Below are 143,813 nucleotides of genomic sequence, written 5' to 3'. Positions count from 1 at the left end.
TGAAATTCAAACGGCGGGTGTGGGCGGGAGTTCCATCTCCCATGATGCTCCCCTTCACCTCCGTTTCTGAGCAGAGTGACCCCTACGATCTGCTTCGCACATGTACTGTCTGACTCCAAGCTGTAGACACAGCTCCCACTATGTACGTCAGTAACCTTGCTCTCTGAGTGAAAGACAAGCCAGATGTATGTGGCACCCATTTCTAGATCAAATGACAGAGTCGAAGTTAACCATTCAGCTGTATAAGCGTATAATGTCAAAATGTAAGGTTGTCCTGGCCAAGAGATGACTGTTACACAGATAAACTCTGAGTGAAAGGGCATCACAAAGATCTGATTCATGTTGGGTAATTCCCCCAAACACGGACAGCCTTACGGATAATACCAGGCCTCTGGGCATTGATCCGGCTCCTTCTCTCTCAGCGTGATGGAGGTTAATAACCAATACCAACACAGCGTGCTGATAATCTCTCTCCATCAAACACGTCTGGGAGATCCAATACTGTGTCCACTCACCCGACAGGGACGAGACTGATGGCAAACATCACCCGCCCCACAAAAAAAATCATTATTTTAATAGCACGGTTCAATATTTCCCTGTCAGAAAACGAAAAGCAATATTCCTGCAGCTCAAACAGAAATAATCCTTACAGATGGTGAAGGATGACCACTATTGATTTCCTTTTCAAGGTGAAACACATTAATTTTGACTGCATCTCTCTAGACATACAGTAAATACACTGCTAATCCCTGCAAGACCCAACAGGCATGTCATCTGAAATGTATGAGAAATTCTGGAAAGCCTAACGTTATTTCTTTAGCACTTTAATACACCCAGTCTGGATATATGTTCAACCAGAATCCTAAAATCCTAAGGTTGATGACATGGTTCATGGCACAGCAATGAATCAACCCTAACTTCAGTACTGTTAAGAAGACATTAATACAAAGCACAGAAATACAGCCGGTGTCCTCTGTTCCGTTAAGATGAATTTGTCAAGCTTATGTGGACCAAGCCTAGGATGGCATGCAGCACTGGGCTATCCCAGAGCACACCGGGGGGGAATCTGAGGAAAGCAGCGTTGCGAGACACGGACGTGGCGTCGTGCTGAGGGACGTTCTGCAGGCCGAATGAGCCATGGGTCTGTCTCAGAGGACAGCTGGACCCGCCGGGCCCAGCAGGAACACAAGATCATTACAGATTAAATGATTCTCCAGGAGGCACTGCGCGCGGCAGCAGCAAACAGTGGCCTTTTTGTTTCGACGCAGGATGTTGCTGCAGTGTGTTAATCCGTCAAACAACTGGCTTGCGAGCGCAGTGGTCCATCAATCAGCTAACAGAAGAGGCGCATTATCAGACCGCGTGGTGCTGTCTGTCTCGGTCTGTGTAGCTCTCTGCCTGTCTAAAAATAGATTATTACTGTCTACAGCAGGGCTGTCCAATCCTGTTACTGGAGAGCTACTGTCCCCTAGATTTTCATTCCAGCCCAAACAAAGCACACCTCATTCAACAGCTAGAGATGTTGTTGAGCTGCTAATAGTTGAATTGAAAACCTAAAGGAAAGTATATCTCCAGTAACAGCAGTGGGCAGCCCTGGTCTATAGCAAATAATCATCTTAAATTTTCATATTAATTGCAGTGTAAATTTTTCTTGTTAAAAAATAACACTTTTGAAACCTTCTCATGTTGGCATATTTGTAGCAATATCACTTCAAAGTTTTTGTATTGTTAAATTGCTGGTGGTGTCAGGTCCCAACATGCATTCAAATGTGATGAAGCACATTGTTGGTTGTCTCTAGTCAGACTCCTTTACCCTACCACTGCATATCTTCTAAGAAAAATAAGCACTAGATGCCTCCTAGTTTTGAATGGAACTCTATTTGGAGTGTAAAAACAAACTTTTGTAACACATCTACCCAAACTAAAGAAATTAGGGATAGACACATCAAGCGGGCCTGATTCTGAGATGGTTTCTGCCCTAAAAAACAATGCAAGCAACAAGGCCACATGGACTGTTGAATCACATGACATACATTTTGGGTTTTTTAAGGCATAGACAGGAGGTCATTATACATCATTTCACTTTTTCATATCCAGAACTGAAAGCAATCGGTGAGTCAACACAGGCTGATCACTTCCCGTTAGTTTGCAGTGCAACTGAAGACCTGCATTCAACGGCAGAGATGTGCCCAACCATGTGACCGTGTGAAGCTATGTTTAAGTCCTAATGAAAATTCACCAAATAAAACTGTTCAGGAGCAGTGTCCTCTGCATCCAGAACACTTTTAAGGGGGACGTGGATGCAGAGAACAGAGAACGGAGAACGGAGAACGGAGAACGGAGAACGGAGCTTCTCATTGGCCTCCACTGGCTTCCTATTGCCGCACGCATCCGTTTCAAGGCCCTAGTGTTGGCATTTCAGGCTGCACCTTACATACAATCCCTGATCACTCCCTACTCCCCAGCTAGACCACGCCGGTCTGCCAGCTCTGGTCGCCTTACGGTTCCCTCTCTACGTGCACCTGGCGGTTGAGCTGCACGTTCACGCCTGTTTTCCATTCTGGTTCCTCAGTGGTGGAATGACTTGCCTACCACTGTCAGAACAGCAGAATCCCTCCCCCTATTTCGACGCAGACTCAAAACCCACCTTTTCAAACTCTACCTTAGTCCTCCCTCCTGATTTCCCCTGCCCCTCCTTTCTGATATCCCTATCCTTGTCTAACCCACCCCCAAAAAAACAAAAAAAAACAAAAACAAAAAAAAAACAAATGCACTTATGATGACAACTATGTTTAGAACAGCATTTCATGTGTATTTTGCTAGTTTCTGGATGTGATGCTTTGACTTATGGTAGAACCTATGCACTTGTAAATCGCTTTGGATTAAAAGCGTCTGCCAAATGACTAAAATGTAAATGTAAATGGAGCTGGATGCAGACAACAGAGAACATTAAAGGTTCTGGACATGGCACATGTGAAGTTCTACAGTATAAGGGCCACGCCTATGATTTACACTGAAATCCCTGTTACAAATCACCAACTTTAGGGACAGGAAGGAGCCACTACTCAAGCCTAACCCGGCCACAGTTGTAGTCGGCAATATGATCTCCCCTCAATTGCATCAGTTTAATAATATCCCATAATCCCTCTGTCCTCCCTGGACGAAAAAAGGGGCGATGTGTCATCGTCATGTTTTCCCACTGATTGGAGGTCAAATCCCATTCAAATCCCCGTACAACATTACAAAGATACTCACACTCAGTGTGAACGGACCAGAGTGCAGTAGGAAGCCACCATTACAGGTTTTTGCCTGTTGTCCATGTCAGAAAAGTGTCCTTCTCTACAGGCCTACATTGCAACAGGCTCTCCTCCCACAAAGCACCCCCACGCAAGGTCACAAAGAGCTGGTCCACATCAGCTGCTAAAGCCACCGAAATGATGTTTTGCCCAGTGAGGCGAAACATGGCAGTGGGACAAAAGCTCAAGGTCAGTGAAGGCAGGGAAGACTCATCTGTCAGAAATACGACCTCATTACACTCCCTTTACAGCACAATATTCATCAGCTTAGACACACGCGCACACCCGGCCCAGCTCAGTACCGTAAAACACAACCCAGGGGAGGATTGTTACATTACATTACATTATTGGCATTTGGCAGATGCTCTTATCCAGAGCAACGTACAGTTGATTAGACTAAGCAGGAGACAATCCTCCCCTGGAGCAATGCGGGGTTAAGGGCCTTGCTCAACGGCTGTGCAGATCTTATTGTGGCTACACCGGGATTAGAACCACCGACCTTGCGTGTCCCAGTCATTTACCTTAACCACTATGCTACAGGCCACCCCGATTGTCTCCTGCTTAGTCTAATCAACTGTATGTCACTCTGGATAAGAGCGTCTGCCAAATTCCATTAACAACCTGGCCATACAGCTCGGCCGCTACTGAAGAACCTATGCACTTTGGATTATAAAAGCGTCTGCTAAGTGACTATAATGTTTTTTTTTAAATGGAGAGATTCACGTTACGTCGCCAGCAACAAGGAGCCAAAATGGCGGACTTGCAGTAAGAATTCAAACCTGCAGCACAACAGCTAATGTGTGATCTGGCGAGCAGGTGGAGGAAGCGTTCGTGAGCCCTGAGCGGTGTCCGGTTCCATCCCAGCATTCCTCTGACGATTCCTGGCAGCTGCAGCCACACAGCACAGCCAGCGGAGGGAGCTCTTCAATAAACTGTTTATTCAAGAGGTGGTTTTGATTCGCAGGATGGCAACCAACTGTGATCCACCATGGGGTGGTATCAAATACATTACATTACATTAATGTAAATACAGTAAACCTGACACCAATTTCAGCCTTTACACTGATCAGAAGCCTGCCGTTTTCTGATAAAAACATGCATGCTTTTTTTATCTTGAGTCCATCACTCCGTACATGTGTACAGTAGATTTGCAGATGATTGAGTGCGATATCAGTCTGTAACTACGGCCTATTTTTCTGCTGACAATGTACATCCCATTCCTGAATTTCAGGTCCAGCTATTTCTGGCCTAAAAATAATTAAACTAAGATGAACAGAAAAAAAGGACAGACTTCTAGGGCAGTGCAGAGTACAAGGAGGAGAGGGAATTCTTTGTCTGTGCTGTGCTAAATGGATATTCTAGAGTGCAGATAGTTCCATGGAACTACTGTGTATACCAAATTATGTGAAAATGTGTAAAAAATGTGATTATAAATGGATTGAAAAAACCACAAGAGGGCACAGTTAGCCCTGAAACCCAGCCTGCATGGAAATAAAGCAGGCTGTGAGAGGGGTTTGCTTTTCCCCAAGCACGTGTAAGCAAATTATGTTTTGCCTCCGACTCTCCTGTTCACTGAAAAGCACAAATGGATAGAGATCTTGCTCGTCACATGACATGGACGAAATGAGCAGGACTGTGATGATGAGAGAAGAAGAAGATAGATGGGAGAAGTGAGAGATCACTAGGAAATGGAAAAAGAGAAGTGTAACTTCTCAGCAGACACATGACCTGCCTGCTTCTCTACATCAACTTCAACTGAGTTTGCCTCCATGTAAGGATTCACTGTGATCCCATTACAGTTAGGAGAGGCACTGGCACTCCCCGCATACTGCGCAGAACACGTTCACGGGAAAACGGATGCAGAAATTGTGCAATGTAGAGGAAGAACTAGGAAAGCACGAAGCTCCCTGACCCAGTACGTAGATATGACCTGCCAGCTGGGCTGTGGTAAACCGATGCTTCTGACCGCACTCACCAGCTTCAGGCTGCTGCGCACGTTGCGGGGATCCCCCAGGCTGCTGCGCACGTTGCGGGGATCCCCCAGGTGACTCCATGTCCGCAGCGATCCTGGGCGTCGGGGCCGCGTTGAGCTGGGAGCGTCCCGGCAGAGGGGCAGGTCTGCTGGGCCTGGTGGGCGGGCCCTGCTGGGGAGGCACCGGGCTGGGGGTGGAGAGGGACGGAGAGGGCGGAGACGCTGGAGAGGTGGAGCGAGCAGCCGTGGCTGAGGCGGCGGAGAGATTCGGGGAGGAGGGAGCGACTACAGGGGTGGAGCCGGTAGCTGGGGGCGGGGGGCTAGAGAGGTGTGGGGAAGGTGGGGAAACGGGAGGGGTGGAGCGGGCATGCACGGCTGGTAGAGTTGGGCCGGCAGGGGGAGAAGAGGAGGGGGGCTTGGCCGCCATTGGGGAGGGAGAGGAGACTGGTAGAGTGCGAGGACTAGAGGGAGTAAGGGGAGTTAAGGGGGTAGGAGAGGTTGGTGGTGCACCTGGAGGTGGAGGGTCAAATTCCATCTCTCCTTAAAAAAAAAAAAACATAGTTGGGAAAAACGCATTAATTTTATACACTAAAATTGTAAAGTATAAACAATTTCCCAATCATCACACTTCTATCATCTGGTGATCAAATAAACTTTTACAGAGCCACCAGGTTCACTTAGCATAACTACTGCAAACTGACAAGGACAAACAGTAGTACACTGCATCAAACCATTAGGCATTACTTTAAATACCCTGATCTTCTTTAAGGAAATTACTAAATATAAAAGTCTTAGTTTTCACTTAGTATTCTGTCTGCATCCATAAGATGTTTTCCACTAAAATATTGACAGCTTCAGTGTTCTTATTTATCACCACTGGTATGCGACAGTTTACTCAAACGACTAACCCCTGCGAAAGAAACTCGTAAAAAAAAACAGCGTGGATTAAGTTAGCGTAGGCTAAAAGGGGATTCAAGAAGAGTAGCACATTTGAACAAAGTTCCCCAGTCGCTGCAAAAAGAAATACACTGTGAGGTTTACTTGCATACAAGTTGCATTCAAGCTGCATACAACGTCTATCAATGCTGAATAGTAGGCAAGTAAGCGGTTTCGGACACGGGTTGAGTCAAAGATCTGGTGTAACATCCAGATATGAACAGCTACCAGCTGTTTAAAAACATAGCTTGAGCTGGTCAAACCATGTTGAGTATGGAGCTGGTCTAACTGGTCTACCAGCTATACCAGCTGTTTCAAAACATAGCTTCAGCAGTTTTTTTCAGCAGGGAGTGCAACTCAAGAAGAACGGCGCGGGGTGCACGATGAGTAACGTCAGCTGCAGGCAAGTAGGGGGGGGGGGGGGGGTATGAACTGTAACATACTACTTGAATTGTCACTGCGAAGCAGCTGGCACTGCACCAACTGGCAGGGCCGTTTTAGCGCTTTCCACATTTGTTCAATTGATCTTGCTTTATGTATGTGCAGTAGCTAGCCAATTTACAATATTTTATACTCAATGACAACCCACAACACCATCGCTTCAGGTACCTCCTACGCATAACAGTGACAGACAGCACAACACCGGACTGGCATGCAGGAGAGAGGACAGGCAGCGGGAAGATGCCACACTACAAACGCAGAAAACTCGCAGTGAATTTTCTGCGTTAGCGTTACTCTACTTTCATGACTTCTCACGCATTTATATGAAATGTACATGATGTGTAGGCTACCTAATAAAACGTATCCTCCATGTAGTTTGTATAGTTTCAGCTTAAACGCTTTTCCCACATGTCACACTTCATGTATAAAATATAGGCCGACTCTATGCTGTGAAATTCAAAATAACATTAACATGCTATAAAGGATAGATCTCGCTCAATAGCTTATTTGTTAACCAATTTAGCTATATTTAGCTGACGACAGGCTAGTGACACCGCCTCTGTCACACACACACACACGTTTTGCCTCAGACAATATACAATACTTACTGATTAGTTCAGATAGTATGCGCCGTTCACAAATACAGTGACGCTTTCTCTTGTTTACAAGCTGAGCTGGTCAAGGTATTCCCCATTCATTACATTTCATTTCACTTCTGCCAGGTCAGACACGGTTGTAGTGACCATAAATGATGAGACTCAGAAGCTACTGTCCACAGCGTCCACAGCTGTGAACAAGAATGGATCCGCCCATTCAAAGTTTCATGGATTCTCATTGGACACTGTCTGTGACTTAATCGTCGTCTGCGTTCATGATTGGCCGTAGCTACAGGAAACGACATCCATTTCCTGAGCTCTGTAGCAGACATCAGTAGAAGATGCTCGTGTATTCGCTTTAGGAGAAGTACAACTGAGACTTGAGAAGTGGAGGGGTGCGAAGTACGAAAGTTAGCAGATTAACCTTTACAGCGGGTTTCTATTCATATAACAGTGGACATTGAAATATTGAATAACTTTTCATTTTCAAGCGAAGTGCATTATTCCAAAATGCCTTTACAAAAATCAGCAGAGTAGTTATACTAGCCTATAGCTATGGTACATGATGATTATTTAGATATTTTATTTGCTTGACACCAGAGCCATTTACTTGTATTTACTTGCCATCTGAGCTATTGATTTGCTAAGTATAGATAGTTAATTCGTTCGTGCTTCCTGTTAATGAACACGATCAAATACTGAAGTATAAAGTTTGCTAACGTGTATCCACAATTACTGTTGGCAGCGAGCTCCGTGTTCGATTACTTCTGCTTGTGCTTTGACACTTGTTATCTTGTGGATGTTTTGATCAGTGTAACCGAGAATGGCAATGTTTAGTTCCCCGCTATGAACCTGGATAGTTCTTTGAATGCGGTTTTAACAGAGGACTCAATGACTGTTGTCTCACCCGGTGATGTCACTCCAATTTCCCTTACAGGTTACGATCTAGATCCGATTTCAAGTTTGCAGCCTGCCGATTCTGGGAGCAATCCTGATATTGTCACTGCCGGCGGGCTTAGTAGCGAAGATGCGGAGGAAGGCAGTTCTGCACCTGCTGCCTTCATAAATGGTGTACCTGTCACCGTGTCTGTTCAAAATGTTGATGGACAACAGAGGTACTTTCTTAGATCGCTTGCGTGATTATTACAATAGACTGTTGTAGCAGAAATACAATTAGCTAGCAGATTCAAAAACGTTAGCTTGATCAAAAGCTGTTCAGATGCTACTGTATCTCGTTAACTAGCAAAACAACTAGGCTAATGCAAAACATTTATTAATAATTATTACGTGTTAATGAGGGGATTCCTATTGTACATTCGACTGACTATTCATTTTTGTCTTAACTGGACGCCTTTCAGATGCAAGTTTTGTTTTACGTTTTGATTTTAATTTACGTCTGCTTGCTTTACCAATTCACTTTCGCAGGATAGTCTGTGTCGCGACAGATGGTAGTGGTGGCTCTGTGTCATATGTGGGACAACTCACTACGGAGGCCAGTCTCGACTTTCAGACAGAAGGTATGACATTGAGCCTTTCATTAGCTCATTTCTGTTTAATCCCCTTCCCCGTTTAAAATGTGTAGATGAAAAACCTCTTCTCCTCCCTCCTGGTCTCTTGCAGTGGTAGGTTGGTAGGTATACAATACCTTTGTAAAAGTCTTCAGCTCAATATGAATCACACTGTTACGCAAATTTGTAGGGAATTCCTTAAGGTATGATACCAAATACAATTTATTTAACTATTGATCTTCTTGGACACTTTATTTTCAGCTTTGCTCAAGAGATTTAACCTGAATTGTGTCTGCAAATATCCACCTGCTTAAAGAGGTTTGTAATGGAAAGCAGGCTAAACTTTTTCTTGGATCTCATAAAGATGCTATACCAAGTTGCATGAGGCTCATTTAACCGTCTTTACTTTCATTCAAACAGAGGCCATATAAGATTTCCAGAGAAATGTCTTACAGTCATCTACCTGTTAGTTGATCCACTGATTAAAGGAGTGCAATGCATGCACTCTCCTGCTTTGATTTTATTGGCTGCTCAGGTGTCAGATTGTGGGTACGAGTAGAGGGGTTATTGATACTGGAGTGTATGTTAAAGGTGAACTTCAGCCTGTCAGATTGAGTGCAGTGTCTGGTTTCCGCAAGCCCCCTCAATATTATCAATCATGTGAAATCCACACCCTCTCCTAAGTGGATGTTCCAGAATGGCCTGGCACAAATACATTAAAAAATGTAAACTGTAACTAACTGAGTAGTTTTAATGGCTTTTATTTATCAATGTTATTAGTGGTTTATTATTTATGGTTTGATGATGTAAAAAATTGATACAATGAACAGAGGGAAACTCCAGCCATTTCATACTGTTGCTTTGAACTATAGAACTGCGACCCTCCCTGGGTTCTGAGAACTGGGCCGTCACTAGTGTCGTGAAAGCTGGGGACGGCTTTAGGGGCCCACAACTGGAGAGGGCAAACAAAAATTCCAGTATGATGGGGCCCAGAGCAATATTCGTTCAGGGGGGCCAGAAATCCTAGCTCTGACCCTGTCTGTGACACCACTGCTGGCCTTAAGTAACACTTGTGTGTGTGTGTGTGTGTGTGTGTGTGTGTGTGTGTGTGCGTGTGTGTCTGTGTGTCTGTGTGTCTGTGTGTCTGTGTCTGTGTCTGTGTCTGTATGTATGTGTGTGTGTCTATGATGTGTCTGTGTGTGTGTCTGTATGTATGTCTGTGTGTGTCTGTGTGTGTCTGTGTGTGTGTGTGTGTGTGTGTGTCTCTGTGTCTGTGTGTGTCTGTGATGTGTCTGTGTGTGTGTGTGTGTGTGTGTGTGTGTGTCTGTGATGTGTCTGTGTGTGTCTGTGTGTTATGTTCCCAGTACCCCCGCAGCCCTTACTGGCCGATGATGAGGTGCCTCCACTGCCCCCAGGGGCCGAGCTGCTCTCCGTCCACCCCCAGCCCACACCCCTGCAGCACCTGGAGCCCCTGGAGCCCCTGGAGCCCCTGCACCCCTGTCTCCTACTGGAGGCTGAGCCAGAACCCAGGGACCAGGACACAGAGGAGCCCAAGGTAGTGACTCAGCTTCGGCACAGAGCAGCAAGATGCTCACTGTATGCGCACACCTTGTCTTCCTGATGCATCAATCTGTTCCTTAACCTCTCTGTTTTTTGGTTATCATTATCATTTCATTATTATTTGAGTATCATCTGCTTGACTTAAATGGGCACAGCACTCTTGAGTTCAGAACAGACACTAAAGCCACACAGTTAGCTGGATTCACTGAGACTTCAGAGATTCTAAATGTCAAAATATTGTTTGGGTGGAACACTTAACAAAAGAAGTTGCTGTATAGTAATCCCAGCAGGCAGGATTCCTGCACCCTTCCCTATTTGAGGAGTGAATGTGCTGTCAGGAGCACTTCCAGTGGCTGTTATCCGTCCGTTTATAGTCCTGTTTAGCATTCAGGGTGCTTGTCTTCAGTCTTACCTAGAAAATGTCAACCCCCCTTACTTGGGCTGAAGTATAGTTGGGCTGAATTAGTCAGACAGTTTTTTCTTTCAAGCAAAACTTCCTGTGTGACAAGCTCCTCTTCTTCTTTGGGAGAAGTTGGGGAAAATCCTCTCTTCCCTCAGCTCTCTGTCTCTGTCTCTCTGTCTCTCTTTTTCTTTCTCTCTTTCTCTTTCTATCTCTCGCTTTCTCTCTTTTTCTCTCTCTCCCTCTCTCTGGGCCTGCTTGCTATCGGATGACATCCATTTGTCCGTTTCCGTAGAAACGGAAAGGCGGCTGGCCGAAGGGGAAGAAGAGGAAGCCGCAGAGGGAGTTCTCTGCGCCGCGCGCACCAACCACAGGGTGAGCAGGAGGGCGAGAGAAAGTACACAGAAGTGCTCAGCCTGGTTATTTCAGTGCTTCCCCTAATCCGCCCTCCCTCCCTCCCTCCCTCCCTCCGTGCCCAGGTACGTGATCTTTGTGAACGAGAGGAAGGTCCAGCTGAAGTCGGAGAACCCAGTCCTCCCCTTCACCGAGATCACCAAGATGCTGGGCGTCCAGTGGTCTCAGCTCTCCATGGAGGAGAAGCAGGTCTGCTTCCTGTTTCCCTTTATTAGAACTATTAGAGCTTTTACTTTTCACGTTAAGCAACCTGCATTAAGCACAGCGGATTTAATTGTAGTTTGAGCATGCTGTTCTTGGGCAATTAACTCCCATTTTTTATACTTAAGTGCGATAAAATATAGTATTTCCCCCCCAAAAAAAGATTTATTTCTCTTTATTAGAAAAATACTTTACCCTGTCTTCCGTTAGATGTTTTTTCATCCTTGCCCTGTATTAAAGATGTACTGAACCCCTCTGTTACATTTACCCCACCCTATCATGCATTGAGGTTTATTCTACCCTTCCCTGTGTTAGATATCTACGTATTCTCCCCGCTCTGTATTTGGGATTTAGATTGACTGTACCCCGATGGTCTCTGTTAGATATTTACTGTATCCCGTTTGCAGTTTTGACAGTGAGAGAAACAGTAACTAACACACCGTTGATGTTTCCACACTGTTTGAGCAGAAGTACAACAACGAGGCTGAGACGGACAAGCAGCGTTACATCAGGGAGCTGATCGCCTACCAGAACACCGAGGCCTACAGAGACTTCCTGAGGAGGAAGGCCCTCAACAAAGTCAAGGATCTCTGCAGCACCGAGGGTGAGAGACCCGGGCAGATCAGCCCGGCTACAGTTCCGATCGTGGGTCTTCCGGAAAAATCTGTGGGTGGACTGGGGTAGGGGTATGCTGGGTATGCCCCGGGCACCTAGGGCACCCAGGACACCAGGGTGTGCCTCCGCCAGAGGCATACACACGGCACAAAGTGAGACAAGTGCTCAATGGTTCTAATGCATAAAAAATGGTCCGTGGAACAGCCGTCTTGGCTGGTCTCACAGTTCATATTGCGTATAAAAAGTACATCTTTTGTGTGGTTTCAGGTATGCTGTGCGATGAAGCTGAGCTTGAAAATGAAGTCTTCACACTGTCGCAGATGGACGTGAGTATGGACTGGCAAGCGTGAGACAAGCATAGCTTATTTTTAGACAATGGTACAGGAATGTAGCCCATTTTAAACAAAAGTTAAAACGCATATCAAAGCATATAGAACACATATCCATAATGTAAAGCAGTGGTTCCCAAACTCGGTCCTGCGGCCTCACGTGTGTATGCTGGTTTTTGTTCCAACCAAAAAATTAACTGTTAATTTTTCTTAATTAAATGCTTTTCATGTTCAGAGCAATTACTTACCCTCTTAAACCACATTTTGTCAGACATAGCTAAGCATGCCATGTAGAACAAAACTCCCATGTATATATTGTGCTATATTACAAACAGTTGCACCAAAAGAGGTAAAATCTTTTAATTAAATGATTGACTGATCAAAAGGCTCTTAGGTTGCTGTACATATGGGTTTAATTTATTTCATAATTAAATGTATCAACAGAATGCAGGTTTGGCATGTTATCATTTGCATTATCTGCCAGCTCGTTAGTTTTAGTGGCCAGGTGTCCACAATTTCACCAATTAGGGGCCTATTGATTCACCCCAGTCTTTATTTTAATTAGTTAAAAATAAGAAAAATAAAACTTTGGGATTGCAATTGTGGTTGGAACGAAAGCCAGCATACACCAGAGGTGAATATGAAGAAAGTGAGAAGCTGTTATTGCGCATCTGTCATTCAGAGGTTTCTGGAGACCTGAGGGGTAAAAATGTACGACTAAGCGCGAAGGCTGAAACTGACATTGAGAAGGAGCAGTAAATTTGTGTCTAACGAACACACGGAGCACACAGCCAATCAGAGTGGGTGCCCACTACTCAAGGCACAGTCCTCCTCCTCCCCCTGCTGACATGATGGAATGTCCCCGGACACGTGTATCCTCACGGACACTCACCAGCCTAAAACCCTGTTGCAAGACATCTGTAGTCTGTACACAGACTCATCATATATTATGATATCACGCCTTTCTGTGCTGTATGGTCTATCCATGTATCTGTCTCTCTCCCTATATATCTCAGTATTTATCTGACTATCTCGATATAATATTTATATTCCATATAAATATGGAATCGGCATAATTGGGCATTGATTCCACAGCACTCTGGGTTCAGAACAGACACTCGAACCACATCGTTAGTCGGATTCACCGAGACGTCAGAGTGAAGAGATTCAAGATATGAAAATATTGTTTGGTTGGAACACTAAACGAAAGCAGCAAGCTTCCCGTACACTTTCCGTTGGTGAAATTAATGTGTTGGCATGGAAGCTGACAGTTCCTGCAGGAATGCCGTTTGTGGAATCCGTTTTGGTCGCTGACAAACCGAACGCTTATTTTGAATTCTAATAATATTCTTCCCTCGAGCCCAGCTCATCTGGGTCCCTTCTAATTTCTCTACAGTTCACATATGGCAGCCAAGTTTAAGATGGATGGGATTCGCTGTGTCCTTAAAACTGCTGATGTGAGCTGAACTGAGAAAGTGTTGGTATTTGCGATTTACGAGTGTAGCGGTAGCTAATCGTGGGAGAATCTCTGTGGCTGTTTGTCTCCTTGTCCATGCAGAGCTGCATCGCATTACTGGAGGTATTTAGCAGAAGCTCTTATCCAGAGAGATTTATACACCACCTATCATTAATTTAATGTAATCCATTTTATATTGCTGGATATTTTTTCAGGTTAAGTCACTTGGTCAAGGATACAATGGCAGTGCTGTAACCTACAACCTTGAAGCTACAAGCCCAATTCCCTAACCCTTATGCACTGCACCTGCACAGAGTACAGAGGATCCTAAACTTAGGCTGAGAAATGTTGACAGTTCCCGTGTCGTTTGCTCATGCGTTTTTACCATTAACTCCCATGTATTAAAAATGAATTTGCGATAGTGAAGTACCCCCCAACCAAAAATGTAAGTAAAGAATCTACCTTTAGTGGAATGTTCCTTTAAACGTTTTACAGAAAAAGGAACACCTTGGACGTTTTCACGACCAAGCTACTGATTTCTAAATGCAGAATGTGTGTGAGTTTCTCAGCGCTGTGTCTCCCTCTCCCAGGGAGATGAGAACAGCGATCTGTACTGCCGCACCTGTAACCAGTACTTCAGCTCTCTACACAACAAGAAGGAGCACCTGCTCGGCAAGCAACACCTGCTGACGCTCACAGGTCAGTAGGGCTGTCCACTGGAACAAAAAATATTCTATTGTAAATATTGTAATATTGAATTCAGTTTTGAGTTTTTATTATATTTTAATATTTATTGGAAAATATGCATAATTATTGAATTGCCATAAACTCTCTCTCTCTCTCTCTCTCTCTCTCTCCACAAACTGTTCTCTCTGGCATTTCTCCCAGGGCATCCTTGAAAAAGAGAAACGTGGTTAAATAAAGGATTAGCATAGAATGCTTTTATGTGCTTCCTGTTATGCATGTTCTATCCGCAAGGGGGCGCAAGAAGGCCATAAAGACAATGGAAAGTAACGTGAAGATTTTACATAAATTGGCCCGTAACAAAACAAAAAGCATGGTTGATTAACCCTTATTTGCAGGGTAAATTGATTGAAAGTGTTATTGTTTGTAACAATGGCCTGAAGTAAACAAAAAACTACACTAAAGTCAATAAATAGTCTAGATTGTGACAGCTCTACAAATGAAAATGAAGAGGAGAGAAAGTATGTATGCCTCTCCTGAATCACCTTCGCCTGTTCTATCTGGTCCACACAGATTTTGGGATTTATTTTGAGCACCCCTTTTTAACATTTAGGGCTGGTGGCCATGCTACCACTGTGGAAATCATGTCATGTATGTTCACCACCATTAGGTGGCAGTGTTTGTGCAAGAATTCTACAGCAGCAGATATCGATTAGCTTCTGGTTATGGTTCCTGTGTAAATGCAGTGGTCATGGACAGTTATGCTAGTAAAATTAGCCTTATTTTTTAATAGTGATAACATTGTGGATAGTTTTACCACATGTATGGCTGAGATTTTGTCAGCGCTCTGCTGGAGGAAACACGGATAAGGACCGCATACACAAGGACTATCAGTCTTTCTTTCGTTCTGTGTCTCAAACCTGCAAGCCCAACTGTCTCTATCTCCTTCTCCCTACTGTCCCTTCCACTTTAAACTCTCACCTGCTGTAATCTGAGCGGTGAACTGACCCCTTGTTCACGAGTAGATAATCCTTGTTTAATAGTCTTATTAGATGCAGAACGGCATGTCTGGACGCCTCGCCCTGTTTACTATGCTCTGTCTGCACTGCTATGAGAATGCACCTGCAACCAACCAGGGAGCATTATAGATGAACATATATATACTCCACCGGTAAAGGTCTCCATGGCCCTGTTAATTTTTATATGCTACAAGCCACGCAGCACATCACCAGCATGTCTCCCTGTCAGCAGCTAATAACATGTAGCTGCCTGGTCAGTATCAAGGGGGTGCTATATCCTGGTCATATCTGGCTGGTAACATAGCCCCAACTCGGAAAAATCCATGTAGAAACTGGTTATCCTTACTCAAAGTCTTGCAGTGTTATTTTCCTGACAAATATACTCTGATGTGTAAAGTCTGTGCAAATTCCAGTGCGTTTGCTAATAAAACGACGGTCAGTTACATTCTCTGATAAATCACGATTATTGTGTTGGTGGGCCTCCAAGTGGAGCCAATGGTTGAAGGCCCGCTCAATCACTGACCTAACACTGGCCCAAAGTCAGCAGAACCAACCGTATCACGGGAAGCCTCTCACATGGTTTCCCTTTCCAGGAGGGAACGGTTGAAACCACAGACTTGGCTGCTCAGTGGTCCGTACACTGATAAACTGACAAGCAAAGCAGGGCTGAAGTCGGGAGTGCTGCTGCTAATGACTGCCGCTCGTTTCCCCAGAGGAGTTCGAGAAGGAGAGCGGCAGCCAGCGGAAAGCGCCGGAGCCTGAGGAAGACCCGGATGAAGACGAGGAAGAGGAGGATGATGAGGACAGGGAGCTAGCCCGGCTCTGCAGCCTCACCTCTCTGGACCTCAGCAGCCTGGAGGAGCTGCTCCTTCGACAGGTCAACCGTAGGTGTCCCGGTCTTAACACCAGCACACGCAACACAAATATACTGACCATTAACACAGGCTACATTACATTACATTATTGGCATTTGGCAGACCCTCTTATCCAGAGTGACGTACAGTTGATTAGACTAAGCAGGAGACAATCCTCCCCTGGAGCAATGCAGGGTTAAGGGCCTTGCTCAAGGGCCCAACGGCTGTGCGGATCTTATTGTGGCTACACCGGGATTGGAACCACCGACCTTGCGTGTCCCAGTCCCAGTGTCCCAGTCATTTACCTTAACCACTACGCTACAGGCCACCCCATCAAGAGATGGTGATTTGCGTACTAAACGCTAGCTCGCTAACCAGTAATGCACTGACTGCTAAGATAATGGTAGCAAGCGCTACCAACATACTGTAAGGAAACGCACTGACTTCTACCAAACCGTCTGGTAACCCACTGACATTCATTGCTTCGTAATGTATAGTACTGACCGCTAATGTTCTGCTGCTCGCTCCCTAACTCATTAACAGTTAACATATTGACCACATGCATATCAGTGGCAAACAGGCACACACAAGTTTCAGGTCAGTGTTGTACTGTGGGTCACATACTGTACCCTGTAGATGTAGACGGGGATGACGCACGTGAGGTTTTTCTGTATATCTTACAACTCTGCATTATTTGTTGACTGAACTGATGCACCTACTCCGTGACCTACTTTGTGTAGTTTTTGCATAGTGCCAAAGTAAGCAGCTGGGTTGTTATCACGGGCTTTCAGATGAAGCACTGGGCTCAAAGGAAGGGCTGTGTTTTATGCATGCAGAGGAATGTGTGTGTGTGTGTGCGGGTGTGCGTGTATGTGCGTTTCGTCGGAAAGCTGTAGCCTCACTCCGTTAGAGCAGACGAAGGCTTTTCATGATCTAGTGTAAGCTGTCAGATGTGGTCACATACATTTAGCTCAGAGGAGAGACGGAGAGTGACAGAGTTGGAATAAAGGATAGAGACGGATGGCAGTGATGGAGAGAGTTTTCTGTGAGGTATGACATGAGAGCATATAGTAATGTGAGCAATGTGTGGTTTATATAGCTGATTCACGGCTGGTATTCTCATTATGATGGGAGTTGTTAACTCATTTGCATAATGTAATCAGCTATGCGCGCACGCTTTTAATTACCAGCTGTAAGCGTGTTTTAATCATTGTTTGAGTGGAAAGCCTGATTTTACAGAAGTTCGGTAAAGTGCTGCAGACTGTGCTGTAACCTTACACATTTTCCCCATGTTCCTTAGTAAGCTGGGCTTATGAATAGAAATTTAGCACTGCCAGAAGCTCAGTGGAACGAGAGAGAGAGAGAGAGAGAGTGGAGGGGAGAGAGCGGGAGAGAGAGAGAGAGAAAGCGAGAAAGCGAGAGAGAGCATACACAGCACAAACACTCACACACAGACATAGACACAGCACACAGTCTCGCAGGAACACACACGCTTGTGTGCTCTTAATCCGTTTTATGAGCGAACGCGTGCACGTGTGAGCGCAGACGCACGGACACTCACACACAGGGACACACGCGCTCGTGTGCTTGTAATCTGGTTTATGAGCACACATACACAACACATACACAACACAAACACTCACACACAGGCACATACACAACACAAACACTCACACACAGGCACATACACAGCACAGACACTCACACACAGGCACATACACAGCACAAACACTCACACACAGGTACATACACCGCACAGACACTCACACACAGGCACATACACAACACAAACACTCACACACAGACACTCACACACAGGGACACACACTCACACACAGGCACATACACAACACAAACACTCACACACAGACACTCACACACAGGGACACACACTCACACACAGGCACATACACAGCACAAACACTCACACACAGGTACATACACCGCACAGACACTCACACACAGGCACATACACAGCACCAACACTCACACACTCACACACAGGCACATTCACAGCACAGACACTCACACATAGGCACATACACAGCACAGACACTCACACACAGGCACATACACAGCACAAACACTCACACACACTCCCACACAGGCACATTCACCGCACAAACACTCACACACAGGTACATACACAGCACCAACACTCACACACTCACACACAGGCACATTCACAGCACAGACACTCACACACAGGGACACACACTCACACACAGGCACATACACCGCACAAACACTCACACACAGGCACATACACAGCACAGACACTCGCACACAGGCACATTCACAGCACAGACACTCACACACAGGCACATACACAGCACAAACACTCACACACAGGTACATACACAGCACAAACACTCACACACAGGCACATTCACAGCACAAACACTCACACACAGGTACATACACAGCACCAACACTCACACACTCACACACAGGCACATTCACAGCACAGACACTCACACACAGGGACACACACTCACACACAGGCACATACACAGCACAAACACTCGCACACAGGCACATTCACAGCACAGACACTCACACACAGGCACATACACAGCACAAACACTCACACACACTCACACACAGGCACATACACCGCACAAACACTCACACACAGGTACATACACCGCACAGACACTCACACACAGGCACATTCACAGCACAGACACTCACACACAGGGACACACACAGCACCAACACTCACACACTCACACACAGGCACATTCACAGCACAGACACTCACACACAGGGACACACACTCACACACAGGCACATACACAGCACAAACACTCGCACACAGGCACATTCACAGCACAGACACTCACACACAGGCACATACACAGCACAAACACTCACACACACTCACACACAGGCACATACACCGCACAAACACTCACACACAGGTACATACACCGCACAGACACTCACACACAGGCACATTCACAGCACAGACACTCACACACAGGGACACACACACACTCACACACACAGCACAAACACTCACACAGAAACACACACGCTCGTGCGCTCTTAATCTGGTTTATGGGTAGAGTAGGGCACAGCCTGGGGACTGCTGTCCAGAGACCGGCTCTCACATCGCCGCTCTTTCCGCTGCTTGATTGGCTGCGTTGGCAGTTTTTCGCGGAAATGACGAGGCCCAAATGATGGCTGCGATAACGCTGGCGTACAGAGGTGGGCTGCAGTGGCGTTCACGTGATAGGCCGGATTGCTTCCTGATGCCATTTCACTGCTCAGGCTAATGGGGAAAATGCTAAGTTCTTTCCCCATATATACACAGAATGCAAAGAGCAACGTAATGACTACAGTGAAACTGTGTGCTACGGGAGCTGTAAAGAGCTACTTGGGTATTGTATTACCTGGTTATTCCTGTCCAAATGAGTGGCATGTACAGCTTCGGACATGTTTGGGCACTGGGTGAAAGAAATATGACATTGTTTTTATAGAAAACTGTGTGTCAGCAGAGTGGCTAGGGACAGGCGCCGTGTAAAATGCTCTTTAATGAACATCAGCTGTTTCTCTGGTGGAAAGCTCAGAATTGCAGTAGTATTGTAGGATTTCAGGTCGAGGAGGCAGTGTGGTATAATGGTTAGGGGACCACGCTTATAACTCAAAGGTTATTTGTCCAATTTCTAGGCGTTGCACTGGCATTACTGTACCTTGAACAAGGTACTTGACCTTGATTACCTCAGCAAACTGTATACGTGGACTGTACAATATGTGTCTTCTTAATGCTGACATTTAGTGTAATGGAATGTAAGTGGGTAGAAAGCTTGTATCTGGGTACGTTGTGAGCTGAGAATTCGAATGTTCTAGCTGCGTTCTGAGAGTTTTACTTACTCATTACTTGGTTCCTGTGATTGATGAAAAAACACCCAACAGACCCCCTCCCTAGAAGAGTGGACCCCAGGTCCTGTGTAATGGGAGCGTCAGCTCCGCCCTCTTTACCGTTCGGCCGTTTCAGCGACACCCCGCACGTGCCGCTCACGTGGAGTAACGTTTTCCCCTCCCCTGTGTCCTGGCAGTGCGAGAGTTTGAGCTCCAGGAGCTGAGACACAACTTGGACCGAGAGAGGACAAGGCAGGAGCGTCTGAACTCTGAGCTGCAGCAGCTGCAGGTACAGAACCAGTCCGGTCTGAGATGCGTCTCCTGTGGGTTCAAACTAACAGTGGTTACCTTCTGAGATTTATTAAGCCTCTGGTGCCAAGACACCAATTTCCCCATGAAGTCCATTCATAAATATGAATCTACCCTTGTGAAATGATACTACTTTCAACAGTTTCAAATGTTCTTCACTCTCTAGGGACCAACCAAGATTTTCATTCCTATTCATCCCTTCAAGGTATCCAGTGTGCATGCTCTGGTACCAAAAAAGCTCCAGTGCACATTCTCTGATTAAAAAAATAAAATAAAAAAACCCATAGTCAAACATGGCACCCTCCATGAACTGGCTTCATGCGCCATTGAGCAGCTCCCATAGGAATCCATGGAACCCGTAAGCAGAAGCTGGCTTCAGTTCGTCTACACTATGTCTCGATGGGTGCAAGCGTTGTTTGCACCCATACAGTAAATACTGATCACAGACAGTAGTGGGGTTACACCAAGGCTATAAAGCTGTGACCGGTACAAACACAAAGTACAGTTTCCTGTTCAAATATTAATATTTATCTTGGCGCTTAAAAAAAACGTAAATCACACTCTCAGTTTACGCTCGCACCCAAAAATAATTCCAACTAGATTTAATAACGCAAATGGAGCGGTTGGAAGCATTAGCATATATGCCCGGTAACGTACTTATTTGAGATGGTATTCTCATGTTAATGTGTAACCGCTAAATGAGGAATTAAGCCAATTAACCTAGGGAACGTCTCCTGATGTGGCTCTGTTGCCTGGTTACGGACATGTCGGGGAGCGTTCGGGTTTAACACGCCGCAGAAGAGCCTTTCAGGGGCGCACATTTACGGCCAGCTGCTCGCAGATACTCACAGCGAGACAGAAATGTGCGCAGATTGAATAGGCTGCGACCTATTCATCGGAGCGATTATTTCACCCATTGTTTAACCGTGACATGGCGCTCTTTTGCTTGCTCAGTCCGTAGCTGTCACGAACTTACAGTTCGCTACCAGGACGGTGGACACATTTATTTAGCAGTGAATACGTGGCCTTTGTACTGTTGTGTGTCCATAGAGAACTGCCGCATGGGCCACGTGGAAAAGAAATCGATGACATTACAGGTTTTTGCTCCACTTTTTTTACATAAATTGTTTGTATTGCTTTTGCGATAAGTGTTTTGTTTTGAGGGGTTTTTTTTCCCATCCCTATCTTCATGTTTTCTCAAGTCCAAAACAGAAATACGCAAATCCCTGTGTCCTATATGAGGCACAGTGTTTTTCCATGCGATTCTGTCCTCACCTCATTCAATATTAGACGGTAAAACGGTTAAAATAGATAGTGAGTGGGCGGAGACAAACTCCCGCTTCAGATACGAGCACTATCTCTCACACGAGCGCTGCAGGAGGTGTCAGACAGACCGTGGTGACGGGCTGTGTTAAAGAGGCCTTCGCTGTGTCCTGTGCGCCTTGCAGAAGAGGAAGATGAGTCTGGAGGCGGAGCTGCAGGACCTGAGGGAGAGTGGGCCAACGCTGGAGTCTCAGCTGCACTGTCTCAAGATGGTTCCTCTGCTCTTCCAGTTCCACATCCAGATCATAGACACCGGTGAGTATGGGAGCGATGCACTCCGCTCCTGGCGGAAAAACTGTGCTCGCTATATACCCCAAAAGCCGGCACTCATCCACCCTCCGACGCTATAATCTGTCCTACAAGCCAACACCCGTAATGACAAACCACCGTCAAAACCAAGGTCAATACCCGCCTTACAATCCAACGCCTATCTACCATCATACAAACAAGTCACAATCTGCCCTGAAACCAAAAACCGATCATTGTATAAATCGTGATCAATTTCTTCTCTACAACCCGATACCTATCTACTGTATTAAAAACTATGGTTACCGTATATCACAGTCCAGTGTCAATCCTGTACCGTATCCATATACCGTACATGAAGATCATTATCTGAAAAGCAGCACAAGTGTACTTAATGAAAACCATGGTCACTAAGTATGATGGTGGCATAGTGCTGAAGTGTGTCAGTCAGACTGAAGTCATTAATGAACACTAAGATACCACCATGTCCCATTCCTCTGTCTTTTCCTGCTTCAACATTATGCACCCGAGGTTTAGACTTTGGTGCAGATAAAAGAGATGCAGATTAAGTGGTCAAATTCAGGAGAACTGCTGTGTACATGAATACGGATTTGGAGATTAGTGAATTGCTGTTGAAAGTACACCATTATGAAGCAATAAGCCATGTTTCTCAGTTTTCCCTTGGCTCAAATCCAGCTTTGTAAAGGCATTTTTGTTTGTTAATCACTGTGCATGTTATGAGAATTATGAAACCTTAAATGATCCTACAGTTTCTGGACTAAGATGGCTGACATCTTGTGACAGTGCAAGAAGTAGGCCAGATTTTTTTTAATCTCTCTCTCAACTGCAGTCATGACTTCTGGCAGTTGAGGCGTTATCACAAGTTAACCTCAGTAGTCAGTTTCACATAAAAATGGCTCATACTTGCTGCAAAGATTAGAACATTTTGTGTTGTATATCAACAGTACCTTATTGGCCTGCTCAATACTATAGGGAGGGCTTGTCATAGTTTTACTCGCGCTATATGTATGAAACACAACAGATATGTATAATAAGAACGATCCATTTTGTGCTATATTTCACTGTGAAACATAGCATCCAGCGAAGGGAGCTGGGTGAGCATACAGTTAGCATATGTATGGCACAGGTCTCTAACTTCATCCTCCATCCACATTATGCCTGACATAATCCTTTAACAGTGTCCAGGTGTTTAAGTAAGTCTGTATTCACTCCTCAGTAATGGAGCCTGTGCTCTTTTCCTACTAGGACCATAATTGCCTGCTGCGTTTTTTCTACATCAGCCATTGAAGCAATAATGACAGCCCCGGTCTCCAGTCCTGCAGTCTTTCGGTCCAGGGTGCAAAACTGCTACCCGCTGAACTTCAGTCGTGAATTTCGAAAAGGCCCCTTTATGCAAATCTCTCGTTAACTTCACCAGACTGCCAAACTGACAGATTTGCATAATGAAATGGTCTTTGCGCTTCTTTTAGCTAAATGGCTTGGCTTAATTACGCAATGTATCTGAAGCACTCTACAGATCTGACCTTTTCTTTTGTCTAACGATGGAGATAATAATCTGGTAATGGTCTAATGTACCATCAGTAGGACATTATGTCTGGAAGTAGTGACAGTGTGCCTTTTGATTGTATTTGATTTTATACAGTCTCCTTTCATAAAAATGTACTCTTCTGTGACAATGGCTCAGGAGTTTGATTTGTAACTAGATAACTAGAAGGTACACGGTAAACATTTAGCAAACTGGTACATACCTAGTTATGAAAGTAGAAACTAATTAAGGTACGTAAATAAGGCTATTTACTAAAGGGGTGTCTACTAAATTCTTGCGACGACCACAGTTGACACTAGATGCGAATGGGACATTGCTTTCAGTTGCTTGTTCTCAGCTTTATCTGTTGCTGAGACGAACACAGGCAGTGCGTGCTTACCGTGTCATCTCCTGGATGTTACGGAAATAGAGCTCTGATTGAATCAGGACTAAAAATGGCTGAATCAGAGTGCAACATGTGCCTTGGTTTAGCAGGTGGCAACCTGCCCACCCTTACAGTAACTGCCTGGCCCCCTGTCTATGTGCTTTTGCTCTGAGCCAGTAGTATTCTGGTTACAAGCTTCAGGGCCCTACTGCCAGACATCGCTCTACTTTTTTCCTGTTTTCTCTCACACTTTTTTGCTCTCTCATTCCTTTTCTCACTTTTTCTCGATTTCCCTTCCTCTGTCACACAAACCCCTCTGTCCTTCCCTTTCTCTCTTGTGTCTGAATAATTATCTGTGTCCGACGGAAACTGTGTGGCACAGAAACAGGATCTGGCAGAATCTGTCGATTCTCTGATGAAGTAAGGTGTGGTCACTATAGCAACAACAGCACCTCAACACTCTGTCTGGGACAATACGTTCTGAGAGAAGGTTACATAGTCCTCCCATGGTCATGTGACTCGAAAGCATCTCTGCGCTGTGCATCTCTGAGGGATCTCCTGAAGCTTTTTCTGGTTTATGGGAGGCAGGGTGATTCAGGTCTCACATCAGTCCTTTCTCTAGATAGATAACACTGTAGTTAAATTGTAGCAGTGTAAGGAGGTGGCTAGACCGACCAGGAATTCCTGTAGAACGGGGCTTCTCTGTGGTATTAATATTCTTAGACATTTTCTCAGCAGATGGCAGGGGTACAATAGGCTGTGCCCACACAGCTTGGCTACAGTCACAAAATGGCCGCCGTCCACTATTAGTAATCTGACCTTCACTCTGCCACTTGGTTCTCCCAGTGTTTTTTGGTCTGTTTCTGGGTCACCTTCGGCACTGTTTTGTAAACGTACCAAAGAAAAAAAGTCATTGTGCTTTTATAAATGTCCCTTAGAAAATAAGGAGCGCAGTGCTTATGTAAAAAAAATAAAAATAAAAACAAACCCTGCACACACACTTTCTCCTGAAACATAGAACTCGCAGTACTTATTAAATATGTATTATTTGAGCAGTGTTAAAAGAACATGTAAAAGAACAGCATGATGACACAGCCACGCTTGCAGTCCATGTGCAAAATAAATACAAGGGCAACGGAAGGTACAGACAAACATTTCAGTCGGCTCAGACTGCCATCGCCCAAAAAACATCTGTTTTGGTTGGAGGAACGCAGACTGGGGCAGACTGACTCTTGCGGTTTGTTTTTGTTCGTCTGTCTCAAGGTGAAGTGAAGATGGTGGAAGAGCGGACAGGGTGAACGCTGTAAAAACACGGGCGTGGGATTTCCCACGTCGCACACTGCACTGACGCGCTGAACGGGAGACGGGACGGGACGCACTTTACACAGCAGGCCCAGGGAAAGGCTTGACGGCAGCTTTCTACTTTCACTCCTTCCTTCAGTTTGTTCCTCCATTTTGTTTGCTGGCTCTCATTACAGCGGATCGGTTCTTCTCCACGGATCAGTTCTCTGGTTTTTTTACAGTTGAGACTTGATACTGTTGTTCATTCAGGTTTACTTTTAATGTGAAGATGAGTCTTATTATGCTGTAAATACCTGCCTTAAATGGTAACGTACTGTACTACTCTGCATGGGAAAAAAGCTAAAGAAACAAACACTTTAAAAAAAAAAAGACGATCCAGTCGGCTGTAATGTCGCAGCGATGTTGTTTTTGCACTTAACTTGACACTAGAGGTCAACTGCATGCTTATGCACTAAAACCCACATCACTAAATCATCAATGTGATGACGGATATTTTCATTGAGTTTTATTGGTAGATTTTTGTGCTGTAAAATATAATGTTCAATTTTAAATGTAGAGAAACTTTAAAGTAATATTGAGAGATAAATTGCACCTCAGATGTGGTTAGAGAAAATCCAAATTAATACAAAATGTTAGTCATTTTTACCTTTGGAAATTCAGTACATTGTATTATTTTTTATTACTCAAAATGGCCACCCCTTTGAAACCACATTGTTATTTTGTGGGCAAAATTTGTATGCGTGAGATGATCAGTGGAGTTCTTTGGTTTGTATTTGCAAGCTAATGAAAACGTCCAGCACACCTTTGCAGATGCGTTTGCCAGGTGCATCAACCACCTCTGCAAACCATTGGGGGAGGGCGGGGGTCTGCACATTTAAATAGAGAGCAAAATCCATAATTTTGTTAAGTTTGCAGCAGGTTAGATAGGGATAGAGATAGACATTTTTCCCTGGCTGAGACATAAACGACTGCTGATTCAGAGTAACCTTTGTGGTCAGCGTGACCTCAGCTGTTTGGTGCTTTGGCCTCTGTGTAGCCTCTCTAACTAAAAGGATTCTGGGCCTAATTTGCTAATCCTGGGGCTAATGTGCTAATTGTGTTGGAACAATACACATTTCCTAGAATGTCATCTCCTCTGTGTCCAACTGACAGATGTTTTTACCTCATTTGTTCAGATGTAACATTAACAAATAAATGCAAGCTTCCGGATTATTCCTGCCTGGATTCTGTTGTGTTTTATTGCTTCTTAACATGAAAAAATAACTTATTCAGCTTAACCGTTTTATAAATTCCTTGACTGAAATGTTTTGTACAGTTATACTTAAAAGAGTACTTGGCCTCTTGGTAAATATCTGACAGACTTGGATTCAGACGCTTACAATTGAAAATATATTAGCAGAAAACTATGAGGACTGCATTGTACTCATATTATTCTGGCTAGTGCTTTTGAATTGGAGACTGCTTTCAGCTGCAGAAGAACTGAGCAAGCACTTGGTGATTCATGCTAATGGACAACTCCAACAATTTTGCATAAGGTACTACATCATGGCTTCAGAGCACCTATGGGGCTCAAGAAAGGGGCTCTCACTGTACATGATGAATTGTGCCTTACACATTTACACGTAGGTGTAAGGTCACATACATATATGTGATTACCACGCTCTTAACTGAAAATGTTAATGTAACACTATCACTGTGGTAACTGAAAGTAATGGAGCTCTAAAACACTGAGAAAAAATTATATTCTTCAAAGGGTTCATTAAATATTTGATACCGCATGTATGGAGGAAAGCATGTGGCACAGTCCATAAACTGGCTCAGCACATAAACCCCACCGCCACTGTCAGAAACCTCTTTAAGTATCTAAAATGTAATTCATTCATTCATCATCCTAACCCGCTTATCCTGAACAGGGTTGCAGGGGGGCTGGAGCCTATCCCAGCATACATTGGGCAAAAGGCAGGAATACACCCTGGACAGGTCACCAGTCCATCGCAGGGCACACATACCATTCACTCACACACTCATACCTACGGACAATTTAGACTCTCCAATCAACCTAACCTGCATGTCTTTGGACTGTGGGAGGAAACCGGAGTACCCGGAGGAAACCCACGCAGACACGGGGAGAACATGCAAACTCCGCACAGAGAGGCCCCGGCCGACGGGGATTCGAACCCAGGACCTCCTTGCTGTGAGGCGGCACGGATGGTGCAGTGGGTAGCACTGCCGCCTCACAGCAAGGAGGTCCTGGGTTCTACCCACTGCACCATCCGTGCCGCCATCTAAAATATCCTCCATGTAAAAACTTCTAAGCAAAAACTGAAATAATATTTTGTTTAAAGCCCTGAAGTGAATTATCTCTTTGTTTGGCAGTATTGTTCTGGCAAAACAGCACAGTAGACTTTTGTTGGCTGCCAGTTTATTTAATTATTAAACATGAAATAGCACGATGAAACCGTAAAGGGGGACCAGTCACTGTGAGTGAGCTTTCAATGTTTCACACATTTACGAGCACATTATGTCATTTGGAAATGCAAAAACAATAACACATAAAAAATTGATTGTGGCGAGGCATATTCGCGCAAGAACTGCATTAAAAAAAAAGCATAATATTGTAATTGTCCTAAATTACTGTGCAGTGAATGGAAACTGGAAAGTCAACTTCACAGGATTCCAGCCAAGAACCAAAATGGCGTCTCCTCTCAGGCATCCACTGTTACATATAGCTCACGAGTGTCCTACTTGGCAGATCTCCGTGGCGAGAAAGGGGACGAGGGGGTTAGGGGACGCCATCTGTGACGTGCTGAAGTGTGCCAAAGCAGGACACGTGGTGCAGTGTACCTCAGCAGCACTTCAACCCTTCTGCTCGGCAAGTACAATCACGGATCCCGGATCCCTGTCTCCCAGCATGCCGTGCGTCTGTCCCATCACCCCCAGCGATGCGGTGGAGAGGGTGTGAGCTCTGAGAGCCAGTGAGCTCAGTGTACTTGGGAGTGTACTTGGTGGATTAAGTGTCTGTGGACCATGAATGCACGCCATGCTCCTGAGATTTTATACTTCCTCAGGATTATTCTCATCATTGCTCCTACTGTACACTCACACAGCTGGGGTTTAACTGCAGTCGGACAGCGAGGTTCCTGCCACAGGGGAGGCAGGGCCATGAATGAGTGGGCAATGACCCCTCCCATGCACACTGCCACTCAATATTTCCATCTCATACTGAGCCTGACATTATTTGTATTGGTGAGGTTCCTTTCACTCTTTCTCTTTCTCAATGTCTGCTGTGTGTGTGTGTGTGTGTGTGCATGTGCTTGTGTGTGTGTGTGTGTATGTGTGTGTGTGTCTGTGCCTGTGTGTGTGTGTGTGTGTGTGTGTGTGTGTGTTTGTGTATGTGTGTGTATGTGTGTGTCTGTTTATGCGTATGCGCGTGTGTGTGCGTCTGTGTGTGTATGTGTGTGTGTATAATGCGCATGCTGTGCACATGTATAGCAGTTGTGGACTCACCCTAGTCTCCAGTGTCTGCTGTGTGTATGTGTATGTGTGTCTGTGCATGAGTGTGTGTGTGTTTGTGTGTGTGCATCTGTGTGTGTGTGTGTGTGTGTGTGTGTGTGTATATAAGGCGCATACTGTGCACATGTATAGCAGTTGTGGACTCACCCTAGTCTCCAGTGTCTGCTGTGTGTATGTGTATGTGTGTCTGTGCCTGAGTGTGTGTGTGTTTGTGTGTGTGCATCTGTGTGTGTGTGTGTGTGTGTGTGTGTGTGTATATAAGGCGCATACTGTGCACATGTATAGCAGTTGTGGACTCACCCTAGCCTCCAGTGTCTGCTGCCTGTGTGGCTTTCCACATACTTCCTGCCAACTTCCTGCTTCATTTACCACACTTGGCAGCTCTGGTCCTCTCCCCTGTGTTCTGTAAGGAGGTTGGGGGAGGGGGGTGATGGTAGGTGTTGACAAGGCAGAAACTAGTGGGTCGTGTATTCACATGGCCAAGGAGGCACCGACCTGTGGGCTTCTCTGTTTGACTGTTGCTTCTTTTGTTTTCCTTTTCCGTTTTATTGTAAAAACTGTACAATTACCCTCTCCATTTGAGGAATGCAGAGCCTAACAGAGTGTGTGCAGGGCCTATGATTGGCTACGAGTGAATGAAAGCCGCCCAGTGATCCAGTGAATAAAATATGATCGGAACAAAATGCGTCATCTCTGTATGGTTAGACTAGTATTTTCCAGTTTTTCCAGTTTAACTTGTAGGTGACTACTCCTAGTAGAATGGAAAATATGAAGGAGAGGGGAGCTTGGGCTAGAGGCTCTAATTTGATATGCTGAATAACAATGCCTTCACACTGGCCTGGATGTCGGAGAGAAATGGCTCTTAAGAGTCGTCTTCCCCCTCCAAACTGCCAATGAGTGATGTGGGCGAACTCGAACGGCGCTGAGCTGCGGTCGGGAGCCGGCAGGTTGAAAAGAACCGGGCCTCAGCGGACCTCAGAACCGGTCCTCAGCGTCCACTCCTCATACAGCAACTGCCTCGGAACTGACGGAGTAGCCGGCAGCCAGTTCAATGTGCTGTCTACGGGGGGGAAGCTCTGCCCTCCAGCCATGATGGAGCCCGAACCCAACGCTGCGCCAGGCTCTCCAGTTCTACTTTGCCCCCTGGCATTGTCTAAAGAAGCAGTGGGCACAGGAGGAAAGCAGAATGACTGGGGATTTCTTATAAACGATAGGCCAGAGCTGACTAAAAGCATTTGCAGGAATTAATATTTCACTGAACCCCCTCAGTGACTGAATTGACTGAAGCCAGCCTGTGTTTAAATTACATAATTAGTCCCCTGTGTGTCTTGCTGTGATGTTTATCTCTGCACTGAGTCAAAACTGAGTGAACAGGGAATAGTGCTTCATCAGTTATATTGGTGAGAAGATGCTGTATACAGTATGTACAGCATCTATACTGTGTGTGTGTGTGTGTGTGTGTGCATTACATTATTGGCATTTGGCAGAGAAAATCCAGAGCAATGTACAGTTGATTAGACTAAGCAGGAGACAATCCTCCCCTGGAGCAATGCAGGGTTAAGGGCCTTGCTCAAGGGCCCAACAGCTGTGCGGATCTTATTGTGGCTACACTGGGATTCAAACCACCAACCTTGCCTGTCCCAGTCATTTTCCTTAACCACTGCGCTACAGGCCGCCCATGTGTGCGTGCGTGCGTGCGTGTGTGCAAGAATTTATTGTTATTACAGAAATATTTTCCTCCATCCAGCGCAGCGACCAGAAGAGTGTTTTTCTCCGGGGGTAAACAGGGAAAGGGATGAGTCATTTTGTGGGGCATGTAGGTCAGTGCTCTGTTGTTATAAAACATTAGGTTGCCAGAGTGAAAAAGCCTTCACATGTTCTTACTGTAGAAAGGGATATGTACTAGTTATTGTTGTAGTGATGTATTGCTGGAACCCACTCTTTGAAAGAGCAGTGTAGTGTAATGCTTTCTCTGATCTCCAGAGTAGAGGATTAGCTATAATATGCTCTGTGATATCAATTAAATTACAGAGCACTTCATAAAGATGCTTTTAGGGAAATTATGAGACAACGTTAAGCATTTATCAGTTGCTAAGAGACAGCTTTTCAGACAATTTCCTAGAATAACATGAAATATCGTTAGTCGCTTTGAAACTTTTAACTTCGGCTATTTTTTTATTATTAAAAAAAAAAAAAGAGAGATAAAATGAGTCAACTAGAAATGTCTGTGAAATATGCTAATTGTATAAACTGTGGTTGCATTATTTTTTTTTAAATGGATTTTTTTTTTTTGGGGGGGGGGGGGGGGTTAAAAGGCAAAAGTATTTATACGTATGATTCAAGATCTTATTAGTCTAATTATATATATATAATTATATATAATAGGATAAGTTATAAAAACCCTTCTCTATAATCCCTAAAAGATTTAACTTTGAATTAACATCATTAGATTAACTAATAGGAGATATTTTCAGTCACCCATCTGTTCCCTCCGATATGGGGCAGTATCCTCAACAAGATCAATTTTCCTTTAAATAAATGATCATTCCTTAATAATACTCATAAATATGCAACAGAATTAGATGCAATGAATATGGTGATTAAAGTGGTGTCATTGAATGTCTAGAAGTATATTTCCTAGTATTGGACATTTTTCAAATAGCCATTTATAGTTTAGATATGTAGTGTCGTTTAATATTTGGGCAGATATACCAGATGCAGATTTTCTCGACTGACTTGTCATTTGATTTTTCATAATCGAATGACTTGAGCAGAAAGAGGCTTTTAGTCTCGCTGCTCAGTTGTGCTGGCTTGCGGAGATTGCTGAATCACTGGCTGAGAATGACTTTTGGGGCCACTTATGGGGCGACATGGCTCAGGCAGTAAGAGCAGTCATCTCATTGGCTCAGGCAGTAAGAGCAGTCATCTCATTGGCTCAGGCAGTAAGAGCAGTCATCTCATTGGCTCAGGCAGTAAGAGCAGTCATCTGGCAGTCGGAGGGTTGCCGGTTCGATCCCCCGCCTGGGCTGTGTCGAAGTGTCCCTGAGCAAGACACCTAACCCCCAAATGCTCCTGACGAGCTGGTCGGCGCCTTGCATGGCAGCCAATCGCCATCGGTGTGTGAGTGTGTGTATGAATGGTTGAATGGAGAAGCATCAATTGTACAGCGCTTTGGATAAAGGTGCTATATAAATGCCTGCCATTTACTTTTCTTCAGGGACTTTTTCAAACTGACATTAAATCAGAAGGAAAACAGGTTTAGAATAATACATTTAAAAAAAAGTGTTCAACACATCCATGGGCGCTTTGCGTGAGTGAGTGAGTGCATAAGACAAGAGACTTCCAGAGCCTTGAGCCATAGAGTCATATGGAGACAATGTTATTTATGGAGCCCATAATTTCAGAATCTCACGTAGAAATGCAGCACTGTGGTGTGAAAATGATAGCTGTGATTTTGCCACTGTATGACCATAGTTTCTCACAAATAGAAGGATGCAGCTTCCCCTCCCCCCCGGTGGTGAACACGTGTGGTCCCATTACATTACATTATCGGCATTTGGCAGACTCCTTTATCCAGAGCGACGTACAGTTGATTAGACTAAGCAGGAGACAATCCTCCCCTGGAGCAATGCAGGGTTAAGGGCCTGACTCAAGGGCCCAACGGCTGTGCGGCCTGTGTGGCTACACCGGGGATCGAACCCCCCGACCTTAACCACTTACCTTAACCACTACACTACAGGCCGTTCCCTTGGGCTGTATAGTAAATGTTCCTTAAGTAGGTATCTACCTCTAGTGCGCCACAACCAACGTCAGTCATCCCGGACACTGATACATCCTAAGCAGCCACATACTCTTTTATAAATGTGATTTATCGTAAACATTTGTACTTCGGATCAATGCAACGCAAAGCCCTGGGCCTTCTGCGTCTCCTGGACTTCTTGCTCGGACTGTAAGGTCAGTGCCGCTCCCATCACATGGTTTCCAGTCCAGTCCAGTCTATCCAGCTGCTTTTCTGAACAGATTTGTCAATAACCCCACTTCAAACCTCTCCCCCGCCCACCCACCCACACACACCGCCTCCGGGGACATGCGGCATATGTTGCAAATAAAGCATGCTGCAATCACCAGCATCACGCAAATGAACTGAGGGAAACAGTTAGCTGCGTGCAATTAACTCAGGGCCAAGATCTAGGTCACATTAAATTGCATTTTGAAGTGTTTATCTGGACTCGTTTTCATAGGGATATTTTCCATGTGGAACATTTCACTCATTCATACTCCTCTACTTCCAGTGCCACCAGCAACAGAAGCAGCATAATCAGGGTTAACTTCTGTGATGTAGAAGAATTAATCTGTGGACATTATTTTTTTTGCACCACTTATTAAGAATGAATCCCATCTTATTTCAGCCATTCCTTTTAGCCCACTTTCATCTTTCTTGGAGGGGAAACTGAACAGCTAGGCAGTGTTTTGTACTACTGGGCAAATACCAAACTAGCGTGTCATTTCCTAATTTCTTTCCCTCAAAAAAAAAAAGAAAAAAAAAAAGGGGATGTTCTCAAGGCAAAAGTATAGGCTAGAATAAGATTTGAAAGATTTTCAGCATGGGGGGGGGGGGGGGGGGGGAATTGACAAACAGCAAAATAAAATCTATTTATTACACTTTTTAATGTCGACACCTGTGAAAAATTTTCAGTCGTAGACCAAGTCATGGTGTTTTCCCTCTCCCTGACATGGTTACCCCACAGAACAGAATGCCACACCTGAGAAGTGAGGTCAGACTGATCTCCCCCTACAGGACACATCAGGAACAGCAACGTCCGCACCAGTCTTGCATTACATTACATTAACGGCATTCTTATGTGTAATGGGCATCAAGTGTTCTAGGGAAAATGGTCCTGAAATTCCAGGAGGTTGATGGCTTGAGACTCATGATGGGCCAGTGATGGGATAAACATGATCGCGACTCATTCAGTAACACCTGGCTATGTAAATAATATGTCCAAAAGAAAATCTAGTACATGGAGGCCAATTGCCTATTGGATAAATATGTAACAGAAAAGATGTATGCATGTGCTGCACGTTTATGAGGACCATACTCAATAGATGTCATTTGCGTATGTGGATTTATGCATTTCTGTGTTATGCACCTTCGTCAAGGGTGCAACAGCTGGGGCCCATCTGGGATTTTAAACTGCAACCGCTGTATTTAAACTGCAACCGCTGTATTTCCTAAACCTACAGTATATGGCCTATTGTGTGGCCTGTCACAATGCAAATGGGTCTCCCATTGAAATCAAGTTTTCGGTTCAGTCATAATGATAAGGTCTTGTCCGCGAGATGGAAAACACCCCCCTGCATATGTCACGTATTCCATTGTCATGTCCAAACATGCAGCATTTCCTCTGGTGCGCATGTAAAAAGCAGTCTCTCGAGTTCACAATTCGCATGCTATTTCCTTTCATTATAGCCTATTACAATGGCTCATCTGTTGCCTGCCCGATTTACACCGACGGATGATGCCGGAATTGTGGTCCCATGTTTCTTTGGGAGTTCAGATTTTTTTTTGCCATTCCGAGGGATGAGTGGAACGATGCCGCTGTGTAAAAGTCCGTCGCTGTAACCTCGACGAACAGTCAGTCCGTGCTGGTAAGTCTTTCAGTGCGGATATTTTGGTCAGGACAGGTGTGTCCTTATGCTTTTAAGCTACAGCTGGATCCCCCCCCGCCCCATCTTTGTAGCGCCGGGTCTGTGCTTGTATGTGGTCTGTTTCGCCTGCCCTGTAAATGGCTGACGTCCCGTGTGGGCGGAGTGCTGTCAACGTACCGGCTCGCCGACAGCGGATTGAAGCCGCTGAGCTGTCCACGCCTGATCTATGCGTCCTGCGTTTTAGGCGCTCGTTACGATAGAATTAGCTAAACTTTTCCAAAGGGTCTTCGAATTCAAAAACACAGCAATACTTTAATTGGATGATAAGTTTTAGAGTGGACTCGATTTGTTGTCGGGTCGTCATCGTCTTCGCGATTAAACGTCACCCTTGTTTCGCAAAATCTTTCACAGCATCCTGAGTTGAGGTGTGTTCCTCTGAAGATCTGACAGGAATCGGCTCGACCGACGTGGCTGCAAAGGAGATACATTGGTTTTCGCCTACAAGCAGTCTGCCAGTGCAACAGCCGCATGAGTTTGGGTTATATGGACTACGCGTAGAAAACGATGCAAAGTGAGTTATCAGCATTTGCTAATAATTGATACGTCAATCTTTATTGCAAACCGTGTTACTTAGCTGGATGAATCTGCAGTATTTCCTGATTGTATGTCTACCGCTGTGTTTAATGGTTCGCGGTGCGCTGTATGTTGCGAAATATACTAGAAACCCCCAATATCGGTTTAGATAACGCTTCGCTATTTGGCTTGATGGAAATGATCATTTTATAATAGTACTGCAACCAAGTAAATGCAACTGCACGCGCCGGCCGAGGTCAAGCCTTTTCGGTACCCTCCCAAGTAAACGCTGGTCATGCGTTTGACGTGATCTACTGCAGCGTTATTTTGTTTTGCATGTCAGAGTGTTGTACTGCATAATTGATAAAGATGCGGAATGCAGATTGGTTAAGTTGTAATGTGTTTCAGCTTGTCATAACGGAGACTTTGCTTGTTCTGGCTAGTTATGTCAGTGGCTAGCTTGCTAGCTGTTGTCTGATCAGTTTGGCTAGTTTGCTACATATATGTTGCAGAGCAAGGTTGTTTAGGTGCGTTCCTATTACGCATCTGCTGGTACTGCATTTTCAAAACGGTATAAATTGGCATTGACGGTGACTAGTTAAATATTGACAGTAACATTGTGGTGCAACGGTAGCTAATAGGATGTATCCAGTTCCGTTTTGCCAGTCTCACCAATGACATGGGTTTAGCAAGCCATGCTGCATCACCCTGAGATTTCCACTGTCATTTTTCGAAGGGAGTTTCTCTTTTCCATTAGCTCTGCTAACAAGCGGTCAGCCATAGGCAGGGCAGCCTGTGAATCACATTGGGTGGGCATTCTATCAGGCTAACGTTCTTGGCCATGTGTTCCTTTGGTGCAGATGTCTATATTGCGGGCTGAACGACCAAAGGGTGGGGTTGAGCAGCAACGGCTGCACACTTCGCTGTCTGCTTCCCACTTTCACACCTGGGAGTATGCGTTTCATTCGACAGTTTGCGGTTTTAAATTTGCATTACTGATCGGGCCCAGGATGCTTTAGTAGCCTGTGTTTAAAATGTAGAATAGACTGTTAGAACTAACGTCTTTTTTAAACATTATCACGAGGGATCGGTTATTGCCACTGATTACTGTAATTAAAGAAATGCTGATTGCTTACAGGTGCAGGCCTTTATTAGAAACACTGTACATAGAGGTACAATTGCTGGCTTGTCATATGAGGGAAGTACAATTTGGCTGGGAGTTAATTGAATTTATTGAAACACAAAAAATAACATCGTAACTTTATGGTGGGCTCGTATTTCAGGGGCGCCCCTGTTTTTCATTAGTTTCATCATAAAGGATATAGCCATTTTGGCCTGATAAAGCCATTTTGTCCTGTTTGTAATAGAGCTGTAATGGCAATCTGTAAGATTAACATGCCCCCTGAAATCCATTAAAAGCAATAAGTAGTAAAAGAATGTAAACACATAATAATGTATGTACATTTTTAATACTAAAATAGGAATGATATATGTTCATTGGAAAACAGCAGAGTCATTTTCAGTGTATTTTGGGAACTAAATATCTGTATGTATCCCACTTTACACCCCTCAAACCCTTCCTCAACTTTCCCAACATCAATGGACAGGCGTTTTATCAATTGTGCCAGCAAGTCAGCACAAAGGGGAGATGATGAGAGGATGATTAAAACTGGTTTGGTTGACTGGTGGGCTCTTGCATACATAGGCTCGTGGACTGCATAGCCCAGTGGTCCTCACTCCTGGTTCTGGAGAGCTGCAGGGTGTGCTGGGGTCCTCACTCCTGGTTCTGGAGAGCTGCAGGGTGTGCTGGGGTCCTCACTCCTGGTTCTGGAGAGCCGCAGGGTGTGCTGGCTTTTGTTGTTACTCAGCACTTCATTTATCAATTAAAGCCGGTCAGTTCACAGTTAACTCTCCTCTCCCGGTTTCTCGGGTCTGAATTGGTTGCTCATGTTAAGGTGAGAACAAAAACCGGCTCTCCAGGCCCTGGAGTGAGGAGCACTGGCGTAGAGAGGATATGCAGATAGGCCTGTGGTCACGTGAGGCACGATCTGTCTGCCAGCGAGAGATGAGACGCGGTATATAACATCCAACTCCGTGATACACCCTCAGTCTGCATGCAGTTCAGCAGAGGGTTTCGTTTCATCCTGTTGCAGATCTCCGTGAATACGTCGACGAAGACTCAGCTCTTTTAGCCTGTTTTTTTCGTTTTAGGCACCCAGCATAATTTGCGATTTATTTGGGCGAGGATTTGATGTGCAAAGGCCTTTTATACTGCAGTATGCAGGTTAAAACAGGGTGTGTGTGTTTTCACATTGGCAGTTAGTTAGTGCCTGAGCTTTAAAGCTGTAGTACGGCTATGATTTTGCGTGTCATTTCTTCATAATTGGCCTCCCACCATTAGCTGCTGTGTTTAGATTCTTATACTGTACCATGCCTTGAGATCATCTTGTCGCCCATGGTTACTGTAACCCGATGGTTGCCTTAGTGATTTTCTATAACGACTGACATCCGAACACCCATCTCTCTTGCCTCTCTCTTTTTCTCCAACACTTACTTGCTTTCTATCTCTCTCCATCCCTTTCTCATTACTCCTCTTTTTTCAGTCTGTAACGGAGTACGTCATTGTGACAGCGTCAGTGTGGTGCAAAAGGTCTAGCCGCTAAGTGGAGCGTTTACCGTACGGCGGGGTTAATGGTCACTCTGCCTTTGCAGGTCAGTGCCTTGACTGAAAGCGATTGGGGGAAATCTCAGTCTGTTTGCAGTGTAATAATTTATTGTTTGTCGTGCCCCAGATATGTCTTGGCACCATCTGGCGAGGAACAGTGTGGAATGTAGATGGAGTCTGCATCCTAGGGTCCGTGGTTAAATTCTCACTGTTGGTATTACCAGTACTAGGGGGCTCAGGAGGTAAGAGCAGTCGTCTGGTAGGCTAGTCGGAGGGTTGCCGGTTCGATCCCGCCCTGGGTGTGTCAAAGTGTCCCTGAGCAAGACAATAACCCTCCTCATGAGCTGGTTGGTGCCTTGCATGGCAGCCAGTCGCCGTTGGTGTGTGTATGTATGCGAGTGTGTGTGAATTCGTGAATGAGAGGCATCAATTGTACAGCTCTTTCGATAACGGCGCGATATAAATGCAGACCGTTTACCATTTACAATTGCGGAGACGGAAGGGTAATTACAGAAAAGCCGATACGGTGTATTACATCACCCTTTTTCATTAAATGCCTTAAAAATGCATACAGTCCTTCGGGGACTGTAGACAGGTCTGTGACACCTCTCACAGTGAACACTGCTCGTCACAGTGAAATGCTGAGCACTGCAGGAAAGCCCACAGGAGACAGGGCTGAAATGGAAGGGGGAAATGCGTGTTTAAGAAGATTGAGGGGCGTAGGGACACCGAATGCCCTGCAGTGGTAGGAAACAACCTCTGGCCTCAGCGACCCCGGCAGGATCGTAACCCCCCCCCCCCCCCCCCCCCCAACCCCCCTTCTAGAATTGGCTCTGTCTGGAGAAAGCTGTAAAACCTGAAGGCACTCCTGTACCAGAGAGCCTCTTAATTTCAGCTGTGAACTGGGGGGTTCAGTTCAGGGTGGTGTTCAGGTTTTAATTCCTTTCAGCAAAGGGCTTTGCGGTCGTACGGTATCTCAGATTAACCAGAAGGGTGTTGGTTTAGATCCCGCACAGGGTGCTGTCATTTTGCCCTTGAGAAAAATATTCAGAGTCTACCTCAATTGCCTCAAGGGAAGTGCAAGTTTAGCTGACTGAGACTATTTACATGCAAAATGGATGCATTGTGTCCTGGATAAGAGTATCTGAGATGATGATAAACTAACAGAAGAACATTGCAACATTTTAAATTCTGTAAACACCCTCTGGCTGTTTCCGTGGATAGAGGCACCTGCATCTCTTTTTTAATATTCATTAATATACATTTAAATTAAAGGATGAATAAAGGTCATTGGTTCATATTTGCTTATGCTGATGTAATATCCTGTTAATGTCCTGGGTGCTTTGGATCTAAATAAATCTTGTTATGGCAAGAAGTTTCTCATGTGGAACACCAGGTATTCATCCTGTCAGGGTTCCATGAAAATATGTAAACATTTTGGTGCACAGTGAAATATTAGGGAGCATAATTTTATTTTTTATGAATTCGGTTTTCCCTACAGTCAGCATTTGTTTTTGTAGTAAAAGCTTATAACTTTGAGTAAAAAAACAATGTGCTTCAATATCTCGTGTTGGTATAGGCAAGGGCATTTTGCTCAGTTGCTGGGGTCAGAAGTGAACGTTCCCGTGAACGTTTGTGTGCTCTTCTGTTTTGGAGGCAAAATAACTGCTACTTTCATAATTTTAATTTAGATTTTGGGTGCTACCTAGGAACAAACCTATGCACTCCGTTACAATGCTTCAAAAAGAGGAACGCATGAACCTGAACGGGCGGCCTGTAGCGTAGTGGTTAAGGTAAATGACTGGGACGCTCAAGGTCGGTGGTTCTAATCCCGGTGTAGCCGCAATAAGATCCGCACAGCCGTTGGGCCCTTGAGTAAGGCCCTTAACCCTGCATTGCTCCAGGGGAGGATTGTCTCCTGCTTGGTCTAATCAACTGTACGTCGCTCTGGATAAGGGCGTCTGCCAATAATCTAATCTAATGTAATGTAATGAACGCTGAAGCATTAATGCAGTCCATTAACTTTATTGATTTGTGTAATTGCAACAATATAATGCTCATTCTATTAGAGTATATTGGTGTGATGCGACATGCGGTAATGACTGTGCAATTTCACACTTCTTTATTGACCCGTCTATCTGTCCTTCTCATTTTCCTCGCTCTTTATCTAGCGATGCTGAAAGCCACCGTGGCTGATCTTGTATGCTGCAGGAGAGATGAGGCCCCTGCTTTCTGAAATAAAACAACCACTGTATTACAACCGGATCTGACACCAGATCTCAATCGCTTCCCAACGGTCAGTGATCGAAATCTGCACCACGGATTATCAAATTACAGTCCACAAGGGCTGCAAAGTTCGAACTGCTGGTTTTCCCCCCCCCCCCCTCCCTTTACCTGGAAATCAGGTGTGAAGACGATCTGGCCAATCTGTAGCACTGATTGTTCAGTAAATTACCCGGGAGAAAAGAAAACCAGGGCTGGATTTGGATTGTGAGGGCCAGATTTGATTACTCCTGATCTACACCCACCCCCCGTCTCCCACCCCCAATCTGCAATCCTTATCTAAACCTTTGTAAGCTTAGTGAGCACAGAGCTATGCAGCTGTATAGCTTAGCAATGCTTTGCAAGCATTATAAAATACATTCTGTAGTAGCTTATGTTTTATGTTTGTTGCATTAGCATTACCTCTAGTATTGATAGAACAGTAGAAAGTAATTTAATATTTAATCATTTTAAGTACCTGGATTTTGAGTGAATGTTTTCCTCATTGCCTGCTTAAAATGGGTGTATCTTTTCATATCATGCCAATCAATTTTGGTTTGCATGGAGGCTAAAAATCAGTTTGATTAATGTACATAACAAGGTTTAAAAAGTACATTTATTGTCCATTTGCTGGTGCCCCTATTTACATGCTGCGCATATGCTGGTTATTTTAATAAATCACATCCTGCTATTTCTATCTCAAGTCACACATTTTTGCAGGGTATTCATATTTTCAGCATGCTGCTAATGCAGCCCTCCTGTCTCTTGTTCGAGATTTGAAATCTCGATGGAGCACCTCGCGAAAACAAAGGGTAACGCGGATTTTCAGTGACAGAAGTGCCCGTTTTAAACTCCGGGCATTTTCCCAGACTTCCCTCCCCTCAGCTGCAAAAGCCCAGAGGTATAACGAGAGGGATGCCTGGCCGACCCGCCAGGTCAAAGGCATTCAAATGTAAATCGCTTCCTGTTTCTGGATCAGTGGCTCCGAAGCGCACAGACCATTTGGAGCCCGTGCCACTTCCTGCATTGCATTCTGAAGGAAGTGCATTTTGGGAATTGAATCTGATTTTTTTTTTTTTTTTTGATTTGATCTGAACTGACTGAGCAAAGTGCACAGTGCCATTTCCGAACGGTGCGCACACGTTTACCGATGCCGGGCAGCACTTGCATCTGCGACCGGCATCCATAGAAACGTGATTTCTTGCGTGGCTGGAGCATTCAGTGGTCAGGGAGAGATGCTTCTCCGTGGTTGCCCAGGGAAATAAACAATGCACAACTTAGAGCTGAAGTTCCAATGCAATCCATTGCAATTTCTTCTATAAGGAGTACAAAGGCATAGCAAGATTTGGTCTTATGGTCAGTCCTTTATCTAGTGCAAGAGCCAACCTGGCATCATTTTGCCCTGGAGGAGGTGTTCTCCTTCAGTGGTTCAACAACTACGTTGTTAATTAAGTGAGTCTTTTAATATACCTTTATAATGCATTTCCCTTACCCAGGGCTTGTAGTTTTAAAATTATTTTACTTTTTGAGATTATACATTGAGATAAATTGGGGTCTGAGACCTTCAGCCCTCCTGGCTGTTCCACGTTGCAGACACACTCGTTGGGATTGTGCAGCGTGCTTAAGAGGCATTGGTGTTGGGGCCGGTTTTGTTTGAGCGGTTTAATTTTTAACGACGGAAGTGCAGAGCATGACTGTGTGCTTTGTTCTCCGGGAGCTGCTTAGAGTCGCCTACCGCTGGTGCCCGCCATGTTTTTCAATCACCCTGCGTTGTGTGGCTCGACGGAAACCAACGGTAGCATTCACAGGTTTCAGTTGCCACTACGGCCGTTTCTCAAACTCACTCATTAATAATTAGTTTGTCATGTTATTGTAATAACAGTAATCCTACTACTCTGTTCCCAGGTTTAGTTAATTACATCTTCAAGTAGAATTCATGGGCATTCAGATCTTGAACACCGTTAACTGTGAATCGTTTATTTGAATTAAAGCCACAAATTAGTAGTGTCCGTTTTTTGGTCAAGCGCAAGAATCACACTCCACTTATTGATTCTGAACTTTATTCTTGGTCCTATCTATTTGGTCCTATCTATGTTTAGGCTATCCTGCACTCATGTAGGATATTAACAGTAGGCATGGCCTATTGCGGAGAGTTGATGATTAACCCTTATCATTTGTGATCAATCTTAGTGGCCTGAGAAACAAATGGCTCCATTATGTTCTGTAAAACATTTCTTCTTTCATTGGCCAAAAAGATCCACGTATACTTCCCTGCATTTCCCAGCATGCAGTTGGTCTATGGACTGTGGAGAACAGGAACACATTCAGCCCCAGGTGTGAAGTGCACCTGATGAGGGAGAGTTCCAGAACACAGAGAGTTTAAACTGGCCGAAGACCCTCGTTGAGATATCGCCTAATGGGGTGTGTAGTACTCCAGTTTACTGCTTGTGCAAGACTCTTTAATGGGGCTGGAACCAACAGTCTTAATCTGCCACCTTCTGCTTCTCCTGCCTAAACAATGAAGTTTATGAAGGGTGAAGCTCGGTGTAGTGGAAATGTCTATGTTCCATCTTCAATGCATACTTAACATATAGGCCTAGTTGGCACATTTTTGTTTGTTTTAGATGAGACAGCTGAGAGTCTGCAAGACTTCCTTTACCTATTGTTTAAATTAAAGGTACAATAGGTAAGATTTTTGTGTTAAAATATTGTTACAAGACCATTGTAAATCCATTCCCATCATTGAAAAAGGCTCACTGACATGTTGACTCACCCTCTGCCTGTGTTTATAGTCAATGTTAATGATGGCCCGACACTCTGTACCAAAACACTGTATAACTATACAATAATTGAAGCTCATTGGTTGAAAATTGCTTCTAATTGCCACAGCCAATCGCATTTCAACATCAGCATGTTTATAGAGAAGGGGGAGGGACAAACAGTGTAGTGGTTTGAAGGTGTTTGTTGCTGCTATTCCTCTCTTGGCTGTTAGAAGTCTGAAATGACCTACTGTACCTTTAAGAAAGAAGTAAGGGAAGTAATGCATTGGTATTCTGCTGGATTGCCCTTGATTGGCATAAACACCCCAAAAAAACTCCCAAAAGTTTTCAGCATTTTTCCCATTGAGGTGATACTGAGAGTTCAGCTCAGACTGGTACTAAATTCAGACCAGAATTGAGGGCTATTTAAGAGTAATTTGTATACACCAAGTGTTCCTAATAAAGTGCTCATGCTCAGAAACATTATTGCAAACCATTATACAGCATGTATGTAGACAAGTTTGAGGTCTCTAAACCATCTGAAGATATCCTGTGCCTTATTAAAGGTCCCACTGTTCTTAACACATTTTTTCACCTTAGACTGCGGTATCCAGGGCAACCATCCCTTCCTTTCTCCTCATGTGGTTTGGCCAATCTGCAGGGGTGGTGTTTAAACCACATAGCTGGGTTTTTTTTGAGCAGTAAAATATAGGTATTGATTGGACTTCCATTATTCTTCCATCCATCTTAAATTTCCCTGAAACGCCCTGTCGTGCAGTGTCATTTGGGGAAATGGCCTAGGTGACATGGATTTATCTCACAGTAAATGGCTGTGTGTCTGTGTGCATGTGTGTGCGCGCGTGTGTGTGCGTGTGTGTGTGTGTCTGTGTCTGTGTCTCTGTGTGTGTGTGTATGTGTTTGTGTGTGTGTGTGTGTGTGTGTGTGCGCGTGTGTGTGTGTGCGTGTGTGTACGTGTGCGTGTGTGTACGTGTGTGTGTGTATGTACGTGTGTGTGTACGTGTGTGTGTACGCGTGTGTGTGTGTGTGTGTGCGCGTTTGTGTGTGCGTGTGTGTGTGCGTGTGTACGCGTGTGTGTACGTGTGTGTGTGTGCGTGTGTGTTTGTGTGTGTGTGTGTTTATGTGTATGTGTGTGTGTGTGTGTGTGCGTCTGTGTGTGTGTGTTTGTGTGTGTGTGTGTGTGTGTTTATGTGTTTATGTGTTTGTGTATGTGTGTATGTGTGTATGTGTGTATGTATGTGTGTGTGTGTGTTTGTGTGTGTGTGTGTATGTACAAACTGTGTCCAGCCCTTTCCCAGTTGTAGTGAGTATGGCAGTAAGTAGGTGAAGTGAGGGCAGGTGCCTCATGGTCCCTACGGTATAAGGCTAATGGAATGTGCTGAGACAGGAAGTATCAATGTGTGTGTGTGTGGGTGTGTGTGTGTGTGTCAGTTTGTCTGTGCCTGACTGTCGGCTTGCATAATAATGGATCCTGCCCTGTGCATGACACCATCCTAAATACGGAACCAAATTTGTGTCGCTCTGTGCTGAGTGCGTGTGTCTGCAGGGTGCTTTCTTTTCTTTTCTTTTTTTCCTGCAGCCTCTGTTAGTCAATGAACCGATCCTGATCCTGGAGCTGCTTCTTAAAATACACTACTATCTGCCTGCTCTGAGGCACACTGCGCCAATTAAACCGAGAGGAGACTGCTGTCACAGACTCTCTGAGGCCTCTCTACGGAGCTGGGTGGTCCACTCCTGTTAGGGGAACCAATGGGTGACCGGTTCATGCTACACCTGAGCTCTCAATTGGCCAATTACATCAGTTAGTTTGTTTGAGGACTGAGACCCTTGACCTTGCTACTGAAACACTGGAACTGTTGTATGCCTGAGTTCGTGAGCATGAATGTGCTTCGTTGCTGCTTTCCCTCACTGGCCAAAGACATCCTGTCCACATGTTAATTGACGTATTTAATCTGTGCCGTGTGCATGTTTTTGTGTGGGTGCATGTGTGTGAGTGTATGTGTGTGTGTGTGTGTGTGTGTGTGTGTGTGTGTATGTTTGTGGGTGTGCCTGTGTTTGTATGTTTGTGTGTACATGTGTGTCTGGCATTGATCAGTGGTTCCCAAAGTCGGTCCTGGAGTACCCCTGTGTATGCTGGTTTTTGTTCCGACTTCCACAGTTGCAATCCAAGAATTTAGAACAACTTGTGAATTTTAATGAATTATGTGCTTTTCATGCTTAGAGGGATTACTTACCCTCTTAAACTACATTTTGTCAAATAGCTATGCATACCAGAAAGAATAAAAGCCCCATGTTCGGATTGTGCTTATTGTGCTGCATTGTAACCAATGCATACATTTTGCAGAAAAATGGCAGAAAACTTGGCACATTATTTTTAACTAATCAAATGAAAGACTGGAGTGAATCAGTAGGCTCCTAATTGGTGAAAGTGTTGACACCTGGCCACCAAAACTAACCATTTGAAAGATAATGAAGAATTCAAAGGCAAAGCAAATTATAACAAGGCAAACCTGCATTGTATTGATACATTTAAGGAAAAGAAATACAAATGAAATTTAACGCATGTTTAACTACCTAATTATGAGCCTATTAGTTAACCTCAGTCTTTTATTTGTTACCTCTTCTTTTATAATGGTTTGCAAGATGGTGCTATAAGCACAACAAGAACATTGTTAGTAATTGTATTATTCATGCCATTGCAAAGCTATTTCTGGCATAATGTCATTAAGGTGGATAATCCATCTTTAGATGAAAAGCACATAATTAAGAAATATTCACAGCTTGTTAAAATAATTTGATGCCAATTGTGGTTGGAACAAAAACCAGCATACACAGGGGTACCTGTGATGTCATGGTCCATGAGCTTGTGAAAAATTGCAGTCATGTTTTTGGGCTCTGCCATGTTTTTGGGCACACCCCAGCAGACCCTGTAGCTCTCTAACACCAGGTCTAGGGACCCCAGGAGACCCTGTAGCTCTCTAACACCAGGTCTAGGGACCCCAGCAGACCCTGTAGCTATCTAACACCAGGTCTAGGGACCCCAGCAGACCCTGTAGCTCTCTAACACCAGGTCTAGGGACCCCAGCAGACCCTGTAGCTCTCTAACACCAGGTCTAGGGACCCCAGCAGACCCTGTGGCTCTCTAACACCAGGTCTAGGGACCCCAGCAGACCCTGTGGCTCTCTAACACCAGGTCTAGGGACCCCAGCAGACCCTGTGGCTCTCTAACACCAGGTCTAGGGACCCCAGCAGACCCTGTAGCTCTCTAACACCAGGTCTAGGGACCCCAGCAGACCCTGTAGCTCTCTAACACCAGGTCTAGGGACCCCAGCAGACCCTGTAGCTCTCTAACACCAGGTCTAGGGACCCCAGCAGACCCTGTAGCTCTCTAACACCAGGTCTAGGGACCCCAGCAGACCCTGTGGCTCTCTAACACCAGGTCTAGGGACCCCAGCAGACCCTGTAGCTCTCTAACACCAGGTCTAGGGACCCCAGCAGACCCTGTAGCTCTCTAACACCAGGTTTAGGGACCCCAGCAGACCCTGTGGATCTCTAACACTAGCTATAGGGACCCCAGCAGACCCTGTGGATCTCTAACACCAGGTCTAGGGACCCCAGCAGACCCTGTAGCTCTCTAACACCAGGTTTAGGGATCCCAGCAGACCCTGTGGATCTCTAACACCAGGTCTAGGGACCCCAGCAGACCCTGTGGATCTCTAACACCAGGTCTAGGGACCCCAGCAGACCCTGTGGATCACTAACACCAGGTCTAGGGACCCCAGCAGACCCTGTAGCTCTAACACCAGGTCTAGGGACCCCAGCAGACCCTGTGGCTCTCTAACACCAGGGCAGGCGACTGCTTTGACAGGTGATGCTGTTACTGACAATGGACGCGGTTCAGTCCTCTGTACCCCAGCGCCAGGCTACTTCAGTGACAGGAAGATCTGACTGGTTAAGCGCTCACAATCCCACTCCACAACGATTGTTTGGATAACCTTTGAAAGCGACACATTCACAATTTATTCCCCTTCACCACCAAATCCCCACCGTCACACCCCAGCAGGGAAGAAAGCGAGAGATTTCTATGCTGTACATCTGATAAGGAGCTGAAATGCCACGCTCTTTTAGTGCATATGCGTTCTCAAACTGTCATGGCCATCCAATTGCAATTCTGTTGCTTCCTCTGGAATATCACTGGAGACAGAAAAATTTGCTTTATTTTAAAATTCCATGAGCACAATGTATGTATGTGTGCAGCACAGTACCTGCAAGACCTGCACTCAACAACATCTCCTCATCTGGGTAATGGTCACTGACGTATGCTTGTTCTATTTCACTTTGTTGCGGGAGTGGAGTGGTATGCCATTTGCAGAGATGTATTATGGTGATGGGATAGATTCTGGCCAGTTGCAGGATTGTCTACCCATGTCCCGTTGTATAATAAAACTCTGGAATGTCCTGCCCATGGTACGCATTATCTCACGGAGCGATGGTATCTGGACGAGATTGGCCTCGTTATCCATGCATTCCTTTCCGGACTGAGTTACCTGCAATGCGCTTTTGCCACTTGATCAGATGGCTGTGAGATGAGATCAATGCTTTATGGCAGTCAATTGCATATTCTGTCAGCGGATGGGTGCCCACTGGCTGAAGCCTGTTGATTGTTATTGAGCATCGGAAAACAAACGGTGTGTTTTAATGCTTCTATTATTTTTTTATGCATAGGCTTATGGCTAGGCTGGGTGGGACAGGCCATACAGGCCAACGGATCATTCTATAATTACCAGGCATTTGCACTATACGGACGGGGAGAATATTTGTTGTATCTCCCCAGAGAAAGGCAATCTTCTTTTCCATGGCAGATTTACACTGCAAGAATGCAAGTGAGGATCTTCATAAGCTGTTGTTCCTTATTTCACCTTGTAGTGCCTGTACTCTAGATTAATGGGATGGACACTCAGCTTCTATAGCCTTTGTTGTGGGTCCTGTTCTGTAACCTTGAAATGGTGTGTGAGTGATACTGAAAGCCCTTCGTAACTGGCTTTGCTGATGGACAAATGCGTAATGAATTATCTTCTGTTGTAATGTTTTTCAAAATTCTTTTAGACTATATTTTCTTGTTTTCGCAACGGCGTTATGGAGGAGGTAGCAGAAGAACTGGGGATTATTGATTTAGTCGACTGGAAATTCTCCCGTTTTAGCCGAAAGTTATCCTCCCTTAAGGATTAGAGTTTAAATAGAACTGTTCCCCCTTCAGTTACAGTTTTAAAAGTAATACTCGGATGCCATGTTTTGTGTTTGGGTTTTAAGTGCCAAAAGCGATCTCTATCCAATTTTAAATGTCCATTCTCCAGCACCTCTCATGAGCTTTACCAAGAAGGGCCATGCTGAAGCGAACGAGCGTATCGCTGTGATGTCATTACTTCATGGAATTCCAAGCGGCTTGTTTAAATGCACATTTTCTTTATACGGATTGTGTGGATTTATGTATCATTTTCCACAATATGGGACCTTTAAGCGTTTTTTTTGTTGTTGTTTTTTTCCAGTTGCGCAGATGCACTGTGAAAACACACAGATGTCGGCTGTTATCTGGACAGTTGGCAGCACTCTGGGGTTCTGTGAAGTTGGGGGGGAATTGTCAACTTGATGTTCATTTAACGCTGATGTTTTTGTTAGCTTCTCATTTCAGCTGTGCCTAAAACTAGCCCTACGGTTTGTATAGGACTTTGAGGGCCTGTTAGTCCATACATGTAAGGATTCAGCCCTGCCATTAATTACGCTTTTCAATGGCCAGAATATGTATTACGTTTTATTCTGCTGTGTAAAACTGATTCCAGATTACCAGGTACCAGATTCCCCTATTTGTTTCTCCTGTTTGGAATGGCTGCTTTTTGTCTTTCCACCACTGATGGGCAGTTTTCACTCAGGGAGTTCCACAGCTTCAGCATGTTTTAGTCCTCCCATACTTTCCCCTGAGCCAGTGAATATCTCCATATTCACAAAGCACATATGCTACTGCAGCATAGCTAACACCAACAGGAGGCAAGGCTCACCACCCACTGAGAACAAATAGTGACCATTTGGTGCTACGCAAGTGTTCTGTGACTGATTCTCAGTCCATCATCCACTGTTCAACAGCTGTTCAAGAGTTCTTTTAAACTGCGTAAGAACCCAAACACACCTCTGAAAAGCTACTGTAATCTTTCCGGATTAAAAGAAAACAACCCAACAATCTTTACAAAACCTATCCATCTTTAAAAAGTAATTATATTCATCTTTAAAAAGTCAAACTCTCCATCTTTACAAAGCCAAGCTCTTCAGCCTTAACAAGTTAAGCTCTCCGTCTTTAAAAAAGTCAAGCTATTCATATTTAAAAAGCCAAACTCTCCCATCTTCGCAAAGCTGAGCTCTCATTTCTTTAAAAAAAATAAACATGCTCTTCCTCTTTAAAAAGCCAAACATCATTGTCTCCATCTCTTTCCATGTGCCCACACCAGTTGGCAGATCCGTTCAGCCGTTTTTGTTTAAAAACCTGAAGTTCAAAATATTTGGTTGTGACTAAGCAACCTTCAAACCTCACTGACTCACATTGCTCCCTCAGATCGGAGCGATGTCAGTGCCTTTGCTTCGTCACCATACAGTGAAAATTAGAGGGTTCACCAGAAGAACTAGCCCTTAAAGTGCCTGCACCTTATAGCCTATTGAGTTTTTACCTTGAAAGTCGAGCGCGGTGTAATAGATTTCTACTCCCCTGGTTGACGTTTGAATGGTAGATTCTGGCAGAATGGCCTTGGCTGAGTCTGCGTGCTGGTGAGTCAGCACACTTTGTCACAAGTTCCTCCCACCCCTGCCAACATCCCCTGGCCCCACCTCGTCATCCTATCAACATTTATGGGTTCAGTACTGGCTACTAACACCAACATCTGTTTCTCGACTATTTCCCAAGGGTCTCCCTGCCTTTCTGCGTCTCTCTTTTTTCATCAGCTGTAATGCACTGGGGAGACGTGTTCATGACTTCAGTGGAGCTTTTTTTTTTTTTTTAATGTAAAAGATTTTCTTGATTTAGCAAAACAGCCCTGCCTGCCTGTCTGTCTCTGTCTGTCTTTTACTAGAGCGGGAGTGTCAAACTCCAGTCCTGGAGGGCCACAGTGTCTGCAGGTATTTGTGGTTTCCTTTCAATCAGCAGCCAATTACGGCCTTGAGAACAAGGTGTGTGGACTCTTTAGCCCATGAAAGACTTGTAAGATATGTATCTCGTGCTGAAATGCACCAAAAACCAGCAGACACTGCGGCCCTCCAGGACTGGAGTTTGAAACCCCTGTACTAGAGAGTCTATGTCCTTTGAGGTCAGGGCCCCTTACACATTAAGCTGGGAGTGTGTTTTTAAAATTTAGAGGGTGCTTCAGTGTGTAGAGTGGCTTGTGCCATCAAATTTGTTCCTCATAAAATATGAATTGATAAAGCTGGTGTAAGTTGCTCCCTGGCACTAAAGCCGTGCCTAATGCTCCTGTTTTCAGCCAGGTTGAGTGTACAGGATGTCTACACCCTCACAGCAGAGTAATGTCTGTATCTGTTACAGACAGCAGAGTAATGTCTGTATCTGTTACAAACAGCAGAGTAATGTCTGTATCTGTTACAGACAGCAGAGTAATGTCTGTATCTGTTTCAGACAGCAGAGTAATGTCTGTATCTGTTTCAGACAGCAGAGTAATGTCTGTATCTGTTTCAGACATCAGAGTAATGTCTGTATCTGTTTCAGACAGCAGCACACCAGCTTACACATACACACACACACACACACACACACACACACACAGACTTACACTCATACACTTACCCATACGCATGCCCATACACACGCACACACACTCACTCACACACACACACACACGCACGCAGACTTACACTCACACTTACACACACACACACACACACGCACATGCACACACACTGTTCTCTCTGATCAAGTGGCTGTGTTCACACCTGCCTGTGTTTAGCAGTACAGCTCAGAAAAGTCACATGTGCGAAAAAGCCTGCACACGGCATTATACGGAGATACCTCGGTGGAAAAATAAAAAGCCTGTTCTGCGATCCAGCACTTCTTGAATTTTGGGTCAGGACCCACTGGGGGGTCGTAGGGGGGGGGCGCGTGGGTCTTGGGATAGCACGGGAACTGACATACTGTGTCGTAGACTGTAGACATTCACACCAGGCAAATAAAAACAGTACTAGCTACATGCGTTCATTACTGTGTACATGCAGTTGCATTGAAGCATATTAAACATGTAGCCTATATATTAATTTTAAGATGTGCTGAGCAAACGGGCTGTGATATTTTGGGGAAGCTCTAATCCGCGGATTCCAGGAGAGAGTGGTGCTGTGTCAGACTGCTGTTATGCATGGAAAATTGAGCATATTATTCATTTTCCCCTGTACCTAGGAGGACGGTTTACATGAAGATTTGTCATGCCCCATGTCATGTATTTAAATCCACCACTTTGTCTTTGATTATCCATGAAACGGCGGCTGATTGCCTGCCCTCCTGTTGTCTATGACGGTTGGAGGTGTTAGGCTAATGATGTGCTGAAGGGAGACCGTTACATTACATTATTGGCATTTGGCAGACGCTATTATCCAGAGTGACGTACAGTTGATTAGACTAAGCAGGAGACAATCCTGCCACAGGAGTGTTCCACTGCACACACGTGGTCATTTCTTTACGCTGTGTCTTCTTAAAGTGTGAACATGTGCGGATATGAAAACAGATACCTAGCTCATAGAACACCATACTGCACAAAACAGTCGTTCTCAGGGGTGTCAAAATGAAGTCCTGGTGGGTGACAGTATCTGCAGGTTTTTGTGGTTTCCTTTCAACCAGCAGCTGAATAATGCTATGCGAACAAGGTGTGTGGATTTTTTTACCAATGAACTGAAATTAATTGTTACATTACATTACATTATTGGCATTTGGCGGACGCTCTTATCATTTGGCGGACGCTCTTAATGTACAGTTGATCCGACTAAGCAGGAGACAATCCTCCCCTGGTGCAATGCAGGGTTAAGGGCCTTGCTCAAGGGCCCAATGCCTGTGTGGATCGTATTGTGGCTACACCGGGGATCAAGCCACCGACCTTGCGGGTCCCAGTCATGTACCTTAACCACTATGCTACAGGCTGCCCCTAATTGTGATTCTGAAATTCACCACAAAACAGGACTCTTAGGGACTCCTGTTTGTGGACATTATATTTTCCTTGTTTAAATGTAGACAGAGGAAAAAGCTACAATTGCCCCTGGGTTAGGCAAATCCGCATACTCATCCCATCCGTCAGGAGCATTTGCAGTAATTTGGGGCTTAACTCCAATTTACAGCTTGTGAAACCAAATTTCAACACCGGAGGCAAAATGACTCAGCACTTTCCCACAATACCTCTGTGATCACTGCAAAGTTGATGGCAACTTCTGCTAAATGGCTTTGTTGTGCTATTCACAAATGGCAATGGCAGGATTTCAGAGGGGCGGCTGTGCATTATCAATCTACTCCGGTCTAGTCCTGCCTCTATTCTTTAGTTATGGGCCAATTTCCTGCCTTAGATGGATGACAATGGAAATGTGTCAGGTCTGGTCTCTGGTCTGCTGCTCTGATACTTTCAGGTAGGGTGCATTGGATAATGCTGTGCAGCATAGCGGATCCCCTTTGAATGGTAAGCAGCTTTGTGCTGAAGTTGGACTTCAGAAAAACCAGCCAGTGTGAATAAGGGGTTCTTTCATGGCCTCATTTTTGAAGGTTGCTCTCAGTTATATATCTCCCTGTGTACACAGTATATTGCCAATCCTTCTTTATCTACAGTGCAAAGTTGAAGATGCTATGTAAAATGATGTGGTGAGGGGTTGTGACCATCCATTCTACTAAGAGGGGAAAATAGGTAATCACAAATCGCATTCTGCAGTTCTTTGTCATGGACTGTTGAAAGTCATTGTCACTTTGTGCAAACGGGGTAAAACGTCTGCCGAACAAACAACAGCATGAAAGTGAATGTCTTTTGATTTAGCTCGCTTCTGCTTCTTCGTCCTTGACATCTTCTGCCGGTGTCTTATGAGCGCAGACAGGAAAATAGCATCTTGGAGACAAAGCATTTACTCTTCTGTGTGTTGTGATTTGCAGTTCATCATTTGGACCTCGACTGTTTCATGGAGTGCTGTGATGGTGTTTTACAGAGTGTGTTTTTTCCTGGTGACGTTTATGTGGTAGTGGGCTGGAAAGCCGTGAGATTTTTGGCACCAGGGGAGGTCCAGAGGGCCTTGATTTGGGCGTTGAGACTTGGCCCGTGTAACCATGATGCAGGGGGCTTCTCCGGGGGCCACTCTGGGCCCTCTGTACCTGTCCCGGGCCCCTCTGAACTCAGACCAGTGATTTTGTCATGCAAAAGCCCTTCCTCTCAGATCTGGCCCAGTGGAATTAATCATTTGTAATGAACGTTGGTTTGGCTTGTTTAGTAAGCCCACTTTGAGAGCCATAGAAACTTTTAAAATTTGTTTTCCTCCCTCTGAAAAGGGCTGATTTACCATGTTGCTTTTTGCATGTCTCTGCATCTCCTCATTGTCTTGCAGAAAGAGGGGCGTTTTGTCATAGACTTTAGCATTTTGTAATTCAGTTAGGCCCTATGAATCTGCAATTAGCAAGAACACTTCAAAAGGTTCAATAGTCAACCCTGCTGTACTTTGAAATGGATTAAGCTATGCAGATCTTTCAGCCTATTCCTAATGCAACCGCAAATGTCATCTGACATTACTTACTATAATCTTTAAAAGTGTAGTCGTCCTTTTACGCTCTGATGCCCACCATTTGGCAACTGTTTATTTAGTTTTGATGAAGAAAAGTCTTAACTATAGTAAATGACCCCATCTAGTTAATTGCAGCATAATTGTAGAGATAACAGAGCTTTTTGCTATGAACATTAGCATACCTCTACCCTGACTGTTTCACCCTTTACCTCAAGCCATTTTGACTGGACCCTTTCCTGGTGAAGGAACACTTGTGTGACTCATAGCCTGGGAACAGGGGGTCTTTGTTTACACTGCGTAGGTCTCTGACCGGCACACTCTTGCTTTGTTTTAGTCTGTTTGAGAACATCGACAGGTTCTTATCATCTGAAGAAACATTGTGAGTTTTATTTATGCCGGAGGAAAGTGCAAGAAAGGTGTGATTAATTTCATCCCAGCCTGAGCTATTGTTAGGTGTGTTGGGTTATTCTGGGAGCAGATTTGTTCCATTTACACATTTTGATGTAAGCTATTCTTGGTCACATAGGAGCTGTAAACGTAGGCTCTAAACCTTTTTTAACACAGTAAAATGTTCAGTGTTAAATCAACTCTTGCAGGGTATGTGGGCCCTAACAGTTGGATTAACACTGGACATTTTGACTGTGCATGAGTGTACAGTAATTGGTATGGTTCTATTTTTGTTGTTAGATTTTATATGTCAGGTGGGTTCAGTAGTATGATAATTGCAATTGCTTCACCTGATTCAGAACTGAATTCTGAATCATTCTTCTTTAAATAATGAACAGAATATTTTTTTGCGCATCTTCCTTTGGTGTAATTTAGGTTACTCTGCAGATTTAGTGCAGAGCTGACACATTAAAGAACGTCATTGCAAAACAAACACAATCTATTTTGAGCACAATCTAATACATCTGAACAGGACATGTGGATGCAGAGCAGCCTCTGGGATATTTGGAGCCTAAATATAATGCAGTTGGCCTTTAAAAATGGACAGTTCGGAGATTGTATTTATCTGTAAAACTCGATTTAAATAATTGTGGTTGATGGAACTGAAGATGATCTTTGTGACATTTCTGCTTTTGGCATCCAGTCTCGGGAGCAGAAGAGATTACCCAGCATGCTTCAGGGCTGTCGGAGAGGATTTAACCCCACGGTTCTGAAATAGAACATGTTCCGTCCATGCATCAAATACTGCTGTTCTGCAGCAGAATTGTTCATCTGATGTCTTGTTCTATCCAGCACCATAGCGATATGGCTTCTGATGCCTGCAGTCAGTGTGTCTGTAGGCCTTGTGTTGCGGTTAGTTTGCCTGCAGTCAGTGTGTCTGTAGGCCTTGTGTTGCGGTTAGTTTGCCTGCAGTCAGTGTGTCTGTAGGCCTTGTGTTGCTGTAGTATGCCGGGAGTCAGTGTGTCTGTAGGCCTTGTGTTGCTGTAGTATGCCGGGAGTCAGTGTGTCTGTAGGCCTTGTGTTGCTGTAGTATGCCGGGAGTCCGTATGTCTGTAGGCCTTGTGTTGCTGTACGTATGCCTGCAGTCAGTATGTCTGTAGTCCTTGTATTGTGGTTAGTATGCGTGCAGTCATTGTGTCTGTAGTCCTTGAGTTGTGGTCAGTATGCCTTGTCAGTAGAAAATGAGCAGGGGGGTGGGTAGGCATAATTGAATGTGAAGGTAATTGTTTGAAAGCCTGGGGAACGTCACCCGTTCCAGTGGGAAGTGTGTAACGCAGCAGAACTGTGTGTTTGAGCACATGAGGCGACCCGTGCCAGTGTGCAAATGAGTATGCAAAACCGTGGCATCAGTTTCTGCATGCAGCCCAACCAGGGCTTTCTGTTCTGTGCGCCAAGTATTTTCTCTGTGCCTAGTTCTCCATTTGCTGGAATGGCAGGTGTTAAGTGACTTTCAGGGCCAAAGCTACGTCTTATTGCCATTTCAAAACAAAATGACTAAAATGAATGTACTTAGACGATTTGGACTCAAGATGTAAGAAGAAATGGCGAGACTGAAAGAGATAGATTACTTTTTTGTCTGAAATGTGAACAGAGATTTTCACATGGGATGTAAAATATATTCATGGTCCAATGGTATCATTCAAAGGGGTGTGAGTAAACATTCAAATTAATTTTACGCGACAGAAAATGTACAAAAACCAGGCATGAACCCCCAAATTGTAAACACACTTCCCATTGAGAAGGAAAACCATCTACTACTTATTCAAAATGCTTTGAGCTTGGGCTGGGACCTACAGTATATCACTTAGCAGTTAGCTGGATAACGGCACTGAGTAAACCAGAACCCACCCAAATCTGGTATTCTTGTTTCATTGGTGCCCTGATCTCACCTCAACGCATTAGCGTTAAATCATTATCATTAGAATTGCATTGTGGCTTTCCAAACTTCTCCATTGCTTATTTATTTCTGGTATTTCCCTATACTGTAGCTCTGCTCAGAATAAATATCTTTTTGTTGGCATCTTGGTATGCTCAATGCACTTCATGTTTCCTCTGTCATTGGTCTACTGGTGTGGGTGACATTGGTTAAACATGTTTAAACGTTAGGGTGAGATTTTATTTGAGGACAAAGGGGCTTTGTTATGTATTATTTGTATTATCTTTGTTATTTTTGCTTATTTTTTGTTATTTACCATGCTGCTAGCAGTCTAATTTCCTGCCTCGTGATTAGTACAGGGCTGCTGTTCTGCTGTTTGCTCGGTTCGGTGTGAGTGATCAAGGAAGGAGCGAGAACACTTCTCGAGGAGGGGCGATAACTGTTCCCTCAACACACGTGTTGTGCACTGATAACCTCCCTCCCCCAGCCCTCCCCTCCCCGAAAAAAACCCTCATTTCCTGTTCGAGGGTAATGTGGTTCTGCCTGGCGCAACTGTACACATAGACCACTGGCATCCCTCCTGCCCCCCCTCCTAGGTTTGTGTGTCTGTGTGTGTCTGTGTGTGTCTGTGTGTGTCTGTGTGTGTCTGTGTGTGTCTGTGTGTGTCCGTGTGTCTCCGTGTGTCTCCGTGTGTGTCCGTGTGTGTCCGTGTGTGTCCGTATGTGTGCGTGTGTACCTATGTCTTTTAAAAAGGCTTAACTACATTACATTACATTACAGGCATTTAGCAGATGCTCTCGTCCAGAGCAACGTACAACAAAGTGCGAATCGAACACAGGGACAAGTGCGATGAGGACCCTAGAGGAAAGGAATAACCGAGCAGGCTGTGTTTTCTGCTGCATGTCGTGGTGGTAGCGTACGCTGCGCTAACAGGTCGGCCGTTAGCAGGGTTTTAGCGTCGCGCGGCTTCCGTTCCCGCAGCCCCGTATGGCAGCGGCACGACTGACGGCGCAGTGGTGGTGAGCGCAGCGTATATCTCAGGCTCTGCTGCATGTCGTGGTCGTAGCGTACGCTGCGCTAACAGGGCGGCCGTTAGCGCGTTTAGCTCCGCCCGTACGGCAGCGCTGTGGCGGTGAGCGCGGCATATCTCCCCGGCCGCGTCGGATGAGCGTTACGCCGTGTGATCACGCGTGAAAGTGTGTCAGCGCGGAAAATCGTACGAGGCTGAGTGCTGGCATGACATACTTTCTCCTCGTCCCTCTCTCTGCGCTACGCTTGAGGGGGAGAGAGGGACAGGGAGGACTGAGAGAGATGCAGAGGAGGGGAGAGGTAGGCTCGGGGGACGGCCGTGGCAGAGGTAACGGATGTATTTGGCTCTGCCTCCCTGCCCTGTGTGATCAGGAGCATGCGACAGTCGCATGGCACTGATCCAAACTCTTTTTCAGTCCTACGAGCCTTAGCCTCCTAGCACCTGACCTGCAGGCCCCAACTCAGGCTGACTTCACTTCCTGTTCAAGTGACCCCAGTTAACCTTTTGAAGGGCATGTTTCCTCGGCGTCAGTGTTCTAGAACCAATGCATTTCTTTCGTGATTGTCAGCGTTGATCAGCGTTAGAATGTTGTAATCACATGCGTATTTGTGGTCTTACACCTTTAAAAAAAAAAGAGTTAAAAACAGTCGAATAATCGATAATTGGAGTCACAGAACGAAATCGCTTGCCATGCTTGCCTTTAAGCCGAGGAGTGTTCAGTATTCAGTGTGCTCTCAGCTCTCCATAGTTTCACCTGTCAGCTTGGAGGAATGCTCAGTCTCTATGGCAATCTTCTGAATGCAGTGTGTATGCTCCCCCGGTGTATCGCTGCGAAGGAAAGACTTTACCGTCTTGCTACAACCAAGTCAGGCCTGCCTTGATCTCTGTTGTAGTCCATTGATAAATTATTAAGCGGCGCAGAGTGATTCAGCCGAGCCTCCTGGGTCTTGCGGTGGCAGAGAGGAATTTCTTTGCCCGGGAATAAAATAAACCCCCCTCCCTGTTTGCTTACCCTTTTACAGATCAGCTGCCTTTATCAACACGGTGCAAAAAGTGAAACGCTCTTTATGGGCGGCGTAGACAAACGATGTGTGTGTTCACAGGCATATGCCATAGCACTGCATATGTAACACTGCAAAGGTCACTCATTTGCAGGTGCAATATACAGTGCTGGAAAGCAAAGTGAAAAATTAAATGCAACAGAAGCAGCACTGCAATATTGTCCTTCCCAGTGGTCCTTAGTGGTTTTATCTACATGATCTTTCTAAAATTATTTTAAATGTAGTATTAGAAAGGAAAGGCTTCATGTAAAATATAGGCTATTGTGTGAGGAAGGTCCTTGTGGGTTTGTGAAGTTTCTGTTCCCTCTTCTAAGTTTGAAATATGACCTCTGAGGGCTAAACAATAATTAGTGAAGTGAAGCTCTTCACTGTCACTGGGAGCTGAAGATACTGCCGTGTGTATCAAGTGCAGCAGCAAAGACCAGAGTCTTTGTGTTTAAGTAAATGACTACTTATCTTCACTTGAGGCAGATTCAAAGATTTGTTTTCCTTGTTTTACTGTTCTAACGAATATCATGTAACCTGTACAGTAGTTCAGTATGTCAGTGTTATAAGACAGGCCTTTTTTAAAGCTAGAGCGAGTAGCACTTTTCTAAGATACAGATTTTAGGCAGGACATTTACAATTCCTAAGGATTATAAAAAGGCTTTTATGCTGACAAATTAGCATCCTTCAAAAGATAAAGGAAGATAGCGTTGGTAATTAGAAGCTCCCCATATTTTTCCCATGCTATCATCCGCTCATGTCCTAGTGCCCCTGGTATTCTCTGAGAGACCTGCGCAGTGGAGGAACAGTTGGTCAACACCTGAGCGCACCCCCCCCCCCTTAACATCTGGCCCCTCTGCAACCAAGGCGACTGTTGTCAGGGCAACTCCCTCCAGACAGATTGGCCGTGGCTGTGCAGTAGGAGAGGGGGAAATGGAGCGGAGAAGTCTGGGGGAGGAATCCCTTGGGGGCTGCTGACAGTGGAGGGGAGGGATGACGACAAACACTGAACGCTTTCTCCAGCAGTTCTTGGGTCTGGTGCCCCTCCCCATTAGCTTGTCTGCCTTGGGCCTGAGGCCTGGAATCTGCACTGTGAATACCTGGGCTAGTGCAGTCCACAGTGTGTGGGGTCGGCCTGTAGCGTAGTGGTTAAGGTACATGACTGGTACCCGCAAGGTCGATGTAGCCACAATACGATCTGTACAGCCATTGGGCCCTTGAGCAAGGCCCTTAACCCTGCATTGCTCCAGGGGAGGATTGTCTCCTGCTTAGTCTAATCAACTGTACGTCCCTATTAATGTAATGTACTGTAATGGGACTGATATAGTCTAATGCTGCTCTCAGATGAGACCTACACTCTCATTTGTACCTATGTTTCTTCCTTAAGTGGGCTGCTTGCATAATATACAAAGTCCACCCCAGTACGGGGTGTGCGGTTGTGTTTGCGTGTGTGCGTGTGCGTGTGTTAGCATGTGGTTGCGTGTGTTAGCATGTGGTTGCGTGTATTGCTTTTTGAGGTGACCAGTTAGGTGACTACTGTGACTGTGATCCTCTGAGATATAATAACATTAACTCCAATTTTTATTATATGGGTGAATACCCCATCCCTTAATATTTCAGTCTCTTAATACACCAGAGTGTTTCTCTCATGACGGCACGGGCATTTAGTTTTTTGCACTGTTGAAATTCTCATCTCATATTTGAGTAAAGATCAATTCGCTGAGTCACTGAGAGGAAAATTGAGAGTTTAGCATTTGCTTAAGTGCGGTTTGATTGAGTGGCTGCTTGAGGCTCTAATGAGTCAGGGCTGGGAATGCTTGGTCATGGCAGCGATTTTAAATGGCTGTGTTCTCAGAAATAAAAATGGAGAATTTGGCCTAATGCGTCCTAACCGTCTGAGTATAGCAGCCTGCCACCACGGCGCCACACGTGGAGGATCGCTGTTGACCAATCAGACCTCTGCGAGGCGCGTGGCTAACTGCAAACACGCGCAAACTCCAGTAATAGCTTTCTCATTCGGAGCCTGGTGAGAGCGCTTCTGCGACTCACGCCAGACCGACCGCACTTACAAAACCAAAATGTGTGCCGTTCTGGCCTTCCTGCCGTCTCTGTCATCGAGTGGAAAGGCCTTCCTCATCATCTGCCGTTTTCAGACAGCGTTTGTCATAATAATGCCTGCGCGGGCGCTTGGTGGGAAATGGAGTCTTGAGTAGGCAGCCCTGGCAAGAGGACAAGGGCCGGTCCGGTAATCACCCCGGTAATCGAGGTGATGGTGCCGGTTGTGTCTGGGCTGGTAATCGGAGTGATGGTGCCGGTTGTGTCTGGCCTGGTAATCGGGGTGATGGTGCCGGTTGTGTCTGGCCTGGTAATCGGGGTGATGGTGCCGGTTGTGTCTGGCCTGGTAATCGGAGTGATGGTGCCGGTTGTGTCTGGCCTGGTAATCGGGGTGATGGTGCCGGTTGTGTCTGGCCTGGTAATCGGGGTGATGGTGCCGGTTGTGTCTGGCCTGGTAATCGGGGTGATGGTGCCGGTTGTGTCTGGCCTGGTAATCGGGGTGATGGTGCCGGTTGTGTCTGGGCTGGTAATCGGAGTGATGGTGCCGGTTGTGTCTGGCCTGGTAATCGGGGTGATGGTGCCGGTTGTGTCTGGCCTGGTAATCGGGGTGATGGTGCCGGTTGTGTCTGGCCTGGTAATCGGAGTGATGGTGCCGGTTGTGTCTGGCCTGGTAATCGGGGTGATGGTGCCGGTTGTGTCTGGCCTGGTAATCGGGGTGATGGTGCCGGTTGTGTCTGGCCTGGTAATCGGGGTGATGGTGCCGGTTGTGTCTGGCCTGGTAATCGGGGTGATGGTGCCGGTTGTGTCTGGCCTGGTAATCGGGGTGATGGTGCCGGTTGTGTCTGGCCTGGTAATCGGGGTGATGGTGCCGGTTGTGTCTGGCCTGGTAATCGGAGTGATGGTGCCGGTTGTGTCTGGCCTGGTAATCGGGGTGATGGTGCCGGTTGTGTCTGGGCTGGTAATCGGGGTGATGGTGCCGGTAGTGTCTGGCCTGGTAATCGGGGTGATGGTGCCGGTTGTGTCTGGGCTGGTAATCGGGGTGATGGTGCCGGTTGTGTCTGGCCTGGTAATCGGGGTGATGGTGCCGGTTGTGTCTGGCCTGGTAATCGGGGTGATGGTGCCGGTAGTGTCTGGCCTGGTAATCGGGGTGATGGTGCCGGTTGTGTCTGGCCTGGTAATCGGGGTTCTCTGCCTCTCTGTCCGGCTGCCCCAAGGCCCTCTGTCCCATTGTTTCCACATTGTGGTAAAGATCGGGGGAGTCTGTGGAGCAGCATAATCTGCGGTTGAAATCTTGTAGTAGCGGTGTCATAAAGCCAGACCCCTGCCGGCCCCCGCTGTGTCAGCATACAGAAAAGTGGAATTCTGTAGCGCTGTGACACTATTAAAGTTCTGAAGTGAAATTCGGACTCTTCAAGGTGGCTTTCAAACTGTTTTACGGCACTTTGCGGGACGAGCAGGCTCTATAACTGCAGCTAGAGAGCTCTGCCGCTGAACCCACGTTTATGGTACGAAACTGGAAGAGGCAGTCCTGACTCACGTTTTTTAAAGTAAACCTCTTGCTATTTTTGTGAGTGCCCCCCCCCTCTCACACACACACACACACACACACACACACACAGACTCACTGTCCACACACCCACACAGAGATGGAGATTCTATCGTCTTTTTTTCAATAACAGTCTTTAGTACTATGAAAAATGGTTATTTTCTACAGGTCGAAGCATTGGTGATATGATTCATTACGACACATCGCCCACTTTCGTTGGGTTCCTCCGTAGGATGTCTACCCTCATCGCAGCCCCACGGAAGCTTCTTTCCATCTGTCGGCTGACTCATAATTACAGCTGGATATCGACTGAAGCAGTTCAGATTCCACAGTGTCGTTCCTTGGTACTTTTCAACCACAATAATAATGATAATAATAATAATATTGCTATTGCTGGTTATTATGGCTATTGTTAGCAGACCTGGGGTCAAATACGTAATTGATACTTTTCTACCCTTTACTGAGCTTGTCTGGTGTACTGCAGCCTATAAAGTACTCTCAAAACGTGCAGACCCCACTTTCTCTTCCTCTTGCTTGGCTCAGTTGCACCAGGAAAGAGCAATTGAGCACAGAAAAGTTTCTTAATCCACGACAATGACATAGTTTGACCCAGGTCTGATTGTTATGTTCCTGTAATGTGTACTGTAGGTGAGGACACGGGAGTCTCAGGCTCATGCCCATGAGAAAGGGCAGTAGGCACTCCAGTACGCCACTCGGCAGGACCCTCCGGCTGTGGCTTAGCCGGGCCGGCCCCAGCATTCGGAGCATCACCTCTTTTGTGATGGCCAACATCTCTGCTGCTGGGCTGGACTGGGAAAGTGATCGTCATAGTGATTCCCTGCAGGAGACGTGGAGCAGAGGTGCCGGATCGCCGTGCCCGTTTAACGGTCCCCGTGGGATTTATTGCGGAGTGCCGGTGTTCCCAGGGCGCCGGCCAAATTCCCAGTGTTGCTGTAAGTCTGGCTTAGCCTCCGTTGCCCGGTTTAATTGGGTAAATAAATCAGATGATGAGCGTTCTGGGGCAGGTGGGTGCAGCGCGTTGGCGCTGGTTGAGGCGAGTCGCCCCTTGTGTTGAATGAAGTCCTGTCGGCCTGTATGAAAGCCGTCCAACATCGGGCCCTGGATCCACAATAGTGAAACTCACCCTCTGTGGAAGAGCGTTGGCTAACCGCATTGTCCCACTCCTACCTCTGCCCCCCCCCTTGTTGGCATTGACCCCTGCCCCCTCCTCACAGCAGGGAAATATCGGCGAATCCCACGGTCTGCTTAAATAATTTATACCTAGAAGATTTAGCGTCCTCCGGGAGGTTCGATTCCTCAGAGACTGTCCGACTGTGGGCGGAACGGACTCTTAAGAGCCCGGTTTCCTTGGTAACAGTTGTCTGTGTGTTACTGGCATTGAAGTGAGTGAATAAGCACTTGGGTATTAATGCGGAAGCCTCAACGTGAATTATTTACTTAAGATCCTGCGGATAACGGCGGAAGTAAAGGTTAGTGGGTCTTAGTGGAACAAAAAGATTTGCATTTCTCATTTTAATGAACAGACTGTCACCATTTAACCACTGTCTTGAGAGATTAAGGACTCGGGTATTGTGTTATTATTAGGCCAATTATGGTGTGACTTATGTTTGTTTCGTTAATTTGCGCCTCTGTAAATTATGGCAAATAAAGTCATATGCGGTTAGGTGTCTGGGGCAGGGAATGGGAATTCCTCAACTCATCTGCGGCCTTTCGTTCTTATGAGCCAATTAGCAGTGGCCTGAACTTGCATGGCATCTGTGTGAGATTCCCAGTGCAGTCGCAAGTCACAAGGTTTGGTGGAGGTCAATCCAGCTCATCTCCATCTCTGTCGCGTGGCTATAGTTATTGAGTTATGCCTATCTGCCAGCAGGGGCGGGGGGGCGGCTAGTCGCTCCCTAGCTTGTGTGACTCTTTTGTTTCCAGGTAATGGAGAGCACCTGCATAGACCCTACTTAGGAAGCTCTGGTTGGCCTCTTTGTGTCTTTCTCTCTCACCTGGACCACACCAAGATCCCGGTTACCTTGGATCGTGAGTTTGCTTTGTATGGATATAGCAACCTTTTTGGAATAAACACTGATTATTTTTCCAGAAATCCTGGTGTAGGTTTCAATTATGTGGCGTACTTATCAGATTATGTAACGGCGGGGGCTTATCTGGCATCTGAATGGAGAGTCGTACTCCTAGCCCAAGGTGTTCATATCCCAGATGAGCTCCCAACTCTGACAACACCGGGCAGATGTTTAACACCCTGGGCACCCTTAATTCACCTCGTTCTGTGGGCTTTGCCCTTGAATCCTGCTTTTCGTGACATCAGTGCTACGTGCTACCCCTTCTCTTACTGCACCGGCGGTGTAGAGCCCCTCTTTCCACTTCAAACGGGCCTGACACGCACCTCTGCGGACTCTGCGTTCAGCGGGGAGCGGTTTACCCGAGCCTCTGGCTGGCAGACGCTCCGGGAAGCGTGTCTGGCCATTATGCAGGCAGGGGCTGGAGGAAAGGGAGCGGCAAGCCCTGCCTTTAACGAGCGGGAATCTGCCACTTCCCCACTCCCGCGCGCTCTCTCTCTCTCTCTCCCTCTCTCCCTCTCTCCCTCTCTCTCTCTCCCTCTCTCTCTCCCTCTCTCTCTCCCTCTCTCCCTCTCTCCCTCTATCCCTCTCTCTCTCTGTCTCTCTCTCTCCCTCTCTCTCTCTCTCTCTCCCTCTCTCTCTCTCCCTCTCTCCCTCTCTCTCTCTCCCTCTCTCCCTCTCTCCCTCTCTCTCTGTCTCTCTCTCTCCCTCTCCCTCTCTCTCTGTCTCTCTCTCTCCCTCTCTCCCTCTCTCTCTGTCTCTCTCTCTCTCTCTCTCTCTCTCTCTCCCTCTCTCCCTCTCTCTCTGTCTCTCTCTCTGTCTCTCTCTCTCCCTCTCTCCCTCTCTCTCTCTCTGTCTCTCTCTCTCCCTCTCTCCCTCTCTCTCTCCCTCTCCCTCTCTCTCTCTGTCTCTCTCTCTCTCTCTCCCTCTCTCTGTCTCCCTCTCTCTCTCTCTCTCTGTCTCTCTCTCTCTCTCCCTCTCTCCCTCTCTCTCTCTCTCTCTCCCTCTCCCTCTCTCTCTCTCTGTCTCTCTCTCTCTCTCTCTGTCTCTCTCTCTGTCTCTCTGTCTCTCTCTCCCTCTCTCTCTCTCTCTCTCTCTCTCTCTCTCTCTGTCCCCCTCTCTCCCCGTGCCCTAAGCTGTGTGGACGAGAGCCCTTCACTGTAAGACGGAGAGCACAGCTGCCTGTGGGAAAAAGGCAGAAAAACACCCCCGTTTGCCTCGGCTGAATCTTCGCCTGACAGTCCTCCTCAGTGTCCTTTAGCTTGCTTAGCTGCTCATAAAAAGGAAAAGGCAAAATCTTTTACTCATAGGCTCCTCTGAAGGCTTTTTTGGCCGGAGCTCCTTGGTGCTGTGTCTCGGACGCGTAGACGGCGTGACTCTCTTAATTGGGGCGGCAGTGAGGGGTGACATAGCGCGCCAGCTTCGCAGTTCCTTAGCGTTATTACCAGCTGCGTGTCCTCTTTGTCAACAGGCAAGTCCTCACGGGATACGCCCTCGCCCAGCGTATGTACACACTGAACCTGCCTTCTGTTTTTCGCTTTCACAAGTCTGGCATTTTTTGTTTGTTTTTCAGCACTTCAGCTTTAACCAGGGGGGGTTATTGAGCACACAGCCTGCTGATGGGAATCACACAAATGTTACCATTGTGTTAGCTTCCCTCAGACCTGGTTCGAATGCGTAATTGATTTGGATTTAATTTACTTTTCTGTGCTCGATTTGTCTTGTCTGGTGCAATCGAGCCAACCAAGTATTCAATTGGTTCCAATACAGCAGACAAACTCAGTAAAGCACAGAAAAGTATTAGAAACCAAAACAATGATGTATTTGATCCAGGTCTGGGTTCCTTACATTCTGACAACTATAGCAATGAAAGAAATGTAGTTCTTTAATTCCTCATTAAATGCGGAGGACAAAAAGCTGTACGAGTCTATTTAATCATTTACGCTGTGTATCCACTATCGCTCCTTCTGTCTGGCGGGTAATGCTAGCCTGGGGAATGAAAGTATAGACACTGAACAGAGTGTGTTTGACAATCTTGGAGATGGGACCGGGGGGTGGGGGGTGGGGGGGGCAGAGATTGGGGTCACGGTGAGAAGTCGTAAGCTCCAGATCAATAACTGCTCTACGAGAGATTGAAACCGTTAATTCTTCCATTATGACAGCTCTTGCGTGTGTCAAGGGCCCTCTGTGCTACACACAGCCCCCTCCTTTAGCGTGCTGTACCAACGCCAAAAACAACCAGAGGCCCTATTACAAGTCTGATTGGCCCAACAGAACAATCTTCTTTTTATTTATTTATTTTTTTTACAACATTGCTGCTTACAAAGGACAAATCACTGTTACCAGTGTTTATTTGACCAGGCCCTTGGAAATGTCACAGCTTTGTGAGTGAGAGATCTTTGAGCCAAAATGGAGGCCGTAATTAGCGCACTAAAAGGCCCCGGCCACAGCCTTTGGGGGAATGCCTGGGAGATAATGACTTTAGCGGGAATCGTATTCTGCTGCGCCGGGCTCTCTGCATGATGTTATTGATTGAGATTTAGGAGTGCCTGGCAGCTGTGTATCGCCACTCTCGGCCAGTATCCTGTCTGCAGTTAATGGTATTAGGCCGCCGTTTTTTGCGCTGATTTGCAGTCTGTGTGCACGCGGCCTGACGTGGAGGGTCAAGGGTCAGAGGCGCACCGATGCGCCGGCTCCCCAGAGCGAGCCCGCGTTATTTTAACATCCCCTAATCGTTATTACAACTGGGCTGACATGGGCTAGGTGCCCAAAGGTTATCGTTCTAAATTGTTCATCATTCAGATCCCACGGCTTTCCTGCAGTGCGGTGCGTTAACTTTTCTGATTGGCCGCCATTTTGACTCTCATTGCGTCACGTCTCTCATCTTCGCCAGACATATCCGTTCAGACCACGCCCTTTTGCTTGCGTTTTACACAACGTCCACTTGGTCATTTTCCACGCAAAGCGTATTTTTTGGGAAACCACTAGGCTGAGACTCCAGACGCAATAGTTGGGTCCGAACTTGGGTTCAAACCAGAAACACTTTGGCCACGGATACGCTGGGGGAAAAAAGGAGAGGAAGTCCGGAAAGAGAGAGGTAGAGGATGATGATGATGATGAGAGAAAGACTGAAAGACAGAGTGAGAGGGAGGAAGAAGGTGGTGAGAGAGGCAGACAGATTTTGAGAGCGAGAGAGTAATGGCCTCTGCTTTATTCAGCTTTTATTCACCCCTCGGGGAAGGGTAACAGTTTTTGGACAGCACCCGGATATGAGCTTGTGTTTGGAGGTGAACCAGGCGTCTCAGGGGGCCCTGTCGGATGGGTCTGCTCCCTGCCAGATATTTTCACGGACACTGGAGCCTCAGAGAGGATCCCAGGCCGGCTAATAGGATTATGATAAACGCACACTGTGCTACCAGTGTGGCCGTGCCTGTTAGATCAGTATCATGCTTGGACATTGAACCTGTGTGTGTGTGTGTGTGTGTGTGCCTGTGCGTGTGCGTGTGTGCCTGTGCGTGTGCGTGTGTGCACACCTGTGTGCGTTTGTGTGTGTGTGTGTGTGTGTGTGTGTGTGTGCGTGTGTGCACACCTGTGTGCGTTTGTGTGTGTGTGTGTGTGTGTGTGTGTGTGTGTGTGTGTGCGTGTGTGTGAGTTTGCACCTCTGCGCCTATTTGCATTTGTGTGTGTGTGCGTGTGCGTGTGCACGTGTGTGTGCATGTGCATGTGTGTGTGTGCGTGTGCACACCTGTGTGCGCCTGTGCGTGTTTCTGTATGTGTTTCTGTATGTGTGCGCGTGCGCGTGTGTGCGCGTGTGTGTGCGCGTGTGTGTGCGCGTGTGTGTGCGCGCGTGTGTGTGCGCGCGTGTGTGCGCGTGCGCGTGTGTGCGCGTGTGTGTGTGCGCGTGTGTGTGCATGTGTGCGCGTGTGTGTGTGTGTGTGTGTGTGTGTGTGTGCGCACCTGTGCTTATGGGCTTAAAATGGGCATGTGATCACTTGCTGCACACATGAGCTGTGTCATTGCACGTCCACTAGCAATGCTGGCCGCGTTTTTTCCATTGCCGCCTGGGATTGAATGTGTTCAAGGCACACTCCACTGCTATACATCTGCTGTACTCGCTGAGGGCAGGTATGAAACCGCGGCGTGTGGTCTCCCTCCTCATTGTGTGAGGTAGTGCCTGCAGTCTGCCTTCTCCCCCCGGGTTCAGAGCGCAGTCTTTCTGGGCAGCCTGTAGCGTACCCCGGAAGGTCTGTGGTTCATTCCCCGGTGTAGCCAGGTTGCTTGGGGTTGCCATCTGCTTCCAATCAACTGTACGTCGTTTTGGACGAAAGCGTCTGCTGAATGAGATGTACTGTAATGTAATGCAGTCCTCTGACGCAGTGGCTGATCCTCAGAGTGAAACAAAGCAGCGGTCGGTTGAATGCATTTCATAGGGCGGGCCTCATGAATACACAAACGATGTGACAGGGATGGAGCAGGCCTAGATTAGGCCTTTTAAGTGCAAAGAAGCACTCTGTCAGTAGCCCGATCATGATACAACACCTTCCCTGTACTCCTCTTCAGAATCCACTGTTTATTCCTTATATGTAAACATTGCTCTAATTCAGGTCACTATGTGTATATAAGTCTTAAGTTTTCTGAAAACTTACAGAAACTCTCTGTCTCTAGTTAGTGGGGAATGCTTCGCTCCACAGTACAGGGCCGTGTCTTTAATGACAGCACACTGAGTTCTGAACTCTCCACAGCTAAGGGGCTGGACTCAATCTAACCGTAAAGGACTTTGTGTCTAACCTTCTGTGACATATCTTATAAAGTGTTCCTTCTCAAGGGTTTCAGTTAATTTCAGCAATCGCCGAAGCCCCTAATACCGTGTGAGAATGGCGGGGAGTGTCACACCCTCTTAAACTCGCTTCTCAAAGTTTGAGGACACAGAATTGTTATGGTGGCACTGCACCTCCGTTAAGGTCGTTCTATATTATGTGAGGGAGGAGACGGTATTCCCTGGTAGGTGATTGGTTTTATATGATTGGTCTTTCTTTCCAAATAATTTCAGATCGTTTGTGATTTTCTTCTGCAGGACTGAGGGGATGATGATGATGATGGCAGAGACGTGAAGTTCACTCCCACCGAGGTCGAAACTGGCGCTCCGTTTTCCCATTCGGCGTTTCTGACGGACGGACGGAGGGGAAGATGTCGGCACCGGCGTCGAAAAAGAACCGCAGCAAGGGGGAGAAGCCGGAGGCTACCATGGACACCTTGCAGGCGACCAATGAGGAGCTGCGGTCAAAGCTGACGGACAACCAGATCGAGCTGCAGCAGGAGAAGGGCAAGGTAGGCCACGCCCGCTCTTCGTCCCTCGTCCAATCGCATTGCGGCTCTCGTCACAGTGCTCGGCCTGTAGTGTAGTGGTTCAGGTACTTGACTGGGACCCGCAAGGTCAGCGGTTTGATCCCCGGTGTAGCCACAATAAGATCCGTACAGCCGTTGGGCCCTTGAGCAAGGCCCTCAACCCTGCATTGCTCCAGGGGAAGATTGTCTCCTGCTCAGTCTAATCAACTGTACGTCGCTCTGGATAAGAGCGTCTGCCAAATGCCTGTAGTGTAATATAATGTAATGCTCTTTATGGAGGTGCCGGTGGTTAATTACACATTAATACACCCAGGACTGGCGCTGTCGACTGTCGAAGTAACAAGCGGTAATTGTTCCTGAATTTTTACCGTTCCTGTTCCTGGCTTTCCTCTTTTATCTTCATACGTCCATTTTGGACGGTGCGCATCTGTGTGGAATTTAGCAGCATTCCGAGGCCTTTGTCTGATATTCAGGTCTCCGTTTCTTCTCTGTATCCGTCAAATGGTGCACCTTCCATTCACTTAACTGTTACTTTCAGCAATTCAAATGAGAATAAACTTTCTCCAAGCTGAATAAAAATGATCTCAGTGCCTCCCTGGTTCATGGAGGCTGTATCAGTGTACAGAGTACAGTACGGGGTATGCCTTTGTAATTGACTTCAAGACATTTAGCATTTCACAGCATCTCTGCAATTTTCCCTACGTCCGTATTTATATTTTTTATATTTACCAATATATCTTTCACCTGTGTGACGATGGCAGTATTCCCTTGGGTGGGGTGAATGCTGTTTAATGTGCATATAAAGGAGGCAGTGTTGCCACTGTTTTAATAACCCCACACTGTCCATAAGAGAACAGCAGGATGTAATGCATTACGTGTCCAATCGTGCCCTGCCTCTCCTGCTGGGAGAATATTTTGTTTATAGCTCTAGGGTTGTGGCTGTAAAAGTTAATCTTCCATCTGCCTGCAGCAAATCAATAGCGTTGCTTGCCTGGCTGCGTCTCACAGGCTAATGTGGAGGTTTTTGGTGGTTCTGGAAACCCTCTGTGCCCTCTCTGAAGAGACTTGCTTGGTCGTATTGTTATTTTTCCAGTTTTGGCCATATTGCATCTCTGTGTTAAGTTGTGCATTTTACTAAATACCCATCTTGGCCATTCTCATTGACATCGCCTTCACACAGACGTGCTGTAGATTTAAGGCATACGGGTGGATTAGAATCGCAGTATTGAGAAATGGGAACCAACGTAAGCTACACACATCATATACACTCAGTGACCACTCTTTTAGGTAGACCTGCTAGCTAGTTAATGCAAATATTTTTTTCAGCCAATCATGTGGCAGCAACTGAATACCACCTGTTGGCCTAAAAAACACCTGAGCCCCTTGGCCACATCTGCATGCTTTCATGTCGAACGTGACAGTACTGTAAATAACCACACATTACAACAGCGGTATGCAGAACGTGTCAAAGCCTCTAAGTGAATAGGCTACAGCAATAGGTCTAATACATACCTACTTAAGTGCTCTATGAGTGTATATTGGGAAAAGAGATGCTGCTTTCTGTTGACCGTGCAGTTTTCCGGTTTCCTCCTGTGCTCAGCCTGGCTGTCTCTCCGCACACACTCACTCATCCCAACACTCCCCCAGAGTTATTAAACACCATCCTCTGCCATCTCTTCCCAGGCCATCACTATAACTGAAATATGAGCTCGCCGTCGTTGTGTGGAAAAGAAAAGGCCTCATTGTTCCCTGGGTTTGTTTGGTTTACTGTAACAGAATCTGGTCAGGCTTCCGCCTCTCACCTTTAGAGACTGAAGGGAGCAAGAGCCCAGGTCTGTTGTAGGCCATATAGTCCAGGTCTCTACACTATCTTGAGCAAGGCCCTTAACCCTGCATTGCTCCAGGGGAGGATTGTCTCTTGCTTAGTCTAATCAACTGTACGTCGCGCTGGATAAGAGTGTCTGCCAAATGCCATTAATGTAATGTAATGTAATCTATACTCAGCTCCAAATTTCCTTTCTACTAACCACACAACTTCCTGTTTAATGATGGCTGATGGTGACAAACAAACCTTTCCTGTCCTGCAACAAGTCGCCTGTCATTAGTTTATCTCTCCACTGTGTAGCTTGGATATTGCCAGCGATTTGCAGAGGGAACGGTGGAAGTGTACAACCCGCACGGTATTTAGCCCATAATTATGCATTTAGCATCGCAGAGTCTCTTGTGACTGAGGCAGATGATTCAGTTATCAATTTGAGACGGGGCTTTGGATTAGCATATCTGGAATGAGGATGCCCATTGGTAAGACTCTGTTATGGTATTACATTAGCTTTGCTTTATTTCTGACTGTCTGACTACCTTATACATAATTCCCTTTGCTCAGAATTTTTGTACTTCTGCAGTGAGTCTTAACATTAATATTATGATAATAATATTACTGCACTACACACAATTCAAGAAGAATAAATTTGCTGCCTCCAAATTCTGATTAATTTTTCTGAGACCATTAAGTTAATAAGTTTTGATGGCTTGTCAGAGATAAACTCGGCATACAGAAAATATACTGCATATAATTTTAGTTTGAACTGAAAACGCTTTGTTGACACATGCTAAAAAACCTCAAATCTTTATCTTCCTCCCAATCCCCCTATCTGTTCGGATGAAACGCTGCGCTTTCAGCGAAATGGGCATGTATTTGCACAATAGGACGTCAGATTTATGAGGCCGATTTGTCTGAAATGACTGGGTAGAAATGACTATACCCCCCTGTGTGACATTGATTGATCTGCCTCAGAAAGGCTAACGTGTGGTGTGAAATACGTGCAGCAATATCGCCCGTATAATCCCACAATCTGATACGATTCTGAACAATTTCACGTCGGTTTCCGGCGATCAGGAGAGCAGGTGAAACGCTGAGATGTTTAGCTGTATGCTGTGTGGACAGCGGACCTGTTCTTTTGAGGCTAAATCTGATTCATGCTCTCAAATCCTCCCTCTCCTTACCAGTCTAAACTAGTTCCCTCGTTCATGCAGGGATTGAACTTCGACTGTGGGGAAAGTGGCTGGAGTGGGGAAACGTTATTCAATTTCAACTGCCGTTGTTTTCGGTTTTTACGGCGCTTGTGAAATTTAACAGGCCGTGGGAAGCTGTTATTAAATCCGAGGTTGTGTGGGCTGAGGCTGTTTAATAAAAGAGGGGGAAGGCATGCGTTCCGTCACTGAGGCGATGTTGACCTTTGACCCCAGCGCAGTCACTGCCGTGGTTAGCGCATGAATTCAGAAGGAGCTGTTGCTCATTAAAATCTAACACTTAGCAGAAAAGATGACCCGGTCCACTGGAACCTCATTACGGCTGTGCCAAGCTTAGGAATCGGCCCCAACGTGCTACCCTTATCAAAGTAAAATTGCCATTAAATTAATGGTATATTTTGGTCTTTCTCTCTGTCTCTCCCTCTCTATTCTGTACTCCTCTTTCCCCGTTCCCTGCTCCTCCCCCTCTCTTTCCCACTCTTTCCATTCCTCCCTACCCACAACTCCTTCCCTCTCTCACTCTCTATTCCCTACTCCTCTCACCCTCTTCCTCACTGCTCTCCCACTCCATCCCTCCTCCCTCACCTGCCTGTCTCCCTGTCTCTCTCTCTCTGCCCGCCCGTCTGTCTCTCTCTCTCTGCCCGCCCGTCTCTCTCTCTCTCTCTCTCTCTGTCCGCCCTGCCCGTCTCTCTCTCTCTCTGCCCACCTGCCCGTCTCTCTCTCTCTCTCTCTCTCTCTCTCTCTCTCTCTCTCTCTCTCTGTCCGCCCTGCTCGTCTCTCTCTCTCTCTTTCTCTCTCTCTCTCTCTCTGTCCGCCCTGCCCGTCTCTCTCTCTCTCTCTTTCTCTCTCTCTCTCTCTCTTTCTCTCTCTCTCTCTCTCTGTCCGCCCTGCCCGTCTCTCTCTCTCTCTGCCCCGCCCGTCTCTCTCTCTCTGCCCACACCGCCCCGCCCCGCCCCGCCCGCAGGTGTGCAAGCTGCGTGAGCGGCTGCAGGATGTGAAGCAGAGCCGGGACCTGGAGCAGCACAAGCACACGGTGCTGGTGACGGACCTGAAGGCCAAGCTGCACGAGGAGAAGATGCGGGAGCTGCAGACGGTGCGGGAGGCGCTGGGGCGGCAGCACGAGCAGGAGCTGGCGCGCGCCATCAAGATCCGCGACGGCGAGGTCCAGCGTCTGCAGTCGCTGGTCAACGTGCTGCGGGACGGGGCCGCCGACAAGGTGAAGACCGCCCTGCTGGGGGAGGCGCGCGAGGAGGCGCGCCGGGCCTTCGACTGCGAGCGCCTCCGCCTGCAGCAGGAGGTGCTGGAGCTCAAGACCGCGCGCAAGCAGTCCGAGGAGGCGCTGGCCAACGTGGTGCAGGCCGACAAGGCCAAGGCCTCGGACCTGCGGGCCGCCTACCAGGCCCACCAGGACGAGGTCAGCCGCATCAAGCGCGACTGCGAGAGGGACATCCGCAGGCTGGTGAGCGACTGCCGGGGGCCGGGCCGGGGCGGAGGGTGGGGAGGTGGGGAGGTGGGGAGGGTGGGGCCGGGGCGGAGGGTGGGGAGGGTGGGGAGGGTGGGGAGGTGGGGAGGGTGGGGGCCGGGGCGGAGGATGGGGAGGTGGGGAGGGTGGGGAGGGTGGGGAGGTGGGGAGGATGGGGAGGGTGGGGAGGGTGGGGGGGTGAGGGTGGTGTGGGTGGTATGAAGTGTTCGCTTCTGAATGTGAACCGGGACTGGTATGACCTCAGGGATACCATAGATCCTGTGTGCGTAGAGATAGTTACGTAAATGTCTAGAGCTCACTGGACACATCCCTACTTATATTTTGGATGTTTAGATGATGAATGAAATTTGAAATTTTTAGGCCATCCGTGGCTGGAGTTATAGGCAACACTGGATATCTTTAATATATATGTGTATATATATATGTTTCTATAGTAACATTCCTGGATTTTCAGTGACATGGAAATCTTCATTAAATTGCATTTGTCAGTCAGAATTTCACTTTTTTTAACCTAAAATGTGAAATGAAATGTAAAATGTAAAAAAAAAAAGACATCAAATTAACTACCAGGCTGCAAGAAGCTGAATGTTTGAGTTTAACTTTGTGGCATCGTAAAAAAACGTGATGAAGGAAAAACGCTGTCGTTCGGTGCGCTGTGTCTGTTTGGGGCACTGAACCATGGCACTGTCTAGACACGGTCATAATCGCGTCTCTATAGCACGTGTCAGGTGACATTCAGGCCCTTCAATAAAAACTGAGACACTGTTAACTCCTTGGTTACATGATGACATCCGCATATGTCATGTAGTTTGTTGTTTTTCTTGCTCATCCACTGTCTGTGGTGTGTTTGTTGTCATTGTCCTGCCCAGGCGGCTGTGTTCTTTACATTGGACTGCAGCTGCTGTTTCAGTCTCTGCTGCTTGTCTTCAGACGGAGCAAGTGTCATATGCTACACCTCAGCCATGATTACCACCACCCATTTTACCATAGGTCAGAGATAACAGGCCTCAGGACGAGAGTGCGTTCGAGTGAATCTGTCATGAAGGGCCTGTTCCAGATGTCACGAGTCGTTGTTCTCGATCTCAGAAATGAACAGGTCTATTACTGAGAGAACATCCTCATGCCTTATTTATCTGTCCATTCAGATACAGAACCAAAACGTTTCAGTTTGCTTGCTGACAGTTTATCCAGAGCCACGTGTAAGTGTTGCCCTGTAATCTAGAATTCTCTTTGAAGTAGTAAAACCAGGCCAGTGTACAGCCCCTAAACTTTGAACAGAGGAAGGACAAATATCGAGAAGCTTCAATCAGAAAATGTAAGAAATGTCTCCAGCATTAGTGAGTATATGAGTTAATCTTCCTTGAGCATGCCTGCGAATCTGCCAGGTGGCTGTTGGTTGTGAAAATGTTTGTTTATTTATATGAGTGGTGGTGATTGGTTGGGATTGCACTTCCTGAAGGGAACGGGGCATGGCCTTCAATGAACTTCCCCACCTGCCTTGGACGTAAACAGGGGAGACTCTCTCTACGTAACAAATGCTATTTTACCTCTGTGTACTTTTGTCCAATAATGATGAGATATGGTCCATGAGAGCTAAAGGTACTCTTAGTATTGAGTTAATTAATATTTTATTGTGTGGTACGAAAGGTGCAAAATTGAATTTACGCATGGTACTTACGCATGTAGATATTTCTACATCCATTTATCATAATTGTTTTGAGTTTAGTTTGACCACAGGAGGGCACTCTAAGATGGAGAAATAATGTTTTTCAATTTTATATCGCCATGATGCATCAAGCAAAGGCTTTGCAGATTATTAGAAGCTGGGACAGGGTTAGTTTATGGTGATTGTGCTAAATTTATTGACATTTCTCTTCTGGAGTCGGGACCTGTTCAGTTCTGTCTGATGGATGTATTTAGGCCTTAAGATTCCTGTTAGGTGCCTGTTCTGAGTAACTGCTCTGGTTGTTACTGGTGTAGCTGATCTTTCCCAGTAACTCATACAGTGGCAGAGAGGGGTCCACGTTAGGTCTGCTGATTATTCCAGGTTTTATGTGCGGATTGAAGGACTCTCTCAGTATCAAATTCCGTCTGTCATTCCCCTTTCAACTAGGGCAAATAACCTTGCTTAATATACCTTTCCGTGTTTTTGATCTACATCTTGGTAACTCAGCATGTAGTGGATAAAAGGGGTAAATGAGTTGAAATCAAAGGCTGTCAGTCATATACTATAAAAATTGTGTTTCAAGTACTAACTTCTGAGGGCAGAGTTTTGATCAGTTCTTTTGATCTCTGTTCTGTCTGTTGGGCAGAGTACGTGGAATGGGGTGGTTAGCTAGTTAGACATGAATGGAAAACAGAAGTTCATTTTTTACATGAGAAGTTGACTTGGGTGTATCCATGAATACAGGCTTTAGAGCTGTCTTTAACCTGCAGTGACCATCATTGCTGGTTAGACTTATTGTCTATTGTGTTCAGAAGCTGCCCCTGTGTGGTTTCCATGGCCACCATTTATGCTTGTGTGCTTGTGTGAAGGTGTGTGAAGAGTAGAAAGGCTAGCAGGAGTTAGAGCGTGAAGCTACTTTTTATTCTCCTTAGAGAGGTAACAAAGTACATTGGCCCTTCTAAGACCACATAGCTACTTATAACACCCCCATCTACAACACTGTTTTGTACCTCCCCTTCTTGACGCTGTAGATGTAATCCCATTGCTGGTACCAATGAGCTTAAATTATTGTCCAGGCTATACATTGTTGTGTACAGTGAGTGTCAGTCTGTCAACTGTATATTTGGAACCCGAATTTGAGACTATAAACACAGGCAGTAGTGTCAACAGTCCGTTAGCCTGATGGACGTCATTACAATGCTTTTACAATGGTATACACTGATAACTACTTCAATTCTACCTATTAACCTTACTATTTAAACTGTGTTAAACTGTCGTTCAGTCAAGCGATTGCGTTTGAGTCACAGAGACCCAACCTGTTTAGGCATTGCGATTGCATGCGTTTCACTGGTGCTGCTGTTAGCGTAGCGCCAACAGCTTTGGGCCGCGGACATTATGTTTGTCCTCAATGGCTCTACTGAAAAACCCATTAAGTAAGAAATGTGCACAGTGGGGAAAGAAGTTGTTAGTTACCTTGGACAGACGCGGCTGCTTTGCATATGGACATAACGGATAAAACGTGCGCTGGGTGTGGGGGACTTTAAAGCGCTGATTTTATCGATCCTCTCTAAAAGAGGCCGGTGTTATTTGGCTCTCGGCGCCTTTCGCAGGGGTAATAAATGCAGCTTTGCGGCTTTGTCGCCCGCCGAACGAGACGCCCGCCGGCCGGGGCACGTCCGTGCGGAGAGGAACGGCGCTGGCTGGGAGGGGCGTTAGCCTGATTGATCGACAGGCGGCGGGGCGGGGGGATGGGCCGGGGAGAAGAGCGACGGCCGGAGCGCTGCGGCTTCACCCCTCCGCCTCACTCTGCCTCGCTCACGCTCTTATTCTCTCTGATTTCACCCCACCCTTTCTCCTCCTGTCGCTCTTCACATTCCTCCCTTTCTCTCCCCCTTTCTCTCCCCGTTTCGCTCCCTCTTTCTCACCCTCTTTCTCTCCCCTTTCTCTCCCCGTTTCTCTCCCTCTTTCTCTCCCCGTTTCTCTCCCTCTTTCTCTCCCTCTTTCTCTCCCCGTTTCTCTCCCTCTTTCTCTCCATCTTTCTCTCCCTCTTTCTCACCCTCTTTCTCTCCCCGTTTCTCTCCCCTTTCTCTCCCCGTTTCTCTCCCTCTTTCTCTCCATCTTTCTCTCCCTCTTTCTCACCCTCTTTCTCTCCCTCTTTCTCTCCCCTTTCTCTCCCCGTTTCTCTCCCCTTTCTCTCCCCGTTTCTCTCCCTCTTTATCGCCCTCTTTCTCTGTGCTGTACGACCGTTCGCTCAAAACTGCTGTGTCATGGAGGGCTTCTCTCGTCCGTTGCTGATTGAAGTACCCGCCCTGTTTCCGCTGGCTGTCACTCTCCACAGCCGAGGAGTGGGCTGCAGTACCATCAGTTGGGAGCACACAGGGTTGGGTGTGCACACGGGCTGTTTGTGCACCCTCCATGCAGAGCATTAGCGCTGATATAAACTTGGGCAAGGTGGTCGGAGGGAAAGGTTTTTGATGAGTCTTCAGGCGACGTGGCTCAGGCAGTAAGAGCAGTCGTCTGGCAGTCGGAGGGTTGCCGGTTCGATTCCCCCGCCCGGGCTGTGTCGAAGTGTCCCTGAGCAAGACACCTAACCCCCATTTGCTCCTGACGAGCTAGTCGGTGCCTTGCATGGCAGCCAATCGCCGTCAGTGTGTGAGTGTGTGTATGAATGGGTGAATGGATAAAGGCGCTATATAAATGCCAACCCTTTAACAATTTTACCATTTCAGGCCCATTTTTTTATTATTTAAAAATATATATATGTCCTCAGATTCTAGAACCTTGGAAGTTGAAATATATTGGTGACATTCAACAGTCACGGAGAACTGTTACAGTCGGAGAAGAGGCAGCGGTGATTGAGCAGGGGAAATGTGGTGTGCACTTCCAGAAACATCCTCATGAGCAACAGGGTCATGTGACCTCCCTGATTACGCTCACTCTGATTTGGCGTTTAATGCTCCCGCAAAGGGAAAAAAAACTGAACTTCTGGTTGAGCTGAGACTTCCAGAATGCAGCATTTGGAGTCTGGTTGTCTGTGCATATGTTTTGCGTGTGCGTGCGTGTGTGTGTTGGGCAGTAATACTAATAATACTGCACTCATAAGAAGACACTGAGGAAGGGAACATTGAATATATTGTCAGGCTTTCGGAACAGCTCTGCCTTTTAGGAAAATACACTGTAGCGTTCTCTTGCAACTGCTGTGATCATATGTGACTCAGACCTATGAAATGTTATAATATCCAACGCAGATATCAGGGCTGAGACTAATGGTAGTGAAAAGACAGTGCTGTTGTGTAGGCAAACTGGGTTTAAACTGTCTGAGAGGTCACAGGAGGTTGACTTATTGCTTACTCCCATATGTATGTACACATCTTGAGTTTGGTATAAGTAATGTTCTGTGTGTTAATAGGAATTTGTTATTTCATTGTACAGTTAAGGAACCCAAGAGATGAGACTGTCCTGCACTTCAGATATACACTCAGTGAGCATTTTATTAGGTACACCACTACACCAGCTTGTTAATCCAAATATTTCATCAGCCAATCATGCACCAGCAACTAAATGCATGAAAGCATGCAGATGTGGTCAAGAGGTTTACCTGTTTTTCAGACCAAATGTCAGAATGGGGAAGAAATGTGATCTAAGTGACTGTGGAATGATTATTGGTGCCTGACAGGGTGGTTTGAGTACGTCAGAAACGGCTGATCTCCTGTGATTTTCACATAAAAGAGTCTGTACAGTTTGCAGAGAATGGTGTGACAAACAAAAAGCATCCAGTGGGCAGTGGTTCTGCAGCCGAAAATGCCTTGGTAATGAGAGAGGTCAGAGGAGGAGGGTCAGGCTGGGGAAAGTTGACAGGAAGGTGACAGTTACGCAAATACATCACACCTCTGAAGGGGACAGGCTTCAGCAGCAGAAGACCAATAAGACAAAAAAATCTAAGTCTAATGAATACCTCATAAAGTCTTCACTGAGTGTACGTAAACGCTTATTGACTGGGACACTTGACACAATAGGGGATGAGCCATCTGTTGTAAGCACTGACCCAGAAGGTGGTTGGTTTAAGTGTTACCTTAGTAACAGTTTAAACAATACAGAGCTTCCAACGCCAGCTTTGTGAAAGCACAAGGGAATGTGTGTTATGCCAAAAATGAAAGCCGGCTAAGTCAGTCAGGATAAGTCAAATACAAAATGCTGTAGTTATTATTTCAGTTGAACCCCACTTCCAACTACTTGGTTCTCTTGACAAGTTCAACACAATTTGTTTAGTTTTTTTTCCTCTTTTCTTCATTTTTTGAATGAAAACATTGTCACCTAATTGACTAATTAAGCCCTTATTCCTCCTGACAAACACTGGGAATATTATTATACAGTAACCGCTTACTACTTGTTTCATACTGCGGAAAAAACGGCAAAGCTCACATTTTTCCACATTATTATTTATAGGTGTTTAGTGATAGAGAAACCAGCATCAAGCCGTCTGTTCAGAAGCACTGGTGATTTACCTTTACACACAGCATCTCCCTTCTTAAGGTAACGTTTCCCCTGATTTTCTGATCCCGGACAGAATGTGTCAAGTGCGATACTCAATAGTCCTCCTTCTCCGAAGCATAACAAGGTGAAGGCCTGTGTTTCTATGGCAACGGCGGGATCCCGTTCTCCGTGTCTGACGCGTCTTATGTTAAATTCTGTTTTCGTGCGCGCGTGTGTGTTTTTCACAGTGTACGGAAGTGAGACAACGGTCGGCCGTGTAGGACGGGGTGAGAGGGGGGAGCGCTTTCCACGCCGTGAGCTTTCCGACCGCGTTGACGGTCGGTCTTCCTGGACCGCACCCGGGAACCAGGAGGTGGAACGAGTGGCTTTGCCAGGCAAGGGGACGGATGTTAGTCAGACCAGAGGGGAAGACCGAATACTTGTTTGTGTGGAATTTCACCGTAGGCGGAGACGTAGCTAACGGTTGCGAGCTGGTGTTTTTCGGAGCAAGCCGATGACTCCCAGGGTAAGCATTGCGGGTAATGTTATCGCCAGGCGACTGAAAGAGCGGGAACAGAACCTCTTCGACTCGCAGAAGCCCACTTAACGAATACGCGCGGCGTTTCCCCCCCCCCCGTCCGTTTGTGATTGAATTGACTGTGACAGCCATGACACCTTGTGTGTTCTGCTCCTGGCGGCCCGGCGTTCCTCTTCATTACACGCTGAATGGCAGCGGAGGTAAGCCCCGCCCCGCCCTGTCCTGTCCTGTTCCGTCTGCCTGGGTGACATCGGGGACGATACACAACGCTGCGTGTGACCTCAGCACTTTGCCGAGGCAGGTTGCGTGAGGTCAGGGTGTGTACCGTGGCCCTGGACAAGATCAGTCATTCCCAATTCTGGAATGATATTGGTGGGAATTTTCAGATACAGGACGTGCTAGGTGTGTGTGTGTGTGTGTGTGTGTGTGTGTGCTTGTGTGTGTGTTTGTGTGTGTGTGTGTGTGCTTGTCTGTATGTCTGTGTCTGTGTCTGTGTCTGTGTGTGTGCGTGTGTGCTGTGTGCTTTGTGTATGTCTGTGTTTGTGTGCGCGTGTGTGCTGTGTGTGTGTGTGTGTGTGTGTGTGTGTGCTTGTGTGTATGTCTGTGTCTGTGGGTCTGTCTGTGTGTGTGTGTGCGTGTGTGCTGTGTGCTTTGTGTATGTCTGTGTTTGTGTGCGCGTGTGTGCTGTGTGTGTGTGTGTGCTTGTGTGTATGTCTGTGTCTGTGGGTCTGTCTGTGTGTGTGCTGTGTGTGTGCGTGTGTGCTGTGTGTGCATGCGTGTGTGTATGTCTGTGTTTGTGTGCGCGTGTGTGCTGTGTGTGCTGTGTGTGTGTGTGTGTGTGTGTGTGTGCTTGTGTGTATGTCTGTGTCTGTGGGTCTGTCTGTGTGTGTGTGTGCGTGTGTGCTGTGTGCTTTGTGTATGTCTGTGTTTGTGTGCGCGTGTGTGCTGTGTGTGTGTGTGTGTGTGTGCTTGTGTGTATGTCTGTGTCTGTGGGTCTGTCTGTGTGTGTGCTGTGTGTGTGTGCGTGTGTGCTGTGTGTGCATGCGTGTGTGTATGTCTGTGTTTGTGTGTGTGCAAGTGTACGTGTGTGTATTTGTGTGAGTGTTGTGTGGAGGGGGCAGAGGTTAGCTTGTTTGGTGTGCGGGGGTGGAGCAGTGTTGATGGTATGAATGGCATTTGAAAGGGAGCACCTCGTGTTTTACAGCAGGGATTACCCTGTGGATGGGGATAAAGGTAGAAGCCTTTATCCCCATCACATCAGCCTGTTTCTGTGTGGAGTCAACACTATAGGTAGGGTTTTATTTTGCTTATGTGTTGTTAGCTTTTCAAGGTTTACTCATTAAATCTGTTAAAATACACCTCTTCTAGTGGTTATATGGTGTTTCTTTTATGGTAATGTCTGTCATAGGACCGTAAAGTTGATTTGCCTTATGTGTAGTGTTTTTATACAAATAATTCATTACATCCTGTTTGATTTTGAATAGGAATCCTTGGCTTTAGAAGTAGTTACTTGCATTAAACAGTGAAAAGAAGCATTTCAGGTGTGAGGCTGTAATTGGAAGTGCTGGATTCACATTCCAGTGAATGTTACTTCTGGGCTAATGGGGTGCATATTTAATGGAAATCTACTGTAGTAGCGCTTAGCTTTAGTTAAGCATCATTGAGAGTAAATCTCTATTGTCCACTCAGTAACTTCTTGTTACACCTGGATGTTTGTCATATACATGTTTATATGTGATTATCACATTATTCACACTTAAATAATAGCTTTGTGTTTGTGTTTTAGTTTAATGTTTTAGCTAGTTATTGTACTGCTATAAAGGAAGTCCTTGACATATTGATGCAGTACCCAATGCTAACCTGATATGTGTGTATTTTTATTGTTTTTATTGTTTGTATGCGCACTGTGCTGTCCACCCAATCGCCTTCCTGAAGTGAACAGAGCATGTCCTGGGACTCAATCACATGTCCCCTTGGTTCTCCCAGTTGGGTTTGGATCCATATTAATGGTATCGTACTGTATAATGGATATACAGTAGGTAGCCGAGGAGATGCCTCCTCGAGGGGGCTCCAGAGCCTGTGTTTGGGGGTGCTTGAGTTTATAACGCCGTGTACAGCACACGAGCTTGGCACAGCGTGGTCCTGTCATTCCTGTGAAAGAAACGCAACTTCAGCGATGAGGCACAAATCTGTGTGCGGCTGCAGCGTTTTCGCCCAACGAAGTCGGCGTCGGGAGCCATGAGTCCCGCGATTAATATTTCATCCCTTAAATTATTCAGGGGCTGTTTACTTTGCGCGACGGCCTTATTTTTGTCGAGCGCTCGTTTCACGCTGAATACCGCAGACCCGCTCGCTCTGCGGCTCCTCGGCTCGCCCCGCCTTCTTGGCCCTTGGAGCTCAGCCATTGGGTCCCCCGCGCGTCACTCACAGTCCTGCTCCACTGTCACGTGACCGAGGCCTCTTCCTCCTCCTCCTCCTCCTCCTCCTCCTCCTCCCGCAGATGGACGAGATTAAGGGGAAGGAGCGCGTGGTGCTGGCCATGGAGAAGGAGCTGGGCCTGCAGGCCGGCTACACCCAGAGGCTGCTCCTGCAGAAGGAGGCGCTGGACGAGCAGCTGGTGCAGGTGAGGGAGGCCGAGCGGCACCACGGGAGCCCCAAGCGCGAGGTGGCGCCCGCCATCGGAGACGCCACGGACTACACCTTCGGCCAGGTGAGACGGGGGGGGGGGACAGGTGAGCCGGGGGGGGAGGGGACAGGCAGGTGAGGCAGGTCCAGTGGGGGGGTAGGGGGGGGAGAGGCAGGTGAGCCTGGGGGGGGGAGGGGACAGGCAGGTGAGCTGCGGGGTCCGGTCGGGGGGTAGGGTGAGAGAGGCAGGTGAGGGGGGGGGGGGAGCGGCAGGTGAGGTGGGGGGGGAGAGGCCGGTGAGGCGGGGTCCGGTGGGGGGGGGGGGGAGGCGTGCAGTACAGTGGGAAGGCATTCTGACAGTGTTTGAGACCATTACATAACATTACATTACGTTACATTTCATCTTGCGCCTCTCTGAACACTGAAAGCGCTTACAGTGCTCAGGGGGGCTCTCGACCCAACCACCGCCAATGTGGTGCGCCCACCTGGGAGATGCACAGCTGCCATTTCGCGCCAGAACGCTGAGGTGGAGAGGGAGAGAACAATGTTTTTGCCGAGTGAATGAAAATGTAAGGAGTAGTGTAGAGGAGGGCTGGCAGTAGAGAATAATTTAATAAAGTTGTGAAGAGAGAGGAGAGGCGTGAGTCATGGAGGAAGGAAGATAGGTGATGGAGGAGTGGCAGACAGTCGATTCGTCATTGGTCAGGCAGGTAATCCGATGTGCATGGCCAGTGATGTTGGTGATGGGATGATTAGTATAGTGGTGCTGGGATGGTTTTGGGACTCTGCTTTGGTAGTTTATCTTTCTTCCATCTTGCTCTCAGTTATTCCCCGCACTGATAACATTTGTTCTCGTACTCAGCGATGCTGTCTGTTATGCTGTGTTGCGAAAGGTGATTTTATGTTGTCAGAATGCAGTATGGTTTTTTCGCTTGTCTTTTTTGGGGGGGAAATTGTCTTTATTGCCTCTGGGCTGTCTAGCAGTTTTAAAATTTTCCTTGAAATATCTAATGCCTGTCATGCTGCTGAGAGACGTGGGAGTAAATAATAAGCACAGCCTTTCTCCTAAGGATCTGCTAAAATGGCATCCTACTGTTTCACTAACAACCCGATAAACCTAGACCATCCTTGGATCACAGGAGAAACAGACATGCACCAGCGTTTTAGTACAGCGTTAAAAAGATTAACTGCCGTTGATGAGGACTGGTCATTGGTCATTAACAACATGGCCCAGGTGGACCTGAAAGATCTGCCCTGCAGTGTTGTTCTGCATGTCCCATTGGTCCGTGATTGGTTTGTTAACAGGTGCTATTGCAGGTGGTAATGGCTGTGTGCAATGGCTCTGAAATGGGCAGTAAAAGTTCTTATTAAGACCTAGAAGTTCTTCTTCCCAATAAAATTAAACATCTGTTATTTTAACTATCAGGAGGTGGGGAGAGTTCATGCCAGAATGCATTGGCATCATCTAATAATGTAATAAATGTAAGCAAATGTTATTTGTTAAGCCTCTTAGAGAAATATCTAATTTAAGTCACCTTCAGTCCAGTGACAGAGCGTTGCTGCAATTAACAATGTGCAATGGATGTCGCTGGTCGCAACAACGTTTGGTTATATTCTGGCCGGCTGGAGTCCATTCAGTATACCAGCAACAACCTCTGTCTACATTGGGCAACAATAGGATGTTCATGAACATTCTGCAATTTCAACTGTTACCGGACTATAGACTGGCCTTTATGGTGATGGCACGTGCTAAAACCACTCTGTGTCTCTCTCTGTGTCTCGCTCTCTCAATTACTCTCTCTTCCTCTCTTTGTCTCTCTCTATCTCTCTGTGTTTATCTCTCTCGCTGTGTCTGTCTCTTTCTCTGTGTTTATCTCTCTTGCTTTGTCTATCTCGCTCTCTGTGTTTATCTCTCTCTTGTTGTGTCTGTGTCTCTCTCTCTCTCTCTCTCTCTCTCTCACTCTCTCTCTCTCTCTCTCTCTCGCTGTATCTGTCTCTCTCTCTCTCTCAGGACGTGCAGATGGACGAGCGGGACTTGCGGCGGTTTCAGCTGAAGATCGCGGAGCTCCACTCCCTGATCCGCAAGCTGGAGGACCGGAACACGCTGCTGGCGGACGAGCGGAGCGAGCTGGTGAGGATCAGGGTGCGGTCTGGCAGTAGAGCACTGTGCCTGTCGTGGCTGTGCTCCACAGATCATGGCCTTACGGGACTTACTCTAAACCAGACCTGGGTCAAATACGTCATTGTTTTGGATTCAAGTTCTTTTCTACACGTCACTAGGCTTCTCTGGTGTATGGGAACCAATTAAATACTCTCAGAAGGTGGAAACGCTGCCTTCTGGTCCTCTTGGTTGGCTCAAATGCACCAGGCGAAATCAAACGTGCATAGAAAATTGTCAAAAATAAATGCGTATTTGACCCCGGTCTGTTCTAAACCATATCCCCTTGACTTTTGGTTTCAGCATTGACAAGCAGTTGTTAAAATAGTTAAAGCGCTCAGACCCCTATCGCTACACCTCTGTTTTGGCTGAGATAGACTCCTGAACCCATGTCCCTCTCCTCCGGCGCTCTAGGTGAAGCGTGTGCGCGAGGCGGAGAGTCAGTTGAAGCCCCTGCTTGAGAAGAACAAGAGGATGTCGAAGAAGAACGAGGACCTCCTGCAGACGCTGCAGCGCATGGAGGCCAAGCTGAAGAACCTGACCAGGGAGCACGCCGAGATGGTGAGATCACAGGCATCAGGGATCATTACATTATTGGCGTTTGGCAGACGCTCTTATCCGGAGCGACGTACACTTGATTAGACTAAGCAGGAGACAATCCTCCCCTGGAGCAATGCTGGGTTAAGGGCCTTGCTCAAGGGCCCAACGGCTGTGCGGATCTTATTGTGGCTACACAGGGATTTGAACCACCGACGCTACAGGCCGCCCCATCAAGTCACAGTCCTCGAGGTTCAGCTAGTTACCTGGAAGAGAAGAAAAACCAGAACCGGGTTTGGATTTGAGGTCGAGATTTGATGATTGCTGCCGTAGATGTTGCACGAGTCGGGATGGGAAGGGCTCTACAGCGCTCCCATTTTTGGAGCTTTTTTCTCCCGGAAATTGATGCGTGTTAACTGGAATAATTATGAATTATTTAGCCACTACTAATTGGGATGTAATTTTTCAACTTAGGAGCACAAGCTCCCTGGAAAAAATGTTGAGAGAGAATGTTCTGAGAGAGAACATGAAAGACTGTTTAGGTTGGTGAAAGACCATAGAAATCAGGCATTTCGGTTTGAGAGGCCGTCGTGATCGGATGGTTTGCGGTCAGCCTACAATTATTTCGTTGGGCTCCATAGAGAGGGCTCCATAGTGACTAGAGCATTGTCCTTTTATTCATTCTGAATAAAAAACTGCTACATGTGCAATCGTACGTTTACAACATCCTGCCACAGATTTATTCAGAGGCAATAAAATGATGAGAGCAAACATAAAGTTACAGTAATTAGGCCATAACTTTCATATGCAACGCATTGGTACTGTTGAAGGCCTTATTAAGTTTTGTATATCAGTATAAAGGGTGAGTTTGAACTTGGATGAAGTTTGATGACTGCCTGTTTTGCTATGACCAGTCAAATGGTCGACTATGTAAAAACTTTCATATCCTTGCTAATTGTATGCTGAATGTCTCCCTTTCAAGCCACAGCAGTAATTGTCTTAACCAAGGAAGTCTTTTGGTATCTTTTAGCCTGAAAATAGTTTCCAGGAGCCAGTTTGTCCAAAGGCAGCTGATTACCATTAGAAAAGTTAATGATCTTATTAAAAGCATTGTTTTGTTTTTTTTCATTAATGGCGCCTTTTTCTCTGTTTCTCTCTTTGGAGGAAATGATTAGATCATATCTAAGCTTAGACTGTTGTCTGTAGTTTACAGTAACTCTGTATGTTTGGCTGATTTTGCTATTACAGAGAGCTGGAGTCTGAACAGCAAAGAAAAAAAAGGCTGGGAAGTGATTTAATGTTTGGCCACTTCCTTTGGCGTCTCACTGAAGGCCCATCTCATATGGCCTCATACTGATTATGGTAGTGCTTTTTAACCAGTGTGCCTTGGAAAAGTTTCAGATTCCACCACAATTGAGCATGTGTGTGACATTTCGTGGCATTTTTGTGTTTAATGGGTTAGTGGTGAGCCGTGGAATTTAGTAATTATAAAAGTGTGCCGTAGGAAAAAATATGGTTGGGAAACACTGGATTATGGCGTGAGAATGGAAACGGGGACCTCTGGTGGTAATATATGGGAAGTGCTTCAGTCTAAAGTAAAAGCCAATGTCATCTAGAGTTTTTGCAAGCATTTGCAGAAGTCCAGTCTAAGATAAAAAATTAATAGTGAAATACAAGGTCATGAACACACTGATTTTTAAGTCCATGCAAACACAAGCTCTTGCTCTCTCTCTCTCTCTCTCTCTCTCTCTCTCTCTCTCTCACACACACACACACACCACAGATACACACAGAGAAACAGATGATATACTATGTATAATCTTCTCTGTTTAATGTTCACCTTTCTGTTCTTGCCTCATCCTGTAAAGCAAGATGTCCTGGAATGTGCTCTCTTTCTGTCTCTCTGGTCATTGGTCATTAACCACATGGCCCAGGTGGACCTGAAATATCTGCCCTGCAGTGTTGTTCTGCATGTCCCATTGGTCCGTGATTGGTTTGTTAACAGGTGCTATTGCAGGTGGTAATGACTGTGTGCAATGACTCTGAAACGGGCAGTAAAAGTTCTTATTAAGACCTAGAAGTTCCTCTTCCGCATTGTGGTCCCGATAAAATTAAACATCTGTTATTTAAACTGTCTGGAGAGTGGCAGCTCACACCAGGGTATGTTATCCTTATCTGATTGACAAAGTGTTTTTTTCAGCTTCTTAGGGAAAGTATCTGTTTCATTTCAGTCACCTTCAGTGTCTCTTCAGTGTTCAGTGTTGTACAACTGGAAAGTTATCTCTCTCCTGCCCACTCTCAGTCTCTCTCTCTCTGTCTCTCTCTCTACCTATATCTCTCTCATGCCCACTTACACTCTCACTCTCTCTCTGTCTCTCTCTGCCTCTCTCTCTACTTATATCTCTCTTTCTCTGTCTCTCACTCTCTCTGCCTCTCTCTCTACCTATATCTCTCTCTCTCTCTCTCATTCCCACTCACATACTCTCTCTCTCTCTACCTATATCTCTCCATCTCTTACTCACTCTCTCTGTCTCTCACTTACCTATATCTCTCTCATGCCTACTCACACACTCTCTCTTTCTCTCTGTCAGAAGAAGGTGCACTCACACACTCTCTCTGTCTCTCTCTCTCTCTATCTGAAGGAGAACGCGCACTCATACTCTCTCTCTCTCTCTATCTCTCTCTATCAGAAGGAGAAGGGGCACTCACACACTCTCTCTCTCTATCAGAAGGAGAAGGGGCACTCACACACTCTCTCTCTATCAGAAGGAGAAGGTGCACTCACATTCTCTCTCTCTCTCTCTCTCTCTCTCTCTCTATCAGAAGGAGAAGGGGCACTCACACTCTCTCTCTCTCTCTATCAGAAGGAGAAGGTGCACTCACACCCTCTCTCTCTCTCTCTCTCTATCAGAAGGAGAAGGTGCACTCACACTCTATGTTTCTCTCTCTATCAGAAGGAGAAGGTGCACTCACACACTATGTTTCTCTCTCTCTCTCTATCAGAAGGAGAAGGTGCACTCACACTCTCTCTCTATCAGAAGGAGAAGGTGCACTCTCTCTCTCTCTCTCTCTCTCTCTCTCTCTCTCTCTATCAGAAGGAGAAGGTGCACTCACACTCTCTCTCTATCAGAAGGAGAAGGTGCACTCACACTCTCTCTCTCTCTCTCTCTCCATCAGAAGGAGAAGGGGCACTCACACACTCTCTCTCTATCAGAAGGAGAAGGTGCACTCACACTCTGTTTCTCTCTCTCTCTCTCTATCAGAAGGAGAAGGTGCACTCACACTCTCTCTCTCTCTCTCTCTATCAGAAGGAGAAGGTGCACTCACACTCTCTCTCTCTCTCTCTCTCTCTCTCTCTATCAGAAGGAGAAGGCGCACTCACACACTCTCTCTCTCTATCAGAAGGAGAAGGCGCACTCACACACTCTCTCTCTCTCTCTCTCTATCAGAAGGAGAAGGTGCACTCACACTCTATGTTTCTCTCTCTCTCTCTCAATCAGAAGGAGAAGGTGCACTCACACTCTCTCTCTCTCTCTCTCTCTCTCTCTCTCTCTCTCTATCAGAAGGAGAAGGTGCACTCACACTCTCTCTCTCTCTCTCTCTCTATCAGAAGGAGAAGGCGCACTCACACACTCTCTCTCTCTCTCTCTCTCTCCATCAGAAGGAGAAGGTGCACTCACACTCTCTCTCTCTCTCTATCAGAAGGAGAAGGCGCACTCACACACTCTCTCTCTCTCTCTCTCTCTCTCTCTCTCCATCAGAAGGAGAAGGTGCACTCACACTCTCTCTCTCTCTCTCTCTCTCCATCAGAAGGAGAAGGCGCACTCACACTCTCTCTCTCTCTCTCTCTCTCTCTATCAGAAGGAGAAGGTGCACTCACACTCTCTCTCTCTCTCTCTATCAGAAGGAGAAGGTGCACTCACACTCTCTCTCTCTCTCTCTCTCTCTCTCTCTCTCTATCAGAAGGAGAAGGTGCACTCACACTCTCTCTCTCTCTCTCTCTCTATCAGAAGGAGAAGGCGCACTCACACACTCTCTCTCTCTCTCTCTCTCTCCATCAGAAGGAGAAGGTGCACTCACACTCTCTCTCTCTCTCTATCAGAAGGAGAAGGCGCACTCACACACTCTCTCTCTCTCTCTCTCTCTCTCTCTCCATCAGAAGGAGAAGGTGCACTCACACTCTCTCTCTCTCTCTCTCTCTCTATCAGAAGGAGAAGGCGCACTCACACTCTCTCTCTCTCTCTCTCTCTCTCTCTATCAGAAGGAGAAGGCGCACTCACACTCTCTCTCTCTCTCTCTCTCTATCAGAAGGAGAAGGTGCACTCACACACTCTCTCTCTCTCTCTATCAGAAGGAGAAGGCGCACTCACACACTCTCTCTCTCTCTCTCTATCAGAAGGAGAAGGTGCACTCACACTCTCTCTCTCTCTCTCTCTCTCTCTCTACCAGAAGGAGAAGGCGCACTCACACACTCTGCCCTCCCTGAGGAGGCCCAGCTCTCTGAATGACCTGAGCCAAACCCACGAGGAGCAGGAGATCGAGTTCCTCAAGCTGCAGGTGGCTGAGCAGCGCTGCATCATCGACGAGCTCACCGTGGTGAGCGGACCTCGACCCGACCGCGTCAGAACCGCCGTCTGGACCGTGGCCTGTTCGGTGCCGTCCTGTAGCAGTTTTAAAGATGTCAACTCTAGGGTTGAGATGAGTCAATTTCCAAAGCAATATGGCAGAAAGCTTGTGTAGTGAATCTCTTCAGCTCAGTAAAGTGACAAGCAAGGATGTATGGACAGGGCCCAAGGCCTCCAGCAGATCCAGGCCTCCATTTTCCCGTCACAGAACCCACCCCTGGATTACAGCGCGCCCAGGCCTGCCAAAGCCCCTCTTGGGCTCGTTGTCTTGTCAGCCTGATTCATCAGCAGCTTGATTGGTCTAATTATGCACTTAGCCGTGAGGCTTTATGCCTGCGTAGGCCTCCAAATATTTAGTAATCAAAATGTGTCTTGAGGAAAGGTTGATTTTCATAATTTGGCTGACTGACTAATTAAGATAAGATAATGAATTATTGGCAGAAAAAAAAAGGCTGATAATTCTGTTAATGAATTGGGAAAAAAATGATCTGTGACTTGGGGACTTGTCTTGCTCTGTGGAAACATGTCTTCTCTGTAGAAATCGAATCCTGTTACTCACCAAGGGGCCTCAGGCCAGTCAGGGCCGGTTACGACTGAATAAAGCTTCTCACGTCCTCATATCTTTCCAATTCTGTTCATATTGTCCCAGTATTACAATTAACAATACAGGAAACACACATTTGAGCACAGCTCCCAGCTTACACAAAAAAGTTCTCACGATGTTAATGGAATGTTTTCTCGAGGCTTTAACATTGTGGGTATGTCTTGTGTTAGCTGGGGTGCATCTGCCATTGGATCTAGGGGGCACCTTGTTGAGAAGGATACCATATTTTCTTACATAAGCACTTAAACATCATGCCTTGCTGGCCCTGCAGGTCACTTTGAATACAAGCATCTGCTAAACGAATAAATTATTTGAATAATAATTCAAATCTTTAACCCCCCCCCAGACCACCCTCAACCCCAAGGACGCATTGCCTTTGAATTTACTTTGTTCACTGTGAATTAATAAAGTTTGGTCAAAATCAAATCCAGTGACGTAGTCCCTCTAAATTCCAAAGACAGAGCTCGTTTTAACAGGAGGCTGGATGCAGTGAAACCCCACTGGAATGTTTTACGGTGTTTTTCTTTCCTCCTCAGGACCGCGAGAGACAGATGATAACCAAAAAGAACAAGAGAAAGGGTCTGAAGCTCCCTAAGGTAGGGAGAACGCTGGTGTGTGGAAGCTCTCCCCTCCTTCCTCAGACCATACCCCCTCTCTTAGTTTATCTGTTCAGCTAAATTCCTCCCGCTGAAGGAGTTCAGTCAGCCGAGGTGAAGAGCCGAGCAGGACTCAACAGGCGCTTGGGAAATGTTTTTATTCAAGTCTCCTGTGTGCACCCTGGAGGAGTGGGTAGAACTGTAGCGGCCTGTAGCATAGTGGTTAAGGTACATGACTGGGACGATCACCGGTGTAGCCACAATAAGATCCGCACAGCCGTTTGGCCCTTGAGCAAGGCCCTTAACCCTGCATTGCTCCAGGAGAGGACTGTCTCCTGCTTAGTCTAATCAGCTGTACGTCACTCTGGATAAGAGCATCTGCCAAATGCCAATAATGTAAATTAATGTAGAACTCTGACACCTGTGCCACGCGGTTTCAGAGTTTGTGTTCCAGAGCCGTGGTCAATCTAGAGTCGGGGGTTCGTACGGCGAGACGGGGAATTAGGCAGCTTTGTACAGAGAGAGCACAGCAGTACAGGCAGACCGGTCGATTTGTGACTCCTCTGTATGAGTTTAGAGGAGATATTTTTGCTGTGTGTAACTCTACAGTGCTAATGCTAATGGAGTTTGGTCATAGAAATGTGTCACTTAAGGAAGTCACAAATGTGACTTAAGAATAAATTGATGACAGGGTTGCAAGCAGGTAAGATGCGGTGGTCATTTTGCGTGTACCATGTAGAAATCTGTTTGCAGTGCATTGTGGGATATTGAATCCCCCGAGGACAAACAGGCTGACTAATATCTCCAGTGAGTCTCTGTGGATCATGCACCAGGGTGTAACTTGCCTTCCTTCCACTCGTAATCTCACCTCCTGACAGACCCATTTCCACCTACTTACACCGCACGCTCTCACGCACACACTGACGCACACACACACACACACACACACGCACTAACACACACACACACACACACACGCACACACACACACACACGCACTCACACACACACACACACACACTGATGCACACACGCACACACACGCACTAACACACACACTCACACACACACACACACACACACACACACACGTACTCACACACACACACACACACACGCACTAACACACGCGCACACACACACACACACGTACTCACACACACACACACACACACACACACACACACACTAACACACACACATGTGCACACACACGTACTCACACACACACACACACACACTCACACTCACACACACACACACATTCGCTCCCACACACGCACACACATTCGCTCCCACACACACACATTTACCTCTTCTGCTTTTTAAATGACTGCTTGATTGGGAAACTAAAGTGATTACATGGCCCTTGGGCTTAATTAGTCATATCAAAGCCCAGCAAACACTGTCCACCTGCTCCCTGGCTTGCTGATAAAGAATGTGTGGTTGCATCTTTAGTGGTCTGTGTTTGTTTGTGCGTGTATTATCTATTAGATATATTTTGGTATGCACGTACATTTCTGTGTGGTTCTCTGTGTGTGCTTACATGTTCACACGTTTGCATTTCTCTGTGTGAGTAAATGTTAATGTGTGTGTCTTAGTTTATTTATTTTTTATTTTTTCCAAGTGGTCAGGTGTATAAAATGTCTTTCAGGTGTTCCCCAGTGGGTACCTTTCAAATAAGTGCCTTTTGTGGCTGTCAGTAGGTATGCTTGTGTGTTTTTGTCTTGCCGTTCTTGTCACCCACCCCGTCACTAAGCAACCGTGTTCTGCGTGGCGTCGCGGATGCGTCTAATTGCACTCCTGGGTATGGAGCCAGCTGCGTTCACTTCTGAGCGGGGAGGAGAGTGACTTGCACTTCCAAACTCAAATCCTCACACCAGTCACTCCGTCAGGTCTCTCTCGCTCTAATAGAACTCTCCGACACTGGCTGTGCCGTTTTTAACAACGTCGTCCTTCAAAGTATCTGGTATCTCTGGCATGCGTGAGAGAAATACATCATGTGTCAGGCTCACACTGGAAAGCAGGTTACACGCTATTATCTCAGTGTTTTAGGAGAACGTTTGTGTGACTCGGAAAGTTGGGCTTCATTTATACCTGAGGAAATAAGACTTATGGGTAGTTTACCTGAATATCTTTGCATGGTTTTTTTTTTTATTTGCATAAAGTTGAAGCACTTTGGGCGCATTATCTCTCGCTGATCATCATAAGTCACTTATAATGTGTTCTTCTCCACCAGCTTATTCCTCTATAGATGCCTCGTTTTTACATTTAAAATGCGTGCCTCTGGCCTGGCCGCTCTTGTGTTTTTAATAGCACTTTAATAGTCTGTGTATCTCTCAATGGATGCAGTGTTTAGGGTGGTTAAGATAACTGAACTACTGAGCATTCTGTAAACACAGTGTCTCTCCATTGAAAAGCTGCACAGGGCTGAAGCGTATCTAGTGAGTGCTTTTTGTGCCATTGTTTGTTTTTGCATGTGGGAGAGAGAGTTCCTTAATTGAAGGGGTTGCCAGGTTTGGGAATACCCCTCCTTCCAGCACTACTCCCTGCTGGGGAGAAGGGGAGTTGGGTTTCGACTGCGGAGAGGTCCACAGGAGGTGGGGCCGTATGAGCTGGGGGGGTGGAGTCAGAATCTGAGGGTTCAGTTTGCTCTGCTTTTTATACTCGCACTTCTCAGACTTAACACGCAGGACTTACCTGAACACCGGCGCTGAGCTTTACAGAAGCGCGTTCGTTTCCGTTGAAAGACGTCTTCGGCGGTGCGACTGTTAGCGCGCTCTACCCCTTGAGGCTGAATGAGCTCACCTGTACCTGGACTGCACCGCTGCTCGGGAATAAGCGTCGAGAGGATTCACACACGCACCGAGCACTGAGCCGATAGCACACTCGCTCACACACAGCGTACCCTCGCGCACACGCACGCCCCCAGCATGACCGAGTACCTGCTTCTCATCCTCTACTTCTCCTCCTTCCTCTGCCTCTGCACTCTGGTCTGCTTGTACTTCTCTGGCTGTCAGGAGATGACCTATAAGCACGATGGTAAGCCCGCCAACGACTGCAGCTGGGTCTTTTTACAGCTTTTTCTTCAGTTCTGATTATTTACCTGCATCCTCCGTCCGTACAGGGGTTCCTGACGGATCATTTATGCTACACGGCAAAATCTGACAATTTCAGCCAAATCGGGTGGAGGAGTAACCTGAATTTGTTGAACAGTTTCTGGCGTTGTCTCCCAGAGTGTTGGTGAAGCTTAGTGTATAAGACTGTACGGTTTGTGTACTGCCATTTTGAGCTTCCATGAAGGGCGCTTAGTTTGTGAAGTCATAGGGAAGGTGAGGTCGCTGTAATTGTTGTTGTCTTGAGCAGGCAGATTGAAGCCATGTTTGTTGTCATGATCTCTGTTTAATGACGGCTCACAGTCCTCTTTCCTTAGTAAATTACCTCCCGGGAGCTTTAGCCCAACCGCCAGCAAACCCCGGTCCCCTGTGAGGGTCAGCCGAGCACGTCGAGCTGCTGGATGCCTGCTGCTGTTTAAATGTTCAGGTTTATTTACCTGCGGTGTAAAGTAGCAAAACCAGCGTGAGCATCCTGTGTTTGAGACTCAATGTGCGTTCAGAATAATTCACCTTCTTTTGTTCTCCTCTTGCGTGGGCACTTGCAGTATGTTTTATGAAAGGTTTTCCACGCGACGGTATCAAAGAATCAGAAGTATCTGAGCACTTCCGTCTGCTGCACCGTTCAGGAAACAGGGATTTTAATTTAATTGACTTCAGTTGGCCATCGCCATAGGGCAGGGGTCGGCAACCCTGGTCCCGGAGAGCCGCAGGGTGTCCTGGCTTTCGTCTCCACCTTAAAATAAGCAACCGATTCAGACCCAAGAAACCAGGTGAGGTGAGTTAACTGTGCAATCAACGGCTTTCATTGATCAATTAATGCCAAGTAACAACGAAAGCCAGCACACCCTGCGGCTCTCCAGGACCAGGGTTGCCGACCCCTGCCATAGGGGGTAACAGGTGTGAGTGCCTGTCTGTCTGTGTACATCGTTCCAGTTAGACTGCATTAAAGCCTCATTTGGCTTTTTCTGTTGTTTGTGGCCTGAGGCAGTGTGATGCCAGTAATGAGCAGAGTATGCAGTGGTCCCTTTGAGTGGCTGAGTTGGGAAAATCAGATGGGGCGATCTATAACCACAGGGCCGCTAGAGCGCAGGTTTACTTCAGCTTCTTATCGCTGGTTTCTAACCAAATAAAAAAATGAGATGCATTTAGTTTATTTATAAGATATCACATCATGTATTATCCCTCCTCATTGTTGTCTGAATCCCACCCGTCCCCTTATCAACCAGACTGTTACTTCTTCTCATGACCTTTGACATTTAACCTACACCTGCTCTGTCCAATCGGGCATTCAGTGACCCCGTATGCTGAATCTGACCTCGTTCCACATGCTTATGTTGGTCCATCCTAATGGCTAGAGGCGTTATCTTCTCCTCTACGGGTCACTTCCTGTGAATGACTGTGAGTGACACTTCCTCTTCTCGCATCTGCAGAGGCATGTTGTGGAGACATATTTTGGATTTGACGAGGAGTCGGTGGATTCCGAGACCTCGTCCCTGACGTCGTACACCACTGACCGCACGGACCGGACCCCCGCCACACCAGAAGAGGACCTTGAGGAGGTGAGACCCCCGCTCTCTCATAAACAAACATGTACATCCATCCACTCACTGCACCATCCGTGCCGCCAGAAACATGTACATGTCATTAAAAAATTTCAATGGTGGGCATGGAATCACTTGTTTATTTCTTATCTAACCCCCTCTGTATATTTTCTGAGGTGCTGAGTTTAGTTGATGACACTGCCATTACTCACGTACAGAGTAGCAGTGCAGCATAATGCTAAGGGCACTGGGCTTGTTATTGTGAGGTTGTTGCTAGGTAGATTTAAATCCAAGATGGGGCTTTGTCGTTATGCCCTTCAGCGTGGGTAACCTGAAATGCATCAGTCAGCTATACACATAGTGTATGTAGAAGATTGTGACCTGTGATAAGAGAGTTTGCTACATGGGTAAAGTGTAGAAATATAAGGTGGTTGACTGGACCTGAATGGTGAGAGTTGTCTCAGTGTTGAGGGAGCGTGCGATGGGTCTTGTCTCACGGGGTCTTCCTCCGTTTCCTGTTCTGTTGCAGGGCATTTCGCGGGAGGAGTCGGAGCTGCGTTTTCGGCAGCTGACGCGAGAGTACCAGGCCCTGCAGCGGGCCTACGCCCTCCTCCAGGAGCAGGTTGGAGGAACGCTGGACGCCGAGCGAGAGGCCAGGGTGAGGGGCACCATCAGCCCAGAGTCCAGTTCTCCTCATTCAGACCGCAGAGTTCATCACACCACTGAACACTGCGCGCGTGTGTGTGTGTGTGTGTGTGTGTGTGCGTGTGTGTATGGTATGTACATGTGTGTGCATGTACGTGTGTGTGTGTGTGTGTGTGTGTGTGTACATGTACGAATGTGTTTGTGTGTGTCTATGTGTGTGTGTGTGTGTGTGTGTGTGTGTGTATGGTATGTACATGTGTGTGCATGTACGTGTGTGTGTGTGTGTACATGTGTGTGTGAGTGTGTGTGTGTGTATGTACCTGTGTCTGTGTGTGTGTGTGTGTGTGTGTGTGTGTGTGTGTGTACCTGTGTCTGTATATGCACCTGTGTCTGTGTCTGTGTGTGTGTGTGTGTGTGTGTGTGTGTGTGTGTGTGTCTGTCTGTATATGCACCTGTGTGTGTGAATGTGTATAGTGAATTGTATTGAGAAGCACTCACATCACCGAAGCTGCACAGTCATTACTCTGTGTTGGGGATCAGCATGCTGTCAGCCTTGATTTAATTTGCAGATAGCACACAGTCCCCCATCCTGTCTGTGGCTCATTCTCCCTCTGTAATGATGTTTACGATTGTGCAACTCAGCAGGATTTGACTTTTAGTCCCAATTAATCCTGTCACTGGGGCAGGGCTGTGCGGTTCCTGTTGCTCGGGTGTATTCCCTGGTGCCTGAGTATGATACCTTATTGAGGTGTTTGGGCTGTGAGTGGGTGGTTGTTGTCTTGACAAGAAAGATTTCCTGAATCCTCAATGCTATACGATCCAGCTGGCTGGCGTGCTATAGGTACAGTTTCAGGGACGCATTTCTTAGGCAAGGGTCTCAGAGTTATCACTGTTGGACGGTTGTGGTGGCGGGGCTTGAGGACATGGAGGTGTGGTTGATCTGCTGTGTTCGGTACGCCCACAGACGCGGGAGCAGCTGCAGACAGACCTGACGCGCTGCCAGGCCAAGATCGAGGACCTGGAGAAGTCCCTGGTGGAGCGGGGGCAGGTAACCCGAAAACAAGATGGGGGCAGAAAAAGAGGCGGGGAGAAAAAGGCGCTATTTCCTGGTGTAAAATGCAGCTATGACCAGGTTGAACTGGTCAACCAGCTTTCCAGCTGTTTCAAAACGTAGCGTGAGCTGTTTTTGTCAGCAGGGCTGTGCTTTATCGCTAGGTCATTCTCCTCATTCTGCACGGTTTTTTGACAGCCCCATCGTGTCATCCTACATACATACAGTATTATACTGTATTGTACTGATTTCTGCAGGAAAAGGAAAGGCAGTTCATTTAAAATCATATGGGTTTGTTCATTGCCATGACACACATTGATTTGATTTCTTAATCAAAAATAAGAATGGCAGTGGCAGAGCAATTACAGTGTGCAGTGAATATATTTGTTGCTTGTGGCATTACTAAATGATTGATTTACCAAGTATTGACATGCAGTTATTGGTTTATTGTTGTAGTTGTGAGCAAAATGGTGCATTTCTGTCAATTTTGTTTGTGCATATTGTTTGTTCATCATCCAGTTGGCTTGCTGCCTGTGTATGTTTTTGTTTTTTTTCTTCATGGTTCCCATTCATTGGCTGAGCCCTTTCACCTACACACTGCTATCACACTTCTGCATGGCTCTGGCTTTCTGTATGAAAGTATGTTTTGTATAATAAAGCTGATTGACTCATCTCTGCATACAGTATGCTGCACTGGATCAATAACATTCAGTTCTGTCAGGTCATATTTTTTGTATGTTTAATCCTTTCATGACTCCCTCCATTTTGCTGTGTGCATTGTTATTTCTTCATGCATTTCTTATAGAAATGGTTAAAATGCCAAAGTGAGTTACAGAGATAATGTTAATCTGTGTAAAGTGTTGTGTGAAGTACGTCTCAGGCCTTGTGCTGTGTTTAATGCGGTACTGTGTGTGAACTGATACCGTCTGCGTTCTGGTTACAGGACTCCAAATGGATAGAAGAAAAGCAATACCTCATCAGAAGTAACCAGGATCTCTTGGAGAAGGTACTTCCCCTTTCGACCCTCTCGTTTTCTCTTTGGATCTCTGTCCCTGGAATACTCTCAGACATCTCAACTGGTCAGTTAACGTTCACTTGTGATTACAAAAATGTGAAATGTGATTTATGTTTTAAATTGATGGAACTACAATGGGAAATTGGTGCAGACCTTGAGATATAGTGAAACAATGAAAATATAGTTTTATTAGTGAGTCTGTTTGTGGGGTTCTTGAATTACGCTTCAAAACCCTAAGGTTGGTTTTCAACATTCTTACATTAGGCCTCAAGAACGTATGGTCTGTTAATTGGGTTAACAGTTAACAGAAGATAAAAGGTTTGTTTACTGGATTAATAAATTAGGCTTCAGAAGTAAACGGCATGTGTATGAGGTTCTTAAATTAGGCCTCAGAACCAAAACCGCTTGTTTCGGGGGTTCTTAATTTAGGCCTCAAAACAGAAAGGTTTGTTGACGAGGCTCTTCGGCTGGCCCTCAAACCTTTAAGGGACTGCGGCAGACACCGGAACTCCTCACTGCCTCCGTGTTGAGCAGATTCATCAGGCGAGTTTGACGTGCTCAACAGCGGCGCTCAGATGAGTCCAAGAAAGGCTGAGTGCCGTCTCTCCCTGCAAACTTAACCATAACCACGTTTCCAACCATAAATCAACCGGCCAATCAATGCGCCACTCCCTGAACAAACTTTATTGTTCCCAGTAGGCCGTTTGTTAATTGTGCAGCAGTGTGGCGCAGCGCAGCGGAAGGGCATTAAAAGTGAGATACATCTGTTTAAAAATGTGCCTGTATATACATTAGGCTCATAATACATGCAGCAGAAAGCAGACTCTTGCTGCATTAACCTGTTCAGTCCTGCAGTCGCCCTGTTTTCAAGCCTTTGCACTGCAGTGTCAGCTGCCTGAGCTTGGCTCAAAGTCAGGCAGGCGTTTGCGATGCGCTGTGCTGATTACTATCAAGGGAGTTAATAAGGTCACGGAGCCCTTCCCCCTCATCTCTCCCTCTTTTGCTCCATTTATCCCCCTCTCTCCCTCCCCTTCCCTCTTTCCTGTCTTTTCTGTCTTCCCATTCTCTTTCTCCTCTTCTTGTGTTTTTAAACCGCTTACCTGCTCCCTCCCTCCCTCCCTCTCTCCATTGGGGCTGCGTGATGACGTAGTGGTTAGCGCTGTTGCCCTCCAGGAAGGAGGTTTTGGGTTCCAATCCTGGCAGGCCAGACACTCTCTGCGTGGAGTTCGCATGTCTTCCCTGTGCTAGCGTGTTCTCCCCGTGTTCGCGTGGGTTTACTCCGGTTTCCTCCCGCACTCAAAGACATGCGTGTCAGGTTAGGTGTGGTCCTGCCGTTGCCCTTGACCCAGGCACTGGCCTCAGAACTGGAGCTGGTCCCCCGGCACTGTGGCTGCCCACTGCTCCTAGGTAGTTAAGATGGGTCAAATGCAGAGGACACATTACCCCATGGGGTTTAATGAAGTATATCTTATCTTATCCCAATCACTATCCCTCCCTCCTCCATCTCTCCTACCCTTCCTCCCTCTCTCCATCCAACTCTATATCCCTCACTCCCCCATCTCACTCTGTGTCCCTCCCTCCCTCCCTCCCTCCCTCTCTCGTGTTGTAATGGCTCAGAATGGCCGCTCTGCTCCCTGCGTGCTGACAGGCCGGTCTCAGTACAGTCTCCTCCCTCTGTTGCTCAGATCAGGAAGATGGAGCGGGATGAAGGCCGTCTGCTGACGGAGGTGCAGGACGCCCGGGACCAGAACGAACTCTTAGAGTTCCGGGTCCTGGAGCTGGAAGTAAGAGACTCCATCCCCATTCCCAAACTACCCAACGGGACCGATGTGGGGTTCCAGTCCAAACTCGGAACCTGCATACAGTGATGAAAACAGCACACACACACACACACACACACACACACTCTCACACACACACACACACACACGCATGCACACACACACTCACACACACACACACACGCACACACATGCACACACACTCACACACACGCGCACACACACACGCGCGCGCATTCTCATGTGTGCATCACTGGAACTTTGTTAGCGGTCCATCGAGTGTATTTTACTGCCTTAATGTCAACGTGTGTCTAATTTTGTGGCTATTTTTTTAATTGAAAGATGTACATTTTTATTATAAATAAGGTGAATATAATTTTCATGTGAATAAAATTTGTTTATCTATCAACTTGTTTACCCACCTCATTGTTCATTTTGGTCTGTGCTTCCTGCATGCGGTTTTATTTAAGTTGAATGCACATTATTATATGACTGTATATTGAACTCCACAATGCAAAAAAAAATCCCAATGGCAAGTTTATAAATCAATAAATCCTTTGTACACAGGTTGACGGACACATATTGACATTTTATTTGTGCACCTGCATTATTATGTTTACATATGAAACATGTTGCATGTCACATATCGCAAGTGATCTTCTTGTACAGTCCCATTAAAGTATAGATGACAAAACAAAGAGGGATTGGTGGAATTCGTATCAGTCGTCGTGGCAACATTATTTTTTCAAGAACCCTGTTATTTTTGGTTTCCTTCTCATGTTTTATTCCATTCAATTGGTTTGCAACCCACCCTTTAAAAAAGTCCCCACCCCCTCACCTGGTTCATTTCGACAGATCCTTCGCATGCTTTCTGATTCATGTAAGTACCCTTTGAGACGATTGCGTGCATGTTCCAGCGTCAACTAACTCCTTACTCATATTCCATCTATTTTGTTTCGCCAACCGCATTTCCGTGATCGTACAGTGTAACCCGGCTTTTTGTTTGTGCCATTTCATCATCTGTGTCGAAACTGTGCTACGTGGTCTGCTTTTAGACTTGGGGACGATTGGTCTCTGAGAGATAACTGGCAGAAGCTATGTCTGATTTCATTACGCCTTTTGCGGCCGCAGTGCCGTAACTGTGCTCCACGTCCTCTGGAGATCCGCCGCAGTCCCACCGCACTTCTGCCAGCTCAGAACCTTCTACCGCTCATTGTACCCCTTTATCTAAGAGGCACCGCACAGTTTTGTGGAATCGGAATCGGATGAGGCGCGAGGGCGGCAGTTCATTTTGGGAACGCTTTCCTCCGTAGGAGAGGGAGCGCCGGTCCCCAGCGTTCAACCTGCACATCGCGGCCTTCGCCGAGAACAACGGCAGCGCGCTGCAGCTGCACTGCCACCAGGAGGGCATCATGGTAGGGCACTTTCCCCCTCCGTTATACTCCTACCCCACAGTGTTTTTTTTTGTGACTGCATTCTGGTAGTGTAACCCTCTCCATATTAGCATAAGCCAGTGTTAGTTCACTGTCATCTAGTGGCCATGTTGTGCACCTGCCCACATCTATGTCTGTGGTGTAAAGGACCATGTTCCATAGTGTAGGTGGTGCGGACTGTACCGCCTTCTATACGTTCGTGCTTTTGTAATGAGTTTAATGGTCCGATAAATCAGTAAAGCTTGGCGGCAATGCATTCAAAGACGTAGTACCTTCATGGTGGCAGTGCAACACTGTAGTTTGGGAACAACTTGTAACCGAACAGTTTCTGGTTTGAACCCCAAGTGGGATAACAGGCTTGTATTGTTCTTTGAGGAACTTACTGTACTTAATGTGGGACCATAACATGTTAAAAAAAGCAAGAGTGTCTTTTGTTTAGGATGTAGTCATCCCTGAGCTTATGAAGAAACTAGACATCCTGGGAGACAATGGGGTAAGTGTTTATTCTCAGGTTTTCACAGTTACCAGAAGCATGATGAGATGCAGTATTTAGTGTTAGAAAAGCTGCATGTCAGCTTAGGGCGACAGGACCATGGAGGAGGAACAACAGCTTTCTAATTTAAATCCTGGGACGCCTGCTGTTTTGCAAAAAAGCAAAATATAATATAAGCAAAATATAAAGCAAAAAGTCTGATTCCTGATGGTAGCACACAAACCCCCATCCAGGTAGACCTTTTCATAAACAAAGCACAACATGGGCGGCCTGTAGCGTAGTGGTTAAGGTACATGACTGGGACACACAAGGTTGGTGGTTCTAATCCCAGTGTAGCCACAATAAGATCCGCACAGCCATTGGGCCCTTCAGCAAGGCCCTTAACCCTGCATTGCTCCAGGGGAGGATTGTCTCCTGCTTTGTCTAATCAACTGTACGTCTCTCTGGATAAGAGCATCTGCCAAATGCCAATAATGTAATGTAATGTAACGTAATGAGTCTTTCTGCAATGGTACACCTTACCAAGCTAGAGTTGAGAGCAAGTTTATGTATGCTTCTTTAATTCTGGTGGCACCTTACAAAGCAGCTAAGCCTCACTACTTGATAAAAAAAAAGTTCTACTAATGCAGTTCTGCTAATGCTTTGGAGAAGTTGGGTTCCTCAGTATCCAGTGGTTGGCTCTTATGTGTTTACATAATTCTGAGCAGGTTTCTGGAGTCTAACCTGGACCGTCCTTTCATTCTCTTGAGTAAAAACGTTTTCTCTCTCTGCTTCCCACAAGAACCTGCGAAATGAGGAGCAGGTGGCGGTGATACAGGCCGGGACAGTGCTTTCTCTCTGTGAAAAGGTAGCGATCCACTTAACAAGTGATGAAATTATAATCTATTTCCCCACACAACCTTCCCTGTTTGTCATCTGTGTTGAATAAAGATTTATTTTTACACACCATGTTTTATTATTTCTTTTCCCCCCTTGTCTTTCTAATGCAGGTTTGTTCACCAACGTCGCGTGATAATCAGAGCTTAATGCTGCTTTCAACCTACCTTTTCTCATTTTTGTTAAATATATTATTTGGTATGGAGATTAAGGAGTCAGGATGTAGAGCATATGCAGTTAACAGGATTTTTTTTTTTAAACAGATGTTTTTAAACCTGTGGTAGACAGCTTGTTTTTTTATGTTACTGACAGAGGTTATGGGGACATCTAGTGAACAAGTTGTAGAATGCATAGTTAATCTCTGCACATCTCTTCAATCACCAGATGTCCTACATTGCATTACTGTGAAGTTTATTAATACTGCAATAAACATGCATCTGTGATCAAGCTTCAACACAACACTCTCGCCGTGTTAATGTAATGTTATATAGGGGTGGTTATTTACAATGTACAGCAATTTAAATGGAGACTCTAGACCAGGGGTCGGCAACCCTGGTCCTGGAGAGCCGCAGGGTGTGCTGGCTTTCGTCTCCACCTTAAAATAAGCAACCGATTCAGACCCAAGAAACCAGGTGAGGTGAGTTAACTGTGTAATCAACGGCTTTCATTGATCAATTAATGCCAAGTAACAACGAAAGCCAGCACACCCTGTTGGTCTCCAGGACCAGGGTTGCCGACCCCTGCTCTAGACAAAAGGATTTGTATTCAGTGCAGTCCATAATATTTGGACAGTGACAGATTTTTTGTTGGTTTTTGCTGTCCTCTAGCAAACTGTAACCTGGCTATTCTATTCTTGAGGGTTTCCAGGAGTTTGCATCTTGTCGAAGGGTTCTTCTGTAATCCACTACACTGGTCTTCCGTGATCTACCATTTTGTATGCCATTGCTGTGCTCTTGCTTCTTAACAATGTTTTGGCTATGTCTCTGATTGATTTGTTGACATTTTTCAGCCTAATGATGGCTTTGCTGGCATTGACACTTCTTTGGTTCTCGAGAGAGACAACAACAGATTCCAAATGGAGATGGCACTCCTAGAATCAGCTTGAACTCACGATAAAATTTAACACACCTGTCCAAAAAACATTTGAGCAGCCAATTGTCCAAGTTTTTGGTCCCCTAACATTAGGGGGGGGCTTATCTGTAAAACTGGCTACAATTCCTACACTGTTCACCCAATATGGATGTAAAAACACTCAAATTAAAGCACTTTAATCACATAGTTTGTTTAACAACATTCTTGTTTTAGTTCAACTGTCTGTTTGCTGGAGCAGAGCGAAAACATACAAAAAAAATGTGTCACTGTCCTAATACTCATGGACTGCACTGTATTTCACAGCACTTGGTTCCCCTGGTCCATGAGAATCCCTCAAAATATTTTAATCCTGAAATGTAATGGATAGAGATGAAATACCCCAGTATCCTTTATAAGTAATGGATAATCTATATGTATTCTTAAAGCTTTTTTAAACATTGCTGTCCATCTTTATACATCATTCATTTGAAAATGGTACCTATTTACAGGATTATATAACATGCTATGCAAGACAGTGTTCACAAATGTATCGTGTTAGTCTCGACACCAGCTCAAAATATCCGCACACTGTCTTCAAAATGATTTGTGAAGTCTTTTCACGTGTACACTGTGGTCATTACAGTGTTGTAGAAATACATTGTGTAAACAAAATCATTTAGATTGATATGCAAATGACAATGCAATTCATCTTTCTTACAAACTCACAAGCATCTTCTAATGAACTCTCAAGTCTTAACCATGTAAGTATGCTCACTGGCTACTCCATTCAGTGAGTTATTATCAGTGATTGGTCAGTTATATTCACTACCAATAAAGAATGAGTGACACCAAACCAAGTACTTTTTCTTAAAAGATATATATATCTGGTCAGCTTTCCAACATTTAGTACATTCATCACGTCATTCTCCATACATGAAGTGTGTGGCTTCTGCATAAAGAGGCCTAGTGAGGCTGTGGCCAATAGACACACATTACGTCTGGAGTCGGACCTCCTTCCCCTGCTCTCCTGTCAGCTTTTCTCTGTTTCTTCTTCCTCTCCTCCATTCTCTCCCTCCCTCCAGTGGTTGAAACAGATTGACAACACCGAGGCGGCGTTAACGCAGAAGATGATTGACCTGGAGAACGAAAAGGTGAGGGACGGTGAGGAATCGAGTCAGAGCTCCAGTACGCCCGTTCTCCACACTAAAAGCCTGGCTAGACCAATGGTAAATGGTGAATGTCTGCATTTCTATAGTGCCTTTATCCAAAGCTCTGTACAATCGATGCTTCTCATTCACCCATTCACGCACCAGTGACGACTGGCTGCCGTGCAAGGCGCCAACCAGCTCGCCAGGGGCAATTGGGGGTTATATGTCTTGTTCAGGGACACTTTGACGAACCCAGGGCGGGATCGAACCCTCCGACTGCCAGACGATTGCTCTTACCTCCTGAGCCAATGTCACCCCCGAATAGACCATATGACCATTCTGGCTGGGTTGGCCTGTGTTAGAGTATTTCTGCTTCTGCTCCATTGGCTCCTACAGATTATATGGGTGTAAAAGCCAAGATGGATTTTGGCGGTAATTATGCTTTCTGGTTGTATTTATTGTTCCATTTTTTCCGCAATCCCTTTGTGAGGAATGTGGCTCTTTTTGTCACGGTGAGGGTCTGTGTTATTGCACACCACAGAGGCAGCCACCACTCAGCACCACCCCATGTCTGCTGATGGATTACTAATTGATAATTATAATGTGCAGTCCCTTAAACACATTGTGACCGTCTGCCCTCTTGAACTGAGGTGGAACATTCTAGCAATTAATCAAGCATCGGAGGACTGACGATGCAATTTTGTTCAAGAAAAACACTTACGGTGTCCTATAATGAGTGCCCAAAACACACACACACACACACACACACACCAACCTCCAAAATGGAACAAAACATAGTTAACATTGTATCAAACTGCGCCCACAGTGATGTCATTATCTCTGCCAGGACTTGTTCAGTAAACAGAAGGGATACCTGGAGGAGGAGCTGGACTACAGGAAGCAGGCCCTGGACCAGGCGTACATGGTAGGGAGAGGAGCCCTGTTTCTCCGCAGTGACTGGCAATGCATGCTGGGGGAAGACACTCCCAAAAGTGTTTCCTGTCACTAGTCCATCGCTGGAAAAGAGCGAGCCCTGCTTGTTTTTCCGGAGGATTATATTTTTGTTACAGTGAATTGTCATACCCATACGTTTTTTAACTCCAGAGTTTACTAATTACCCACTTGCCAACTAAACTTGTCAGGCAGTCATTTGAGCTGTACTTGAGCAAAACTTTGAGCTGTTTTTGAGTCAATAACTAGGCCTAAATCATTCTTTTTCGTTTTTTTACGCATTGTCAGAACTAAGTTCATATTTATAATAATAAAAGCAGATTATGTTATATCTGTACTTGGTTATTTTTGCAACACCAAAAGGACAAAATTGTTCTCCCTTGTATGAATCGTGCTTTCGAGAAACAGATTTGTTATACTGTAACAAGCATGAAGCAAGCATAGGGAACCCACCTACACCGTATGGTACAATGGGGATTTTGTTCTTTTCTGCAGTTATGGACTGATAATGTTACATTCGAGTAATTATAAGCTGTTCGCGCTATCAAGCAATCGTCGTTTGAATATGAAATGTGTATTTTTGTGTGACCTACTGTAGCATGTATATTCATGGGATACTGCATCTTTTACAACAATGTCCTTTTATGCAAGGCCGACGAAGAAAATAGATTTTAGTTATGGTTAGATAATTGGCTATCTGAAAATGCGTTTCGGAATTTACAAATCCTACCCCCACTCAAACTGCAACCACGCAATTGGTTAAAAAAAATAATGTTGGAGTTGGTCATTGAAGGATATTTTCTCGTTTCGTTTCAGCTAACCTTTGGCCAGATAAAGTGTAGCCTAACACCAATCTCTAACTAAGAGTTAGTGCTTTTAGTTACTAGGAGGAGATAAATTTGGAGAGCGGGCGCTAACAAACGGCTGGGCATAGATAAAACAAACACATCAGTTTTAAGACAATAGTCAAGTTGTGTGTGACGCTAAGATTTATTTTATTTTTTCCCCTCACAGTTATTATAGTTTGTTTACACTTTTAAAGCCTCACGTTCTTTAGATTAGCTTATTAACCACTACAATGCGCGGCACTTGTTCCACTTTTTGTATTTGTTGAGTTTGTGTGTACATGTATATGATTTATTCACTTTTTTCGGGGTTCCTTGTTTTTGTACAGCGGCGTACCTGTTTCCCCGCTATTTCTGTTACATCCATTGTCTTTTTTTCCCCTTTGTTTTGTGTTTTGATTTGTTGCGATTACAACGTTTGTATGTAATTTAAATTATCCTAGAGAATCCAGGAGTTGGAGGCCACACTGTATAATGCACTCCAGCAGGACCCGGGGAGCGGAGTGGGGGAATCTTTGACAGAGAGGCAGCAGGAGGAACTGAGGATAGCGGTGGAGAAACTGAGGAGGCAGATTCTCAGGCAGAGCCGCGAGTTTGACAGTCAGATCTTGCAAGAGCGCATGGAGCTTTTGCAGCAGGCGCAGCAGGTAAGTTTCAGTCGCGTTCGCAGGGAGCATACATAAAAGATGCAGTATCCCTGCAGGGAGGTGACATTAAATGGAGTCTGGGGACCCACTTGTAAGGCTTGGTAGTAGCGTTGGCTACTCTTACGAAATGTGTGCTGGAGAAAGTTAAGTAACTTTTAAGGCTTCGCGGAGAATACATGATTTTTAAAACACGGGATCGGTAATGTATGGTCAGATATTTAGGCAATATTGGTCACCTAATTTGATTATTAAGGACAATAAATAAATGTACTCAATGATCAATGACCTTACAGTATAGCCTACCAGAGCAAACAGTAGTCTACAAGTAGGCTAAATATCAGGCTATTCCTTTATTAGGCTATATTTAGTCTTTTTTTATTCTTGTCCTCAAATAATAATTTTATATTTTGGGGTAAAAGTGAATTCTAAGAATATGAATGCGATTTATTTTCGCTTTAACATATGGTTGTTCTGAATAAAACTGGTGACACTATCCGAATTATGAATCCAAAGTAGGAATTATAAATGTAATTCAATATTTTAGTTTTCAGTAACTATTTAATAATATAGTGTAGAAATGTATCAGTAGTGATGCTGTGAAGTTTAATTCAACTGCTTACCTGCAGCCACACATGGACATGTGTTGAAGAAATGCAACCCAAACGCGTCACTGAAAAACTTAATGACCGATTTTTGTGTTCCATCCATGCACTGGAACTGCAAAACGAATGAACCAGTCAAATGCTACTACATCTGTCGACTAAGTCCGATTTTAGCCTACTTGAAGACCGTACTTCATTTGCAATACTATCCTTTCCGTTTACGCGCGTGTATACTATTTACGTAATGGTAGAAGGCGTTTCCATGGTAGTGGCATGCCGTCCACACCCCGCCCCCCAATAAAAAAAATAATGAAAAAAATCTGACTTTGTGTTTATGCCATCGAGATGTTTATGCGAGACGCACAGGCATTGTCTCCCGCAAAGCTAACTACCTGTTCGAATAGAAGTGTCAGACTGGTAGCTGGAGGGTTGTAAAGTTCTGGACTGCACTCGTTGATTTACCTCTCCAATATGGCCAAAGCAGTCATTATTTACGGCGCAATTAACAGCTCCGTTCCTGAACAATGGCGCAATTGTTCACCATTGGCCTGTCTGTCCGCATTTAATGTGTATCTGAAGTTGCCTGTTCTGAAGCAAAAGTCATTAAAATAATTACTCATATTATTCAGACCATATGATTTTCCTCTGGAGTTTTTACTGGTCCTCCTTCAAGACAAGTGGCAAGGACTGCGCTTCATTCAGCCAATAGTTTGATTAACCCAAAAACACAATTACTCTCCGAATTGAATGTTTAAGGAAAGTTAATTCAACACCAGGGTTTAGAGGCAACCTTCAAGCACAGTTTTCATAGCCCCTTATATTTCTGTATTAAGGGAAGTTTCAAAAGGGTCAAAAATAACGCTTCCTTGCCAGACCCTCTATGATGAAGCCTCTTCATTGAATTTTAAACCTTAAATCAATGCTATTTGTTTAGAAACAACCTGTGGTTATTTTTTTTCCCAGCATGTCATAATTCAAAACTTATTACATGATTGTCCAGATTGAATCATAAAATATCAGAAATCATCAACTAAGGAAGCAAAATAAATAAAAGGGAAACAACAACAACTTTGCAGCTGCCTTTAGCAGTCCTCAGATCCTCTCAATACTCACCAAGATGGAGGCAAATCGGCTCAAGTCCTGGAGGACCAAGGAGGGAGTCATTCACCATTGTTCTGGGCTGCTGGTTGCCATGGCAGCCACAGCTCACATGCCGTTGGGATATATGGGATGAGAATGCGGCAGTCGTTTCAGCGCTTTGCCGAACAACTTTTTACAGAGGGCGACACGTCTGTGTTTCACCAGTTAAACTGGCTGTAAAAACAGGCTGTGTGAAGCAGGATCTGCCCCTGGGAGCACTGACTGCACTGGCCCGGATTACAACCCCTTCCCTCTGTCTTTGATTTGGGTTGCAGAGAGTAAGAGAGCTGGAGAATAGGATTGAAATCCAGAAAATACAAATCAAGGAAATAGAAGAAAAGGTATTTTTGCACCTTTTTCCGTTTTTTAAATATGCATGAGAGTGGACTGGAAGCTTTAGTTGCACCGTGCTTGTAGTTTTAGTGTACGCTCATTGAGGTTGTTCTGTCGTGCTATGAGTACGCGATTAAAACGCAACCTTGCAACACCTTTCTCCACTAGACCTGAATTGAAGTGATTGTTGCTAACTTGTCTTTCTCACTGTTCATTTATGGATTGGTGATGTTGTGATGTTTTTTGTTTTCCGTGTTGGGACGGCTGCATGTCAAAGCACTGCAGTTATGCGACATCACTGAGAAAAACTGTCATTGAGCCAAATATGTCAAGGCTGTTTTTCAGGAACTGAAGCTAACAGAAGTGATTTGTTGGGTTTTGTGCCTGTTGTCATGGGAATGGGAAGACATTTGTCTGTTAGTGCTGTGCAGTGGGGTTTTTTTTTTGTAGTTGTGTGTTGCACTGCATTTCAATGTGCTTCTACTTGGACAATGATGTAACACTTCTCTCATTTTCTCCCCTGTCCACCTGCCTATCGTATTCCTGGAAAATTCTTCGTTATTTTACCTTATTTTTTAGTTTTTGTTCCTCTTTTTATTTTTCTCCTTAGCCTTTATTCTTTGGCCTTAGCTACCCCAGTTTGGCCAAACAGCAGGTAAACACACAAGCATTGTTGTCATTACTTTTTTATTTTATTCATGTTCATGTCATTCTTGAAAAGACTTGCAAAAATGTACAAAAATAAAATGTTATTTGCAATTTCATACAATAGTAGCTCCATAAAGAAAGTCTTAAACCTGAGGCATACGGTATGTGTATTTTGTGTGGAAAAATATGCACCCAGTACTAGATGCATGTTTTTAGGATTATGTCAGATTAGCGTTTGCATTTTATCCAGAGCCATTTAGGGTTGATGGAATGTCATTAACCCTGGGAGAGTTTAGTTTGTGTGTGAGCATTGTTCTGCGATAAATGCTAATTTCCCCCTTGTGGTTAATTTATGCAGTTATTCATGGCGGAGGGGGAGAGTAACCGGGTCTGTGTCTCTCCCGTCAGGTGCTGAAGTGCTCCCGGGGGACATGAGTACCGTGGTCACCACTCTCATGTCATTCAGTTAAATTGTCAAACGTTGATTTTTTTCCACATTTCAAATGGACACACTTTAAAAAAAGTAAAAAAAAAAAAAAAAAAATAAAAAACATATTTTTTTATACAAAGATAAAATGGCCTTTCAATGAGAATATCTGTGCACTTTTTTTTGGAAAAGAATCACCCATGGAAACAAAATGAAATCTATGAAGACTTTTACAAACAAACGGTGGTGATTTTACTAAGAGAAACAAATAAAAAATTCAAAGTTCTTTTCAGAGATTAGCTTCCTGTGATCCGAACACAAGTCTCTGCGAACCAAATTGTACAAGTTGAATAAAATCCGATGATTTAAAAACAAGCACATTTCAGAAGCCTCGTGATGGAAGAGGAGCTCCGGGCGGACTCAGATTTGGGGAACAGACCGGGAGGGTGTGAGGGCATCTTAGCGCAGACTGCAGAGGGGCCGCTCACGACCCGTCCCTTTGGGCGCAAACTTCAGCTGGCCGGCCTGCAGGTGAGAAAAACGGTCATGTCTGCGGACTCTAGCATCGGAGACGCGGAGACCCCAGACGTTGTTGGGGAACCACGGGGCCACAGGGAGAGGGTCTCGGACTCGGAGGGTCTCCTAAAGAACAGAGAGGGCGCTGAGCGGGACCTGAGCCGCCGGGCGACCGGGCCGGGCCGGCGTCTGGCCGAGAGAGGCCGCGAGGAGCGCCTCCCGCTGGCCCGCTGCGCCCGGCTGAAGGAGGCGCTGCGGCAGAAGGAGGCGCTGCGGCAGAAGGAGGTGCAGGAGACGCGGCCGCAGGAGAGGTGCGGCCGGGCGGAGGCGCTGCGGCAGGAGTGGGAGACCTCGGAGGAGGTGCCCGGGGAGCGGACGCAGACGCCGGTGGGGGAGGTCGCCGAGCGGGACGCCGTCCGGGTCCGGCTGGAGGAGGCGCACCAGGACATGACGCGGCGGGTGGAGGAGATGTCCCGCTGCAAGAGGAGGCTGGAGGCTCGCATTCAGCAGCTGGAGAAGGAGTTGGCGGGGGTGGGGTCCGAGGCAGACGATCCGGGGGTGACCGAGAAAAGAGTCAGGAAAATTCCCAGTGCGAGTGACCTTGATGACCTTGTCCAGTCCGGAGGGGGAGTGGACTTACCCGATAGGGGATGGGAGGTGGTTCACCAAAGCATCCAGGAGGCCAAATCACCAGAGGAGAGTCCTGTCCCAAATACGGACGCCTCAAGTTCTAGGGTAGCCCGTCTGGAGGAGCTTCTGGAACTGCGGGAGGAGACGGTGGCGGAGTCGCAGGGCAGGCTGGGAGGTCAGGAGCGGCTCCTGAGGGAGATGGAGGAGACCCAGCGACGTCTCTCTGCGTGGAACGAGGAGCTGGGCGAGGAGGTGCACCGCTGGAGGGTCCGGGGCTCCAGAATGGACCAGCGGGAGGGGGAGTGGAGGGCGGAGGCTGCCCAGCTCAGGGACACTATAGCCCAGCTGGAGACTCTCAGCTCTAGCCTTGAGTCCAAGCTTAAAACCAAGGCGTCCGAACTGCAGGCTCTGGAGGCCGCCAAGGAGAGGGAGGTGTCCGGCCTCTGGGCCGACCTGCGGAGGCTGACCGCGGAGCAGTCGGTCAGGGAGGCCGCCTGGCTGAGCGACAGGCAGGGTCTGGAGGCGCGGCTGAGGAAGAGGGGCGAGGAGCTGGAGGTCTCTGAGGAGGAGCAGTGTCGGCTGAGGCAGGCGGAGGCGGCTCTCGTGCAGCAAACACGGAGTCTGGAGGCGGAGCTGACACACCTCTCTCAGCTCCTGGGCTCCACGGAGGACTCCCTCGCCAGGGAGAGACCGGCAGCCTGCACCTCCAGGAGCCAGCTCGCCTCCGCAGAGCGGAGTGACAGAGTGCTGCAGGAGGAGACGGCTGCCCTGCACATGACAATCAAGCACCTGCAGGAGGTGAGTGACCTTCTTGATCCTCCTAACGCTAACACTCTTGTGTCGCTGTTTGCACAACTAACACGTGGAGCATGTCAGCTAGCTGTCTGTTACACAGAGAATTAAACTCTCACAGGGTGCTGTTAAAATGTGTTGCAAATAAAGTTGGACTGAATTCAGTCAAATCACAAAATACATTTATAAAAATTTTCTCAGGACTGTGACAGCAAAGCATGTTTTTACAGCACCACTGTGAAGAGTCATGCATCAGTTACCTTTTTATGTCTTACTGCACATGTGAAATTATTTTATGAAGTGACCCCTCCCTTAAGAAAGAAGAGCAACACACATGTAGCACACACACACACACACACACACACACACACATGTACTCTCACACATACTCACATACACACAAACACATACACATGGACAGTATATGTAAGCATTACTCCTGACTGGTGTGTACAGTGGAGTGCGAGGGTAACCTGAGAACAGCTCATTCATACTGCATGTCTGTGGGGCCAGTGGCTGGCTGTTTTGAGTCGTAAATAATTGACCCGTGCTCACTGCGCGAAACAGCCGGTTCATGGTGCCCGCGGGGCTGTGCATGCTAGGACCACGAGGTCGCTGCTCGTTTTCGGGTCAGGGGCGTGGTGGGGTGTCCGACGGGGCCATGGCGCTGCCCGTGGAGAGGGAGCGGGAGCGGGTGAGGGAGCAGGAGAGGGAGCTGAGCTGCAGCCTGACGTCCCCCGCCTCGCGACAGCTGGTGAGCGTGAAGCTTCAGGTCGACGCCTCCGGGTCTTTTCAGGAGCTGGAGCTGGAGCGGGCGCGGGCGCGGAGAGACAGGCCGGCCCCCCTTCCCGAGGAGCCCGCAGCGCTGGGGGAGGCGACCCCCGAACTGCGAGCGCTGTCGCAGAGGGTGAAGGTCCTGGAGCACACCCTGAGGGACAACATAAACACGTTCACGGAGTCCGAGGCAGCCCTCCAGAGCAGGTACAGTTGCTGCTTTACAGGACTGCTCCTTACTCTGAACACTAAATTATAATGCTGTTGTAATAGTTTAACTAGGCCGTGCTTGAATTAAGTTAGCAGTGGTCTGTTGTGCCTCTTCTGAATACAGTCCAAGGTAATGAGTACCTAGGCACTCTTCATTTGAAATTGATAGTGCGTATTTTATGTTGTAGTTTTTTCCCCTCAAATGACCGGCAGGCATTGTCAAAAAGATTAGAAAAAGGTCAAGCAGCAAGCACTGTATATAAAGATATACTTCGTGGAGAGTTAGACTGCACATAACACCGTGTATGTAACTACGGTGCGGCACATCGCACGGTTAGGGCTCCGCTCAGCGTGGCGTGTTTTTCTCAGGATTAAAGAGCTGGAGGTGTCTGAGAGGAACCTGCTGGTGAAGGTGGACGACCTCTCGGAGAGGTCTGACCGCCTCCGGCGCGGCCCGCCTCGGCACCGGCAGGAAGAGACGGCGCACGCGCTCAGAGAGGAGGTCCGCAGCATGGTGAGCGCTTGCAGCCGTTTCCACGGCCACACCACAGGGCTCTTAATCATCTACGTTTACGTTTACGGCGTTTGGCGGACGCTCTTATCCAGGGCGACGTACAGTTGACTAGACCGAGCAGGAGACAATCCTCCCCTGGAGCAATGCGGGGGTTAAGGGCCCGACAGCTGTGTGGATCTTGTTGTGGCTACTCCGGGGATTGAACCACTGACCTTGCGGGTCCCAGTCGTGTACCTTAACCACTACGCTACGGGCCGCCCCTGCACACAGACAGACAGACGGACAGACAGACATGTGACAGACATGTGTCCGTATAGGTCCTCCTGAGAGGCCGATAGGACTACTTTATCCTGTATTGCAGTCGATGCTATATTCACAAATGACCAATATTTAGCTTTTCTGATAAGAAAATGTTGTTACTTGGACTTGTTTTGATGGCAGTGTTCCGAAAACTCTGTCACTCTGCATTGATATTGACATTTGAATAAAACAAAATGTAATTATTGGTTCATTCTGTTCCTTATCTTGGAAAAGAAAAATTAACCCCCCCCCCCCCCCCATATGCTATTAATGCAATTAAAACATTTTCATCTGATCTTGCATGCTATATAGCTAGATTTGTTGAATCTGTAAGCATCTATGTTGAATTCTCGGGCTCCCAGTCCGATGACGTTGGACCAAACGAGGTGTAGTAGGGCAAAATGAAAATGAAAATGTTTGCCTCCGGTTCACACCTGAGTGTATTCGTGACCGCCCTGTTGCCAGGCGCTGGATAAAGAGCGGGGCGACCGGGCGTGGAAGGACCGTCTGCGCCGCTGCCAGAGCCAGACGAGGGCGAAGGAGGAGGAGATGAAGAGGCAGTCGGAGTACTTCGAGCACTACAAGCGGAAGCTGCAGCAGAAGCTGGGCTTCTCCAAGGAGCGCGAGCAGAGCCTCCAGGGCCGCGTCTTCCAGCTGGAGCGGCAGCTCGTCGACCTGACGGCCTCCGCCGCCCAGCTGCGCACGGAGCTGGGGAGACGGGCCCCCGCGGCGGCCCCGCGCCTGGGGGAGGAGGAGGAGGAGGAGGAGGAGGAGGGCGGCGGCCCGGGGAACCGGGGGCGGCTGGAGAGCTCGGTCGGCACGCTGCGGGCGGACCTCCGGGAGCTGCTGGGCCGGGAGGAGGCGGGGCTGGCCGAGCGGCGGGCGCTGAGGGACGCGCTCCAGGACGCCGAGGACAACGTGGAGTTCCTCTCCCACAAGCTGGAGGACTTCCGCTCCCGCATACACCAGCTGAAGCTGTCGGAGAGCGCCCTGCTGGAGGAGGTGGAGGAGCTGGCCGAGGAGAACGAGCGCCTCCGCGGGAGCCTGCAGGTCGCGCACCAGCCCGCGGGCCCGGGCCCTGCCCCAAACCCTGCCCCAAACACCACCACAGCCCCTGCCTGTGGGCCACAGCCCGGGCACCAGGCCCCAAACCCTGCCCCAAACACCACCACAACCCCTGCCTGTGGGCCACGGCCCGGGCACCAGGCTCCGGGCCCGGTGGACAGCACTGACTCGGTGAGTCTTGTGAAACACCGGCCGCTTCACAGTGCACCGCCTCACAGGGGTCAAAGGTCACCATCCACAGTCACGTGATGGCAGAGCTTTTCTAGGGTTGTATTCTTAATGAGTGTATGTTTTAGCTCGACATTAAGGCGGTTTATGTTTCTGTTTTTTTTCCTCCATTGAACTGCCCCTTAGTCTTAAAATATTCAGAATACTAAGAAAAAATGACTTGAGCTTTTAACAGCTGAGGGTGTCACACCGGGAGCTGATTCTGAGAGAGAGAGAGGGATGGAGAGGGTGAGAGAGAGAGAGCGCAAGAGAGGGGAAGAGGGATGGAGAGAGAGGCAGTCAGATCAGGGGAGAGACGGTGAGAGAAAGGTAGGGGAAAGTCAGTGCGGTGGAGACAGTGAGGTATGATCCTATCTCTCAGTCCAAGGCCGAAACAGATGTGCATGTTTCTCCTGCTTCCCAATAAAATAAATATACCGTTCCCCCAAGGCTGGGTGACTCTGGCTACCATTAGCCGATGCTGATTTGCCAGTCTGTACGCGAGGTGTGCAGGGCTTCACGGACAGAGGCTGGAGAGAGGGAGAGGGAGAGGGGTCAGAGTTTTAGAGAGTTTACACGGAGTGGAGGGACTGAGAAACGGAGAGAAAACGAGCAGCAGGTCAGCAGGATCAACCAGGAAGCTGTGTTTGTTGGATGAGCAGTGGCGTTGCTCTTCAGAGGTCCAAAGGAGAACCTTTTGAGTCCTGTTTGGCACGTCATGACCGGTCAGTGAAATTATTTCACTGTAGAATACAAGAGAGAGTGAAAATGTTTTAATCTGAAACTGAGTGGAAGAGAAATCCTTCTGTGGTGGTTTTCAGTTAAGCGTGCCACTGGAGATTAGGCACATGTTGTAGGTGTGTGCGTTGTGGATTATGGGTTTCAGAGTCCAATACCATGCAGGAATGTTCATCTGATTAACTGCCGAGGGGCCAATGGGACCTGAGGCCCTACTGATCACACTGATTCTCACGGTTACCTCTTTGTGACCCTGCATGCATGTGCCCATCTGTGTGTGTGTGTATACATGTATATGAGCATGTGAGTTTATGTATGTACAGCTCCATCATATTTTGTATCTTTATGTGTGTGTGCGCGTGTATTTGGGTGTGCACCTGTGTGTGTGTGTGTTAACAATCTGTGCCTTATGGCTGCTAAGCAATATTCCATGAGGTGTCTGATAGGCTGTTACCCTTTCTCATTGTTGGCCAAATTAAGTCATAAGATCATAAAAATGATATAATATTCACCATCATATTCATGGTCAGCGGTGTGTTATTCTTGTAGTTACCGTCCCTGTAACACATGTTGGAGTTGTTTTTGGTGATGAACGCAGTTGTGTGAAGTGGCGACATGGCTCAGGAGGTAAGAGCAGTTGTCTAGCAGTCGGAGGGTTGCCGGTTCGATCCCCCGCCCGGGCTGTATCGAAGTGTCCCTGAGCAAGACACCTAACCCCCAAATGCTCCTGACGAGCTGGTCGGCGCCTTGCATGGCAGCCGATCGCCTTCGGTGTGTGAGTGTGTGTGTATGAATGGGTGAATGAGAAGCATCAATTGTACAGCGCTTTGGATAAAGGCGCTATATAAATGCCAACCATTTACCATTTACCAAGTGTGCTCCTGGACCTCGCAGATGGGGTGTGTGGTGCTCGGAGAGGAACGGCTGCAGTCGAGACGGGACGACCTGCCGGACCCAGCCGGGAACAAAGCCGTCCAGACCCCCTCCATAACGCACTGCATACGAGAGGCCATCGCTGTTGCCAGTGCGTAACGCCCTTCTGCTCTCAGGCTCCCTATGCGCACTCAGAAATAGACTGGGAACGAGTGGTGGCAGCATTGATTATGGGATTAAAACTGTGTAATAAAAAGATGACACTCAAAACTAGCATTACATGAACTGAAGCAGTGTAAGGAGGAGCTGGAGAAAACTAAGGCAGAGGTTGGGCGTTCCTGAATACTGCTATTCGTGTTCCATTACATTACATTAATGGCATTTGGCAGACGCTCTTATCCAGGACGACATACAGTTGATTAGACTGGCTATACCGGGGATCGAACCGCCAAACTTATGGGTCCCAGTCATGTACCTTAACCACTACACTGCAGCAAAAATGCTCATGTGCTTTGTTCTAACAGAGCTCTTACTCGACAATATGGACTCCGTAATACATGTCTACGTGTGCCTCCTTAAGCGTTGAAATGTGTAATGTGTGCACAGGTACATTCTTGTGTAAATTGTGTCCGTGTTTGAATGTGTGCTGTGTGTTGTGTGATGACAGAGCTGATCCCTCATTTCGGGGGCTCGTCGCGGTGCTCCTGTGAGGGGCTGCTGGAGGGCTCCTTCTTCCCCCTGCTGGAGAGCAGCTCCGGGGAGGTGCTGGAGGTCATGCAGGCCATGCGCTGTGGAGGTGTGGAACAGGTAACTTCCCAGCACTGCAGGGTTGCCATTTTATGACCCCCCCCCCCCACCCCTAATAGTGTGGATGCGAGTGTTTATACACTGGACCCAGCTTTAGTTCTAGGGTGTGCAGTGTTCAACATGTTTCGTTTTTCCAGACAGGAACAGTGGGGATTATTTGTCTATTTAATTTTATAAGCTGAAATACAGTACATTTCAGGGGTGCTCATGTGATGAATGAAGGAACACAAGATGATATAGACTTGGATGTATTTACATAAAAAAAATGTTTTGCCCCCAACAGGTGAAACAAACCCTTCAACAGATGGAATCTCAATGCAGACTACCTGTGCTGGAGTGTGAGAGCGCACCTCTGCCTTCTCGCAGAGAGGGGGCAGCAGAGATCTCACAGCCGGAAGCAGACGTCCTGTCCAAACACAAGGAGACCATACTCATTCAATCCAAACCAGACCTGCTCAGCCTCTGTGGGCAAAACACAAACCTTATATCGCTGGTGACCAAAACCATAGACCTGGACTGTAACCCTGGCAACGGCGGCACAGCCAATAGGGAACATTCTGTCAGTTCCTACTCCTTTGGGACGTTTAAGCCCCCGAGTGAGCAAACAAATTCCCCGAAAGAAACACTCATGAGCCTGGAATCCAAAGTGGAGAGTCTCCAAAACAGCAGAAAGGAGCTGGAGAGGGTCCTTCACAGCAAAGAGGAGGCCTTGCAGAGGGCGTCCGAGGAGATTGCCAGACTGAAAATAAGCCACGCGGGGGGGTCCTTCGAGGGGCGGGAGGTGGCAGCGGGGGAGAGGGGGGACCTGCAGCTGGAGACCCTGAAGAACAACTGGCGGCAGGAGAACAAGTTCCTGGGCAGACGCAACGAGGAGCTTCTGGGGCAGATCGGCAAGCTGGAGGAGGACTACGAGAGGGAGCTGGCCCAGCTCCGGCTGCAGATCTCCCTGCAGGAGCGCGACATGAAGCGGCAGGAGGAGGAGAACGACCGGCAGGGCCGCCTCATCGCCGAGCTCCAGCGGAAGACGGACGGCGACCCGAACGCGCTCCTGGAGCTGCGGGACGGCGCGCGGGACAAGAGCGAGCGGATCGCGTTCCTCCAGCGCGAGACGGAGGAGGACCCCGACGTCATCGCGGAGCTCCGGGACGCCCTGCGAGAGACGGGGAGCGGCGAGGACGCGCGCCTGGGGGAAGGGAGGGACCGGACGGGCCCGAACCGCAGCGCCGCCACCCCAGCACCAGAGGGAAGCGCCCATCTGATGGCGAGTTTGGAAGAGAGCGGGGAGGCCCGGCCCCTCCAGCGGACTGAAAGGGCGAGGCGGCAGGGCGTCATCCACGGGCTGGGAGCCGAGCGGCGGCGGGACTCCGCCGTGGAGCTGCGCGAGGAGGCGCAGCGGCTCTCCCGCCGGACCTCGGGGCTGGAGGCAGAGCTTCAGCAGGCCCGGGGGGAGAGCCGCAGCCCGGAGGAGCAGAGGCAGGGCCTCTCGGCCGGGCTGGAGAGGCTCGGCCGGAGCAACGCCCGCCTCGGCCAGAAGCTGGAGGAGCAGCAGGAGGCGCTGAAGATCAGCGCTGAGATGATCTCCGACCCGCAGGCCCGGCGGGACACCGGCAGCGGGGAGCTCAGCGCACTTTGGGAGGCCCACGCGGCCCAGAACACCCGGCTCCAGGAGGAAACGGACCTCCTCCGGACCCAGCACAGGGACCTCCTGGAGCAGCGGGACGGACCTACAGAGCTCTTGGAGAAAACGGTGGACAGAGAGGGCCGAGAGGTCTCAGGGGGAGAAGCTCGGCTCTGTGAGGAAGCGGATCCTCCGAGGAGGGAAAACCAGGCCTCGTCCAAACAAATCCAGATGCTCCAGGCGAAAACAGGACAGGAGGCGTGCAGGGGTGCGGATTCTTCGGCTCCAAAAGACGCAGAGTTTCAAATGGCCAAGGACACGCATGGAGTGGACAATGTGGCACATAGACCCGAACAAAGCAACCAGAGAATGGCAAACGAGTTAAAGCCAGAGGACTCCACACAGTCACCGAGACAAAAAATGCCCCCTGAAATCGCTCAGAGGAGTCAAGCCACAGTCTTTTCTTATAAAACTGTCAATCTGGGGAGTACCCTTCAGGTGAGTATCCCTGGCATCATAGACACTGCAAGGACAAGAACAAAAGGCATCTTAGGCAGAAATTGTAAGAGATGCCACCTTGCAGAACTGGACAAAAAATCTTAATGCCCCCTTTAAAATGTTGTCATAATTCCTGTTTTTAAGAAAATACTTTAATTGGTAAAAAAATAAATAAATAAATAAATAAATATATATATATATATATATATATATATATATATATATATATATATTTAAGAAGGACTAAAAATAAAGGACAAAGCTTATAATGCAATAAAATACATGATATTGCTAAATGTTATATATAGCAGTCATATTTCACTACATATGGCATCAGTTTAATATATTAAGCAATATTTGCATGCACACATTGTGAAATGGGCAGCTGCTTGCTGTCTGCTGACACTTTTCAGTTATTGTGTAATATTTTGAAAAGTGCACAACAATACTCCTTTCAGGAACAGCCAAGTGCAGCAGGGGAAGACGGCCTTCTTGAAAGGGAGCTGGAAACTATAGCAACAGAACTGAAGCAGTGTAAGGAGGAGCTGGAGAAAACTAAGGCAGAGGTGGGCGTTCCTGAATACTGCTATCCCTGTTGCTATTATTAGCACCATTACATTACATTACATTAATGACATTTGGCAGACGCTCTTATCCAGAGCGACGTACAGTCGATTAGACTTAGCTGCAGATGATCCTCCCCGGGAGCAATGCAGGGTTAAGGGCCTTGCTCAGGGGCCCAACGGCTGTGCGGATCTTATTGTGGCGACACCGGGGATCGAACCACCGACCTCGCGTGTCCCAGTCATGCACCTTAACCACTACGCTACAGGCCGCCTCCAGGTCTTGTGTGTTGGCTGTAACCTCCTCATAGTGCGCTGAGCCTTTACCCAGAATGCACCGGTGTCCTGCAGGCACAGAAGTGGTACCGTGAGCTGGGCCTGGCCGAAGCCAAAGGGGAGGAGGCAGAGAGGAAGGCCTTGCAGGCTGTGAATGAAGCCAGGAGAATGAGAGAGCATCTGAAAGAGGCAGAGGAGATGAAGAGGAGGAACGACAGACTGAAAGAAGAGGTATAGACCTCCGGGCTCCCGACTCTGTGCTGTGGCCCACGTGTCCCCCCTTAAATCTGTAAAACAGGGTGGATCCAGTGCATCGCCCATAGTTTTGCTGTTTTTACTTCCTCATATGTTCCATTGTCACAGCAGATTCATTTAGAAAGAAAAGATAACCAAATATTCCATTGTACTGACGATAGCACTTTTGCCGAAACTTTGGTCAATAAAAACACAGCAAGGAGGAACTTGAGCGTGTGACTGTGCTTTCTTAATATTCCCAAAGCCTATCCATCAGCCGTTCATCACAAAGGCAGATAACAGAAAGATATTCTCATAACTATTAACTAGTATTCCAAAGGCATAACCAGGAAATGTGAGGTGAGGATCATTGGTGAGGAGTGGTGATGTCGGTGCTTTGTGAATATTGACGATTCGCACTGGTTAAGCGAGTTTGTTTTTTTTTAAATAATCTGTTGAAGTGTTGTTTGAATAATTTTATTTCTGAGGTCAGTATACAGGAATGGTTTTTTAATAATAATAATCCTGTGCGTTTCAGATTGTTGAGGTGAAGGGCAGAATGGCAGGGCTGGAGACGGGGCGGAGTGATTCCGTTTCTGTCCCGTGTCAGCAGGAAGAGCGGCTTCCACTCCTCCAGACACACCTGAACACAAAGGTGTGTACGAGAGAGGACCGAGTGCTGTTACGCCCTTCATCAGCTACATTCAGTCATCCTCTCTTTAGTTCATTACACTACAGAAGAAAAGTGACAACACGGTAGTGATAAACTTTTTAGTCCTCTATTCTGAAGATAACAAACCTGTTATCTTCAAAATAGAGGACTAAAAAGTTCATCACTACCTTGTTGTCACTTTTCTTCTGTGTAATTATTTAAAAATATGATATGAACTTGGACACCCACAATAGTTTAGCTTCATAGTGATCGTGTGAGCTGCATGTGTGATTGTGAGAACTGCATGTGTGATTGTGAGAACTGCATGTGTGATTGTGAGAACTGCATGTGTGATTGTGAGAACTGCATTGAAGGGTGCATTCTGACCGAACAAGCAAGTGCACAACTAGAGACAGTTCAACATTTCTGAACTAGTTAAGCAACTAGCTATTCCCATAATCCCCTTCTGGAAAATTTGTGTAATATTCTGCCGGTATGACTCGCCCACTGCCTCCCTAGAATAGCTTCTTCAAGTCATGGTGTTCCGGTGGTAACAGTCATGTGATTTCATCATCAGTTGGCTGCCGAGAATGAGGCCCTGCAGGGGAAACCAGAGGACACGAGTGGCACTGCCAGAACCCTGCAGACACACTACGATGACATCAGACAGCAGGTAGCACCGTCTGACAGAAGGGGGCACACTTCTAAAAGAACTGAACTGTGATAATCACGATGGGTTGCGACTTCTGTTGGGAGTAAGTGATTACTGCTGAAGGCAGGCAGTGTGCGGGAGGGAACTGTTAATTAATATACCGCTATGCAGATCAGCATGCAGCATTTGCCAATCAAGCTTTTATGTGGGGTTAATGATGTTATTTTTTGCCTTTCATGAATCTAATGAATATTACTTTTTTCACAGTACAGACTAATTATATAATTACAAATTAGCAGTAATATATAATGCGTGTAATTACTGTTAATCCATTAATAATAATCATAGTAATAATAATTTGTCTTTTTTTAGTTTGATGAGCTCCTACAGAAAAAAACCCAGGCTGATTTAGACATGGCCCCATTGAAGGTAAGAGTATAATATGAGGATGATATTCAGATATTCCTTATGGAAGTGAATATCATAAATTTGAATATGTACTGTAATTAAAACTTAATGCTGGTCACACTGAAACATGACTGTTTGATCAGTTGATTGTTTAAATGGTCAAGTCTGGGAACATAACTCCTGTCTGCTTTCTAGTCTTGAACATAAAGAGATCATATATCTATATGTATATTTACAGACTCTATTGTATATTAATTTCTGGGCCATTATGAATTTTGAAATAACCACGTGAAAGGATTTTCCGAGCTGGGTGTGTATGTCCGCTTGGATATGTGGGCAATTATTAAATTTATGACAGCAGCTTATTGCTTTACCCTGCTTTATTGCTTGTAATAATGGATGACGACTCCCCTCTGTGTGATCTTAACAGGCCATGTTGTTCTGCTGATTGTGTTGATTTGCTAGTTGCCTATTTATTTGTTCGTGGTTGATTTATTTATTAATTGACTGATTTATTGTTACCTCTCCTTGAGTGTTTTCATGCAGAAGAGTTTGTACTGACTTGATTGACAGGCCAAGCTGTCTTGCGTGGTGCAGAAGTGCCAGGAGCGGAATAGCCTGATTGTTCGGATGATTCGGACCCTGCACAGATACGGCTGCATCGACTGCACTCTGACCCAGGAAGCAGAAGACCTGGTCAACGACACAGCTCTCCTGGAGTACTCCAGCAGGTTCTTACCTGCAGCGAATAGAACGCAGGTAACGCACACACACGCACACACGCACACACACACACATATGCTCACACACACATACACACACACACACACACATATGCTCTCACACACATGCACGCACACACACACACATGCATATATGCTCACACATGCACGCACACATATGCTCACACACACACACACACACACACACACACTCACACCCTCACCAGAAGTGAACACACACACACATATACACACACAATTACATAATATGTCAATATGAAATGCAGACTCCATCTGAGTCCCTGTAGCAGATAGATAATGCACACCCCCCTGCCAACCTTAAAGGAGCCACAGTTGATGTTCAAACAAACTGCTAATTGAATTGCTAAGAGGAACTGAGCGGGGAGGTAATGTTGCTTCACCCTGAGACCGGCTGTTCATTACAAATGTATCTACTCTAATTGTCCTAAATGCATTTGTGCACTGAATGAAACCAAGTTATCATATTAAATCAGTTGATGTTAAACACCGATTCAAATGAAAAATGCACACTGGGCTTTGGGGGGAGTTATGAATTGAAGTCATGTCAATTGTCTCATGGTATACAGCAACAATTTTACTTCCCACTGAGTGAAATATAATACATACATTTTGGTTATTGAAATGGCCTTTTTGCTATAGCGGTTCAGATTGTTATTATGGTATCTTGTTTTGAGCTTGTATCATTTCATTAATTTCAGGATGCTTGCAGAAATGCATGGGAGGCCAGAAACATAAATGATGAGGACGGTATGTATACACTTGAGCCATTAGGTCATTATTACCAGTTTGTGAAAGGTCATTGTCCCAATGAACAAATAACATCTGAAATCTCAGAATACTGTGCTTGTGTTGCCACAGCACACAGTCAGCCATCATAGATATTCCTATCGCTGTAAATTCGAAACCGTCATGTCTTCTATGACACAAATAGCATTGTGGGTAATGTAGTTTATTATAACACCACTAACTGTAGCAGTACTGCACGCTGTGCTGTGTACCTCAGGCTCCGTTCAGCACTCTCTGTCTTGCCGCCGGGGGAGTCTGCCTGACGCGGACACGTCACTGAGCTTCAGGCTGTGTGTGGCCAAGGCTGACTACCGCCCCTCTCCAGACATGCCCCAAACAATGCTGCCTACAGTGAGTTACTGCCTCTCCCCCTGTTCCCCAGCATAAAACCACCCCTCCCCCATGTACCCCAGCGTGCGTACAACTGCCCCACGCCTATGTGTGCAGAGCGTGTCGTCCACCAATAACAATGAGATGATAATTACTAGGTCAAAATCTTTACATTGTTGTAAGGAAATGTGTCATTGGAAATACTGGGTAATTGGCACTATTGACAATAAATGAGTGTGTACCTCATCTGCATTGAACCTCCATATATGGCAAATACCGTATAGCATGAACTCATAACGTTTCTCGTCCTCTATTTACTGATCATCCTTTCAGTAAAGCAAAAGGCAAATTTAATTAAAGTTAAATTAGAGTTAATTTAATTAAAGTGCAAAGTTAATTATTGCTCGTTTCAGTGTTAGTTATACATATACGAAATGTTAGTCATTATCCAATATAAGTTAACCAAATTCAGTCAGAAATACAAAATAAAAAAAACTTATAATGCATTATAACCTTGTCATCTGATCATATTGTAAGCATTGGTAGTTCAGAAGTAGTGTTAATTGTAATTAATATAATAATTTTAGCTCCCGTTGTCTGCTGGTGAAGCAGTCCAAGTCACTGGGGTTCCGGACTGCCATGGACTGTACCATGCAGAAGTGAAGGGGGAGGTTGGCCTGGTTCCTGCATCTTTCCTGGAGGAGAAGGAGGGCCTGAACCATCAAGTTCTCCCCTCAGCGGGCAGTTCTAGTGTTTCGAGCTCAAAGCTGACCAGTCCTGAGAAGATAATCAGTTTGCATCAGCAACTCCAACAGTCTCACTTAAGCAATTATCAGGTATCAACATATCCATCCATCCATTATCTTAACCCGCTTCTCCTGAACAGGGTCGCAGGGGGGCTGGAGCCTATCCCAGCATACATTGGGCAAAAGGCAGGAATACACCCTGGACAGGTCGCCAGTCCATCGCAGGGAACACACACCATTCACTCACACACTCATACCAATGGGCAATTTAGACTCTCCAATCAGCCTAACCTGCATGTCTTTGGACTGTGGGAGGAAACCGGAGTACCCGGAGGAAACCCACGCAGACACGGGGAGAACATGCAAACTCCGCACAGAGAGGCCCCGGCCGACGGGGATTCGAACCCAGGACCTCCTTGCTGTGAGGCGGCAGTGCTACCCACTGCACCATCCGTGCCGCCGGTATCAACATATGTAGCAATTTAAATGTACTAATATCCACATTATGTACAATCTCTTGTAGCACTGGTCATTCCCACTAATGCTACATACAGTCTTTTGTACACTGGCAAAAAAAACAAGAACTATTGTCAGACCTTACATCCAACACAATCTGAATGTGATTTGTTTCCAGTTCAATACAGACGTCTAGAAACATCTATAGAATATAGGCCTATATATCTACAGTTTTTCTAATTCTGTCAATACAAATGACCCGGTTTTGGGAAACAACGGTAATGCAAAAAATAAATATCGTAGAAATTCTGTCCTGTGGTTGTTTGTCTTGATTGACAGGCCAATTACATCAAGCCATCTGAATTAATCTCACGCCAGCAGAATTAATTTGTTCAAACTGATTATTGTATGCATATTTTTAGAAGGTATAGCGCACAGGTGGGCAGTCATTTTGATGATCTGGGGAGTCATGTTCTGTAATGTAATCATGAAACGTATCATTTCATCTGAAGTGACCACTTGATTTCTGTCATTCAGAAGTCCTCTGGGAAAACATGATTGATGACAGTCAATGACATTTTCTTCCAGTTTCTTCCAGACCCAGTGACTCCATATTCTTCTTCCCATACTCTTCCATCACAGGCTGCTCATGACTAATCATTGCTTGTGTCGCACTCTGAGGACCTCATAATTCCCGTTGCAAATGTCTTATTTTTCTAACCCCTTTCTCTCCCTTCCTGTCTTCACGCCAGGTTGTTTCCTCAGCTGGACCCGGTTCGAGCCTCGAGACGAATCGCAGTCCTTTAGCCGGCCCGGTCTCAGACCTCTCTGGGCCACCGCTGCCCGCGGCGCGTTCCCATCTTTCCCGGAAAGGGGAACGGGAGGGGGCTGAGCGGGAGCAGGAGCAGGACCGGTGGCAGCAGGCCAGGGGGTGCCAGTTTGGGGAGTCGGCCAGGAGAGCCGTGGGAGACGCTGCAGCGGTGCTGAATAACGCCTGTCCCTCCAGGGGAGACGGCAGCGTCTGCACCTCCTCAGACACCTCCTGCAGCACCTCTTCAGTGCGTCTCTCTGACCTGCCACCGCTCAACAGGCAGGGCAAAGATGACCGAGGCGGCTCCACTAACACCCTGTTCACCGAGGCTAGAGCAGCTAGAACAAAACAAGGTATCAAGAGGCCGTTATTTTTTTAAATTGTAGCTTTTATTTTTTCCCTCACACAACTGCACACATTGATGCCAACTGTCTCATTTAGTACTTATGCTGCTTATCAGCCCCGTGTATGAAACGGTTTCTGCCAAAGCAATTTTCCAGTGCAGCAGATGTCTAGCTTACACAAAGCAGAAATAAAGCTGTAAAGGTTAGATATGGCAATAATCTTTCCATAGCCCTCTGGAAAAAGAGACATTTAAAAAACATATGATTATACCTAATTGACATCTCAAAGTAAGTTGAATTACTTTAAAAGGACCTTTCAACTATTTAAAAGGACCTTCACAACCAAGGCATATGACCAGCCTGTTCAATTCTGTAATTATTAGGAGGGATATCGTTTTGAACACTAGTGATGAGTTTGCTGTTTTTAATTAATCTAAAAGCATTTTTCTGAAGATTCATGGCCTTCCAAATTGGAAAGTAGAGACCTTTTTTTATTATTTTTTTAATATGGTACGTGTGCTTTGGCTGTTGGGTATGACATCACTGTGATTTGGTTGGGTATGACATCACTTTTGTCCCGCCCACAGAACCTCCTGCAGCAGTGGGCTCATTGGACGTGATTAAGACAGTGGGCCACAGCAGCCTAATGATTGGCTGGGAAAGACCGCCACTTGACGAACTAGGCTGCAGTAATGGTACCTTCGTGTATGGATACAGGGTAGGAGGAATCTCTTTATTTCTGATGATTTAAAGATTTATGGTAGCAGTCCTTCCCTGATTTCTGTTGTACGTACAATAACTGTAGCTTGTGCATGGAAAAGCCGGCCACTTATATCAATTTGTGGCATTGGCCAGTGGCTGGGTGTGTACAGGGTCTGCACGGACGCTCTATCTGAACAGACACTGTTGAGCAGTCCAGATTTAAGGACCTGTGACTTCTTTCACCTAAAATATAACACACAGGTAGTCAGTTCAGCCACCAAAAAACGAGGTCATCCATTTCTCAGCAGCTGCGCTCTATTTATACGCACACTGACCCAGCTGCTGCAGCTGTATGCAGGGAGACGGTGTTTCCGCTAATACTTCACCACCCTGCACAGCTTGTAGGAGTGCAGGAGGTATGTGTGTGTGTGTGTGTGTGTGTGTGAGCGAAATCCCTGCCGATCGCGAGTGTCCTGTACTTTGAGCACAAGGTCAGGTTTGGTCAGCCTGCCCCCTCATGCCATCTCTCACCCACAGACTCCCATCTGGGGGGGGGGGGGGGGGGGGGGGCGACAGATGGTGATGCAGACAGTGACACGTCTTGTTTATAATTGAAAGTGTGAGAAAGCAGGCGACAGCTTGCTCTCCACACTCCTCTGCAGCGTGGCTGTCTGTCCGTCCGTTCCTCCTTTTCCCCCGGCGATGGTTGCTCGACACGTACGCCGGCATATCCACTAACTCTGTTCTCTATTGGAGTTGCCAGTCAACGTTTTAATGGAGCAAATCAACTGCCTACATGAAACTACATGTTTGCCATTGGAAGTGCTTAACCACTTCAGACCTGAATTACATTCCAGGGATGGGAAAAAAACAACTATATAACCCCCCCCCCCCCCCAAATGCATCCATAAATGAGATTCAATCATTTGTACTTTCCAGTGGAAGCTAGGTCCAAACGTTTGTAACACTTTTTTTTTTATAGATTAATGTGGTGAAAAATGTCACGAAGAATTAGAAAAAAAATTGGTGAACAAGTGGTGTACATTGTAGTGTGCACAGGATCTGAAAGGGTTAAGGATTTGTGCTGAAAAGGTTGAGTGGTTAGGGGGGGGGGGGGGGCTCTGCCTCACTCTTTCTAATTCTGACTTGTTTTGACAACGAAGGCATTTAGATGAAGGTCATTAGTTGATTAGAAATAAAAGAAAGAACCAGACTTTAATTATGCGCTACGCCTGCTTAGTGGATGTCTTCCTCCACGGGGATGATGGGAACGTGCGTTTTATGCATTTTCTTGAATATGCAATTTAATATGTGATCCATATGTGATCCATAACTCACGGATTCTGCTGGCTCTTTGACTGCTGCCATGTTGCTGCTGATGCTTCAGCAACACCTCCCCGGGCGTGTGACCTCTGAACTGTACTTGAACTCCAACGCTCACCACTGCACCGCACTAAGCAGTCTGCTCTGGCTCTCTGCAGATCTACGTTGATGGAGAATTTCACAAGTCGGTCATGAGCTCAGCCTGTACCAAGGTAGAGTAACGCCATTTATGTGTAAAACCGCAGTTTTGAACTTTTTTCTCTTGTGGTGAAATTTGAGTGATTTCAAAACTCTAAACGCAAGCCAGATAAGAAGCCAGAGCTAAACAGATAACACTTGGAGATAAACATCCCACTTCTATGGCAAAATTGAACTTTGCAATCCTTTTTTCAAAATGGCACTTTTGCAACAAAATGATACACACATGCTCCATCTGAATTACTCTTTCAAAGCAGCAACAACACACGGATGTACTTCATACAAAACACTGCTGTCTTTAGTACTTTGTATGCTTTTACATTTTCTCATACAGGCTTCTGAGAAAGATTGTTCCAGTACAGTACATCTACTCACATTTCAATGAACACAAAAATAGAAAGGCTTGTGGTGGGAATTTTAATTTATTCCTTTAAGAAAACACTCAGAGACAGAGACAGTAAATAAAATCCAATCTTTACTATGCGCATAGGGTCCAAGTTACATGCAAAAACAAGGACAAAGGTTCCAGGACCTTTGTCTGGATATATGTAGGCACAGAGCTAAACAAATGTACGCCCCTTCATTAGTATTCATTAATATTTCTGATAATCAATATTCAAAGACAATCCACTGCTCTTCTCCTTACTATAGATTGTTTATTCATATCTCCCCCTTCAATGTACGTCATGCAGATGCATGTTCTCAAAAACATTGAAGCATGACGTGTATGCAGGGGCCTGTGCAATTAACTGCGCATCTGAGAATAATCTATCTTATCTTGTTTTAACTCCCTACTTCTAGGAAGATAATCTCCATAGTAGCTTCTGTCATGAGGTATTATGTTTTTGGTTCTGCAGGCTCTCAGGCACCAAGACAAGATAATTCAGTACACACAGTTAATGGCCGTGGCCTTGGAGGCCCATGGTACAGACAGGGAGAGACATCTCCACTCACACAGTTACAGAAAATAATATTGAGTAGCACAAAGCAAGTTATGATACTTTATTAAGTGTGTATACTCTGGATCATTCCAGCATAAGCAACCAATAATAGTATAAGAAATGAGTAAAGGATAAGCAATTAATAATATGATAAGTAATTAATAATGAAATAATCACATGAATATATAATTTCAACAACAGGCTTCAAAGAAAAACATATACAGTAGTTTTTCGAACCACAAAAACACAAAGAAAAGTAGAATTATGTTAGAGTCATCAATACAATATGTTACTGTAAACTCACAGAAACAAAAATAATGACATAATATTTAAATAAATTGTTAGGGATGGGATGGATGGTTTATGGATCTCGCCTTCAGTTAGGGTCTGGCCACATCATAAGCAATGTCATCCTTGGCTAGGCAACGGGCAAAATAGGGCCCCCTAAAAAGGCACATGCCTAGGGTACGTACTGCTTTGTCTGAATGTATCTATGCAGTGCCAATATGACACAATCTACTGCCATTAGTATTAGAGTATAGTACAGTGACACTTACTTGCACATAGTCATAGCAAAGGTCTTTGACTTCAACACTGTAACACAGAACCCTGTGCAGTTGCTTCATCGCGGCAGTGTGTCGATATTCTGTGCATGTACATGTGTGTATGCCTGCATCTGGGCATACGCGTGGGTGGGTGGGTGTGTGTGTGTGTGAGTGCTTTATCTCTCATATTGTGTTGTTCTCAGGCAGTTTTGGAGAACCTGGACCTGTCAGTGCCAGTCCACATCAGTGTTCAGACTCTGGGCTCGAACGGGCTTTTTGCTGAGAAGGTTCATGTCCTGCACAAGAGCAGCAGCCCCCCCGCTGGGTCAGCACCGCCCACACCAGACCTGAGGACCCCCCCACCCCATGGGGCCACACAGCCAGTGAGTTACTGAGGTCACACGCACTCACTCCCATACAAACCCACATTCACTACACACACACGTACACACACACTCACTCCCATACAAACCCACATTCACTACACACACACATACACACACACTCACTCCCATACAAACCCACATTCACTACACACACACACACACACACACACACGCACTCACTCCCATACAAACCCACATTCGCTACACACACACACACTCACTCACTCCCGTACAAACCCGCATTCACTGCAATGCAGTGTTTGTATGCAACACACAGGCATAAACCTGGTGTGCAAGGGCAAGGTGGTTTGTAAGGACTAGTTGCGATTAGGGTTTTGCTCCATAGCCAATGGCGTGGGGGGGAGGTATGAAGTGTTTGTTGCTGCAATTCCTCTCGACTGTATGTGTATGTGTCTGTATGTGACAAATCAAGCATGGTGTGCAAGGACTATATGTCTTATAAGGAAACAATTTAATGAAGTCAAAAGTAAGCATTAGGGTTTAGAGTACAGCCATTTCTGTCAGACAATGGACTGGTTTCTCATTTTAAACACATACTCACCTCACTGGTGGGGCTGGTAAGAGTACTGCTGTGAAGAACTTAAATTAAATATCACACTTCCTGTTTTCACATCCTCAATGGCCACTGAATGATTAATTAATCCAAACCACAGGTAAACCATTTTAAGGGAATCATCTTATCATTTCACCCAAACTGATGAAGTTCATTTGCAAAAACCGTTCAATAGCCATGCCTATTTGGTAAATGGTTGGAATTTATATAGCGCCTTTATCCAAAACGCTGTACAATTGATGCTTCTCATTCACCCATTCATGCACACACACACACTGACAGCGATTAGCTGCCATGCAAGGCGCCGACCAGCTCGTCAGGAGCATTTGGGGGTTAGGTGTCTTGCTCGTGCATGTCGGAGCACAAACCAAGCATGAAGTCAAAGGAATTGTCTGTAGACCTCCGAGACAGGTTTGTCTCGAGGCACAAATCTGGGGAAGGGTACAGAAAAATTTCTGCTGCTTTGAAGGTCCCAATGAGCACAGTGGCCTCCATCATCCGTAAATGGAAGAAGTTCGGAACCATCAGGACTCTTCCTAGAGCTGGCCGCCCGTCTAAACTAAGCAATTGGGGGAGAAGGGCCTTAGTCAGGGAGGTGACCAAGAACCCAATGGTCACTCTGTCAGAGCTCCAGCGTTCCTCTGTGGAGAGAGGAGAACCTTCCAGAAGGACAACCATCTCTGCAGCAATCCACCAATCAGGCCTGTATGGTAGAGTGGCCAGACGGAAGCCACTCTTTAGTAAAAGGCACATGGCAGCCCGCCTGGAGTTTGCCAAAAGGCACCTAAAGGACTCTCAGACCATGAGAAACAAAATTCTCTGGTCTGATGAGACAAAGATTGAACTCTTTGGCGTGAATGCCAGGCGTCATTTTTGGAGGAAACCAGGCACCGCTCATCACCTGGCCAATACCATCCCTACAGTGAAGCATGGTGGTGGCAGCATCATGCTGTGGGGATGTTTTTCAGCGGCAGGAACTGGGAGACTAGTCAGGATTGAGGGAAAGATGAATGCAGCAATGTACGGAGACATCCTGGATGAAGACCTGCTCCAGAGCGCTCTTGACCTCAGACTAGGGCGATGGTTCATCTTTCAGCAGGACAACGACCCTAAGCACACAGCCAAGATATCAAAGGAGTGGCTTCAGGACAACTCTGTGAATGTCCTTGAGTGGCCCAGCCAGAGCCCAGACTTGAATCCGATTGAACATCTCTGGAGAGATCTGAAAATGGATGTGCACCGACACTCCCCATCCAACCTGATGGAGCTTGAGAGGTGCTGCAAAGAGGAATGGGTGAAACTGCCCAAAGATAGGTGTGCCAAGCTTATGGCATCATATTCAAAAAGACTTGAGGCTGTAATTGCTGCCAAAGGTGCATCAACAAAGTATTGAGCAAAGGCTGTGAATACTTATGTACATGTGATTTCTTAGTTTTTTATTTTTAATAAATTTGCTAAAATTTCTAAAAAACTTCTTTCATGTTGTCATTATGGGGTGTTGTGTGTCGAATTTTGAGGAAAAAAATGAATTTACTCCATTTTGGAATAAGGCTGTAACATAATGTGGGAAAAGTGCTGTGAATACTTTCCGGATGCACTGCATGCAACACACAGGCATAAAGGGCAAGGTGGTTTGTAAGGACTAGTTGTGATTAGGGTTTTGCTCCAAATTTCCCTGACTGCATACAATAGCATCCTTGTGCGTGTGTATGTGTGTGTGTGTGTGTGTGTGTGACAAATCAAGCGTGGTGTGCAAGGACTATATGTCTTATAAGGAAACAATTTGATGAAGTCAAAAGTAAGCATTAGGGTTTAGAGTACAGCCATTTCTGTCAGACAATGGACTGGTTTCTCATTTTAAACACATACTCACCTCACTGGTGGGGCTGGTAAGAGTAGTGCTGTGAAGAACCGGCTGATTGACTGTCAGGGTTGTGGATGAGGGACCCAGACCAGGGCCGCTCATTTGGCCTAATTTGGTTCCTGTTTTTAACTGGACTCACTGTACATTGACAAGACTTCATGACCCTGATCTGTGGAATAAAAGGAGAGGAACGAGAACATGATATTAAATATCACACTTCCTGTTTTCACATCCTCAATGGCCACTGAATGATTAATTAATCCAAACCACAGGTAAACCATTTTAAGGGAATCATCTCGTCATTTCACCCAAACTGATGAAGTTCATTTGCAAAAACCATTCAATAGCGATGCCTATTTGGTAAATGGTTGGCATTTATATAGCGCCTTTATCCAAAACGCTGTACAATTGATGCTTCTCATTCACCCATTCATGCACACACACACACTGACAGCGATTGGCTGCCATGCAAGGCGCCGACCAGCTCGTCAGGAGCATTTGGGGGTTAGGTGTCTTGCTCACGGACACTTCGACACAGCCCGGGCGGGGGATCGAACCAGCAACCCTCCGACTGCCAGACGACTGCTCTTACTGCCTGAGCAGTCACCCCTATTTAACAGGTTTTAAATGACAAATGAGCAATGACAAATACTTGGTGATGTTTCATGTGCCTCCAAGTTTAATAATATCTAGCACTGGTAACTAACCTGTTACAATGTCCACTGGTGACATATTCTTCAGAGCCTTGGAGACTGGTGGTCTAAGATCCCGCTCTCCCAGCTGAGGGTGCATGGAGGACCATCATCACTTGTTACCTAGGTAGAGAGGAATAGTAATGGAGAGAGAAGAATGGATGGACAGAAGAGATTGAGGAGTGAGACAAAAAATTCCACAATTTGGCCAGACCAGGGCCACTCGTGCTTCCAGGGTAATTCGGTTCCTGGTTTTGAATGTTTTGACTGGACTGACTGTACAATGGCAAGACTTCATGGCAATGATCTGTGGGTGAAAAGTAGAGGAATGAGGACATATTGTAAAAGAAGACTGAAATATCAAATATTAAAGTAGGTTTTATATTAAGGTGCATTCCATGATAGTTTTAAAAGGTTCTCCAATGTTTTTTGACATAAAAAAACCTAACATTTTTAGACATAAAATGATCAACTGGAAAGGTACCATCAAAGTAGAAAATGTGTGTGGAGGCAGGCAGTGGCCTCATTTGTATGCATACATAAGTTCTGAGTGACAGCTAAACTGGCCACGGTATCTCAGCAACGACACATTGTCCATTCTTGACATGTAACCCCAGTTGTCAAATCCACCTTGTTCGCTTAGCAAGCTATAATATGGCATCAGGGAATGGTAGGATAGGGATGATCAAGTAGGGATGGGAGAATGAGGCTTTATGAAACAAAAACTGGTGGAGCTACCTTATGCTATAAGTGACTCAGTGATTTCAGCCAATTACATTTGTCAGCTGTGCAAAGTAAAATGTTTTGATTGGTTCAAACAAGTCAGTGACTAGCTTGTAGCTCCACCCATTGCTGGGTTTCTGAAACATCAATCTCTCACCGCTACGATCCAGCCCTACATGTATGAGCCACTACAGCCTGCAGCATCCTGCTGTGGCAGACATTTCAACTGGTAAAAGCTAGGTGGGTTAGCAATACATTTCACTAAATATCAACACATCACAGTAAATGTTAGTGATGTGGTGACCAACCCTTCCCTGGTGACCCCAGACCCCCCTTCTCCAGGCAGGCCTAGCCCCCATCGGAAGGCTGGAAACTGCACAGCAGAAGGCCCAAGAGCATAGTAGTACAGGTGTGATTTCTAGCTGATGTTAGGTAGTTTACAGCGTTGCCAGGTATTGAATTGAGCTTGCTAATTTAGTTAGCTGGGTAGCTACATTCCTCCTGGTTTTCCTCCCAAATTCTGTATGATAATAACTTGATATGGCATAAACAAGTACAATAAGAAGAGAAGATGCCACTCGTGCATCTTATGTCGTTTCTTAAGGTTCACAGAAGATCCGTGTTTATTTGTTGACACGCAAATTCAAACTACGGCAAACTGAACGTAGCTTTCCACGATGCTGTATCTACATAAAAATAAACAAAGCAATACATCATTGCACAAAATATTACAATACGCTGTCTACATTAAAATCCACAAGCTACAGGAATCTGCAGCCATTTCAGACGGTTAAGAATGCAAACACCGCATGGAATTGAATGCTACAGTACTACAGTTGTCAAATAATTTCTGTGTGTTTTAAATCTGTAGCCGTTGGTTCACTTATGGCTTATTCTTTGGCGTTTGTTCATCCGTGTTTATTCGTTGACACGTTCAGCAAACCAAACTTCACTTTCCACTATGCGGTAGACCATAAACCAGCCGCCTATGGTAAAATGGACCGGGTGTTATATTATATCAGGCAAATATTGCGTGACCACGGACATATATTTACAGATTTCATGCCAATCAAGTCTATCAGGCAGAAGATAGAGAAGAGGGATGAAAACATGAAGAATTAACCGATGCATTTAAAAAACTGTGAGGTTACACTGCACAATATCAATGTACAGTGCATCCGGAAAGTATTCACAGCGCTTCACTTTTCCCACATTTTGTTATGTTACAGCCTTATTCAAAAATGGAATAAATTCATTTTTTTCCTCAAAATTCAAGTTTTTTTGAAATTTTTGCAAATTTATTAAAAATAAAAAACTACCGGACTAGAGTGAGTGGTCTAGCTGGGGAGTAGGGAGTGATCAAGGATTGTATGTAAGGTGGGGCAGTCCCCTTAGCAGCCTGAAATGGCAACACTAGGGCCTTGAATCGGATGCGTGTGGCAATAGGAAGCCAGGGGAGGCCAATGAGAAGCGGGGTGACATGAGCCGACCTGGGCTGAGTGGTGATCAGGCGGGCTGCAGCATTCTGGACCAGCTGGAGGGGCTTGATGGCACACGCTGGGAGACTGGCTAGGAGGGAGTTGCAGTAATCCAGGCGGGAAATGACGAGCACCTGGACTAGGAGCTGGGTGGCTTTCTCCGTCAGGAGATGATGGATACGGCCTATATTATACAGAAAGAACCTGCAGGTTCTGGCAGTGGAGGATACTTGTGGAGCCAGGTGTGTGCCTTTCCAAATCATGTCCAATCAACTGAATTTACCACAGGTGGACTCCAATTAAGCTGTAGAAACATCTCAAGGTTGATCAGTGGAAACAGGATGCACCTGAGCAATTTTGAGCTTCAAGGCAAAGGCTGTGAATACTTATGTACATGTGATTTCTTAGTTTAGAAGTGTAGAATTTTGAGGAAAAAAATGAATTTATTCCATTTTGGAATAAGGCTGTAACATAACAAAATGTGGGAAAAGTGAAGCGCTGTGAATACTTTCCACATGCACTGTAAATGTGAATATTAGGCTGACTTACTATTATCTGACTTAGAATGTTGACGTTTAAATATTGAGATGGCCCAAAATAACATTTGAAAAATGCAATTACATTTCTCAGTAATCCAGTAAAATAAAAAACATACGAGCCCTAGCGGGCATAAGCAATATCAGTTACCCGGTTAACCGTTTAAAAAATGGGATAGTAACCGGTTACAAAAACTGATGATTTGTCACATCCGTTGTAAGAGGTTTAGAAAATGTATGGATGGATGCATTAGTATAGTCTAAGTCTAGAAATAGCTAGCACTGGTAACTAACCTGTCACAATGTCCGCTGGTGACATTCTTTAGAGCCTTAGAGGCTGGTGGTCTATGATACACACATCACACACTGGCACACATACACCCACACACACACACACATCCAGACACACACACACACACACACACACACATGCACATATGCACACACATTCCCATACGCACTCACACAGACACGCACACAACATATGCACCTACTATATTCAGGAAATTAGTTTGAGAATAACATTTTCTGTTTGAGGATCACACTTCAAAAACAAACAAGCGAATATGCAGTCAAAAAGTGATAGTGAATACTGTGATATATATATATATGAGCTTATTTCAAGAATGTTAAAGTAAAGAAGGTAAGGTTTCGTTTACTACCAGTTCTTAGCTTACATTAATGTGCATTACTGGTGTGCAGGAAATCATTTTACTGGCCTGTTTCAAACTTCTTGTACCATACCGTCCCAAGGAGCCCTCTATCCAGGACAGAATTCCTATAAATAATTATTCTGTTTCCACAGCGTCATTTCCCCTGCCTGTCCCACTTCTCACCATTACACGCAACCCAGTTTTGCATATGACGATGAAACACTCGTGATTTTTTACAAGTAATGTTTGTGTTAATGTTCTTGTGAATCTATCCAGAAGAGCTGTGGGTCTAGAAAGCCCCAATGGTCTGATGCTGGATCTGTATGATTTTATCATGGGGCTGACAAGTGAAAAGGCATTCGGTGATAGCTGTTGGTGCTGTTTACATGCACATGTTTATTACAGTGAACGTGATTTTGGAGCTGAACTTTGGTGGGGTGACTATTTCTTACAGGTGGAAAAGCTTCTCCTGTCTCACAAATTCAAATCTACTCTTTCCTCCAGGAATTGTCCATTTCCACTATTGTGGAATGCAGATATATTCCTTTCTGTAACCTTAAAATATTGCTCTTTCTTTTTATTTTGCATTTGTAAGCACCTGCATCTAGCCTTCTTTTTTTAAAATCTATATTTCCCCCCTATTCCCAGACTTACTTTGCAAAAGCTTGATCACAACTTTACAGACAGTAATACATAGAGCCATCTTTTCAGTTTACAATGAACTAGCTGAGCTTGTATTAGGGACTGTTTTTATTTAGGATGGCACACCATTTGACACTGTGACACTGTGACATGGTGGCTCAATGTTTTCTCCCGCAGTCTAAAGATATGTAGCCCAGTGACTACAGATGAAAATTAGCCTCCTTGGCTAACACTAGATTGGCTACATTTGTAGATTAAAATTTGCCTCCTTGGATGACTCTGGCACATTTGCAGATAAAGGTTGGCCTCCTTGGCTAACACTTGCACATTTGCAGATTAAAATTAGCCTCCTTGGATAACTGGCATATTTGCAGATTAAAATGAGCTAATAATATACTACAAGTAAATACTTATATATCCAGGCTGACTTTAGGTCTGAGTAAGTGATGAAATTAATGTTTTTCCATTTCCAATTCCAGCTTATCAACAGATCACTGGCATTGAAACCATCCTCTCCAAAGTCTGTGAAGCCAGTGATGGTAAGTCCCCTGCTCTGGGCTGACACCAAGCAGCTTAGATAAAGGTGTGATCTAAGCATGTATTATTTACAGAGGCAGAATGTTGAAAGATAAAGCAATAGTGATAAAAAAAGGATTTTTTTTATCTCTCACAGATATGTGGAGTGTTTTTCACTGATTTAATAGTGGAGAGTCATTGCCCTTTTGATTTCATTTTTGCATTTGTTTTTAATAATGGCGAGTGATCGTACAGTTGTATATTACAGGTAATAAATGGAGACTAATTTTGCGGTTGGATTGGTTGAATTTAGTGGAGTGTGATTTTGCAGTTCTATTCCACAATGGAGAGTGATTTAGCAGTTGTGTTTCATCATGGATAATGATTTTGCACAGTGATTTCATAATGGAACAGTGTATTTAATGGTGAAGAGTGGTTTTTAACGGTGAAGAGTGGTTTTTAATGGTGAAGAGTGGTTGTTCCGTCGAATATGCAGGATCAGTGACAGTAGATACAGGGCAGAGCGCAAATTAAATGAAAATGATAGTTATATTCAACAAATTCCGGTTGAGGACTTTTGAACCTCGGGAAAATGTATTGTAAAATAGATTCAATACGCAAATACATTTATCAAATGTCACATAACCTGGCAATACATAACTGACTATATGAAGCGGGCATTATTTTTTTCTGTATAGGAGGTTATGCAAATTCAGCTAACACTACAATTTGTTGACTTCCATGAATCGTAAGTTCGTCAATCGAAACCGTTGCTTGGGGGCCGGTGTCAAAATCATCAACTGAAATCTTAAAATACTGTTACGATGCATGGAAGTAAAACTCGGAAACGTAAGTTAGTTAATTTTGAAATTATAAAGTGCAGCTGAACTAGCAGCTAACGTTACCATGGTAGTTTGACGTTATGTGTGTTAGATAACTGCAACTTCGCTAACGTCAAAGTACCTATCTTGGTAACGTTAGCTAGTTAAGTGACCCGTTAACGACTGACTTATTTATGTTAGCTAAGTGTTATCATTTTAGACAAAGGGTGTCAGATTGTTTTTGTAAAATAAGTAACTTAGCTACCTAATAATGATTAGCTAGCTACCTAGCGGGTAAGTTAATGACTTCTAATGAACACCTGACTCTCTGGGTGGGTCTTTTCCTCTCAACGACCATCTGTCCTCCCCGGAGGTAAAACCACTGGAACTGCTAACAATTAGATCGTGCTTCTTTCGCGATTCCTGCTAATTTAAAATATACTAATTGGTATAAAATAAACCGTTTGTGCTTTTCGCCATTACTGTTGCATTTTCGCGGTAAACTACTGAATCTGGCCCGACAGACAAGCGATGTCATAACATAAGGTTGAAAGAACGTGCATGCTAGTGTGCACAATGTGCAAGTCGGTACAAGAGTACTGACTTCGCACTCGCATACAGTTGGATTTTGAAAACATTGACTGACAATGCCGCATTACCTTTTCAGAACTAAACTGCATATTAATTCCCCTCAGAATGAAGTGTATAAGTAGGCCTAGACTACTCATAAACATAGGCTATAGACTTCACCGAGCCAAAACACAAGTAGTTAACCCTGTTTGAGTGAACCAGATGTAATGAAAGCCGACACCACAAGTAATGCCTTTTCAGCCATAGGCCTAATGCTGGAGAACATTACTTACTTGAGAACGTGGTATCTATCTTGTGCATTACAGACACAATTTTTGTTGCTCAAATGTTTATTATTGTGATTCCGTATATTTACAATATGTACAGTGTGGTCCATAAGTATTTTAAAAGTTATGCAACTTGTATTGTTTTGACTCTGCACTGCAGTATGTTGGATTTATTTGAAATAAAACAATTATCATGTTAAGTGCAGACTTTCAAACTTTCACACTATCCAGACTGGCACCAAAAATCATTTGCTTCGATCAAATTTTTCATGAAAAAATAGTATTACTCAATCAAAAGAAAAGAAAAATGAGAATAGTTGTATTAGGAAAAAAGTATATAGTTTTCCCATATGTGTGGAGATCAAATATAGCTCATTATCTGTGTTGTTTATTTTATACAGCCTTTTTTGTTAATTTTTATAAAGGGTGCCAATAATTCTGGACCTGACTGTATCTGCATTAGCAAGCTGGTGTAGAGGTCTACCTAATAAATTGGTTACTGAGTGTAATTCACATGCCAGTAGTTATAATGACTTGTATTGGTTACTGTGAATTATATAAATGTTTTAAATCAGTGACAGGTCGGTTCTCGGGGAAAAGAGTCAAAGTCTGGGGTTGGTGGAAAATATGTTTTTATTGCAATAATATTTTGGTCCAGAAGAGCAATGCACGAGACAAAACTTAATGCATTGCGAAACATCTCTCGTTCATTCCAATCTTTCTACCTTTTCAAAACTCATCAGCGGAAGGGGGGCTGTTCTGTCAACAGTCACAAGATGCTGGATCAATGTTAGCAGCCGCCTCCCCACTCTCACTGATTCTAGGTTTCACAGATAACTTGCTAAGTATCTTTGCATGGTGTATCTATTCCCTATAAGCATTTAACTCTTGTTAATGTTGGCTGTTGACATTTTATCATTCATCAGTACAATAATCCATAATGCTAACTATTGTTAATACATTGTTATTCTTTGGTATACATGTTATATTTGAACATACATTTTAGTATTAAGGCAGTCTCTTCTTTTGAAATACAGAGGCTTCCCGTCTGTCAATGGCTCTGCTTCACATGGTCTTTTTCCAAAATAATCTTTTAAAATATGGCCTATCAGAACATTAAGATATATTTCATACAAACTGCATAAACTCATCAGACAGGCAAACTTGTGTCTCTTAGATCATAAATCCAGATTCCCTGTTACCCTGTTGGACCCGAGCAAGCATCCTGTTCATGCACAATCTGTTTGATAACATCGTTATTGTGAAACAACATCAGTCTCAAATGAAAAGTCCATCCATCTTAACCTGCTTGTCTTGAACAGGGTTGCAGGGGGGCTGGAGCCTATCCCAGCATACATTGGGCAAAAGGCAGGAATACACCATGGACGGGATGCCAGTCCATCGCAGGGCACACACACCATTCACTCACACACTCATACCCATGGGCAATTTAGACTCTCCAATCAGCCTAACCTGCATGTCTTTATGATTGTGGGAGGAAACCCATGCAAACACGGGGAGAACATGCAAATCACAGATTTCTCTCTTGGTTACACATTTTGATTATTCAAACAATATTTGTTGATTAGCTCAAAAGATAAATATGTTTTAACTCAAAAGATATATATGTTTTACTTATGCCACTTTTTAAAAATAAGTCTCTTATTCACAGCCCCTCATTCAGCATTTAAACAAACCACTCAACTGAAACCATTGATTGGCAGTATGAGTACAATTTATTTGAGTAATCATGCAGTCACAGCTCAGTAGTTAAGATGCATTTTACAGCGTTCACAGGTTATATTCTCCACTGAACCTTTTGCAAAGCATTTTTAGTATGTATATTAAAACTTTAAAATAACTTACAAAAATGGGAAGTTGGTCAATTTTGAAACGATAAACTGTAGCTGAACTAGCAGCTAACGTTACCAAGGTAGCTTGACGTTATGTTTGTTAGAAAACTGCAACTTCGCTAACGTCAAGCTACCTATCTTGGTAGCGTTAGCTAGTTAAGTCACCGTAAAAAACAACTTATTTATTTTAGCTAATTGTTTAGTTTTAGTACATAAACCTGATTGCAGCTGTACATACCCACATGGGTGCTACACATTGGTGGTGGTTGAGGCAAGTTTTCCAATAATCAGTGTAAAGCGTTTTCAGTCTCTAGAAAAGCAGTAATATGATATGAAAGCACTGGTTGAGGTATCCTCAATTCCTTTTCTGGGTTCAGAAGGGGTTCTCTTTTTTTCTGCGCAACAGCCTTGCTGTCTGCAATCTTGTCCTTCCTGTATTACCTTTATATGGTGGTGGTTTGTCCTGACAGTGGCCATGTATATTTTATCACTTGTCATGTTTCTTTACATTTAATGTTTACTTGCATTTAAAATGGCTTTCAACTGCAGAGCTTCATGTGTAGAACCACAAAATACATTTTGTTTGTTGATATAAAGAGATATAAAAGTACAATGCCCACAGTGGGGACACTGAGGCAGTAAGCTAGTAGGGTCTTGTGGAACTGGTCCTCAGTACATAATTATCAAATCATTTAGTTATTTCCTGTCAATTAAATGGGGAAGAGCAGGTGGCCACTGAAAGTATTGTACAAATTTCCATTATCGTGGAGTTGCGTGTGTGGCCGAAGCTTTATGTAAAGAATGTCTCCTATGTCCAGCTGCACTGTAATCATGTTTGCTGCACCACGCCCCGGTCCTGGATTGTTATCATAGGCGCTCATGAAATATACATGATTCAAACAGAGAGTGACTTTAGCAGGAGAATTACTCCATC

General features: G+C 46.0%; 4 protein-coding genes across 10 annotated transcripts in view; 2 read left to right on the top strand and 2 right to left on the bottom strand.

The window, feature by feature from the left end:
- Window positions 1–7,429, bottom strand: part of LOC133134985 (wolframin-like) — a 17,934-nt gene extending 10,505 nt beyond the window's left edge. For both annotated transcript variants that reach the window (XM_061251680.1, XM_061251681.1), the window contains exons 1-2: window positions 7,254–7,429; window positions 5,272–5,808 (exon numbers count right to left, since the gene is read on the bottom strand). In XM_061251680.1, the coding sequence (XP_061107664.1) occupies window positions 5,272–5,803 (532 nt within the window). In that variant the 5' untranslated portion in view covers window positions 5,804–5,808; window positions 7,254–7,429. The remainder of the gene's footprint in view (window positions 1–5,271; window positions 5,809–7,253) is intronic.
- Window positions 7,430–8,020: 591 nt separating this feature from the next.
- On the top strand, window positions 8,021–26,471 carry LOC133134986 (TOX high mobility group box family member 3-like). Of its 3 annotated transcripts, XM_061251682.1 has the most exons (12): window positions 8,021–8,356; window positions 8,667–8,758; window positions 10,114–10,304; window positions 11,005–11,084; window positions 11,189–11,312; window positions 11,793–11,928; window positions 12,207–12,265; window positions 14,315–14,423; window positions 16,141–16,311; window positions 20,346–20,437; window positions 21,906–22,035; window positions 25,221–26,471. In XM_061251682.1, exons 1-12 carry the CDS (start codon window positions 8,088–8,090, stop codon window positions 25,253–25,255), a joined length of 1,488 nt encoding a protein of 495 aa, XP_061107666.1. In that variant the 5' UTR covers window positions 8,021–8,087; the 3' UTR covers window positions 25,256–26,471. The 3 variants fall into 3 exon arrangements, with proteins under 3 accessions (XP_061107666.1, XP_061107667.1, XP_061107669.1); XM_061251683.1 differs by lacking the exon at window positions 20,346–20,437; XM_061251685.1 differs by lacking the exons at window positions 20,346–20,437; window positions 21,906–22,035.
- Window positions 26,472–34,626: 8,155 nt separating this feature from the next.
- jakmip1 (janus kinase and microtubule interacting protein 1) lies at window positions 34,627–111,112 on the top strand. 4 transcript variants are annotated; one of them, XM_061251125.1, is made up of 22 exons: window positions 34,627–34,992; window positions 68,642–68,895; window positions 72,908–73,402; window positions 82,604–82,813; window positions 84,740–84,859; window positions 85,301–85,447; window positions 89,873–90,019; window positions 91,189–91,248; window positions 95,795–95,923; window positions 96,435–96,563; window positions 97,515–97,598; window positions 98,545–98,607; window positions 100,302–100,400; window positions 101,711–101,812; window positions 102,270–102,323; window positions 103,105–103,170; window positions 105,353–105,421; window positions 106,266–106,343; window positions 107,658–107,861; window positions 109,879–109,944; window positions 110,516–110,591; window positions 110,993–111,112. In XM_061251125.1, the coding sequence occupies exons 2-21, from the start codon at window positions 68,755–68,757 to the stop codon at window positions 110,564–110,566; spliced, it is 2,514 nt and encodes an 837-aa protein (XP_061107109.1). In that variant the 5' UTR covers window positions 34,627–34,992; window positions 68,642–68,754; the 3' UTR covers window positions 110,567–110,591; window positions 110,993–111,112. The 4 variants fall into 4 exon arrangements, with proteins under 4 accessions (XP_061107109.1, XP_061107106.1, XP_061107105.1 ...); XM_061251122.1 differs by lacking the exons at window positions 34,627–34,992; window positions 101,711–101,812; window positions 102,270–102,323; ... (5 more) ...; window positions 110,516–110,591; window positions 110,993–111,112 and adding an exon at window positions 35,462–35,521 and having other exon boundaries at window positions 100,302–100,968; XM_061251121.1 differs by lacking the exons at window positions 34,627–34,992; window positions 101,711–101,812; window positions 102,270–102,323; ... (5 more) ...; window positions 110,516–110,591; window positions 110,993–111,112 and adding an exon at window positions 62,313–62,433 and having other exon boundaries at window positions 100,302–100,968.
- On the bottom strand, window positions 44,410–61,162 carry LOC133134508 (histidine-rich glycoprotein-like). The gene is made up of 3 exons (XM_061250710.1): window positions 60,133–61,162; window positions 45,540–45,647; window positions 44,410–44,432 (listed from the first exon to the last, which is right to left on the bottom strand). The coding sequence occupies exons 1-3, from the start codon at window positions 61,160–61,162 to the stop codon at window positions 44,410–44,412; spliced, it is 1,161 nt and encodes a 386-aa protein (XP_061106694.1).
- Window positions 111,113–143,813: the final 32,701 nt, after the last annotated feature.

Source organism: Conger conger, chromosome 8 (assembly GCF_963514075.1).
Source record: "Conger conger chromosome 8, fConCon1.1, whole genome shotgun sequence".
Lineage (NCBI taxonomy): Eukaryota > Metazoa > Chordata > Actinopteri > Anguilliformes > Congridae > Conger > Conger conger.
Note: the sequence above shows the minus strand (reverse complement) of the source record. Positions and strands in the feature narration are given on the sequence as shown.

Coding starts and splice junctions, on each gene's coding strand:
- LOC133134986 (XM_061251682.1), top strand. CDS start 8,088: ATGAACCTGGATAGTTCTTTGAATGCGGTTTTAACAGAGGACTCAATG. Junction 10,305..11,004: donor AGGACACAGAGGAGCCCAAG/GTAGTGACTCAG, acceptor CCGTTTCCGTAG/AAACGGAAAGGCGGCTGGCC. Junction 20,438..21,905: donor CTGAGCTGCAGCAGCTGCAG/GTACAGAACCAG, acceptor TGCGCCTTGCAG/AAGAGGAAGATGAGTCTGGA.
- LOC133134508 (XM_061250710.1), bottom strand. CDS start 61,162: ATGGGACAGAGGGCCTTGGGGCAGCCGGACAGAGAGGCAGAGAACCCC. Junction 45,648..60,132: donor CCATCACCTCGATTACCGGG/GTGATTACCGGA, acceptor TGGGGTCCCTAG/ACCTGGTGTTAGAGAGCTAC. Junction 44,433..45,539: donor CATGGACCATGACATCACAG/GTACCCCTGTGT, acceptor TTCCCCTAACAG/GAGTGGACCACCCAGCTCCG.
- jakmip1 (XM_061251125.1), top strand. CDS start 68,755: ATGTCGGCACCGGCGTCGAAAAAGAACCGCAGCAAGGGGGAGAAGCCG. Junction 90,020..91,188: donor TCATCGACGAGCTCACCGTG/GTGAGCGGACCT, acceptor TTTCCTCCTCAG/GACCGCGAGAGACAGATGAT. Junction 98,608..100,301: donor ACCAGGATCTCTTGGAGAAG/GTACTTCCCCTT, acceptor TCTGTTGCTCAG/ATCAGGAAGATGGAGCGGGA.